The 144,179-nt window shown below is 30.3% G+C and overlaps 3 protein-coding genes and 1 long non-coding RNA gene across 6 annotated transcripts; 2 read left to right on the top strand and 2 right to left on the bottom strand.

The window, feature by feature from the left end:
- The first annotated feature begins 279 nt into the window (after window positions 1–279).
- On the top strand, window positions 280–4,203 carry LOC122508777. Its single transcript, XM_043622312.1, has 3 exons — window positions 280–428; window positions 1,689–1,772; window positions 3,913–4,203. Exons 1-3 carry the CDS (start codon window positions 377–379, stop codon window positions 4,068–4,070), a joined length of 294 nt encoding a protein of 97 aa, XP_043478247.1. The 5' UTR covers window positions 280–376; the 3' UTR covers window positions 4,071–4,203.
- On the bottom strand, window positions 4,095–31,125 carry LOC122508775 (splicing factor U2AF 50 kDa subunit). 2 transcript variants are annotated; one of them, XM_043622310.1, is made up of 8 exons: window positions 30,906–31,125; window positions 30,263–30,486; window positions 24,439–24,699; window positions 24,133–24,271; window positions 19,372–19,427; window positions 7,792–8,073; window positions 5,415–5,579; window positions 4,095–4,749 (listed from the first exon to the last, which is right to left on the bottom strand). In XM_043622310.1, exons 1-8 carry the CDS (start codon window positions 30,925–30,927, stop codon window positions 4,618–4,620), a joined length of 1,281 nt encoding a protein of 426 aa, XP_043478245.1. In that variant the 5' UTR covers window positions 30,928–31,125; the 3' UTR covers window positions 4,095–4,617. The 2 variants fall into 2 exon arrangements, with proteins under 2 accessions (XP_043478245.1, XP_043478243.1); XM_043622308.1 differs by having other exon boundaries at window positions 7,792–8,082.
- Window positions 31,126–32,461: 1,336 nt separating this feature from the next.
- Window positions 32,462–88,142, top strand: LOC122508774 (ena/VASP-like protein). 2 transcript variants are annotated; one of them, XM_043622306.1, is made up of 8 exons: window positions 32,463–32,695; window positions 55,702–56,023; window positions 56,403–56,536; window positions 76,533–76,594; window positions 79,342–80,237; window positions 81,451–81,639; window positions 81,881–82,142; window positions 86,142–88,142. In XM_043622306.1, the coding sequence occupies exons 1-8, from the start codon at window positions 32,691–32,693 to the stop codon at window positions 86,168–86,170; spliced, it is 1,899 nt and encodes a 632-aa protein (XP_043478241.1). In that variant the 5' UTR covers window positions 32,463–32,690; the 3' UTR covers window positions 86,171–88,142. The 2 variants fall into 2 exon arrangements, with proteins under 2 accessions (XP_043478242.1, XP_043478241.1); XM_043622307.1 differs by lacking the exon at window positions 86,142–88,142 and having other exon boundaries at window positions 32,462–32,695; window positions 81,871–81,958.
- Window positions 42,632–43,561, bottom strand: LOC122508778. Its single transcript, XR_006302266.1, has 3 exons — window positions 43,512–43,561; window positions 43,226–43,358; window positions 42,632–42,911 (listed from the first exon to the last, which is right to left on the bottom strand). It is a non-coding gene; the product is annotated as an uncharacterized LOC122508778 (long non-coding RNA).
- Window positions 88,143–144,179: the final 56,037 nt, after the last annotated feature.

Genomic DNA, 144,179 nt, shown 5'->3' on the forward strand with positions numbered 1-144,179 from the left:
AAAGAATGAAAAAACATTTAAATTATTATTATAGTTAATTGTTATTTCTAACAAACAAAGAAAAAAATGCGCGCAAGAATAAATTATACTAACTATATTAATATGGCATAATAATCAATATTGTTTAATGTTTATAATATGCTTAATGTAAATAAATAAGAATGTATATAGTTGATAATACTCTATATATATAATTTTCGTTTTATGAAAAGTGTTTCTTTATAATTTTATCTCGATGTGTCAGAGTAGATACTAGATAAGGATGTTACCTTATTACCTGTTATCAAAATATGTTATCAGTGTTGAATCACTTTTCAAGAGAGACGTCCAATTTGTAGCAGCGAAGAATTTTCAGTTTATAAAAATTAAATGTCAAATGAAAAAAATGAAGACTAAAAGTGTTTTGTATTATCTCGCAATTGGTTTATGTAAGTAATTTTATAAATTTTATTAAAAAGTGAATTTACTTTTTACTAAACGAAATCAATCATTGTCATGCATTTTTTATAGGCTTCAAGTAAAATTTAGTTTGATTTTTAAGAAAAAATATGATTATAGATAAAAGACATTATTTGTGAGAGCAGTTAGAAAAAAGTAACTCACAACAAATAGAAAACATGAATTTTTGAAGATTTAAAAAAATTTTAAATAATGATCATTTTTATATTTTACTCATTATTTGACTTTTTATATTGGCTTAAAAAAAATGAAAAAATTTTCGAAAATTACCGCTAACCGGAAAAAATATTTAGTTATCTTTCTTTATTATTAACTAGTCAAATATATTCCCAAGCAGCAGGTGACCCAAATATTTCAACGCGAATTTTAAAATGGACCAATCAGAATGCATTAAAAAATTTTCGATTGGTTAATTTTAAAGTTTGCGCTGAAATATTTCGACCACTTGTAATTTGTTTTAAATTAGCATTCAGTGTTTTATGAATTCTTACAAATGACCATTTATGAAAATAAAAATTTGATGAAATGGGAATTCCGACATATAAAAATTCAGCTTACAAAAATTCGTTTAAATAAGAATTCTTTTAAAATAAAAAGTCTGATGTTAAATGAAAAATATCCCCTATGTCACGCAATTTCACATGTGAAAAATACATTGTGTCACGTTTAGTAGAGATCCCCCCCCCCCTTACCCCAAAAAACGTGACATCATTTGTAAACGTTCCCAAATGAAAATTCGAGTAAATAAAAATTTTCTTAACTAATAGAAATTAGAGCCCCTTTTATAACAGACACAAAAGTTTGCAAGATTGCATATACGATCTTCACAGGGCGTGGCTTCTGAGAGACCTGCGCACTATCGCCAATTCTGAATGTTCGAATTCCATCAAGATCCGTTGATTTAGTAAACTTTTTGAATTTGTTAATGACAACAACAACAAATAATAAGTCAAGATAAAAAAAACGATCAATCGTTGGACAAGCTACAACCTCTTAGGAACATACGATCTGAAAACCCAAAGATGGTTTTGAAGCTGAGACATGTGATTAGGCATTTCCCCTAATCAATTAAATTATTTCTTTATAAAAAAAAAAAAAAAATCAACACCTTACTTTTACGGACCAAAGGCCACAAAATCTTAAAAAGTTTATATATAAAAATTAAGGTCCTAAAAATAGAAAAATATTTAAATAATATTGATAAAGTATTTTATTTATTTCTTTTTTAGTGATATTAGGATTCTTCATCGAAGAAACTGAAGGACGTAGGAAAATTTTGCGTGGACGTAAAACTATAACGAGACGATATTACAGTAAGAGAAAACCGCTTTCATCTAAATATTTCTATAATTGAAAATGTATTTTCCTGCATTTATAATTTAATTTTTCATTATTATTTTATTATGTATACCTAACAGTCACTAAAGTTAATTATGTACTTTTAATAAAAATAAAAAATAAATTAAACCGAAATTAATGAAATGAAATTAGTTAAAATAAATAATAATTGATTATTTTCCACCTGGGATTAAATTTAGTAAAATAAATCGATACCTCGGTGCAAAAACAAACTCTCTCACGTTACAACTTACAACAAAATTTGAGGAGCAACGCGAGAGTTTACAGGCCTCGGATTGACTTTAAGGAGCAAAAAAAGTCGCTTTAGTCGATTCTGAAATTTAATAATTTCTTAAAATTACATTTATAACCTTTCTAAAATTAAATTATTTTCTACAAGTTTTAACTAAACTTCATCTCCGAATCAATATTTTTAATAATTTTCCAAAAGTTCTTTCAATTATTTAAATAATACGAAAATTCAATTTTCCGTAATAATTGTAATAATTTTTGAAAGTTAATTGATTTTTAATTAATGCAATTATTGAAAAATTTCCAAATAATTGAAATTTGGTAAAATCTTTTAAAAATAATCGAATTTTTATAAAGAATTTTAACATGATTTCTTCAAAATTTTAATAATTTTAAATAAGTAAATTTTTAAAAACTTTAATTTAATTTATTCAAAGATAATGAAATCTTAAATTATAAAGAAACAATTATAAGACTCAGTTTTTAAAAAAAAATATTGCAATGTAATCTTTCGAAAATAATTGAATTTCTTTAAAGAATTTTTGTTCAATTTAAAAGAAACTTATTTTGTTGTTAAATTTAAAAAAAAACTTTTAACATGATTTTTTTCTCCAAAATGTGAAAAATAATTCTAATAAATTTGAATGTTATTTTTTGTACGTATTTGAATTTTCGGAAATATGTAATGGAAATTTTGAAAATAAGTGATTTTTAAAAATTTAGAAGTAAAAAATTCTAAGAATTAATTTTTTCAAAAATATTTTAATACAATCTTTAGAAGCTAATTTTCATATTTATAAATTAACACTTAAAGATTTTTCATTAAAATTTTAAGAATTTAATTATTTAAAAAATTTGCAGTTAAAATTCTTTAAAAGTATATTTTCAAAAATTGCAATCAAATACTTGAAAAAATCAATTACTTTCAGTTAAATTTTACAAAATTTCAATCACTGAAAAATTTTTTAATTGTATATTTCGAAAACTTAATTAGAAAAATAATTCAAAAATAATTCTTGAAAAATGTGTTTATAGGGTAAGTGTGTCAATTGTGGCGGGTGCTCCAATTATGGCGACTTTGTAAAAAATAGAATTATTTACTATTTTAGAATAATATAGTTATTTGAAAATGATAGAAAAAGTTATTTTCGACCTTACTCGATATAATTGTACGAAAAAAAACACATTTGAACTATTATTGGTTTAATTATTTAAGTACAAAAATTGTGCCCCGCCATAATTGGCACATTTTCATTGAATGTGCGTGCTCCAGTTATGGCGCGCAACACAACCTCTAAATATACGTTATTTTCCCCGCCGTAATTGGCGCGCCGAAATTGACTCAACCGCGCCATAATTGACGTTTTTAATCCTAATTCTTATTGCTTTAATTTTGTTTAAATAATTAATTTTTATAAAGTTTTTATAAAAGTTTTATTATCTATATGACACGGGCTTTTAGTTTAATAAGCCATAAATTTACTTCTTTCATTATAATTTTTGAATTTTCTATTTCAAAGACGGCTAAACCAGAACCGCGCCATAATTGGCACACTTACCCTAGTTATACTTTTCACACTTTAAAAATCAAAATGAGTTGCATTTTATACCAAAAATGTGGTTATTTTGATCAAAATTTAGAAGAAAAGTCGAAAAAGTCGCAAGTTTTGAAAAAAGTCTCATTGTTTGAAAATATTCGAAAAAAGTAGAAAAACTCATAATATCCGGATGGCCTTCGGTTGTGCAAAGATTTTAAAAATTAAATCTGTATTCTATGAAAAAAATGGAAAATAATGAAATTATGAATATATAATATAAATGTATCTATACCTGAAACTCACTCAACATTAACAACATTTACAGGAGGTGCAGCGATACCAGCATGGTCTATTGTTCTCATTTCCGGACTAGGAATGCTGGTTATTGGTGGAGGTTTATATTTAATTCTAAAGAAATTTATAATCGATGACAATCCCATGGAAGGAACAACTTATCAACCTGTGATACAAGGCGATGTTTAATTAAATTCAAATATAAAACTTCCATTATTCACACGAAATGTCATTATTATTACTATAATCATTATAAATTATGTAAAATAATCAAATTGTACAAAGCCAAGAATACAGACTCGGTTCTTTCTATTTCTATAAACAAATGACGTTTTCTTTCAAATTGACTCACTATATTCAAATTTCAGAAAAAAGAGAATGAAATTCTGTCTAATCGTACAGATTAAAAAGTAAAAATCAAAATGGATTATTAGCTTGAAATATGTTTTACATACGTTCTAAAACAGATATTTGCTGCTTTTTTAATATTCGAATTACAATTTGTTGTTTTTTTGATTTAACATTTTATCACTGAACATTGATGATATTCATGTTTACATACGACGTATAAAATTCATTGGTTTTTATTCTTTCTTCTTTTTTTTCACGTGATTAAATCAGATTATCACGTATATCGTGGATGCTTAATGAACAAAGCAATTTAAAAACATCCACTCGTATATTATATATATAGTTAATGAATTATAAAGTGATGAAAAAGGGAAAATTATATAATTTAAAATTCTCTGCGATGATACTTATCAGGATCAAAGTAAGACGTGACAACTACTCGGTTATTGAATTTTCTTCCTGTCAATGTCTGCTGTGCCTTCTGGCAATCAATCACACTGTTGAATTCAACAAAGACCTGCAAAAGAAATCAATAAAACAATTAGTAATTTAGAATAAAGTACTTTCTATATAAAAAGAAAACAATTTTATTGCAATAACAATATTATTATTATTTTACTTATAAACTAAATAGATCGAGAAAAATAACAAAAAACATTAATTGAGGCGGTTTGTGTATGCAAAAGCATTTATATTTTTTCCAAATTAATATACTATTATTTTTTTATATTTTATTTTTCTATTTACTATTTTTTACTATAATAACTCATTAAAATAAAAAAAAATTATTAATATTTTTATTCATTACTTTATTTTATTTTGGGGTTCGAGTTATAAATTATAAACATTCATAAAATAAAAAATGAGAAAAATAATGTAAACTTAAAATATTGTTAAGAAGTTGTCATTGAAAAAAAGAAATTATACAAAGTTTTTTCTTTGTTTCTGAAAAAATCAGCATTTTATAAAAAACTTTGCAATATTGACAAATGCAAATCATAAGTACAAAATTTTATCATTTTTTTACCTATAAAAAATCCAAGTTTTATATAGAAATAAACGAAAAAAATGGCCTGATTATAAATTATTTTTATAGCAGAGGATAAACTCTATTAGGAAATATAATAAACAAAACAGGTTTAATAAATTAATAAAAAAAAATTTTATTTTGTAACAACATACCTTTCCACACCCAGGAACATCAACACCTTCAATTGGCCTTGGAATTTCAACTGATCGCACAACTCCGTATTTGTTGCACTCTTCCTTAATATCTTCGAGAATGTCCTCGTATTCTTCTTCCTCCATTAATTCCTCAGGTGTAACCATATTAAGTAAACATAAAACCTAAGCGAATAAAAGTTTTTAGAAACAAGTTCATTAAACAGTTAAAACAAATAAATAAAACATTTTTCAATTAAGAATAACTTCAAAACTAATTCAAGAATCATTAAACAATAATTTTTTAATAACCTTTGACTTATTATTAGAGAAAATGTTCTAATAATTTTTTTAACCCGTCAGCGGTCGCGCCGTGAGAAAAAGTCTCACGCAACACTACTCGACCTATAAGGGCGCTCTTAGAGTGCAAGTAAGACACTTTAAGGCGCGACTGCTGACGGGTTAAGTTTGATGCAAGGCTCGAACCAGTGAAAGTATTTAAAATTACGGACTTTACGGACCAAAAATAAAAAAATACGGACCATTTGCGAACTAATTATTACTGCCAAAAATATAACCAGTCCGAGTCGAAAAAGAGAATATTTTACTTAAAACTATAAATTAAATTTTTCATATAACTATAAAACATGAAGATATCGAGTCATCGACTCGGAGTAATCGATTTCTTCATGTTTCTTAATAATTAAAGATAGCAAATTGATAAAATCACTATTTTATATTATAAGAATTTTGTTACTGCAACTTCTTCAAAATTATTTTCAACATTTTAATTCAATTATTATTTTCTAAAATTTTTAACTAAAATTCTTCTTTAAACAATTATTTTTCATAATTTTCGAAAAAGTTCTTTGACAATTTTCAAATTCTGCAATGAATTTTATTATTTATGAAAATAATTGAATTCCTAAAAAGAATTCTATTATTTCTGAAAATAATTTAATTATTGCAAATAAATTTAATAAAAATTTGTAAATAATTGAATTCCTTGCGAAATTTTTATTATTTTATGAATATAATTAAATGTTTGCGTAGAATTTCATTAAACATTTTTTTAATAAGTGAATTCTTTTGGAAAATTTTATTAAAATAGTAGATATTAAAAATCATTGAATTGAGGAAAATTTTTGAAAATAATTGAAATTCTTGACGAGAATTTTATAAAATTTGTTTTAAATAATTCAATTGATTCGAAGAATTTAAAAAAAAATTTTATATAATGGAGGTCTTGCAACGAATTTTATTAAAATTTTCAAAAATAATTGAATTCTTACGAAGAATTTTATTAATTTTTTTTTTTTAATAATAATTGAATTCTAACGAAGAATTTTATAAAAATCAATTTAAATAATTTGATTCTTTTCGAAAAATTTTATGAAAATTGTGTTTGAAAATAATTAAATTCCTGTGAAAATTTTATTATTTATGAAAATAATTGAATTATTGCGAAGAAATTTATAAAAAATTTGATAATAATTGAATTTCTTCAAAGAATTTTATTATTTATGAAAATAATTGAATTTTTGGGAAGTATTTTATTAAAATTTTCCATAATCTTAATTAAATTCTTTTGAAGAATTTCTTTGAGTTTCTTTAAAATAATGGAGTTTCTTTAAAAATTTTAATTGAAAGTTTTCAAAATAATGAATTTTATATGAACAATTTCTTTCAAGTTTTTACAATAATCGTGTTTCTTAATAATTGAAATTAAACATTTAATTCTTGAAATTTATTAAAATTTTTAGAATAAAATTGAATTCTTTCGAAAAATTTCTTTAATTTATTGAATACCATCGAATTTTTTAATAATTGTAATGAAAATAATTTTTGCAATTAATTGTAACTTCTCAAAAATTCTCCAAATTATATAATTAAATTTACGAACTTTTCTTGCTTTTGCAAGCAAATTACGGACTTTACGGACCTTTTTTTTAAAAAAAAAACTGACTTTTACAGACTTTAAACAAATTTACGGACTTTTACGGGATTTACGGACCTAGTTCGAGCCTTGTTTGATGTTAAATATCTTTTAAATTGTACGGTAAAAAAATTTCATTATTTTATAAAAGTTTATTTCAGTTCAATAAATAAATAAAACTTTAGTTTTCTTTCGAAATCTGACAATATGGTTTTCCTATTCCGTACATGTAAAATATAGAAACTTTGATTTAAATTTTTTTAGACTTAAAGACGGTCAAGTTTATTTAAATTATTTTGAAGAAATACCCTCGTGGGTTAACACCACTCCAGAGGCAGAAAAGAAGATCTATTTTTCATAATTTATTTTAGGAAAATGAATAAATAAATAAATCTTAAAAGTTAGATCTGTTTTTCCTGCCTCTAGAGTGGTGTTATTTTTAATAAAAAGAATGATAATCACCTCAGTGGGAGGACCACTAGTGCCAGCCATTGTGAGGCCAGGAACTTGAATTTGTACCGGAGCTTGGGCTCCAATCATTGGATTTTTGGCTCCAACACTGGCCCGTTGAACGATAAGTTTCTTGTCACCAAGCTGCATTCCATTTAGTCCAGCAATTGCCTGATCAGTCATTGAAACATCAACGTATTCGCAGAAAGCATAACCTTTGGAAAGCCCGGTCGCTGAATCCTTTACCAAATTGAACGCCCGCAATTGACCAAAACTCATCAACAGCTCTTTCACCTGTATATTCAGTTTTTAAAAAGAGAAATTATCTATTATACAATCAGCCAATAAATATACAAACTAAGAGCATTTCTGACTTTGTTGTTTCAACTGTCTTTTAATATTTTAATAAAATTAACAATAATAAATAAAAATTAATGAAAAGATTAGTTAATTAAACATTAATAAATTCAAAAACTTAACTTTATTTTAAATGCTAAAAATAAATAAAAAAATTCTATAAAATTAAAATATTTAAAGATAAAACAATTCTGAAGAATTTTAACAATTCAACTTCAATTGCAACTCGAGGCGATTTTTTAATGATTTGGAACAGAATCGTTGAATTACTTGAAACTTGGTAATATTATATTTATTCGTATAAAGTTTCAGAGAATCAATTTTTTTTAGCCGAAACAACTGTTTATACGATACAACAATTGCTCAAAATTGTCAAATTAAAAGATATAAGTAATTAAACAATTTTGAGCAATTGTACCTTATAAATAAATGTTTTGCATCAAAAAGTTGATTTTCCGAAACTTTATGCTAATAAATGTAATATTAATTACCTTAATTAAAAGTTTCTGTTCAATAATGTAAAATATTGATGAAAAATGACAAAGTCAGAAATGAAAACATTTCGCAGTGAAAGTACATTTAATACTTGCACTTGAGGTTTAAAAATTATAATTGTATATGATAATACGGTTGAAATAAATTGAAAGCATTTCACCTTTGCTTTAGATATGTGCTTTCTGAAAGAAAAGGCGGGCTATTGTCCACCTACTAATTTATTAAGCTATTGTTGCCGTACTTACGTACCACTTCTACCCAAGAATCTGAAAACTCGCAAGAGTGCAAATAATAGCACATTGCATCAATTCTTTGAAGACTATTTAAAAATCACGGTCAAGGAGCTAGAATTGAAGAAAAACAAAAATACTTATGCTGTCATTCTCATTTCCTTGTATATTACAATCGTTTTAGACAAAGGCTTCATCTCTTTTTTTCAAAACAAAAAGAAGTCAGTTATTTAATAATTTTGCAATCGATTCATTTCTCTCGAAGCTTGTAGTTCAGTTTAATTGTGGGTTCTACATTTTTAAACAGATATTGAAAATCATTGAATTGAGGAAAATTTGTTGAAAATAATAATTGAAATTTTTCAAAGAATTTTAATAAATTTTTTTTAAATAATTGAGATTTGGAGAAAAATTTTATTATTTTTAAAGATAATTAAATTTTGACGAGAATTTTTTTTACTTTTTGAACATAATTGAATTTTTGCGAAGAATTTTATTTAGGGGCCAATAATAGCAAGATAATCCAGAATAAATAAATAATGAAAAATATTTTATATAGTCTTTTATGTATAAGAAATTTAGAGTAAATAAAATATGTTTTACATTAAAAAAAATGTTTAATAAAAATCACTGAGATGTGGTACTAATCTTTCAACCCTCAGACAACACTAAAGGTTTCTTAAATCCCGTTTTTTTTATAAAAAGCAATTTACCAATATTTTAGGTAATATTTTAATAAGGATTTTAAAGTGTATAAAATTTTGTTCTTTCTTATTTTCTCTTCGATTAACGTGATTCTTATCGCTCGAAAATTAAAACATTCAGTCATATGGACTTAATTAAGCTATATGTAGTCTAAAATGATTTTCTTACAATTTTTAAAAGTAATCTAATAAACTCTCTATAATATGAAGAAATCTCACGATATGGGGACAAATTGGATATTTAGGATAAATGTTTTACAAAACAAATTCCGTTTTTGGCAATATTTGTTAATACTGTTTCTAAGTATGAACAATTATTACTGAATTGTTTCATCAAAATCAACGGTTTGAATAACAAAATTAGCTGAACATGAACATCCTAAAATCGAGAAATTTAAGATGTGACTCACAAAAAATGTATTCTTTTTTATAATAATACTTTTTGAGAGACGCTATTTCAAGCTTAAGATTTTCTGATTTTCTTTCGCAGGTTCTGAAGAGTAAAAAATATGTATTTATTATTGAAATGTGACAGTTTTCTAAAGCTCGATAATAAGCTACCAATAAATCCCTGGTTAAAATTTCCGACTAATTTCCTATATATTAAGAGAGATTAGTCTGGATGTCAGTAAATTGTTCTAAAAAGTAAGAAATTCATTCGCGTTGATCTGAAATCAGTATGAACAAAATGACAAATCCTAAATCAGATTGGAATAATGCGGAATGTCTATGAAATCAATCTGCAACAATCGAAATACTGTATGTAATCTAAAATGTGTATCTATAAACTCCACAAACAGGGGGCAAGAATCGAAATTTTTTTTTTAGTTTAAAATGACGAAAAAGTTTGGATAACAGAGGTTCGATTAATCGAAGTTCAACTGTAAATATTTTCAAAAATAACTGACATGAAAATATAAATTATATATATAGTTATTGTTACATAAATGTTAATATACGCGGAGAAAGATTCCAGTGTCCCTTGGTTGAGACTCTCAAGTAAATATATGATAGTAATGCTAAAGTCAGAGCTACGTTAGACCCAAATAGTTTGAACATGTGACATGTCCTTTTTTAAATAGGAGGATAATATTAAAATAATTGAAATTTTAATTTTTAAAATAGTTAAAAAAGTTTATAGTTCCTAATTCATAAACATACTCAGCGACACCGAGAACCTCTAAGTAACTTGTTTAAAGCAAATTAAATATGTTTGGAATTATTTTTCCGCCATATTGGATTTATTTTAAATTTTGAATGACTAACATCGAATTCGTAATCAGCGACCCTCAAAACGCCTAAATAACGAGTTTTATGTAAATTTCATGCAATTTTTGAAATTCGTTAGCCATATTAGATCCGCCATTTTGAATTTTTAAAATCTAACTTGGTATTCTTAAACAGCGACCTCGAAAACCTCTGGGTAAGGAAAGCAGGCATCACAGTACCTTTTTCCTCAAAAAAGGTGAAAAGGGGAATTTTTTTTCCTTAAAAAGGGGACAAAAATTTATTTGTTTATAAAACATGCATATATAATTCAAATTTTTTATCATATAGCTTCCATTAAATTTTTAAAAAATGATTCGATTTTGATCTGAGTTGACACAAAAATTTAAATTAGTTTTTCCCTGACTTTTCCCTGATTTTCAGACATTTTCTCTTTTTCCCTAAAGAATATTCTGCGATTCATATTAAAAATGATTACATACTCAAAAAAATGTTCTATTACATTTATTTACGAATTTCTTTAACTATAAAATTATTCGAAAACAGCAATAACTTCTTTTTAAAAAAAATATTTTTACTGTAACTTCTATAAAATTATTTTCATAATTTCAATTCCATTATTATTTTCTAGAATTTTTAACTAAAATTATTTTTTAAATCAATTATTTACAATAATTTTTTTTAAAATTCTGAGAATTTTCAAATGTATTTGTTTACAATTCAATTTTACGAAATTTCATCGATTATTCGGAAATTCTTCAATTAAATATATATTTGAAAATTAAAACTTCGAATAATTTCAATTAAACTTTTTGAAAGAAATTAATTCTACAGAATTGTTAGTTAAAATTAAAAATATGAAAAATTCAGATTTTCAAAAATTTCAATTTGAAACTTTTTCAAAATTGAATTATTTATAAAAATTCACGATACAATGCTTATAATATTCAATTGTCTTGTAAAATTTTAACTGAAATTCACTTAAATCAATTTCTAATAGAAAATACTGCGATAATTCAATTATTAAAAAACAAAAACAAATAATTTATTGAATCATTGAATATTTCTTAAAATTGAATTCTTACTAATATAGCTTTATCAAATTTTTTTAAAATAATTGAATTATTACGAAGAATTTCATTGAAAATTTTAAAAATCAAGTTCTTTAAAAAAATTGAATTCAAAATGTATTGAAAATAATTGAAATTCTGTGATGAATTTGATTATTTATGAAAAATAATGGAATTATTGCGAAAAAATTGATAAATAATAGAATTTTTGTGAAATTATTTTATTATTTATGAAAATAATTAAACGTTTGCGTAAAATTTAAATAAATTTTTTTTTTAAATAATTGAATTCTTTTGGAAAATTTGATTAAAATAGTGGATATTAAATACCATTGAATTTAGGAAAATTTTTGCAAATAATTGAAATTTTGCAAAGAATTTTTGAAAATAATTGAATTTTGAAGAAGAATTTTATTATTTACAAGGAGAATTGAAATTTTGAAGGGAATTTCTTTAAATTTTTTAATATAATTGAATTTCTCCGAAGAATTTTATTACTTTTTAAAATAATTGAATATTTGCAATTATTTGAAACTTCTCCAATACAGGCTTCGAAGTCTAGTAGCAGGTCAAAAAAAGTGTGAAAAAGTAGCATTTTGGAAGAAAAAAGTGTCCTCTAAATTGAAGAAAGTAGCAAAAATTAAAAATGAAGTAAAATTAGTTTTTTAAGTAAGAAAATTAAGTGAATATATGTTGTTGTCCAAAAAATTGAAAGAAAAAAATACTAAAAATAGGAATTCACAAAATTTTTTTTAAATTTTGATTTATAAACATAAAACATGAAAATATAATAGCTTTTTTGTCGATATTTTACATTAGAAAGTTTTATTTACATAATGAAATGTAATTGTTAATAATACTTAAATGAGATCTTTCATAAGAATTTGTTTTTTAATAACAGGCTCATAATTTTGAGAAGTTAAATTGACACCTTCTTTCTCCTTATTATTTTTTAAAAAACTATCAATAACTTTTTATCAGCCATCTAATTTTTAAAAATGAAACGTAAACATTTTTTAGTAATTTACTAATAACAACTATCAAAATGAAAAAAATGGATTGTTTTAAGTCATATAAATTTTTTAAATTTTAGAATCCACATAGCCATAATTTTGTACAATAATAAATTATGAGCAATTTAATTCCAATAAAAAAAATTATAATTTTTTTTCTAGATAGATCTTAAATCTTTATAAATGATTTTTTTACTATTGAACAACCGACTTAAAACACTGTATTATTGAAAATACAATTAATATTTTTAAATTTGACATAAAGTTTGTAAACATAATATAATAAATAATCACGTTAAATAAATATTATTTTGGATTTTTAATCAAACAATTTATATAACCAAAAGAATTAAGTTTTCATTCTTAATTGATTTTTTCTATACTTGATGAAACTTTTATAAAGTCAAAAAAGGTATTACTATTAAATTATAGGGTAGAGTGGGGTAAAAAAGCCACATTTTTACTTTTGATGCTGTAAAATCTGTATTTAAAATTTTTTTCTCAAATTTCCAATTGTTATTGAAAGTTTAGTTATTAAGCTTGAAAATTCTTGTCGGAAATATTTTTTATCTCATGAAAGGTCTAAGTTATAAGAGTTTTACGAAAGCACTGTAAGTGGCTTTTTTGCACCACCTGGTGGGGTGAAAAAGCCACCCTACGATTTTAGCAAAACATGTTATCAATTTAGGTATTTTTATATTTATTTTATTTATATGACAAATAGTCTTATTTGAAAAATATTTTAATAATTATGAAAGAGTTTTTAGCAAGCAAAATTGAAAATTATATTAAGTTTACCTGTTTTCGATTTGCACTGCCAATTTTTCATACCTTTTTTAGAAGATCTCTTTAAGTTTCACCACAGATAACATATTTCGTTGCAACCGTTTATTCATTGTTTATTTTTTTAATGCACTTTGAACTACTTTTTCGTCGTGTTTAATTAATTTTATTAAATAAACACGAGAAATTTTGTAAAATAAGAAGGTTAGTTTAAATAGAAAACAAGTGAATTTCACAAAATATTCAATGGATTTTTTGCCCTGGCTTTTTGACACCCAAGACCAGTTATTAAAAAAGCAAAAATAAATTGTTAATTCAGTTCAATTTCCAAAAATTAACATTGTATTCGTTTTCGGTATACTTTTCTCCTTATGTACAAACATTTACTTTTATTATTCGTTCACTTAATCAAATTGTAATATGTTTGAAAAGTTCACCAAAATGTTTTCAAAAAAGCAACAAAAAATTAAAATTACAATAAAAACAATATTAATCTAGGTACAACATTCAAACTGGATTCAAAAGTTGCGTATTACCTAATAGTATTTATATTCTAAACAGCTGATAAATCGGCTTAATAGTTTTTAAATAAAACTCAAATGGCTTTTTTACACCATGGCTTTTTCACCCGACTCTACCCTATAGTGAAAAATGAAAAATTTAGTTTTTAATTTTTTTAAGAAGCTTAAAGAATAATAAAATTAGATACGAAAAATTCGAAACGTTAAAAAGTTGTAATTTAATAAACATCCCCTATTAGTAATTATTATAATATATGTGACACGGTCAGTTAAAAGGGACCTACGATCCGAAAAAATCGATTTTCACATTTTTATCTGTTCTTATAGTAAATAAACCGCTCTTTCCAACGCAATAAACCGCAGCTTTCTAGCTGCATTAGTTTTCTCACAATTTCACTTCAAAGTTAGGCACTTTGACAAAAAACAGTGCAAAAAAACTAACTTGGTAAACTTCAAAGTCGTTTTTCTCGAAATCTTTTTTTCGGACCGTAGGTCCCTTTTAACTGTCCGTGTCACATATTATAATCACATATTATAATATATATGTTATAAATATATGTTATAATAATAAATTTAATTCACTTGGCGGGTTTTTTGAAATCTACGAAATTCACCAAAAAAGAAACTAAAATTCTTGAATTCTGTAAATTTTCTTTTACATTTTTTGGAAAAAGTAGCATTTAGTAGCTTTTTGACAAAATAAGTAGCAAAAAGTAGGCTTGACCAAAAAAAGTGTCAAAAAAGTGGAAAAGTGTGTCACTTCGAAGCCTACCAATACTTAAATTTTCTTTAGTGTTTTAAACTAAAATTCCTCGTTAATTTCTTTATTTTTAATAATTAATTAAATATATATATTAAAAAATTTAACTAATTTCACAATAATTTAAATTTTAGAAAATTTTTGCAAAAATTTAAGTTCTTTAGAATTTCTAATAAAATTCATTCAAAATTGAAATTTTATAGAATTTGAAATTAAAATCTTTTGAAGTTCATCTATTTATGAAAATTGTAAACGAAACTATTATAAAATTCAATTAATTTTGAAATGTATAAATAAAATTATTCATTAAATAATTTCTAAGTTATAATTTTATGATAGTTCTTCAAGAATTAAGTTATTTAAAAAGAAATTATTGTCAGAAATGGAAAAAATTGAAGGTTTTGTATTAGAATTTTTGGTTTTTCAGAAAAAACTATTAATAATAATATTTTAATTATTTGAATGTTAATTAATTATTTTTCTAGAGGTCTGCATTTTGTTGAATGAACCACCTTATAATTTATAAAATTCCTTACGATATCTATATTATTTAAATCATTAACGTAAAAAAAACACATTTATATTATGTTGTGGTGTTAATAATCTAAATAAAAATAAAATGCACTGAATTTCTATAACATTGAGTCTAAATTTAATGATTACACTTTGGAAAAGATTTCAAAAAAAGAAAAACTTGTTTATTTTTGATTAGAAAAAGGTGATAAAGAGGATAAATCAGCAAAAAAGGGGAAAAAGGTGACAAATCGTCAAAAAAAGGTGAAAAAGGTGATAAAATTGAAATAAGGGGACAAAAGAGGAAAAGAGGACCAACTGTGATGCCTCCGAAGGTTATTGAAATCCGCATACATTATTCTGTGAGTTAATGTTAACTTGAATTTAACATACATTTTAGAACCTAAACACACAAAAAAATATTGTGCCAAAATTTTCTCCCTTTTCTTCCTTCGTTTGTAGAACTACCCATATATTCTCAAAAAACAGATTTTCCGGTTTATTTCTCATTTCTTGCAAGAAATATTGAGAATGGTGAGTACAACGAATATAAAATAGTAATTTTAATTAAATATTACTTTTCAATTTTTAAGCAGTAATTATATGTACCAAAGTTTATACTAAAGTATGTCCTTAATGAGATCCTACATTACGCATTTTCGTATCCCAAATTAGGATGTACCTTAGAGCAAGTAGCGGTGACTGTTATTTGCATATATATTTACTTGAAACTTTCTAGTAAGGGGGCCTGGTTTTTTTCCTCCGTGTAATAGTCTACTATGGAAGCCTTTGAGAAACAGCTATTCTATATTGAAATCGAGTAGCTTTTAGAAACTAAGAGTTACGTGCGCTAGAATATACTTATATTATGTGAAGAAATGATAATCTGTTGTAGAAAACAATGTGTCCCCTACTTGAGAACTTAATGTTTCTTTAATAAAATGTCCCCATTTCGTGAGATTCCGACATATAATAAAAAATGTAATAACATAAATAAAATTAATATATGTGCAATTCAAGCAGATAATTTAATGTTTTCGGAGCACCCACACTAAATTACTTCAAACTTGGTAATATTACCAGACTTTAAAAGACTTTCATCTGTCAAAAGAGGAAAACCTTATAAAAAAAATATTAGAACAAGAAAAGGCCCTAAACTGAATTTGTTACTTTTATTTTCTAGAATATCATTTTAGCAAAATATGTAATTGTTAGAATGCTAGCTTGGCAGAATTTCCATTAAACCGATTATCAATGTTGTAGAATTTTTATTCGTGAGAATAGTAATGGAACGGAAATTAAATATGATTGAATTTTAATTGTTGCGAAAAGTTGTTTGGCAGAATTCAAATTAAACAGAAGCTAGGGAAAATTTGTCCCACTTTAGGGAACATGATGATCAAAATTTAGACTGAAGCAAAATGTAAATATTCTTATGACTTTTTTATATTATTGAGTGGAATGCATAAAACAAAACTTGCTTACATTTATTGGCTTAAAAGATGTGATCATCTAAAAAATGTTGGATAATTACATTTTATAAAGAAAACTAATTATTTTTACTTAAAAGTTACTTTTCTGAATCTTTACACATATAATGTAATATTCTCAAGTTTGAAGTAAATTTTTTAGGGTGTTTCGAAAATAAATATCTCCTGGACTCTCACATGTACATAAAATTGTATAATTTGTTAAAATAAATTTTTACTAATGGGGTACTGAATGCACGTAACATTTTTAAGTAACAAGTACCACCCTAACGCCAAACATAAATATAATTTCTAAACTAAAACTGATGTTTTGTCACAGAATGTAGAAACCTTAGAAAAAAACGAGGAAAAACTTTCAGAGTACAATTAGAAACCTAAAATATAAAGAAATGAATGATCGAGACCGCAAATCGTGCAACGTACTTTTATTGCACGAGTCGATACAAAAATAAAAAAATTTGAACGCACCTATAGGACAGAAGATCCGAATAAAGGGCTGCAAAAGTCAGATAGTTGCAATCTGAAGAAGTGAAAATGAGAAAAGTACTTGCCTCGAGGGAGATGGGAAGCCTCTCTCCAGGCTATGTGGTATTTTGTCATATTCAGTAGTAGTACTAGTAGTAGTGGTAGTAGTAGTAGTAGTGGTAGAAGTAGTGGTAAACGAATGCTTTTGATCGGCGCGACCCTAAGCTAAGAAAATGGGGAGAAAGGGCACTGATATCAGTCTAAAATTATACTTTTTCATACCATCTGTGCTTGCCAAAAAATAAAAAAATTTCTTTTTTTATTTAACAACGTTTCGATCACATACACACACACATGCACGTTAACTGTTCATGACCTGTAAACTTTATTAATGAAAAAGGTAAGAAGACTCGTAGAGCCTGGAAAAAAGCCTGAAAAAAAGTAGCTGCAAGGGGAAAAAAGAATATTCCTGAAAAAAACCGGCCCTGAGAACAGATGCACAGAAGATTCTCTCTTGACTCTGAAATCCCTCCCGAACAAACCCATTAAAAAAAAAAGAGAAAAATAAAATTAAAAATATTTCTTCGTGTCTCCATTGAGGACCTAAAAATGTATCATCATCCTTAAGAAGTATATTTAACGATCCACTTGATGAGAATTCTTTCTCTTTGCTTTGCTGAAACAGCTCCCCCCTTTTTTTCACCCTTGCATCTGAATTTTTCGTTTTCTTGATAAATTTGCCTATATTTTCAGGTAAAAGAGGCTTCGTTCGCCCATGGCCGGGTCCACGATGAGCCTAAAAATACTGTAAAAGAAAAATCGATTTTTGTTGTGACAATAGACCTCACGAACCCTGCAACGTCTTTGTTTCCTATTCTAACTAGAAAAGTTTCCCTCATTCACGATACTCGTTTAACTTTTTTTTTCTGCTAATTTTTGCTTCACAAAAAAGAACCTTTTCCAACAACTTTTCCTGAACATTGGAAAACTTGGAATATTTTATGAGAACTTTATTGTGCACAATAATTATGGTATGATAGAATTATAATATTGAAAGCGCTCTGAATTGAAAATTATTCAAAGTTTTTGGAGAGTTAAGAAAAAAGATGGGAAAAGGTTCTATTATATTGATGAATGAATGAGGATATTTATTGGATATGAATAGCGACCGATGATTTATGAATTCAATCTAAACTTTGAGCCTATTCAACGCTGAAATCCAATGGATACGCATACGTACCTCTGAAGACACTGAGTACATCTTGTTAGACAAAGTCTCCGCTAAAAAACTAAATTAAGTAAATTTTACCGTAACCAATTTTTAAGAATTTCTAGATTACTTGGCGTTTAGAAATTATTATTATATAATAATAATAATAATTCAACACTGATAAAAATCGAACTCCAACTTGAAAATTATGTACTTTTAATTTCAAAAAGTGTGAATACTTCAATTTGATTGGATTCAATAAAAATTTCAAATCAATGAAATGCCAGCATTCACACTTTGCGAGATTAAAATAAAATAATTTCAATATTTTTGGCGTAGAGTTAGAGTCATATTTATAACCGTGAAGAACCTAAGAAAGATGTAATTAATAATAAATTATCTTGAATATTCATTAGTGAAATTTGCTTATTACATATTACTTTTAAAAATGAAACATAAGAAAACAAAAAACGTTTTATCTCTTACTTCTTTTTGATTATGGTAAATTTTACTTTGGTACCTATTTTTCAAGATTTAATTTTCGCGGTCAACTGATAACGCCAGTGAGTCCGACGAATTTTCTACTGCATTGCCGTTTGAAACTTATAGAGCAACACTTTTCTCGTCATTGACGCCTTTTCTCTTAAGCTACTTGAGACGGAAACATTAAAATAAACAGAGTGCGTCAATGAACATGAGTTGCGTTCAAGAATGTGCCTTAAAAACAGGCTACGATGCGTTTTTGCCTACATACCTGTTCTTCGTTCAAGTAGTTTGGCAACCCACCAATGAAGATTTTATGGGGTGAATCTAAAAAGAAAAACAATAATTAAATAAATACCAGTTATTAAAAATTCTGAAAATTAGTTTTGGGAAAAATGATTAATCAATTCAGGGTTGCCACGTTTTTGCTCTTTTCAAATTCCCTGACATTTACATGTTTTTCAGGTTAGAAAACGAAAATTATTCGAAAACATCAATAACTTCATTATTAAATAAATATTTAATCAGTATTATTTTTTCATAGAAATTAAGATTTTCAAAAATTTGAAATTCAAAAATTATTTTCATCATTACGATTATTCATTTCTATAATTTTCAAACTCTTTTGTTTACAACTCAATTTTACGAAATTCCAATTATTCAGAAATTTTTCAATTAAATATATATTAGAAAGTAAAAACTTCAAATATTTTCAAAAAAAAAATTTAATTAAATTTTTTCAAAAAAATTATTTCTATATTCTTAAGAATTAGTTTTTCTTAAATATTTGAATTATTGCAAAGAAATTTTTAAAAACTTTGTCAATTTGTAAAGAATTGGATTTCTGTGAATTTTTTATTATTTATGACAGTTTACGAAAATATTTGTCAAAGACTGCATTGACTTCTTTGACTGTTGTCAAAGACTGCATTAATACCTTATGCGAATTATTGGAATATCGTGAATATATGACAGTTAAATGATTCTTTTTTGCATTGTAATTTTATTTAATTTTTGCAGTACGAATAACACAGCCACACAAAAAAATAAAAGCACCCTGGCCGAGGAATGAGACCACTCTTTTCTTATGTATTTTGATGCGCTGAACACGAATCTGAAGTCCGTTTTGCTCCATCACGTCAGGATTTTGACATAACCTCAAAAAACAGCGGATTTTAAATGACAGGAGAACTTTTTTAAATAATGACAGATTTGCTTGAATCTTATTACTCGGAGGTTTTTGGGGTCGCTGATTACGAATTTAACGTCAGATTTATAAAATTCAAAATGGGGGACGAATTTTTAAAAATAGTTGGATTTTTACAAAAATTCGTATCTATAAAATCTGACGTTAAATTCGTAATCAGCGACACCAAAAACACCCAGATACTAATTTTCGTAAAATTCCAAAACTATTTTTTTAAAATTCGTCCGCCATATTGGATCCGCCATTTTGAATTTCATAAATCTGACGTTAAATTCGTAATCAGCGACCCCAAAAACCCCTAAGTAATTAGATTCAAGCAAATCTGTCATGATTTAAAAAAGTTCTCCTGTCACTTAAAATACGCTGTTTTTTGAGGTTATGTCAAAATCTTGACGTGATGGAGCAAAACGGACTTCAGATTCGTGTTCAGGGCATCAAAATACATAAGGCAAGGTTGGTCTCGTTCCTCGGCCAGGGTATTTTTATTTTTTTGTGTGGCTGTGTAATGTATATGTTCTACTTTGGATCTCCTCTTGTATGGACCTCAGGGTCCCCTAAACAAGTGTATATGTTTATATGTTAAATAAACTTACTTACTTATTTAAACGATTGCGTAGAATTTTCTTACTTTTGAAAATAATTGAATTTTTGCAATTATTTGTAACTTCTCCAAAATTCAATTTTTTAAAAGTGTTTTCAACTAAAATTCTTCTATAAATCCATTATTTTTAATAACTAGAGTAGAAGGGGGTAATGTAGTGCACTTTTCTTTCGAAGACTCCTGTGGTCGCAATTTTCAACCAATTTTGATCAATAAGGACTCGTTGGAAAGACAATGTTTCTAGCTATATTTATGGTGTACATTATTTTTTTGTAGATGTAGATGGAGCTTTTCTATATCCAAAAAACTGAAGGCACTTTTTTTCGACATTCTAAAATTTGTGGGGCAATGTAGTGCACCACTTTATTAGTGAAATAAAAAGCAGATAATATATTATAAACGATTGTATTTTATTAGATATAATATTAGGAACATAAGAAACTTAAAAAACTATAAACTAGTAGTCATGCCCACGAGACGAGACTTTGCATGTAAAAACCGAGACGAGATCGAGACTTTGCATGATATCATCTCGTCTCGTGGACAGCACTATAAAGTAGAGATTTCTTTGGCCCTATGTTAAATAAAACTGAAAAAAAACTGCAAAAATTTGCAAAAAGCAAACATGGTTAAATAATACATATTTACGGTACTCTGTATAATTGCACTACATTGCCCCCAACCCCGTGCACTACAATGCCCCCAAGCACTTTCTTCACGTTGACTTCAATATCTCAATAAAAACAAAATTAAGCGTCAAAACAATACTAAATTTGTGTTCAGAAATAAATTTTACATGGAAAATCACTTTCCTGATACTTTTTTAACGAGCCTTACATTTTTTTCAAGTCACTAAAAAAACGGAAATATGGTTTCAAAATCTAGTGTTTTTGAAGTGACGCCACAACTTCTTTTAGAAGAAGAACAATAAAGCCAAAATGATATACACGGAGAGAAAAAAAAGTAAGCGGCTCTACCTGTCGGTAGAGCGGTTGCGTTAAATGCGAAACAGTCGTTTAACTTGAGGTTAAGCACGCTACTTACTCTCGAGGGGAGAACGGTTCTCCTTTTTGGGGAAAGCGGGTACACTTTTTGGAAAGTAAGCGGCTCTATTTGTGTGGAGAAGAGAACCGATACTCCTCAAAAAGTATAACCGTTCGACGTTTGCGGCGCTAGTGCTGCGCTTTATAAAGGGAAAACAGCGCTCTCTTGCCAAATCAAACGGCTCTCTTTTTTTTCTCTCCGTGTACATTACTATAATTTGATACCTTAACCCTACCATACCAACGGCAAGTAATTCAATTCATTCGTTTAGTCAGTAAAGCCAGTGCACTACATTACCCCCCTCTACTCTAGTTAAATATATTTTCAAAAATTTAACTAATTTAAACAGAATTGAAATTAAAATTCCACAAAAAATTAGTTCTATAAAATTAACAATTAAAATGATGAAAAATTCAAATATTCAAAGTTTTAATTTGAAAACTTTTTAAAATTCAATCATTTCTAAAAATTCACGCTATAATAATTTTAGTATTCAATTATTATCTAAATATTTAACTGAAACTCATTTTGAAATCAATTTCTATTCAAAAATTCTACGAGAATTAAATTATTTAAATATAAAAATAAATAATTTATTGAATAATTGAATGTTTCTCAAAATTGAATTCTAATAAAGAATTTTATTAAAAAAATTTTTAAACAGATAAATTCTTTTAAAGAATTTCAATAAAATTTTTAAGAATAATGATATTTTTCGACGAATTTCATTAAAATTGTATTAAAAATAATTGAATCCCTGTAAAAAAATTTGATTATTTATAATAGTTGAATTATTGCGAAGAAATTAATAAATAATTTGTAAATAATTGAATTCCTGTAAAATTTTTATTATTTATGAAAATAATTAAATTTTTGCGTAAAACTTTATTAAATTTTTTTTTAAATAATTAAATTATTTTCTAAAGCTTTATTTCAATAGTAGATATTAAAAATCATTGAAATGTTGAAAATTTTGGAAAATAATTGACATTTTGACAAGAAAATTAATTAAAATTTTTGAAAATAATTGAGTTTCCAAGAAGAATTTTATTACACGCTAAAAAAAGTTCTACTAAAGTAGAGATAACAATCACTATAATAGCTATAAGTTTCACTGATTTTGCTCCATCGATAATCCATTTTTGCTGATCTAGCGAAAATGATATTTCTTGCGTTACCTTTTGAAAACAACATAACCTCAAAATAACACTTGAATGAAAACATTTTCAAATTAATGTTCAAAGCGTATATTCAAATTCTATTAATTATATTTTTCATATTATAACTAATAAAATGTAAAATTAGTAAATTAATACGTATTTAGAGGTAAGAAATGTAAATTTGACATTTGTGATTTTAGAGAAATTTCTATGAGAATGGTAAACTGTCAAATATTTCCAATATGGCTTTTTGAAATTAGCTGTTCCCCACAGTAAAAATTTTTTTCCGTGTATTTATAAAGATAATTAAAATGCTGACGAGAATTTTAAAGAATTTTTGAACATAATTGAATTTTTACGAGAATTCAATTCTTTAACTACAAAAATGAATATTTTATTGGAAAATTGTGTTTCTTAAAATTGAATTTCATAAAGAATTTTATCAACAAATTTTTTAAATAATTGAATTCTCTTGACAAATTCTAATAAAATTTTTAAAAATAATTTCATTTTTCGAGAAATTTGATGAAAATTGTATTAAAAATAATCGAAAGTCTGCAATGAGTTTTATTATGTATTTATAAAAATAATTGAATCCCTATAAAAAAATGTTATTATTTATTCAAATAATTGAATAATAATTTATGAAAATAATTGAATTTCTGCAATCATTTGTAATTGCTTCAAAATCCAATTTGTTTTAGTGATTTTAACTAAAATTCTTCTATAAATCTATTAAATATATAATATTAAAAAATTAAACTAATTTGAGAAGAATTTTAGTTATTAATTTTTTTTTTAAAACTAGGTATTTTAAAATTTCTAATTAAATTCATTTAAAATTAAAATACAAAATTTCAAATCAAAATCTTTTGAAGTTGATCTACTTATGAAAATTGTAAACGCAACTCTTTTAAAAGTGAATTAATTTTGAAATATTTAATTAAAATTAGATTTCAAGAATTCCAGGTTGTGTGGCAACCCTGTAATTTGATTAAAATATAAATAAAGTATCAGTACCTGGGACATTCATGCTTGGATTGTCAGTCATTCCGGGCATTGGCTGGTAATCGTGGGGCCTTCTAATTTTTAAACTTTGACCCTTGAAGTTGATTCCATCGAACGCCATTGCTTGTGTCGTCTCGTCTATAGATCGGAACTGTAAATAAAATCTGCACTCTGAATTTGAAGACAATATTTTAAATTTTTTGTTTCTACTTCACAGCTTCTTAACAAATTGGGTAATTTCAAATCAGCCGAGTTAAGTCGTAAAACATAAAAAATTTAATCATAACATGGATCAGAATTTTGAAATAATATACGTACTTCTAAGAAAGCAAAATTCTTGTCAAGATTTATTTGACATGCAAGGACTGGGTTTCCAGCAGCTTGTGCCAAACCCGAAAGGTGCATTTGTTGATTGAAAAATTCCATCATTTCTTCTTCCGTCACACCAAATGGAATGTTTCCAACATAAAGTCGCCTTGCTTGACGTGTTATTGTACTTCCAACTACCGGCACTGCAGCTTGTGGAGTATCTGCTACAATATTAGCCGGAATTTGTCCTGCTGCCTGCATTGCTTTGTACTAGAATAAAAGTTGCATTCACAATTTATTGTAAAGATGGAAGGATGGAACATCGATGTTTCCCATTCAATGTTATTGCTTTTTTCATGTGCTTTAAACTAATGCAAAACTTGCGTTAGAAGAGGATTGAAAACTATAAATGGAGTGTTCCAGGTCAACTCAATATATAATCGAAATTGACAGTTTTGATTTGGCTCAAATTTTTTTTACCTTCTTGTACTCTTCAAAAAAAAGCAGGGACCGTCACGGAAATCAAATTTTGATTTCGTTACGATATTCCAAAACAAAATGAAATTATTAATGTATTTTGATTTTGATTCGATAACGAAACAAAATTTACTTCCTATTTTGATTCCGATACTGTAACGAAACAAAATTCACTTCCTATTTTGATTCCGATACTGTAACGAAACAAAATTTACTTCCTATTTTGATTCTGATACTGTAATTCGGTTTTCTTATAGAAACAGAAGTCGATTCGAATTCTACTTCAGATTTCGTATGTAAAAACGATATTATCTTCTGATATATTTGACATTTGCAACAAAATTTAGGTTCAATGAGACTTATACATGCGCAGTAGTATTTTATCAAAATTAAAACAAAAAAGAATTTTGATTTTGATATTGGAATCAAAACTAAATAGAATGGAATTTTGATTTTGATATTGGAACCAAAACGAAATAGACTGGAATTTTGATTTTGATATTGAAACCAAAACGAAATAGAGTGGAATTTTGATTTTGATATTGTAACCAAAACGAAATAGAGTGCAATTTTGATTCTGATACCCATATCCGAATCAAAACAAAAGTATTTTTTAATTTTGTTTTGATTCCGTGACGGTCCCTGAAAAAAAGGGTTTAAGATTTTTTTCAAATTTTTTTTATCAAGCCGTTCACGAGATATCTTGAAAATATACACTTATTTCGGCTTCGAGATATCAACGATATGAATTTTTCAAAATTTTACACTACCGGCGGTAATTGCGTGACCCCTGCTTTTTTTATGACTATTCAATATCTTTTAACTTTTAAAATATAATTACTAAAAAATTTCCTTTTCTATTTCATTGGCTTCAAGTTTTTAGTTAATCCAATCAAATGAAAGTATTCACACTTTTTGAGATTGAAAGTATATAATTTTCAATCTTCCGGTGTAAAGTTGGAGTCCGATTTTTAACAGTATAACTCTGAGACTTTTCATTCGATTTTGTTCATATTTATGCCACTAATGATTATTGTATCAACAATTTTAATGCAATAAAAAATAAAAAAAAAAATTTTCAAAATTTGACCAAAAAAAAATTTTTATTTCATTTTTTTGGGTAAAAGCACTCCTTTGATTTTTTTGTAACTATGATATTTAGATTCCTTATCTTCTTCAGAATTTTTTGCAAAAAAAAAATTCCTGGAGACTTTAAAACTAACCGAAATATCGAATTTTTTGTCCTGCAGCGCACATACCGAAAATGTTGAAATTTTTTTTTCCCTCTTTCTTATCTTACACAACACTACATTTACAACAAATTTCAAAAAAATTGACAAACCCAATGCCAACATTGATTTTTTTTGAGAAAATTTGACCCAAAAGTAGTTTTGAAATAATAATTTTAAAGCTTACTAAATTCTGCATCCAACGAGCCCTATATAATATAAAGTATTTTAAAATAATTTTTACCAATTTGTTTAATTAATTTTTAGTTATTTAATTATAAATTAAAGAAAACTAAATTCTGAAACGTGCCACCCAAAAGTTAAAAATTTTTTTTTCTTCTTAAATGCTAATTTTCATGTTATGTGTAGCATTTTACGTGAACAATCACTATGTACAACGATTTTACAAAAAAATGTTTACTTTTGTTATTAACAATTGAATATTTTTGCTACTTTTTTAAAAAAAATAAATTTCGTAAAGAATTGTTGACCGATTTTAATGATTCAAGGATTTGAAATTTTATTTTATAAAGATATTGAGTTTTAATAAAGAAAACAAAAAAATTGTTTATAAAAAATATGTAAAAAACCACTTTACCCATGAAATTTTAAGCTGAAAAAAGTTCTACTTATTCTTTAAACCTTTCTGAATAATATTCCGAAGAAAAAAACCCTCTAAGAGAAAATTATATAGCTTTAGAGGTTAGTGTTGCAAAAAAATTATTTTAGCTACTTCTCAATGGGTGTAATTTTTTTACTCTTCGAAATATTATTCAGAAGGGTTTAAAGAATAAGTAAAATTTTTTTCAACTTAAATATCATGGATGAAGTGGTTTTTTTTAAATATTCTTTATAAATAAACAATTTTCTTGTTTTGTTTATTAAAATTCAATGTTTTTAATCAAAAAAATTTTTATTTGAAATTCAATAGCATATAAGAATATTATTATAAAACATGAAGATACCGATCACTCCGAGTCTTCTACTCAGAGTGATCGCATTCTTCATGTTTCATAATAATTAAAACTTGCTACTTTGTTATCGTAACTTCTTCAAAAATTATTTTCATCATTACGATTATTCATTTCTAAAATTTTCAACTAAAATTCTTCTTTAAGTCAATTTTTTAAAAATAATTTTACAGAATTCTTAATTAAAAGTATGAAAAGTTCAAATTTTCAAAGATTTAAACTTGAAATTGATTTTTAAATCAATATTTATTAGACAATTCTACGAGAATTCAATTATTTAACTACAAAAATAAATATTATATCAAATAATTGAATGTTTCTTAAAATTGAATTTTCATAAACAATTTTATTAACAAACTTTTAAATAATTAAATTCTCTTGACAAATTTTAATAAAATTTTTAAAAATAATTTTATTTTTTAAGAAATTTGATGAAAATTGTATTAAAAATAATTGAAATTTTGTCAAGAATTTTATTAAAATTTTTGAAAATAATTGAATTTTGAAGAAAAATTTTTTTATTTATAAAGATAATTAAAATTTTGAGAATTTTTATAATTAAATTCTTTTGTGAGATTTTATTGAGATAGTAGATATTGAAAATAATTGAGGGTCCCAATCAAAGAACCGGTTATAAGTTTTTGAGACTCAAAATTCTCGACCTCTAAATAAAAAAAGGATTTAAAATTTCAATTTCTTGAAAACATTTCGCATTTGTATAAAGATTATCAAAATGTTTCTCAAAAAATTGGGATTGAAAACATTTTAATTATTGACTTACAGGGCAATGATTTTGAGCTTAAAAAAGTTATAACCAGTTCTTTGATAGGGACCCTCAATTGAATTTTGACAAATTTTTGAAATTAATTTTTCTATGAAGAATTTTATAAAAATTATTTTGAAAAAAATTGAATTGTTACAAAGAATGTCATTAAAATTTTTGAAAATAATTTAATTTTTTGAAGAAATTTAATTAAATCTGTATTGAAAATAATACTTAAATTCTAATAAATAAAATGTAGCACAGGTTTTTGAAATAATTGAATTTCTTTGATAAATTTTAATATAATTTTTAAGAATAATTACATTTTTCGAGGAATTCCATTAAAATTGTATTGAAAATAATTGAAAGTCTGCGAAGAGTTTTATTATTTATGAAAATAATGAAATGTTTGGGTAGAATTTTATTAAAATTTTTTTTAACTAATTTAATTCTTTTGTAGTTTTTTGTTATTAACCCTAGAAGGAGTAACTGGGGTGTCTGGACACCCTAAGCAAAATTCAAAGTATTCCCATGGCTTAACCAATAATTTTTTTACGCTCAAAACCCGTTGATAATTTAGTTTGAACCTCTATCTTTTGACATCTGTATGTGCTGCCAAAAGTTTTGCTCTAGGAAGAGCTCTATCTCCTGCTAAAATACGTCTGGGGTGTCTGGACACCCCAGTTACTCCCTAACGTTAGAAAAATTGTCAAGATAAGTAATTTCAATTTTTTTTTAAAAATCGTTTTTAATCAGTTAAAATCATCTGATAAAGTATAAATTGATAGGTTATGCATGAAAAAGTTGTATTTTATAAAAAAGGAACATTTTTATACAAAAATTCTATTTTTATGAAAAATAGACATTCTGTATTTGTAACAACTTATGAAGTTTGAGTTAAGATTTATTAAAAATTTCTGTGCTCTCTCTACAGTCAGAAATTAAATTCTAATACAGAAAAATGTAGTATATGACAGTCAAATTTAAATTATAAATTCTATATTGTTAATAATATTTTAACATATATTAGAGGTATTAAGAATTGTTAATTAAAACTTTGATTAAATATTAATTTACAGAATCATTTCATAAGTTATTAATTTTAATGTTAATATATTCAGATATATTAAGTTTGTAAAATTTTAAATTTATAACACCATTTTTAGTAAATATTAATTGTTTAAGTCCATTTTATAGTTCATTTTTATGATTTTCACTATTCGTCAATTGTCTTTAATTTCTTTCACTTCAGATGTTCAAATAATTATGTTTTTTGGAAGTAATACAAAAACTAATTTTTTCCCCTAAAAGTGTATCTATTTAACTTTAAAAACTTTAAATTAGTCAAATTTTTAAGAAACTACAACGTTTTTTGTGAAAATAGTCAATTTTGCAATTTTTTTGTGTTTTTTTTGGGTTTTTATGGTTTTTTTCAAATTTTTTTAATTTATCAAAATATGAATAATATTATTGTATTCCTTACTAAAAAACCAATCAATTCATTATAATAAATTTTTTTTACGTCAAATATAAACCTTATAAAACAAGTTTAAAGAGTGGGGTGTCGGGACACCCCAGTTACTCCTTAGAGGGTGAGTAAATTAACGTACTCCTTCTAGGGTTAAAGTAGTAGATATTAAAAATCATTGAATTGGGGAAATTTTTTTAAAATAATTAAAATTTTGCCAAGAATTTTATGAAATATGTAGAAAATAATTAAATTTTTGAGAAGAATTTTACTACTTTTGAAAATAATTGAACTTCTGCAATCATTTGAAATTGCTTTAAAATTCAATTTGTTTTAGTGTTTTTAACTAAAATTCTTTTATAAATCCATTGACCATTATTTTTAAAAATCAATTAAATTTATATTTAAAAATTTAACTAATTTCAGAAAATTTTTAGTTATTAAATTTTTTAATCAGAGAAAATGAAAAATTAGTCAGGAAAAGTCAGAGAATTCAGAAAATGAAACTTTGCAGTCACCATATTATTATTAATTTTATAATTTTTAATATTAAAAAAAACGAACTACTTAAAAATAATTATTTAAAAAATTGTATAAAAAATGATTTAAATAAAAAATCGGATTGTTTTGATTTTTTTTAAAATCATGATTTTTATCAGCCCTGATATTTATCGATTTAGAGAGTGCAATTTTCTTCTATAAATTTTCGGGAGGGGCTAAATTTTGCTTAAATTTATTTTCATTTTGAACAAGTTTTTGTTTTTAAGTTTAAGTTTTTTTTTTACAAATAGACACTTTGAATATATTTAAAGAATACTGAAACTTAAAAATATTAATAGATATTATTGTTTAACTTACCAATAAATACGAAATATATAGGAAAATATAAAACATCCAAGTAAGATTTATTATAAATTATTTTTACCTGTAAAGGAGTAATGTGTTCGAATCCTGGTGGAGGAACATCCCAGTAAAGAGACTGTTTTCTTCTCCTAGAGCTACGATTCTTTTTTGGCGAACTACTTCTTTTACGTTCTCGACGCTCTTTAGAACGTGATCGTGGTGAACGCTTTCTACGTTCTCTGCTCCGTGATCTGTGCCGTCTGTCTCGATCCCTATCGCGATCTCTGTCTTTATCCCTTTCCCGATCTGAAAAAATCCCCAATAATTGTTAAACTTTTAATAATAGTTTTACTTTACATTGAAACAAATCCTTTTCAAATATTATAATTGAAACGACAACAAAAAAAAACTGCAAATTACTTTCTTACACAAAAAAGCAAGACGAAAACAAATATTAGATATAGGTTAGAATAAATAAAACTTTTAATACATTCTAAAATTTTTACCGATTATTACCGTGTAAACGTTTCAACTTAAAAAAGCAGAGTAGAAAAAATAAGTAGCAAATATAACTATATTATCATATTATCGATTCAGCTATAAATGAAAAAACTTGTAATAAATGAAAATTAGTTGTGTGAAATACTGTAGGATTTTAGTTGCACAAATTTCCATATACTGTGTCAATGGACGCGCTTCAAAACAATTTTGCTTTACAGACTTACCTCCATTGTAATCTTCACCCATTTTCTGTTCTTTTGATATTTTCACGACGAAACAATGAACAAATACAATACAATATTATAAACTTTTACTGTAAAAAGAAACAGCTGAAAAAACGAATTTAATCATAAAACACACTGGAGCATTATTTTGCAAGTTAGTTAAAAAATGGCGTGTAGTATAACAGACACGAATGGATATGACGATTTGGCGGAAATAAGATTGTTCAACTTGTGATGTATAAGGCTAGTGCACAATAACTACATGTGAATTGAATAAAGGTGCGGTTACACCTCTGCAGGCTTCAGCCTGCCTGTCTGGTTGGCATGGTAACATACAAGAGTAAGAGAGTCAGTGAATTCAAATTTATGCACTTTCTTTCTTATGGCGCACTCTCACCTTTGGTTGCTGCCTGCCTGCAGGTTGTCATGGTAACCACATAAGAGTAAGAGAGTCAGACAATTCAAATTATGTTTTCTCTCCCTTACTCTAGTTGCTCCACCAAAGCCTTTACTCCTGTTCCTCCATACCAGGGTTGCGCAGTTAAGGCTGCGGTTACACCTCTGCAGGCTGCCTGCCTGCGCAGGAAGGAGCAACGAGAGTAAGGGAGAAGTTTGAAGTCACTGACTCTCTTACTCTTGTACGTTACCATGACAACCTGCAGGCAGGCAGGCTGCCTGCAGAGGTGTAACCGCAGCCTAAGGCCTAAGCACAATAGGTTCGCGAAAGTCATTCGCGAACGCAAAGCATGAGTTAGAAAAGGACAGAGATATATTTGTATCCTTGTCTATCTCATGCGTCTCTTTCGCGAACGACTTTCACGAACCTATTGTGCGTTGGACTTTACGCGTAACTCTAGAGTTTTTGACGTAAATTAAATGGTTTTTTACATTTGTAAATTATGTATTTTACCCCCCACCAAAAGAAAATGCATTGTGTTTGAAATTTTTGAGGTAATTTACATACGTAATATACGTAAAAAACACCATGTAACTAGGCCATGAGTGCGAGAGAGACGGAGATATATGTTGGATATTAAAATATAAATTTTAAAATTCCCGCTAGAAACTATTTTCCCAGCATGACATCGGAAAAGCTTTTGCTGCTTTTGACTTTTTCGGTAAATTTTTTTTCTACCGATAGTCGTATTTAAATGCACCTTAAGGGAGCATTTACACCTTCGGTGAAAATTTCCCGATCGGAAAATTTTTCATTGGAGTGAGAGAGACAGACTGTGTACCTGACTCTCTTACTCCAATGCAAATTTTCCTTTCTGGACAATTTTTACAGATGGTGTAAATGCTCCATAACTCGAATAAATAGACATTCGAATTTTTAAAATTCGATCAAATAAGCATTTGAACAGAAAGTCATTCTGACTTCTAAAATTCTAACAAATGGTTATTCTAACTTTTAAAATTTAGGCCGAAATTAGTAAGACGTCTCCTCTTTCTCACTCACATTCATGCTTCCCTCCCCTGTCCCGCACCCCGCAGGCAACCGAGCTGTGACCGTGTTGCGTGAAAATTGGTATTGGAGAATGGCCTTTAGGGTCCTGCAGCACACCATATACAATTCAAGGGAGGAATAATCTGTAATTTTCAATATGGCCGACCAGATGTGTAACAGTAGGGTGTCACGGTGGTGTTAGTGTCGTTTTATTTATGTCAAGTTTTCGTAAATCCTGTCCGAATCTCGCGTGTTTTCATGGGATCAGTGAGATATTGTGCGGAAGTAGAAACACGCTGTGTATGAGGGCCTAGCACTCGCTCTCCAGTGAAGTAACCATGAAGTGAGTAAAAGTTTTTTTTAAATAAAAATTCAACCTTCTCCTGAGATAGAATTCTTTTTTCTTCGTCTTCTCCCATTGTTGATACCTCTTGTCTCGGGCGATGAATCCTGCAAGGATGATTACCCTACATCTATTTGGTGTTTATCATTTAATCCTGCGTTGGGTCATTGTCTCTCTATAGTTTTTATAGAGCGATTTTTCACTTCCGGAGAAGGTGATTGCCTTCAAAGTTAATAAGCGAGGAGCGTAATCGGAAATCCCGAGAGTGTTTGACAAAATATTTTTACTGTGCAAGCGAGATTTGGTACTGTTGCCAGAAGCCAGATGTTTCTTTAATCTCCCTCTTTCTCCACCCTCGAATATTCATGCCCGCAATTTTCAGCCCCATTTCACAAAACTGAAACTCCCTTAAATTCTATCATTCTCGCAATTCTTGACTTTAGATTTATCATATAAGGGATGAAAGTAAAATGATAAACAAATTGTTTTGATTTTATTTTTTTGTTACATGTATTTATAAAAGGAGATAATTTCCAAGTTTATTATTCTTTATTAAACGGTTATCAAATAAACCCTTAATTAAAAATAATGATCGTCAGTAAAACTTATTTTATTTTTACCTAATAAATTAACGATTAAATCATTTACTACGAATAGTAAACTTTCTATTACCAATGAAAAATAACTTACTTTTCGATTTAGATGAGTAATAGTAAAATGTTTTTTAAATTCTAAGAATTAGCCTAACTGTCAAAGATGCAACTTTTTAGAAAAGTAAATTCAATTTTTGTGTCCCTTATTCAAATAAAAAATACAAATATACAAATAAATTAATAATTTGCTTAAAAAATGTAACTTAATTTGTAATTTAAATTAAATTTATTAAAAAGAACATCTAAACATCAATGACAATGTGAGAAAAATAATTTAAAATATTTCTTTGGTTAAGTTAAAACATAAATTTTTTTATTAGATCTTCTGAATAATAAAATATTAGATCGTTCTTCATTTTCATCATGCCGATGGCCCCGAGCTTTTTCATACTAACTCGCGGGCGAGTAAGTATGAAAAAGCTCGGGGCCATCGATGCAGTTAATATTTTCTTGCCGGTAACGAAATTATACCTTACTATTCGTAGAATCTATCGGAAAATAAACAAATCTTTAAGAAACCGTCATTGGTCGATTAAACAAAAAAAATAAAAGTGGTCTGTTTATTAAACCAGACCTACATGTCTTATAGTATTTTTGCCAGCTGAAAACGAATGTGAAGTCAGAATTGCACCATCACCCTCTGTTTTTTTTAAATCGAAAAAACTACCCTTAAAAAATGTACAAATTCAAAGTTTAAAGTAAAAAAATAAAATAACAGATTGTGATGCAAAGCAGAACAATAAATTTATGCACTTCTCCTACAACAAATCAGAAACAATGTTAGAATTGCTCCCAGGGCCATACCGGCGGTCTTGGGGGCCCCGGTGCAAAAAGACCCGGGGGGTCCTTTTAAGGTAAAGGTTATAACTAAAAAATTATCTTTACTTCGATTTTTAATATACTTTTTAAGGTAAATTTTTAATATAACGAGAGTGGTGACAAGTTTCAGTTTATCAATTTCCCTGACAATTTACTGATATTAAAATTATTTTCCCTGACAAAATTCTTTTTACAGGAAAATATGAAGGTTTTCATTTCTTCTCTACATCAATTATTTTAAATAATTTTCCTAAAGTTCTTTTAGAATTACATTATTTAAATACAAATTCTCAATTTTTTATCATAATTGTAACTGTCCATGTTTTTTCTAAAGTTATTAAGGTATAATATTTTCAAAAAATTATAATAAATTATAAAGAAACTCTTACAATTAATTAAAAAATTTTTTTTTAATTTTTTAAAGATAATAGTTTTTTAATTATATGCAGTTTAAAAATTCCTAAATAATTGAAATTTTATAAAATCCTTTAAAAATAATCAAATTTTTTAAAGAATTTTAATAATAAATTCCTCCAAAATTTTAATATTTCAGTCTAAAAAAGTAAATTTTAAAAAATTTTTATTTACTTTGTTTCAAGATACTTAATTCTTAAAAATTATGGTAAAAGACTTCTAAGTAAAAATATTTTAATGTAATTTTTTGAAAATAATTGAATTTCTTAAAAAAATTTTTGTATAGGGGAGAGTGGGGCAAAATGGGGTAGGCGGGTCAAATGGGGTACCTCTGTTTTTCCATGATAGGTACTTTTAATTTTTTTTTCCTCGACATATATCATTAATGTAGATAAGAAACTGTTATTAATTATGAAGACACTCCAAAGAAAATTTTTTTTTTGAAAGTTATACAACTTTTAAGTTTTAAGCAAAAAAAATATGAATTTTTTTCAAAATTAAAGTGCTCTCCAAACTTTTTGGGATAATGCATTTAATTTGGCAAGTGTGGCATCTTTTTCAGTACTTATTTTAGAGTAATTTTCAATAGAATAGATTGTTTAATTGTTTACAATAACTTGTAAACATTGCATTTTGTTTTAATATGCAGTGTGGGGCAGAATGGGGTACCTAAGTGTGGGGCATGCCGGAAGCTACGCCGTTTCACTAAAACTATTTAAAAACATTATATTATGCATATTTAAAGGTTTCCTGCAGAAGAATCGATATTTTTGCTTCGAGGCATTTATACTATCGATGTTTCATTATCGATATATCGATATTTTGCAATATCCATGTTTTTTTTGTTAAATTCCAATAAATATTACTTGTTTTGTCATAGTAATAAAGAATCCTACTTTTTGTTTGTATTTATAATCTCATACAACAAGAATTTAATGAATTTTGAAAAAATACTCAATGTTTTGTATAGTTATTTGATGCCACCCCATTTTGCCCCACGGGTGGGGCAAAATGGGATTTTAGCACTTTCTTAGAAAATACGATATAAGTTCTTTCAAAAATTTTTTTCTCCGCTATTATCATAATTTCCTCAAAGCTAAGTGTACAAAGAAGAATTCTGAAGTTTAGCTGAATCGATTTATTCGTTTGGTTCTCTGTAAACAGCCAATTTCAAAAAGGTACCCCATTTTGCCCCACTCTCCCCTAAATTAAAAAAACTAATTAATTTTTTGATGAATTTTAATTAAAAATTTTTAACAAGATTTTTTTCTTTAAAATGTTAAAAACAATTCTAAAATGTAATTATTTTTTGTATGTATAGTAGAATTTTCAGAAATATATATAATTAAAAATAATACTGAAAATATTGAATTTCAATCAATTAGAAGCTAATTTGTTTATTAATTTTCATTTTTAAATTTGCATTTAAATATTTTTCATTAAAATTCTTGATAATTCAATTATTTTTAAGAATTTTGAATTAAAACTCTTCAAAAGTTGATTTTTAAAAATTTAAACAAAATATTTGAAAAAATTTATTTTCAATTAAATTTGGGGCGGTTGTTGTTGCCTACAATTTAACTATGCCTACAGGGGAACTGCACACACTAAATTGCACAAAATAAAAGTGAATACGGGCTAATTTTTTAATAAAATTTTTTTAATTAAAATTATAAACTGCATACAATTAAACTGCACACGGAAAAATTGTTACGGCCCTGAATACTCCATCGCCCTTTCTTTCTATGAATGAAAAAAACCACCTTTAAATGTGCAAATCCAAACTTTAAAGTAAAAAAAATGAGATTATAGATTGTTTTTTAAAACAGAACAATTTCTAAGATTACAAATTGTTATAAATAAATTGTATAAACAATTACACTCCATGCAAAGATGTGATTAAAAATATTTGATTGTTTTATAAATTTACTTCAGCTTATTGCGATGAAACTTTCTTTTAATAAAATTGATATTTTGCAATAATTATTCCTCATTATTTAAACAATTGAATCATACGGACATTTTTAGGCAGAAATAAATCAAATTTATTACGATTAATGTTTCTCCTAAGCAGCCTAGAGATTATCTTTACGAAAAAGTTATTTTGCAAAAAACATAATCATTTTTATAAACAAATTATATAAACAATAACACTTTAGGCGCAGTTGTGTCTAGAATAAATTGGTTATTTTTATAAACTTACTGCAATTCTACGCCACTTCGACAGCGTTTTGGAGTAAGCAAATGGATTTTAATGAAACTCAGGGATTGTAATCTATATATAAAAAGAAATATTTTCACCAAAAATGAAGTCAAAATATTCGCTACTTTTTGAGATAGCAAAATTTTGAAAAAATTTTGAAATCGTTATATCTCCCATAAAACTTTATAAAAACTAAAAATTTTTTTTTTCAAAAATTCAGGATGAAAAAACGAAAAAAAAATGTTAATAATGTTTATATAAAATTTTGTTAATTAAAAAAGTTATTTAAATAATTTTACTTAACTTTTAAGCGGCTAGTTCAAATTCTATTGTTTAAAGAGAAAAATTAACTTGATTGTTTAATATTTAATATTCCGAAAGAAAACTTATATATCACCAAGAAATTTTCAAGTTATTAAACATTTTATTTTGCTCTCAAACAATATTACATACAACAAACAGACGACATAGGCTGCGCGCGCATATTTTTCTCTTTAAACAATAGAATTTGAACTGGCCGCTTAAAAGTTAAGTAAAATTATTTAAATAACTTTTTTAATTAACAAAATTTTATATAAACATTATTAACATTTTTTTTTCGTTTTTTCATCCTGAATTTTTGAAAAAAAAAATGTTTAGTTTTTATAAAGTTTTATGGGAGATATAACGATTTCAAAATTTTTTCAAAATTTTGCTATCTCAAAAAGTAGCGAATATTTTGACTTCATTTTTGGTGAAAATATTTCTTTTTATATATAGATTACAATCCCTGAGTTTCATTAAAATCCATTTGCTTACTCCAAAACGCTGTCGAAGTGGCGTAGAATTGCAGTAAGTTTATAAAAATAACCAATTTATTCTAGACACAACTGCGCCTAAAGTGTTATTGTTTATATAATTTGTTTATAAAAATGATTATGTTTTTTGCAAAATAACTTTTTCGTAAAGATAATCTCTAGGCTGCTTAGGAGAAACATTAGTCGTAATAAATTTGATTTATTTCTGCCTAAAAATGTCCGTATGATTCAATTGTTTAAATAATGAGGAATAATTATTGCAAAACATCAATTTTATTAAAAGAAAGTTTCATCGCAATAAGCTGAAGTAAATTTATAAAACAATCAAATATTTTTAATCACATCTTTGCATGGAGTGTAATTGTTTATACAATTTATTTATAACAATTTGTAATCTTAGAAATTGTTCTGTTTTAAAAAACAATCTATAATCTCATTTTTTTTACTTTAAAGTTTGGATTTGCACATTTAAAGGTGGTTTTTTTCATTCATAGAAAGAAAGGGCGATGGAGTATTCAGGGCCGTAACAATTTTTCCGTGTGCAGTTTAATTGTATGCAGTTTATAATTTTAATTAAAAAAATTTTATTAAAAAATTAGCCCGTATTCACTTTTATTTTGTGCAATTTAGTGTGTGCAGTTCCCCTGTAGGCATAGTGAAATTGTAGGCAACAACAACCGCCCCAAATTTAATTGAAAATAAATTTTTTCAAATATTTTGTTTAAATTTTTAAAAATCAACTTTTGAAGAGTTTTAATTAAAAAAAAAAAAAAAAAAAAAAAAAAAAAAAATTTTTAAATTTTTTTATAAATAATTGAATTATCAAGAATTTTAATGATGACTTCATTTTTGGTGAAAATATTTCTTTTTATGTATAGATTACAATCCCTGAGTTTAATTAAAATCCATTTGCTTACTCAAAAACGCTGTCGAAGTGGCGTGGAATTGCACAATTTTAATAAACAATAGCATTGTAGGGACATTTCACAAAGATAATATCTGAACGGCTTAGAAGAAAAATAAATTTTAAAAAATCGATTTATTTCTGTCCAAAAGTGTCCCTACAATATTATTGTTTATTAAAATTGTTTAAATAATTAAGAAAAATTATCGCAAAACATTAGTTTCATTAAAAAAATTAATATCAATAAGCTGCTGTAAATTTATAAAAAAAACTAATTTCTTTTAGTCATCTTTGCGTAGAGTGTAATTGTTTATCTAATTTGTTTATAACAATTTGTAATCTTACAAACAATTTTTTTAATACTTTCACACCCCCAGAAATAAAATATATGCAATATTGAGTACGTAAAAAATGATTTGTTTAAAATATATTGAAAAGTTTTAAAAATTTAAATTTAAATCTACTACTTAAAGGGAGTTCACAACATTCTGCAAGCATTACGTTAATTGGGGTGCTCTGTCTGTAGCCTATGGCTAGTCGCAGAGCTTGGTTACGAATCTTTTCTAATCTCGAAAAATTTTTATGAGACTTAAAGTTAGAGCCTTGTGAACCATTATCAATAGGGCTTCTAATTAGTGAGTCAAAAATGCGAAGTAAAAGTTAAGGATCTGCTCCCCACCAAGTACCTCGAAGCACTTTTATTACATTTAAAATTTTTCTACTTTTATCACACAAATAGTTAAAATGAGTATCAGAGGAGGAAGATTGATGAAAGTGTATCCCGAGATATTTAACTGAAGGACATGGATTAGTAATAAGATTATTTAAAGATAATGTAAGGGTTGGATCATTTAGATCAAGTTTTTCATTATTAAAGATAACAAATTTGGTTTTAACCCTTTCAGTCCCATAATTAGGGCAATTAAAAAATATCTACAATAGGAATGGTACCTATGGTTTTTGGGGTCGCTGATTACGAATCTGGAATCAGATTTTCAAAATTTTGAAAATTCAAAATGGCTAATCCAATACAGTACGAAAACCTACCACGTAAGTCATATCCCATGAGTGGGAGTGAGACAGACTTATGCGATTCCCATACTTTCCTATGACTGACGGATAGCTTTTCTTACTGTATGGCGGACAAAAATTAAACAAATTAACTTGAAAGTTGGCACTCAGGGGTTTTTGGGGTCGCTGATTACGAATCTGGAGTCAGTTTTTCAAAATTCAAAATGTTGGATCCAATATGGCAGACAAAATTTAAAAATTAAACAAATTTGCTTGAGAATTGTCTCTCGGGGGTTTTTTGGGTTGCTGATTACGAATCTGAAGTCAGTTTTTCAAAATTCAAAATGGCGGATCCAATATGGCGGACGATAAAGTAAAGAATTAATCAAATTTACTTGAAAGTATTCATTCGGGGGTTTTTAGGGTCGCTGATTACAAATCTGGAGTGAGTTTGTCAAAATTCAAAATGGCGGATTCAATATGACGGACAAAATTTAAAAATTAAACAAATTTGCTTAAAAGTTGGCATTTGGAGGTTTTTGAAGTCGCTAATTCTGAATCTAAAGTCAGTTTATTAAAATTCAAAATGAAGGATACAATATGTTGGACGAAGAAATAAAAATCCATCAAATTTGTTTGAAAATTACCGCTTAGGTTTTTTCTAGATCACTGATTACGAATCTGAAGTCAGTTTTTCTAACTTTAAAAAAGAGGAGGGTGTTTCCAAATTCGTATCTTTTTATGTCCGCCATATGGATTTATGAATCCACTATTTTGAATTTTTAAAAACTGACTTTAGATTCGTAATCAGCGACCCCAAAAACCCACGAGAGACCATTTGCAAGCAAATTTGTTTAATTTTTGTCTGCCATATTGGATTTACCATTTTGAATTTGCATATCTGATTTTAGATTAATATTCAGCAAACCCCGAGAATTTAGAAAACAACCATAATTTAAAGTATATGTTACTGATTTAATTTTATTACAGTTAAGTTTAACCTGAAATAATGCGTTGCCGTGTATAAGTTTGTTAATAACAAATAAAATGACAAAAAAAATAATTTATTTAGAAATTTTGTTTGTACTTAAGATTGAAAATTTTTTTTATTACCATAGTAATGGTTGCCATGGCAACGGTTGTTATGGCAACCATTAACACAGCAACGGTTGCCATGGCAACGGTTGTTTTGTTGTCTTAAGACTTAAGACATAAGACTTCAGACTTAAGACATAAGACTTAAGACACAAGACTTAAGACATAAGACTTAAGACTTAAGACATAAGACTTAAAAAAAAAACTTAAAACTTAAGACGTAAGAACTACGGACGGACACCGAAGTCTCGCTATAAGGGCCCTTGGCCCTTGGCCACGAAACCCTAAAAATAATATAGATTAATTTGTTAAAAAACTACTAAACCCTATTTGTAAAAACATAAAAATAAGAAATATGCAATTATTTAAAGTTTCCCTCTGGGGTACAGCCATACGATCTTATGTCTGCATGATGCATGCATGCAGAAACATTTGACTGTTCACACCTCAATTTTCCGCTTTCGAAAAATCATTTTTCTGGCGGGATATTTAAAATTGATTAAAATTTCAAAATAACGTATTACTAATTATTACAATAAAAAATGAAAAAAAATTGAACGTTTATTATAAGGAATTAATTGTAAATAAATTTCTCTTAATTTGTGGCATATTTTAAATAATAATAAAAATTCAGAATATTAAAATATGCCACAAATTAAGAGAAATTTATTTACAATTAATTCCTTATAATAAACGTTCAATTTTTTTTTCATTTTTTATTGTAATAATTAGTAATACGTTATTTTGAAATTTTAATCAATTTTAAATATCCCGCCAGAAAAAAGATTTTTCGAAAGCAGAAAATTGAGGTGTGAACAGTCAAATGTTTCTGCATGCATGCATCATGCAGACATAAGTTCGTGTTGGTGTACCCGTAAGTTATGTTAAAAAAATCGGTGGCTTAAAACGTGGTCGATATATCGACCACTGGGACTGAAAGGGTTAACTGGACAAACTTCCAGACGTCTCTCAGACAAGTGATCCGAAAGGGAGTTAAGGCTGTTTTGAAGGGAGTTAATTACTTGATTTAAATTTGGGGAACGACATGAAACTGATAAGTCTTCAGCAAACTCGTAAATTTCACAATCCGCGGGAATAATAGTATTCAGATTCCTAGTGTATATTGCAAAGTTAATTGGACTAAGAATGCTACCTTGTGGAAGGCCAACAGTGCTAGTTCTTGGACCAATAACCACGCCATTAATCTTGACTTATATGTTTTTACATTTTATTGAATTGTATATAAACATAAAGCGAGATATTGATTCCGGAATGACAATTGATTTAAGATTTTCTACTAAAATGTTTGGAACTACACTAGGGAAAGCGCCCTTTATGTCTAAAAAGAGTGCACCAACAAATTCACGTTGAGCTAAGCCTGACTCTCTAAATTTGAATTAGTGAAATTCCACTTATTGCCAGCGAATAGTCACTTTTTGAAATAGCGATAAGTATACCACTGAGAATTAGTGAATATTCGCTGATTCAACCAGTGAAAAATAATATCACTTATTGAATAAGTGAAAATTCCACTGATTTAAGTAGCGAAATTTTTAAAAAAATTTTTTTATTGAAATTTTGAATTTAAAAATTAAATTTTTGATAAAAATAATTAATCTATCGTATGATTTAAATATTACCTGAAGTATTGAATACTTTTTTAATAGAAACTTAATTTTTAATTTCTCTGCAGTAAAATTATCGATGTTTCGAATTTGAGAAAAATATTTTTTTAAAAATTAAAAATTGTTTGTAACTTATTAAAATGAACTTGTAAAAAAATTTTTCTTTAAATAAATTGAAGCGAAAAGCACGTAGTAGTGAAATAAAATTAAAGATATATTTAAAGAAAAATACAAATTTTATTTGTAAATTTACATTTATAGGAAATATAATTACTGAAATAGTGCAAAGAAATAAAAATTATATAATCGAACGAATGATGACAAGTGTTGCACTAATTATCTGAGAGATTCATGCCTTCAGTAGTTTCGTCTAATGTTAAATTAGTTAAATTTACGTGAAATGATGTAACAATGCCACGAGGTTGATTATTTACCTCGTAGACATAACTGTCCATAAAATTAAAAAAATTTTGTAAACCAATGGGATAGCATAAATTTAACGCGAAGTAAACTTTAAACAACAAATCGAAAGCATTCACTGGTTCATTGTTTGAAGGTTTGAGAAAGAAGCCATCTCCTTGGACAAAATAAGTGTTGCACCCATTTTGTCCTTTGGTGCACAAAATATATGGCTGAACAGCCGTGTTTGACTTCAAAGCCGATTCCTTGACTGAATAAGGCAAGTTAGTCCCCTCCTAAAATAAATATTTAAAAAATTATTTATTGATCCTTAATTTTTTTTCTCATTTACTAGAAATTTTTATTTTTTATGCAAAATTATTTTATGTTAATTAAAAAATGAATTTTTTAAATAAGTAAATATTTAATTTACATTTTTTGCATTACAATACTATACTAATTTTTGAAAATATTTATCCAGAAAGAAAATAATATTATTTCATTTAAACATTCAAAAAATCTGAAATAACATGTTGAATTGATTTTAAATAATATATATCATTTCAACAAAAAAACATGCACAGTAAAATATATTTATTAAGAAACGAACCTCTCAAAGTAGACAATGTTTCTTCCGAAACGCCAAACTTTCTTAACTTGTCTTCGTAATTATTTTCCTCAGTCATTGAATTTATATTTGCAGAAATTAATTATTATTTTAAACGTGTATCGAGCCCTTCCTTCTGTATAAACAATTTAAAAGTAAAGAATATTTAATCTTAGAGAGAAATAGAACAATCAAAACAAAAGATATTTGAGGTTAGGTATAGTTCTTTAGTAGTAATAAATATATAGTTAAACAAATATAGTTGCTAATAAGTTTAAAGTTAACTTACCTTATTTTATGATATTTTTCGGTGAATAATAAAATGTAATCTTTAATTGAGGGGACGGATTCTAAAAGGGGATACGCGTGGATTGTCACGTATAACTATTGACCAATAGTGCGATTTTCAAACATTTTCAATTTTTAAATTTAATGACACAAATTTATACACAATAAAAATGCGCATCTTTTTTCTTTAAGAAATAATTTTATATCTTTTTTAGTTTATGAAATAATGAGAAAAAACTAAATTTTTGAAAACCAAAAAATTTAAATGTTTTACGTCTTTAACTCGTGCTGGCGTTTTTGATTTTTCATATTTTGTAATCAAACAAAAACGAACTTACAGATTAAGACTTCCTGAAACCAACTATACTTTTAAAACTACAAAATCTTAATTAATAAAAAGTTTATTAATTTTTTCGAAAGATGTTGCAAAAAATGTGTTTTTCCAACTTTCAACGCTTCGTTTATCGAGGAAATTTCAAGGTACAAAAAACTTCCAGTGACAAAGTTTTTCATTACTATACGGACAAGTTTTCTGTAAAATTTTATTAACATGATATGAATGCTTACAAAGTTATTAATGTTTAAAGCGTATGATGCGTCAGATTTCTCGCGCCTCGAACACATTGAGTCCCAAGGTGTTCGTTTGCAACGCGTTGAAAATGTGTTTGTCAATATTAATATTCGCAGTAAATAAAATTTAATAAAATTTATTTTTAACATAAATGTATTATTTTGTTATGTATAAAAAACTCAACTACAATAATATTTCTTATATTTAACTTTCTTGTTTTATTTAGTTTAAGGCTTCCACTCTTTGTCAAAATGACCTCGTTTACTACATTTCATGTTTTTAAAATAATTATTAAAAAACTCCTGTCCGTTTGGAGAAAGATATCGTACAAAACTTTTTACATCATTCATTTTGATTCAATTTTGAAAGCGGAAGGATTTTGTAATCTATAGTTTTCAAAAGTATTTATACTTGATTCTGGTAAATACTGAATTGCGTAGCTTTCACTGATTTTAACATTTTTCGGGATTATTACTTCTTGGTCCGGTTCTTGACCAAGATGGCCATAATTTTTTCTCAATTGTGATAAAAAAATCTCGAAATCCTGGGAAAATTGTATTGGGTTTTTCCGAACCCTTTTTTTTCAGTCAACGGTCACGGCAGCCGCGACCCATCTGGATACCATATTTTCCCGTAGAGTGAAAACAAATCACAAGTTTGAGGAAAATAGCATTTAAAAAAGGGTTACTTCCTCGAAAAGTGCACATGATATCCAAAAAAATTCTATTTTATGAAAATGTCTGACAAAATACAGATATAAATAGAATAAAAATACTTCCTCTATGAGAGAGCAATATGTTTTAACGTCAATATAGAATATAGAAAATATAGAATTATTGTACAATTTATTTTGCGAATAATTCTGCAATTAAAAAAAAAAATATTTCTTATGTTTTTTACTTAGGAATACATGTTAAAATAAATAAACTGATGCTACTTTTATATAATGTTAGACGAATCGTCATAATCTCATAGTTAAATATTATTTAAAAATAATTACTTTGATAGCAAAAAACTAGTCAATAACTAAAATAATAATATTTTTACTATTCTTAATCAACAATTATTAGTTTAATTAACATTAAATTTATGACAAAATAACTATGCATTAATTATTTGTATGTCAGTCAATTTTAACTATCTTCAGACGATTTTGGCTAATTATTATTACATAGTTACTTTTTAATAATAAATAATCGTTTTTAACTAAACTGCGATTCCAAAAAGTTATCTGTGACTTCATTAAAAATTGTATTTTTTTAAGTAAACAAATGAATAAACTAAAATAGTCTTAATTTGTTACAAACGCGCACCTTGGGACTCAATGTGTTCGAGGCGCGAGAAATCTGACGCACCATACGCTTTAAACATTAATAACTTTGTAAGCATTCATATCATGTTAATAAAATTTTACAGAAAACTTGTCCGTATAGTAATGAAAAACTTTGTCACTGGAAGTTTTTTGTACCTTAAAATTTCCTCGATAAACGAAGCGTTGAAAGTTGGAAAAACACATTTTTTGCAACGTCTTTCGAAAAAATTAATAAACTTTTTATTAATTAAGATTTTGTTGTTTTAAAAGTATAGTTGGTTTCAGGAAGTCTTAATCTGTAAGTTCGTTTTTGTTTGATTACAAAATATGAAAAATCAAAAACGCCAGCACGAGTTAAAGACGTAAAACATTTAAATTTTTTGTTTTTCAAAAATTTAGTTTTTTCTCATTATTTTATAAACTAAAAAAGATATAAATTTATTTCTTAAAGAAAAAAGATGCGCATTTTCATTCTCTACAAACTTCAGTAATTCAAATTGAAATTTGTAATAGTTTCAAAAATGGACCTAGTGGACAAAACTTAAACGCGTGAATCCACGCGTATCCCCTTTTAGAATCCGTCCCCTCAATTATAAATCTCCTCACAAATTATCAATTTCCTCGGTTTAAACGATTCACTCACGAGTTTCACTGTCAACAAGACGCAACTAAACGACGAGAGACAGTGGATTTATGCGCAGACGCAATTTTCACTAATTCAAAAGTGGGATTCACTATTTTCCAGTGACAACTACATTCACTGATCAAATAGCGAAATTTTCACTAATTCAGAAGTGAAATTCGCTATTTTCCAGTGACAACTACATTAACTGAATCAAATAGTGAAATTTTCACTAATTCAAATTTAGAGAGGACAAAATTTCTGTCGAGATTAAGGCAAGGTTATCCGTACAAGATTTGCTTTTCCAAAAACCGAATTGATAAGGACTAAGGATTTTATCGCGTTCTATAAGCCAAGTGAGTCTATTATATATAAGTTTTTCTGTGACTTTAAAGAGACAAGAGGCTAAAGAAATAGGTCAAAATTTACCAGGCGAAGATGAGAATTTTGAAAGGAAAAAGATAAAAAAATTGTTCCACGAAGGAGGAAAAGTTCCACTGGAAATGATTCTATTAAAGATTAATAAGAAGGGTGATAGGAACTTTTCTGGAAAATGTTGAATAATATATAAAAATCAATTTTATCAAGGCCTGAGGAGGATTTAGTTTTATAAGATTTAATTACTATTGAGAGTTCTGATAAAGAAAAGGGTGATTTAAGAAATGGGTTATTATCGAAATTATTTGGAAAGTTGTTGTGGAATACCGTAGGAGGATAGAGATCATCCACAAGGGAGTGGAGTTTATCTATCGTTTATTCGTTTCTCTATCTGCTGAGCATGAAGCTGTTGCAGGTTGAGTAAATCGGTTTTTAAAAGACTTTATTATGGCCCATATTTTTGTTAAAGGAATATGTCTGTCCAGGGAATCACAGAAGTTTTTAAAAGATTGACGTCTAGCCTCACAAAGCGTGTGCTTAGCTATGGCTTCCGCTTTTTAATAATTAAGAAAATTTGAGTAATTAGCTAACTTCTTATAATTTTTAAAAGATATTTTTCTATTATTAATTGTTTCATCGCATTTATTGTCCTACCAAGGTGGAGGAACAAAAGGTTTTCTGTAAGAGGTAGCATTCTTATTTGTGGGAGCGTTTTTCCGTTGAGGACATGTTGTTTTAATTGACATGCCAACAAGTTCTACAAAATTATTATAATCAGAGATAGGATAATCAGTGTATAAATTCAGGGTGTCTACAACACCTGGAAAACCTGGAAAACCGGGAAATGTCAGGGAAATTAAAAATGTCCTGAAAAACCTGGAAATGTCAGGGAATTTTTTCGAAAGTCAGGGAATTTTTTTCATCAAGACTTGAAATACTCTTGAACAATATTTTTAAAGCCCACAATTAGTTTTACAAATTTTTAGTAAAAAATATTCAAAAATTTTTTTAAATTCTGGTAAAAATTTCTATTATCTTTATAAATAATAAAATTCTTCTCCGAAATTCTATTATTTTCAAAAATTTTGATAAAATTCTTGACAAAATTTCAATTATTTTCAAAAATGTTCCTCATTTCAATGTTTTTCAATGTCTACTATTTTAATAAAATTTTTCCAAAACAATCTAATTATTTAAAAAAAATTTAATTATTTTCATAAAATAATAAACATTTAACAGGAATTCAATTATTTACAAATTCAATACTATTTTAAATCAATTAATCGAAAAATTCAATTATTTTCAAAAATAAAGTTTTCCAGAAGAATCCAATTATTTAAAATAAAATTTTCATAATATTTCTTACATTTCGAAAAAATTAATTATTTAAAGCAATTTTTATAAAATTCTTATGAAGAATTCCATTATTTTCAAAAATAATAAAATTTTTCACAATAATTTAATTCTTTTTAAACATTTTAATAAAAATTTTTGCAATAACTCAATTATTTTAAATAAATAATATAAATTTTTCAGGAATTCAAATATTTTTGAAAATTTTAATAAAATTCTTTGCAACTATTCAATTATTTACATAAATAACAAAATCCATTAACGGATTTCAATTATTTTTAATAAAATTTTATAGAAATTGCTTTAAAAAATGTAATTATTGTCAAAAATTTAATTTCAATTCCTCGAGAAAATCAATTACTTAAAAAAAATGTTTTTTTAAATTCTTTGGAAGAATTCAATTATTTTCGTAAATAACAATATTCATTACAAGAATTCAATTATTTTTAAAAACTTTTCACTTTTCAATGATTTTCAATATCTACTATTTTTATAAAATTTCCAAACAAAATTCAATTATTTAAAAATTGTATGTAAAAATCTTCGTAACAGTTCCATTTTTTTAAGAATAATAAAAATTTCTCAGGAATTCAATTATTTTTGAAATTTTTTTGCAAAATTGTTAACAACTATTCAATTATTTTCATAAATAATAAAAATCATCAAAGAATTTCAATTATTTTTAATACAATTTTAATCGAATATGAATTGCAGTTAAAATTTTAGATAATAATTGAATATTAAAAGCCGTATAGCGTGTAGTTTTATAGTTAATTGCATTTTTTTAATTGAAGTTTTTATTTTCGAATATATATTTAATTGACGAATTTACGAATAATTGAGATTTCGTAACAGTGATTTAAAGATGAATTTTAGTTAAAAATTGTTGAAAACAATAATTGAATTGATAATGATTTTATCACTCGATCATCTTTAATTATTAGAAAACATGAAGAAATCTATCACTCCGAGTCGAAGACTTGTAGTTATTGATATCTTCATGTTTTATAGTTGTGAAAAATTTAATTTAATAATTTTAAGTAAAATGTTCTCTTATTTGACTCGGACTGCTGATATTTTTGTTCGTAAATGGTTCGTTTTCATTTTTGGTCCGTAAAGTACATATTTTTAAATACTGTGTCACTGGTTCGAGCCCTAATAATTTTTTTAAAAATGTTCATTTTATATTCATAATTTATAACGTTGGTGACGTTTCCAATAATTTAAAAGAAAAAATAATTTTCTATTTAAACTTTTGTCTTCATAAAACTTTTACAATGCTTCTTGAACAAAAAGTTAAAAAAGGATAATTTTGTAAACGTAACATATATTGTTTTCTGAGTGAAAAACAGTTTCTTTCTTAAAAAAAGTTGATGACAAACGTTGTAAATACTTCTCCCACGTAATTTATAAGTGTTATCAAATAAAATTTAAGCAATGTATTTTTTATTATGTCGATTCTTAAAACCTGAAAAAAAATTTTAGAAGGCCTGGAAAACCTGGAAATGTCAGGGAAATTTTTTTCAGATTAGTTGTAGACACCCTGATAAAATATCAGAATTTGACTCTACGGATAAACGAAGTGTAGTGGAGAAGAGGGTCCAATTTATTTTTCTTAAATTATATTTGTGAGAGGAAAAAGATGCAGTTTGTATTGAAATGCCCAATGACGACAGAATAGGAAGATGATCACTACCTAAAGGATCGTCAAGGACATTCCAAGATGAAGAAGTGAAAAGGTTTGAAGAGACGAAAGTAAGATCCAATGCAGATCCGGGATTGGGTGGTCGACCTACCATGATAGAGGTGAGACATCATTTAGGAGGATGAGGTCCATCTCATCCAGTTCTTCGCATAAGTTACGCGCGTTAGGGCAGACATAAGAGCCTCCCCAAAGGAGGCTTTTAATTGTCATTGCTATGACAATTAAAATCACCTCTGATAACAATGGTGTTGAAACCAGAATTTTTTATTAAATTGAAGAAACGTTTCCTATAATTAAGGGGGGTTTGTTTACCAGGGACTCTATAAACAGAAACTATTAGTAATTCACCCAAAGAAGAGTTAATTGAGACAGCAAGTGTCTCAAGTTCGTCTTCCTGAGTGAAAATTGTTGAAAATATTAAGTTTTTGCAAATGGCGATTATGAGACCGACACCCTTATTTATTATTCTATAGCTTCTAATAATATTAAATTGTTTTAAAGTTTTTAAGTTATGGTTCTTATCAGGTTTCAAGAAGGTTTCGGAAAGAAGGAGGACGTGGAATTTATTTGAGAGACTTTGAATTTCAGGTGCCTCTTTAGAGACACCTTGGCAATTCCATTGCAGGATATTTAATTTAGATAATTGATCCATTATTGTTGTTATTTACGGGATTAAACAATGAAAGAATGTTTTCAGTAATAGTATTAAGCAAACTTTGATTGTGTTTAACTTTTTCCGGTGAAGAACTGGATGAGAGTTGTTTGGCATGATCTTTGATCATGGAGATTAGGATTGAAGAGAAGGATTCAGGCTTGGATGTTTGATCAGTTGTGAAAGTTGTTGAAGGATTAGACAAGAAATGAGAAGGAGAGAGTGCAAAACCATTAGGAAGGTCGCTACTGTCTCTACCATTGTTCCATTGTGTTGCATAGAAGGAGTTGGTTCTTTTCCGTGATTGTGACGTGCCAATTTTTTGGTTGGCAGGTTTAATCGTGGGACTTCTCTGTTTTTGAGATGAGAGGTTTGTGATATCTGAGAAAAGTTGAGAAGAGTTTTGATTTGTCGAAGAAGGAGCTGGGGTTTCTCCAAGCAGTGGAAAATTTGAGAAATTGAAAGAGCTCGAGGTTGCACTTGTTTCTGGGTCGAAGGATAGCTTTTGCTTCAATTAAGGAGAGTCTGTGTATTGTAGCGTAAGTACGGATTTCCTTTTGAAAGGTAAATTCCGGACAATCCTTGGATGAAGCTAGATGAGGACCAGAGCAGTTTACACATTTTGGTGTGTTTGAAGTGTTTGGACAAGGGTTGTATGTGTCATGGGTGGTGTTTTCCCCGCAGGATTTGCAACGTGGTTTAGAGCGACAGTGTTTGGCGATGTGGCCCAATCGAAAGCATTTCATACATATACGAGGATTCGGAAAGTAAGGACGAATTGGGCTTGATCTTTTGTAGACCGCTACTCTTTGAGGGAGGACCGTACCCTGAAAGGTCAGTAGGACGGTTTTGGACGGAACGAACTTAAACTCTTTGGTTTTTTCGTCGTAAACTTTGCGATTAAAACGCTGCGCTTGAAGAATTTTGATTTTGTTTACGTGTGGGCCAATAAACTCACCATGCTTAATAATTTCATCAACTGTAATATCCGTGTCGACATCGTTCATAATTCCCTGACAAGAAACGAAACTTGTAGGGATAATGCCTATCAGATCGTGAGATGACAACTGGGGGTGACCGAGCAGTTGGTTCGCGACATGACCCGATTTTACGGTAACTCTAACTTTACCCCGTCTACTTTCATTAATTTAGACGATTTTATTTGGAAATATCGGATGAAGAATAGGACCGAAGGACATAGGACCAAGGTACTTTTTAAAATCAGCCGATTTGGGATCTCGTTGGATAAAAATTGCGCAGTTGCTTTTCAAAGAATTATCATAGCTGAGTGTCAGATTAATGTACTGCACTGCATAATAGGTGAGAGTAGTAAGAGTAAGTAAAACGGTAAGATAAGTGAACGACCATTAGTGTGAGAGAGAGAGAAAGAATAATTTGTAGTTTTCGAGTAGGTATTTACTTTATGTGCACTGCGTTCATTTTTCGAAAGAACTGGACTGAGTACTAGTTGTTTATTTATTTATTTTATTTATTTGAAGAAAACCAAGCCCAACGGTAAAAACCAATAACAGGGCTACAAAATGTAAACTTAAAAATTACAACTTAATAGCAAATCGTCAACAAATCACGACGCTTGTTTTAAATACTTATGTGTAGCCATTACAAACTCATTCAAGGATGTACAAAATAAATCTAAATTTTCATCCTCATTTTTAAGAAATAAATCATTCATATATGAACACATACGATAAAGAGGAGAGCGATGATTAAGAACCGATGGTAAGTAAAATGGAGCACAAAAACGCGTTGTATACTTTGGTATATTGAAAGGTATCATTTGCAAAATAAAAGGACAGTCAGTCAGACCACAAATTATCTTAAAAAGAACTGCCACGTTCTTTTAACAATTACATGAGTAGAGAAAGGTAGATTATGCGATTGCATAATTGCATAATTTTTTAAAATCAAGTAGAAACATTATAATATTATGTTAATTCATGTTTTAAACCTTTTACAACATGTTTCTAGAGCGCATAATATTGCATAATTTTTTACTCACTGCATAATTGTACTCTTTTTGCATAATGATCGCATAATAGGCTCAAAATTTTCAAAATAGTGCTTTTCTTAACTAAAAACCATGAACATTTTTTTGAGTTTCTTTATTTTTAAAATATTTTTGTAAATTAAATAATAAATAAGTTTTTAAATTGTTAACTAACTTGTTAAATGTTATTGAAAAATTAAATAAATCTTAAATTTTAAAAAGCAGTAAGTGCTATATATGATGAGTAAAATCGTTTCCGGTCATTTTCCCGAATGTCTAATATTTATCAAATGTCTAAAATCTCGAATACTTTTATACAAAATTTTGCATGAAGATGTTTCCGTTGTTAAAAATTTTTTCGGAATCTTAAAGAAACCACAGCAAAGATTTGTTTAGTGTTTGCCTCATTCAATTTTGTTTGGTCGTTCAAAAGTTATTTAATTATTATTTAATACCTGTTTTGTTTATAAAAATTTGTATAAACATAATATAAACAATTTTTTCGTTTTTTTTTGCTGAATTAAGTGTGGTGGAAACATTTCTTTTTATGTGTAGATTAAAATTCCTGAATTTTATTGCAATTGGTTTACTTACTCCGAAAAAACTAAATTCTTACTTGGAGTCGCACATATATCCATTTCATAATAAAAAACAAAAAAATTTTTGGGTACATAAATCTTCGGGAAATTAGATTCGGGAAAAAATAATTTGTAATTTTAGACATTCGGGATAGGGCCTTTCGGGAAGTTGGTTTCGAAAAATAACCAGTAACCGTTTCAAATGAAAAAAAAAAATTTTTAAATGCAACATAATTTTGTAAAATGAACATTTTTTAGTGCATAATTGAAGCAGAATTCTTTTTAATTGCATAATTCTGCATAATCATGCTGATGAATGGGATAACTTGAGTTGAGTTCCAAAGTGTTCAGCTATGAAACTTCTAATACTATAGTGTGTACCTGTCCCATATTATTCTATAAAGGAGTACTACACTGATTGCATAAATCATTTTCCCATTTTTCTCCGTGCAGATAGTGTAATTCTTGTTGCCAGAAAAATTAATTTTATTTTATAAACAATTTATTATTGACAGATTTAGATAGTGATGAAATAGAAAATGAAATTTTCCTTTAAATTCGTGGAAAGGAAACAATTTTGTTAAATACAGAGTTGACACAAGTCAGGAAAATTAATGAATTCAGGAAATATCATCAAGAGTACTGTAAAAAACTAACTTTTAAAAATAATAAAGAAAATCTGCTTTCTGGTGTCAACAATATATTTTTGATATAGACTAATATTTTGAATGATTTAATTTCAATACGATAGAGAGAATTTCGTTTTGATTATCTCGCCGATGCAGAAAAGATGTTTTGTCAAATCTTAGTAGACTCTAGAGATATTAGTTATCAAAGAATTCTTTGGTATTCTGAGGATGGAAAGTTGAAAGAATTTCAATTATTAACGGTTACTTACGGTACTGCATGTTCCATTTCTTGCTAATCGCGTTATAAAACAACTGGTTATTGATGATGGTGATAGAAATCGATTTTGGAGAAAAATGCTTATGTTGATGACGTTCTATTCGGGTCTGATGAATTAGAGGAAGCTAAAGAAACTCAACTACAAGTTATAGAATTACTGAAGTGTGGAGGTTTTTATTTGCGTAAGTGGGTATCGAATACTGATATTTTGTTAAATGATTGTCCGGAAGGATAACATGAACGTGCCGTTCTGGTTCAAATCACAGTGGATAAGGATGTTAAATTGAAGGTGCTTAAGCTCTTTTGGGATACAGGTTTAGATAACTTTCAGTTTAAGGTTTTTCACGAAATATTTCTTCTTTAACGAATCGAAAGGTATTATCTGTTATTTCAAAACTTTACGTTCCGTTTGATTAACCCCAGTAACCATTTTCGCTAAATTTATGATAGGAGTTATGGTTGCATAAGCTTAACTCTTAAAATTCCTCGTTGGACCGGGAAAACTGTCTGATATTACTTACGAATTACATGGTTTTGCGGATGCTTCCTCTAAAGCTTATGCAGCCAATTCCAAGATTGAAATTGTGTGTAGTAGTTCTGTTGGCGAAAACTATGAGTTCTGTGGCGTCTATTTTGAATTATAAGCATTGTAATTTGTATTGTCATACGGACTTTACTGTAGTCCTGGCTTGGTTAAACAAACACCCTGATACTTGGCGTACATTTGTAGCCAATCGAGTTACACAGGTACATGAGCTATTACCCACTGCAAAGTGGCGTCATATTCCTACATCCGATAATCCAGCCGATTGTGCAAGTAGAGGGCTGCCTGCATCAGAATTATTAAGTTTTTCTGTTTGGCGGCAGGGCCCAAACATATGGTAGACGTTTCATCTAGATTCTCCGTCAAAAAGTTAATTAGTGCCTTCTGTTGAATTGCCAGCCGCTGGAAGAAATTTTGCTTCTCAGGAAATCTTCCAAGCAAGATTAATGTGGGTTCAGAAGCTTCAAAGGGAATACTTTTTTAATGAAATAAAAAGCTTAAAAATGGGGATCATTCAGTGTCAGTCAAATCATATCTTAAAAAATTAAACCCTTTTTTGAATTCTCACGGAATTCTTCGTTTAGGAGGATGTTTGCATAATGCCCCCATAAGTTTTGATGAGAAACACCCTATTAACACCCTAAACATCCTACCTCGTTATCATATAAGTGGAATTATAGCTTATCATGCGCATTTAAGAACATTGCTTTTTTTGTTGTAGTACTCGTTCGATTTATCTTGAATTAGTCACTGACTATAAAACTTCTACGTTCTTGGCTGCCTTTTCTCCCTTTGTAAATCGCAGGGGTACTTCAGCTCATTTGTATAGTGATAATGGGACACATTTCGTGGGAGCTGGTAATGAGTTAAAAAAGATTGTAAATGCCTTGCATTCAGGTGTTGAATTAAAGAATTATTGTGCAACCGAACAAATAGATTGGCATTTCGTGCCTCCTAATACAGGCAACTCTTAATTCTCGTCCTATTGCTCCACTTCATGATAATGTTGAGGACTTTTCGTATTTAACACCCGGACATTTTTTGATCGGTGCGCCTATTGGGATTGCCTGAAATCTCCTAAGAATTAACTGCGATAAATAGTCTTACTCGCTGGCAACAAGTGCAGCGTACTTTAGAAAAATTTTGATGTAAATGGTACTCTAATTATTTGCACTCATTACAGAAAAGGTACAGATGGTTTTACATAAAACCTAATTTGAAAGTTGAAGATATGGTTCTTCTTAGAAATGAAAATCTTTCACCTTGTAAATGGTTATTGGGAAGAATTATTAAATGTTCTGTAGGTCGGGATAATCTTATTCGCTCCGTTAGAGTCCGAACTGCTAATTCGGAATTTGATCGTCCTATTTCAAAATTGTGCTTGTAAGAAACTCGAAACTGTTTTGTAAACTATTTAGTAATAAAAATAAGTAAAGAATAATTAAATATATCAGCTCGCATGAAAACTTTTCCGTGTATTTATAAATTAATTTGAAATTATTTTTAATTTAAATACATAATTAATTCATTACATAATATTTGATTTTTCTCTTATTTTACAGCGAAGTCAGCATATCATCTGCTCGAGCATCGGTAATGGTCTATGATGACGTAAATAAAAAATGGGTTCCAAGCGGTAGCTCGTCGGGTCTGTCAAAAGTGCAACTGTATCATCATCAAGTTAATAATACTTTTCGGGTTGTTGGTCGTAAACTCCAAGATCATGAAATCGTCATCAATTGTGCAATTCTTCGAGGTCTCAAATATAATCAAGCTACTGGAACGTTTCATCAGTGGCGAGACAACAAACAAGTCTACGGACTTAACTTCTCTAGTAAAGACGATGCCGACGCTTTTGCTAAAGCAATGCTCCAAGCTCTTGATGTTAGTATCTCCTAAGCCTTTTTCAACGTTTTTACGTTAATTTAATTCAAACTTTTTATTTATTATTAGATATATTTATTTATATTATTTATGTAGAAGGGTTTAATATACTTCTATGGAATTGATGTTAATTTAAAGGTGTAATTTTCGTTTTCAGTGACTTTTTATTGTCCAACTTTGATGATCTGCAACTTTTAGAAGATTTTTCTAAACACTTTTCTAAAAGTTGCAGATCATCAAAGTTGGAGAATGAAAAGTCACTGAAAACGTAAATTACACCTATCTTTATCACTTCATATCTCCTATTCTATTTATCCAAAAGTCCTGGACATAGGATTGTTTAACGACATTTACGTTTACAATCTTTACATTTACGTAGGTGCTAAGTAACGGAAGCAACATATCCAGGAGTCTAGGTCCGACTGTTGCCTCAACGACACAACAGCAACCTGCCTTTCCACAACAGCAACATCAACAACCCACCGCACAATTCGATGAAGATATGGGATATAGGTGGGTTCAAATTTTTTGATTCAATCATAAGATACACTAAAAAAATTATACGCAAAACTTTATTTTATCTGTGGTAATCATAACGTGCAACAAAAATTACCTTTTTGAGACATATTAAAAATAATAATATAGATCCTTTTGAATAAAATGAGACGTTAAAAAATTTATTTTTAATGATCAATAAGTATGATATTTAATGCACAAAAAAGTTTGTTAATTAACAATTAGATTATTGCAAACTATTAACCGGATAGGGTCTAAATTTTGTACTCTTATTAAGAGACAGCAGTAATTTCACCGAGAAATGACTAAATTATTAAACATTGAAAAATCGTTTAATTTTAATCGTTGTAATTCAATAATTTTCAACAACTCAAACAATTTATTGATAAAAGGCGTTCAATTTTTTAGCTCTTTTTGAGCCCTACAACTTTTAGTCTTTATAAAAGATTTGAAACCTCGAAATTTCCACGTAAACTTTATAAAATCACTCAAGTGGGCCATGATCACCACTGCATATGTCGTAGCCACTTTGTGAAAAACCGCATTTAATGACTTAATGCATTTCATGAAATGTCAAAGTCGTTAAATTTTGATAATGAATATCACAATTGTAAACAAAAAATGCATTAAATTAATTTTTTTAGTTATATATTTTTGTAGTACATTGACGATTAGACGCTAACAATTATACTTAAAAAGTCCCTGCCCTCCGAAATTTTTAACACACTCTCGGACTGTTAAATTTTGGTTAAAATCAACATCTTTTTTAATAAAATTTAATCCAGCTTTCATGATTTGTTCGCTCGAACCATTTCTTTATAATCCCAAATGTAGATCCAAGTTGTTAAACATAATTTTTTGTATCTAAGATCACGCATACAAAATTTGAAGGATCAGTTGGACCACGATCAACTTTGGGCACTGACAACAAAACGCAGTCTCCTATTTCAAATGTTGCAAGCTTTTCTTTTGCAGCTGAGAGCATTTTTTCTGCTGCAATTTGCATGCATTTACGAGAATTTTCTCTTGCTTACCAAAATCAGATTTTAATTAGAGATTAAACTTACTAAATCTAAGAATACTAAGAAAGTAACTGTTAATACAATTTCTTCATCATCGGCATTGAACGACTTGGAATCATTTAGATTCACAAAGTGCATAATTGGCTGTATCACTTCATGAAATGTCCAAAAGGGTTGGACATGATTGACTTTTCTTCTTAATTTTTTTGGGTGTACTTCCGAAAACAACCCCCAACCGATTTTAATGAAACTTGGTGAAACTTATGTATTTTGATACGCTGAGTACGAAAATAATAGTTAAAATTGGCGCAAATTTTAATTTTATAGTGAAAACTATAAAAACATCATAAGATTGAAGTTTTATGTGTTTTACTTTTAAAAAATGCAAAATTTCAAAAAATGTTGTTTACAAAAGTTGTAGATCTCAATAAAAATTCGCATAGGTGGTCTGCAAGGTTGCTCTTTTTAATGCCCCACGAGATAAAAAGCGCTGCATCCACCGCTAAGACGACTCGATGTTTTGAGTGTGGGCTCCGGTTTCCTGGTTTACAAATGCTTCAGAATGATTCACAGTGCCTTGTACATAGCCATGCTCTTTTAAATTGAGATAACTTTTCTAGCAATCGGTGTGAATTTCTGTCCCAACAACTACCTGTTTTTTTATAAGAGCAATCAACGTGTTTTGATTACGATTATTGTTGGGACAGATCTCTAACCGATAATTATGTGGGTGACCCCTGTGAATCATTCCTAGAATCCAGGAACCTTCAACCACATGTCCTCTTTAATATTTCCGGCGGCCGATTTTGCACTCATCTACCTCCACTTCTTCTCCGACACCTCCAATTGGACCTTCTTTCTCCAATTCCTCATTAAAAGCAACCATGCAGACCTCTCGACAGTTAGAGAATCTATCTGCCACCGTTTCTGAGGACACTTGTTGCCCTTCCACGATGCTGCATTCTCTTATTGATTGTTCAAAGTTGAACTGAACAGCAAAACAGTAGGTGAGCAGAATGCAACTCACTGCAGAAATATGACACCTCTCAAACCATGTGTTTTCTACAACGGTTACATTGTGCTCTGAACCTGATATTTGCAGACGAAAATCCCACACACGAGTGTTTTCGTTGCAAGTCATAGTTTTTTTGTGCTTGCGACAATATCTCTCTGCAGGTATAAGTTCGACAGAGCGTAGCCAGACTAAAGTTGATTGCCGGCTTTGCAAAATTGAACTTAACCTGAACAGATTTAATTTTCCGTCCATTTTGGAAATTGACACGAGATTATCTTGCTTTTACTCCTTTCCTCAGGAAACTGACCTAAGATCCTTAACTCTTATAAGTACAATAACTTTGTGATGTACAAATAGCAATGAACCAAATGAACAAAAAAGTTGTATTTTATTGAGATCTACAACTTTTGTAAAAAACATTTTTTCAAATTTTGCATTTCTTAAAAGTAAAACACATTAAACTTCAATTTTATGGTGTTTTTATGGTTTTCACCATAAAATTAAAAATTGGGCCAATTTTCACTATTATTTTCGTAATCAGCGCATCAAAATACATAAGTTTCACCAAGTTTCATTAAAATCGGTTGGGTGTTGTTTTCGGAAGTATACCCAGTGAGAAATTGCCAATAGACTTTAATCGGTCCAATATCGGTCCAATATTGGTTGCCGTGCTGGGTGCCGATTGACTCTTAATATTGGACCAATATGGGCTGATGCTTGGGATGTAACGGGTTCGCCAAGCATCGGTTGTTAATATTGGTCCAATATTGGCCGAATATTGGCAACCAAGAGAAAAAATTTTTTTAAATAAATTTTTTTAATTAAATAATAATAATAAAAAATTAATGTTTATAATTTTTGTTTAATATATTTATTTGTTTAATTATTTATTTTTAATAATCCATGTAAATAATAAATAATTTATTATTTATAAATTATAGTTATTTAAAAATGCAGCAACTATTAGGAAATAATCGAAATAGCATTCTGCAAAAAATTCTATCATTGAAAAATCAATGATAGGCGAGAGATATCCGCGTCATTAAATAGATTCGCAGATATACTCTGGTCTCGCGACGAATCTCTCGATACTTATATACACTGGAGTCGCCGTGTCAGTTGCGAGAACGGTTACAGCGTCCCTCTTGCGGCAGAGATAAGAATTGTCACGTAAACTGCTAAATCGCTTTACCGACGGCCTTATTATACCCGCAGTTTACGTGACAATTCTTATCTCTGCCGCAAGAGGGACGCTGTAACCGTTCTCGCAACTGACACGGCGACTCCAGTGTATATAAGTATCGAGAGATTCGTCGCGAGACCAGAGTATATCTGCGAATCTATTTAATGACGCGGATATCTCTCGCCTATCATTGATTTTTCAATGATAGAATTTTTTGCAGAATGCTATTTCGATTATTTCCTAATAGTTGCTGCATTTTTAAATAACTATAATTTATAAATAATAAATTATTTATTATTTACATGGATTATTAAAAATAAATAATTAAACAAATAAATACATTAAACAAAAATTATAAACATTAATTTTTTATTATTATTTAATTTAAAAAATTTATTTAAAAAAACTTTTTCTCTTGGTTGCCAATATTCGGCCAATATTGGACCAATATTAACAACCGATGCTCGGCGAACCCGTTACATCCCAAGCATCAGCCCATATTGGTCCAATATTGGGAGCCTTTATTGGACCGATGATTGGTCTCTTGGCTCCCAATATTGGACCGGTAAGAAATTTCTCACTGGGTATCTATCCATTTTCTAATACCTTTAAATACTTATCAGCATTGAACTCTTGTTTGTTTCTCAAAATTTTAACTACTTATTTCAAATTAGAAAATTTTTTAATAGCATTAGAATTTTTCTTGTTAGTATGCATTAAATTTTTAAAAAATTAGTTAAACTCTCGTCAGATACAAAATCATCTCGAGAAATGTGTTCTGATTTATAATCATCTATGAACAGTATAGACAATTTAATAAAGTATAGATTTTTTTTTTTATCATCTATGAACAGTATAGACAATTTAATAAAGTATAGATTTTGAACATTAGGAGATATTAATTTACAATGAAAGTCTTGTATAATTACCATTTTCATAAGTTTGTGTTATTAATCTGTTGAGCGATGTATTTTAACGAATCATTTATATTAATATTTAATAATGAAATTCTCTCAATAGGAGAGAAACCATAAACACTAAGAATGTTTTCATTTTTACCAAATAAGGAATAACATTCCGTTCATCATTGGCCGAATTTTCGTTTCCATTCTCCGAGTTATCCTGCTGTTTCATAATCAGTTTCTTCATAATTTTCATTTAAATCATTTTGTAAACTTGATTCACTCTTGCCGTGACAATTTTTCATTTGTACTGCATCTACTCGCATTTTTTTGTCATTTTGTGTTATTTTTATTTATTCTTAATAGTATATATCTGTCTCTTTTTATGTCACAAGCTCCATTTAGAGATGGACGATCTTGAAAAAAGAATCGATTTAAATAATCGATCTTAAAAATTAAGAATTAATTTTTTTGATTAATCGATAAAAAAAACCATTAAAATTGGCTTACCGTTAATTTTGTTCATCTTTTCAGAATTGGTAAAAATCAACATTTCAGTGATTTTGTTCAAATGAACCATTATTTTTGGTAAGTAATGTCCAATGAAATCAATATATACAAAGAGAGAAATCTTAATGTTAAACAAATAAAAATGTGAGATATCAACCCTTAAAAACTATTTTTTGTACAGTTAATACCATATCAAAAAATTATCTTAAATGCCGCAAATATTTTTATAATTGAATTAACTTTTCTTTTACTTATGAACTGGCATATTCATTCTTACAAACAACCTCACTTTCACTGAAAAAAATGTCTGGTTGGAACAACTAGAATTCTGGTTATTGCAACCAGAAAGAAATGTTAAATATACCCTTACCAGTTTTTCTAGTTGAAATTATTAGAATATCTGGTAAAACATTTATGGTTAAAGTTCTGGTCAATTTAACCAGAATTTCTATTTAAATATACTATAACTTTTCTAGTAAAAATTTCTGGTTAAATTTTTGATTAATTCAGCCAGAAATTCTAGTTAAATGTACCACAAATTTTTTAGTAAAAAATTTCTGGTTCCAAATTTCTGCTTGAATTTCTAATCAATTTGACCAGCAATTCTGGTTAAAAACGTACTAAAATTTTTTTAGCAAAAATCCTCTCATTAACGTCACCGAAAATTGTAGTTTTTTTAATTATTATTTTCAAACTATTGCTGTCTAATGGGTTAATTAGTAACACTGGGATAATAAGTAACAGGTCCATAAACTACATCAATTGTGACTTTAAAAATTTTTTATTAACATTTAGTAACACTAAATATAAATATAAATATGGTAACATTTTATTACAATATTTAAATAATTTGATTGCAAAGCGTGTTTTAATGTGATAAACAAATTGCCGTTCGGTACTGTGGCAGATATAACAGGAAATGGATCGGCCAACATTTCAATTGATATGCTTGATAATTTGTTTGTCACATTTACAGAATAAGCATGAAGATTTTCTTCAAAGAATAAAGTTTCAATGTTTTCGAATACAAAATAAATTTGGTTATTAAAATTAAGTAACACATGTGAAATTTTACCGAATGTAGGAAAATCCTCGTTAACATTGACTACAATGTAAGAACCTACTGTATATCTGATTCCTTGAAAATTAACCCATGAAGTTACTAAACAAGTGTGAAAATCGTGCGGAAGAGTATTTATAAAAGTGAGGTATTCTGCAACTTCTGCAATATTTCCATTAAAAATTTTAAATCCATGTTCCAATTGAATTACAAGACCTTCTTTTCTTATTAAACGATAACAAAGTTTTAGTTGCTCTTTCATCATTAAAGTTGTGAGAACATTACGTCTTGATTTGGTAGCTACTGCAGCTTTTTTAAAATCGCTGTGTTTTGATTCGTATTTATTACTACTGAAATAAAAGAAAGGTCCTGATTCTAGGAGAACTAATGGACTGTAATGACCCATAATGTGATGTTTGGGTTTTAATGTATCCCGAAAAAGTTCTATGTACATTGAATTATGTTCACGAACGAGAGAACTAATCAAACCCGCGGCAGACTTTTGAATGCTTCTAGCATATACGAGATCGTAAATTCTACGTAATACTAAATAGTATTGCCAAACATTATCTTCGAAAGGAATACGATCACCTACCAGCATTGCGAAAGTTAATAAAAAATTTCTCATTTCACTTCCTGAGTAAGGTAATTGTTTATTCTTTATATTGTCCGCTGTTAACGCAGGAGGTCGATTTGTTAATCCATTTTTCGGGTAATCAAAACCTAGCATTCTACTGTTCAGCAAATCTCTGGTAAACTTCTTTTTGACAATAATAAAATGATGCAGTATATTTCCCATTCCGTAATAAAAGATTCCCTCATCGCAGTCGTGTAGAGTATCAGTAAATAGATATTCATGAATGCCTGATTGTCTAAAACCTTCTGCTACATCAACTGGATAATTATGTTTCGACCTTAAGTTTTCAGAGATAATCTTATTGTGTTCACAGTCACTTCTTTTGTTTTTACAAAATCGGCAGTAATAGTGTGCATTAAAACCTTTACAGAATCCTAAGAAAGTATTCAAACCTAAATTGTCCCCCAAAATCCCTGCAAGAACAAAAAACACTCGTATTTCTTTACCATCTACGTTAATCAAAATGCCAGTTCGACTTAGATAATTAAATTCGTCCACTAAACATCTAAAGACTTTTGCATTACCAAATTCTTCACGATCGTTCGAATGGAAAAGCAAAGTTAAAAATACATTTTCAATACAAGATGCAAATTCTGGTGGCATGCTAGCAAAACTAACATAAGCAGCACATAATTTTTGAATACCTGCATGAGAGCCGAGGGGGTTATTTATTTCAAAATCATCAGCATGAAGAAATAAGGGAAAAACAACGTCACTGTCAGCGTAATGACTTCGTTTTCTTTTCCAAGATTTTCCCTGAACATAATTTTCTAAAATATCAGAATTTCGATGAGATTCTAATTCCTGCATATATGTATAGAGAGTGTCAAAGACGTTAGGAAGCTCTAAAAATGATTTTAAAATATCTCTAGTAGGTAAAAATTTAGTGCGAACTTCTACGGGTACATTTTGTAAAATTCCATTGACTCGTATATCTTCATCTCGCCTACCAATAACTTTATCTACAGCTTCCATCAAAAATCCTTGTTCCAAAAAAAATTTTAATCTTCGATATTCTGTTTTCTTAACAACAACCAAGTATTAAATTTTCTGTTACAGGATGGTTCTATGCACTTATAATAAAGAATCTCTTCATTATTGTGCTGCAATTGGAAATGAAATTGTAATGCGTTTATTGTTAATAGTTCAATACGACATAAAAAGCAAAGCGGCATGGTGATAGTATTCCTTTCTTAAAGAGACTAAAAGATGGAAAAGTGCGTTTTTCTCGAAGAAATCTAAATTTTTATTTTTAAACAAAATCGTATACGTATGCACTAAAACGAATAAGTCTCAAGAAAATCACAGAAGTATTTAAACTATTTGCAAAAAATAAAATTTTCATTTTAAACGAACCTTTAAACGTTATTGTGACTCGAATGAATATAAAATATAAATTACATTAATACTGTTTTAAACCTAGAGATCAAGACGAAACATCCTTGACTTAAAATAGAATTTACTTCTTAATTTTAGTACTTTGGCAATTTTCTATTATAAATAAATTTTTTAAACACATATAAACGAAAATCTAGGTGTTTCAATAGTTACCTTAGAAGGAGTTTACACCGTAAGCCTTAAATATAAGCCTCCGCGCGCATAAACGGATATACTTCCAGGAGCATATATTTACGCCTGCGCGAACACGTGGTCAAGGCAAACTCTTTCACAACACAGCTGCAGGCAAACACTTTGCGCAGACGCAAGTATATCCTCATGGAGGCATATCCGTTTATGCTCGCGGAGGCTTATATTTAAGGCTTACGGTGTAAACTCCTTCTTAATCAATAAGATCACAGTAAGAAATATATTCTTTAAGAATATAAACTTTAAATTAAAGTCCAGTCTTTTAAAGGCATTTTGACTTACCAATATATAAATATTTGAATCTGTCAACGATGTAAAATTGAAATAATACTAATCGCACATTAAAGCATTTTCCAAATGGCTTACTGATGTTAGCTTTTCGTCCCACGAAGTATTAATTTTAAAAGCACATTTCTGCAGAAGCCACCACATTCCTTTTCCATTAACTGGATAGTTAGCATGCAAAGCATGGAAAGCTTTGAAGGTGACGTCCACAGCTCTTAAAGGTGACTCAACCTTATAATCCACATTGTTAATGAAGACATATGATGATGTTATATCCTTCAGATTTAAGCCAACGATTATTGGAAGGGGCTGTAAAGTCGTTCCAATTTTTTTATAATCTTCTCTTAAACTTTCCACTGTACTGAAAAGATCATTGTCAACCTAAAATCATAAATAATTAATTAACAAAAAATTAAATACACAAACATTTTTTTACTTACACAGACTTCGAACTTAATAATTAATTTTTAAAAATTATCAAAAAATAGCTATCAAAAAATTAAACTTGACGAACAAAAAAATTCGTTTTAGACACTTCACAAAACTGACAAAAATTCCATTCTATATATTATTTTCCTGTCTCTTTCCTAATTTTCATCAAAAATATTTACTTCTTTCTTACCTGCTATAAATTGAATTCTTGTATCGAATTTTATTATTCATCAAAGAATTTAAATATTTATAAAAATTATTTAATTATTGCGAAGAATTTTATAAAAAATTTTAAATAATATATGTCTTTTGACAATTTTATGCCAATTGTAATTTAAAGAATTGAATTTCTGAGAAATTTTTAATATTTATAAAAATAATTGAATTCTTACGAAGATTTTACATTTTTTTTTAAATAATTGAATTCTGTTTATAAATTTTATGAAAATAGATATTGATATAATTTAATTAACAAAAGTTTTTAAAAATAATTAAATTTTACAAAGAATTCTATTAAAATATTTAAGAATAATTAAATGTCTGTGCGGCATTTTATTAAATTTTTTTAAATAATTGAACTCCTAAAAAGCATTTTATTTTTTATGAAAAAATATTATTAATATTATTAAAATGTCTCAATAAATTGAATTTTTGAGAACAATTTGGTATTTATCGACATCATTGAATTCTTGGGAAGAATTTTATTAAAAACGATTTTTATTAAAAAACGATTTTTGCACCTTAAAGTACATTATAAAAACAAAAAAAAGAAATTTTTTTTTCGATTTTAACCGTTATTTACGATTTGTAGAGGGCCCCAAACATTGCGATCTCAAATTTGTAAGAGTTTGCGGTGCCCCGCATAGAGCCTCTCCTGACTGTCTAAAATCAAAAAAACAAAATTTATTCTTTAGTATACATTAATACCTAGTGGACTAACCTGATGAAATTAAAAAAAGTAAAAAAAACGAAAATGCGGTACTTTTAAAGTCAATTTTTAAGAAATGATGATTTTGATCTTTTGAATTTTTGACTTTAAAAGTACCGCATTTTCGTTTTTTTTACTTTTTTTAATTTCATCAGGTTAGTCCACTAGGTATTAATGTATACTAAAGAATAAATTTTGTTTTTTTGATTTTAGACAGTCAGGAGAGGCTCTATGCGGGGCACCGCAAACTCTTACAAATTTGAGATCGACAATTTTTGGGGCACTCTACGAATCGTAAATAACGGTTAAAAAACGAAACAATTTTTTCTTTTTTTAGTTTTTATAATGTACTTTAAGGTGCAAAAATCGTTTTTAATATTTTAAATAAAATGACTGTGAAAAAAAATATTTATGTGGGGCCCATTTTGCCTTCGCAAACGCAAGTACGCCTGAAAGCCATTTTTAAATAAATTTTTATTACAAAATTCCACTAGAATTCAATTATTTAAATATACAAAAAAAATAACAATAAAGAATTTTATCAACAAATTTTTAAAAAATTGAATTCTTTCAACGAATTTTAGTAAAATTTTTAAGAATAATTACATTTTTTAAGGAATTCGATTAAAATTGCATTAAAAGTAATAGAAATTCCGCAATGTGTTTTCTTATTAGTATTATTTATCAAAATAATTGAATTCCTAAGAATAATTTTATTATTTAACAAAATAATTGAATCCCTGTAAAAATTTTATTATTTACGAAAATAATTAAATGATTTAAAGATTTAAAGATCATTAAATTGAGTAAATTTTTTGAAATTTATTATAATTTTGACAAGATTTTTATTACAATTTTTGAAAATAATTAAATCTCAGAGAAGAATTTAATTATTTCTAAAGATAATTGAAATTTTGACAAGAATTTTATTAAAATTTTTTAAAACAATTACATTTCTTAAAAGAATTTTATTATTTGAAAAGATAATTACACTCAAATCTCGCTATAACGACCTTCTCTATAACGAGCGCTCTCTATAACGAGAGCTCTGTCTCTCGGTATAGCGAGGAAAATTTCCTCCCGATTACCCCCACTATTTATAAACAAATGCACATTCATTTGGTTTAAAGTTGGTTAAAATCAATTTTATTTATATAAAATAAAATAAAAAAGTCATAAAAGGTCACTTCTTATTTGAAATTATATCAATCTTCAAAATTTTAGCTTATATAAATTTTCTGTACGTTAAAGTTCAAATTAAACTAGGTTACGTTTGTAATTTTGACATTATGTAAATTGTAAACACTAAAAAAAATGAATGAAGAATCTTAAAAGTGGGGATTTCTCATTTCTCCTCTTGCGCTCGTAATAGAGGGAGACTTGACTCCCGAACTTCTCGTTATAGCGAGATTCGAGTGTATTGAAATTTTGACGAGAACTTTAAAAAAAATTAATTCTACAGAATTGTTAGTTGAAAAGTACGAAACATTCAGATATTCAAAGATTTTAATTTGAAAACTTTTCAAAATTCAATTTTTCCTTAAAAATTCATGCTCCAATGCTTTTAATACTCAATTATTATGTAGAATTAAAAAAATTAATTTTGAAATCAGTTTTGATTAAAATATTCAAGAGAAGAGAATTATACATAAATAAATAATTTATTGAATAATTGATAACTTCTTAAAAATAAATTCTCATAAAGAATTTTATAAACAAATTTTTAAATAATAGAATTCTTTTGATGAATGTTATTAAATTTTTAAGAATAATTATATTTTTCGACGAATTCGATTAAAATTGTATTAAAAATAATCAATATTCTGCCATAAATTGTATTATTTATGAAAATAATTGAAGTCCTAAAAAGAATTTTATTATTTATGAAAGTAATTGAATTATGGCTAAGAAATTTACATAAAATTTGTAAAAAATTGAATTTCTGTAAAATTTTTATTATTTTGTAAAAATAATTGAAAGTTTGTGTAGAATTTTAATTAATTTTTTTTAAATAATTTAATTCTTTTGTATAATTTTATTAGAGTAGTAGATACCTATTAAAAATTACGGAATTGAGTAAATTGTTTGAAATTTATTAAAAGTTTACCAAGAATTTTATTAGAATTTTTGAAAATAATTGAATCTCAGAGAAAAATTTAATTATTTCTAAAGATAATTGAAATTTTGACAAGAATTTAAAAACATTTTTGAACATAATTGAATTTTGCGAAGAATTTTATAACTTTTGAAAATAATTTAATTTCTACAATCATTTGTAATTTCTCTAAGATTATCCAAATTTTGTCGTTCAATTTAAGAACTTTTCGTGTTTTCTAAATCAATTCACGGACTTTACTGATCTTTTTTTAAAAAACGGACTTTTACGAACTTCAAGCAAAGTGATAAAATGATAATATGTTCGATTCGTTAGTGCTGCAATTTATAATTCAAATTTTACTTAAAAAAAACTTACTAAAGTATATCCCAGAGGCTGTTTTAATACTGGGAATTCATCATAGTACTCGTGTAAAAGAGGACCATTTAGTTAACGCAATTTTTGGATGCAGTAGTCGTAGGTGTCCTTCCAGTAGTTTGTTACTAAATTCCAAGGTTCAAAGCAATTTCTCAGCCAGTTCAACTTTCCGTCTATCTCTGCTAATTGGATGTTATCTAGAGGTTGTGGACAATCTGATGTCTCTTTTTCTTCGTGATTTACATAACAGCCACACTTTTTAAACCTTTTAATAAGGTTATTTCTTTTATCAATTAGTCTTCCTTTCGCCGCAATTTTCTTCTTCTTGCCAGGAAGATTGATATACGGAGTATACCACGAATTCTAGAAACACAAGAAAATTTATAGTCAACAAAATTTTTTAAAAATTAACAAGTTTAAATAATATAATATTTACTTACCCCTGATTCTTTAGAAAATAATTCCGTTATTTCTTGACTTCTAGCAAGATATCTTTCATGAGAAATTTTTTCATGATTAACAACTTCCAATTCATGATTAATAATCAATTCCGCCAAAAGACGACTTTCCCAAGATTCCAGCAATGTTTCTCCACAACGATTAATTAATTGTTGCCCTTGCACTCCTGACTGATTTAAAAGTTCCTTTAAAGGCTACGAAAAGTAAGTTATAAATTAATAAATATTAACTATTAATAAAATATTAACTTGGACAATTTTATCTCACATTAAAATGGAAATTCGTTTATTATACATTTATTTTATTTTAAAAAGTAAACGTTATATAAATTAATCATTATATTATTTAATATAATAATAATATAAATAATAATGAATTATAAATTGATCTTATAGATCTGAATTTAGAATGTAATTAACGGGAGACGTATTAATAATTTTAGATATATATGTACTTACAAGAGGTTTTTGCAGTGTAGATATATTCCTTGTTGCTTCTATTAGTCGTTTCTTTGGATTTTTTTTGCAGAAATTATATGTGCACCAGAGTTTGATGAGGAATTTATTGCTAAATTAACAGCCACACCCAGAGCTTTTAAAGTAACATTTGAAGGAGAAGCAGTACAAATGTCGTTATTGTTATTAGAACCATCCGCAATTACCGAAATATCTGAGACAGGTATACTTTTTGGAAGTCCTGTGGATACTGGTAGATACAGGTCCACTGCCTTAGAATTTCTCTATATAGTAAAGAAAAACATACTTTAAAAACAGATTTTTAGTAAATGTGTCAGAATTTAAAAAACGGATCACAAAGTTTATTAACAATTTAATTTTTTTCTAGTACTTACTGCTAAAAAATTAGTAACAAAATGATTTAACATTAAAAATTATATTATATTAAAATTATTATTAAGATATTATCTTTAAAATTCACATAATACGTTTGAGAAATTCTGACAGGATTATAATTTAAATATAATAAATTTGTAATTACAATTGCATTTTCTTCAGCAATTTTACTCTTTAATAAGGGTTGGTGCCCTAATTTTAAATTTAGTTGGGAAATTAAATGCGGCGTTAATAATAGTAAACTCTGCAAGTTTATACACTCCTCTAAAAAAAATATTTAATATTAATTTAAAATTAAATTTAAAAATAATTTTGAATACAGGCATCACAGTACCTTTAATCCTTAAAGAAGGTGAAAATAGAAATTTTTTCCTCAAAAAGGGGACAAAATGTGAACAAAAATTTATTTGTTTAAACAACTTTCACTCTAAAAATTTTTAGATACTCAAAAAAATATTGCATTGCATTTATTTATGAATTTCTTTAATTGTAAAATTATTCGAAAACATCGATAATATCTTTTTTAAAAAATTATTTAATCATTATTCTTTTTTCGTGGGATTTAAGAGTTCAAAATCTTTTTAATTAAAACCTTTTTAAAATTCAACAATTTATTTTATATTAATTAAAGATGACCTAGTGATAAAATCATTTTTTTTGTAATATTAGATTATTCTTACTGTCATTTCTTCAAAATTATTTTGATTATTTCAAATAAATTATTATTTTCTAGAACTTTTAACTAAAATTCGTCTTTAAATCAATTAATACTAAAATTTAAAAAAAAATTCTTTGAGAATTTCCGAAAGCATTTGTTTTGTTTGCAATTTAATTTAAATAAAATTTCGATTATTCGGAAAATTTTCAATTAAATATATATTATTAGAAAATAAAAACTTTAAATAATTTTAAAAAAAAATCAAACATAAATAGTGTTTTAAATAATTGAATGTTTCTCAAAATTGAATTCTTTTGACAAATTTTAATAAATATTATTAAAAACCATTAAATTTTTTAAGTAATTCCATTAAAATTGTACTAAAAATATATGAAATTCTACGCGATGATTTTTACTATTTATGAAAATAATTGTATTACTGCGAAAAAATTTAGAAAAGATTTGTAAATAATAGAATTTCTGTGAAATTTTTATTATTTATGAAAATAATTAAACGTTTGTGTAAAATTTTAATAAAATTGTTTTTAAATAATTGAATTCCTTTGGAAAATTTTATTAAAATAGTAGATATTGAAAACCATTGAACTGAGAAAATTTTTTGAAAATAATTGAAATTTTGCCAAGAATTTTATTAAAATTTTTGTAAATAATTGAATTACGGAGAAGAATTTTATTATTTACAAAGAGAATTGAAATTGGAACTATAATTTCTTTAAATTTTTGAACAGAAATGAATTTCTGCGAAGAATTTTATTTCTTTTGCAAATAATTCAACATTAGCAATTATTTTAAACTTCTCAATAATTTAATTTTTTAAGTGTTTTTAGCAAAAAAAAGGCGAAATAAGTGACAAAATTGAAAAAGGGGATAAGGAGACAAACTGTGATGCCTGTTTATTAAAAATTCAATTAAATTTACGACCATGGATTGTGGAAACGATGCATGGTAACGCTTAACCTAAAAATTATAAACCACGCGTCGTCCACGTTTTCAAAAGATATATTTATTTATAAGAAAAACTTATATGACTTACCTTTGAAAATATTCTTCAATTCTCCTAGTCCCCACTTATCTAATAAATCCTGGACTTCTCTATCCATATTTTTATGGAAAACCGAGACACGAGACAAAAAGACGCCACGACGTTCACAAGACAACCACTTTTTGCGCGGTATTCTTTTTCAGCCATTTTAATCAGAATTTCTACCAGAATTCTTTCAACCAGAATATTTTAACCAGAATATATTAACCAGAACTGTCTAGTCCTATTAACTACTTTTTCTGGTTAAAATAACTAGAAAATTTTTAACTCTGGTAATTTCAACCAGATCTTTTTTTTCAGTATACAAATGCAACCCGTGTTATATTTTACATTTTAAATAAATCCTATTAACCAAAGTAATGAACACTTTAAACAGTGAAAGATTGTTGAAAATTGACTGAAAGTTATTCCTTATAAAGAAAACAACCCCTTAACATTTAAAGTGAAAAAAGTAAAGAATCTATATATATATATATAAGGTGTTGTCCAGAGCATTTAAATGAACACTTTTATCCCTGCAGATCTCTTGCAGCATCTTCGTTATAGAGTTTATTATATTAAAGGTCCTCGTTGTTAAAGTTCTTAAATGGTCTCATCGATTCTGTAAAAAGAAATTCGGAAAAAAATTCGAAGATTAAAACGATTTTTCCGACGATCAGTTTAAATCATTTTCTCCAATAACTGAGGAACAATTTCGAGATTTGTAGAATCTATTTGATCCAGCGCAACAGGTACAATTTTTAAGCTTTACGGCGATCGTTCAGTCTTCACAAGAGTTGCCATGTTGTTAAGCCTATTCTTCTGGTGTCGACGAATGGATCCATTTTTGACATTCACGGACTATACTTTTCGGATGCACGAAATAACGACGACAACATTTTAATACAAAAATGTGAAAAACATGATGTCAGAGAATGGCTAGACGAAGACGGTATAATTATTGTTGGCAGAGGGTATCGCGATGCGATTCCTTTTCTTGAACAGATATGTTTGGTACCAAAAATGCCACCGCTTTTAGGACGTAATGAACGACAATTCTCTACTGAGGAAGCTAACGAATCTCGATTAATCACAAAAATAAGATGGTTAGTAGAATTGCGAAACGGGAACTTGCAATCTATTTTTCAAGTGTTTGGTAAACCCATATCAATGACACATGTTCCTCATTTTGGCCATTTTTTTCGCATTGCTGGCGCGATACTAAATAGATATCGTGGTTTAATAGAAATGGAAGCAGCTAAAGAAATGTTATTAAGAGCTCAAACAGCAAATGAATTAAAAAGAAAGGTTAAAGGAGAAGAGGAACTTTTCCAAAGATTTGCAAAATGGATGCATTTAAACGAAAATGATCTTCCATATTTTCCTCATCTTTCTATGAAGTATTTGTGTCACTTAACATTCGGAGTATACCAAGTTAACTTGGCACCGTCTCATATCCAGGATAAAGTCCATAGAGATGGTAATGAAGAGTCACAACTGGATGCTTTGATGAATGAACCTGGTTTAATAAGAATGCGCATTTATTATAGATTTCGAAATGCTACTCGACATCAGCTATGGATACTTTTTGCGCTTGAAGAAAATGAAGGGGAGCAACAACAACCTGTCCGTGATTACAATTGCACTAGTAAGACGGGTGCAAGAACTTTAGGTACTTATGCTCACGTTGCAAGTATTTTATGGTACTTCGGATATGCTCGTCATGAAGAAAACGTGAAATACCCTTGAACGGATCTTTTGAACAGAGCTGTTTGATATTTTTAATGCACTGAAAAAATGATATTGTTAATTCTAACATACGAGTACGGTTAGGATTTTTGTGTAAGATATACAGACTGTATTGTAAGTGGGGTTGTTTGTAAGGGTGAATCTGCCAGTTCATGAGTAAAAGAAAAGTTAATTCATTTATAAAAATATTTGCGGTGTTTAAGATAGTATTCTCTTTTTTATATAGTGTTAATTTAGTAACGAAGATTTAAAAAAAAATTGCTTAATTTGAATGAAAATTGTGACCTCTAGACTGAATTTGACACAAAAAGTACATTTGGCCCCACTGTGCGCCGGATCGTAGAAGGGCATATAGCCAATGTAATTCAAATGGGCTATATGCCCTTCTACGATCCGGCGGTTCAATTGTACAAGGGGTAGTTTTTAAGGGTTGATATTTTACATTTTTATTTGTTTAACATTAAGAGTTCTCTCTTTGTATATATTGATGTCTTTGGACATTAAACTTACCAAAAATAATGGTTCATTTGAACAAAATCACTGAAATGTTGATGTTGCTAAAAACAGCGGGTAAAAATACCCCACTTTCGCGCCGTGTTGTTAGCCAAATAAGTTAATCAATTATTAAAGGCAGTTTAACCCTCTGCCTACTCAAGTGACCGTTATCGACAAAAAACGACAATTCGGTCGTTAACGGCTTATGATTGGTTGATTGAGGATTTAATCATTGATTAACTTTTAATCGGTATTGGTGAAACTGTCCCTAACTGAATTATATCTTTAATTAGGACACTTAGAACTACTAATTCTGAAAAGATGAACAAAATTAACGGTAAGACAATTTCAATACATTTTTTGCGGAGTCTTTTATGACCAATAAAAAATAATTTTTCTTTTTTAATCATTGGGAATATTGTTTACAAATAATAAAAGTTATACAAATTGAGTCTTTTAAATGCACTGAAAGTGCTATGCTTCTTTTTTTACATTTATTTAAATAAGATTTGCATTTCCTAAAGTTCAAATTTATATTTGATAAGTCAACAGCCTGGAAAGAAACTAAATTTTGCACTACTCTTTTTTTAATATCACAGAAAATCCACACTGCTCTTCACCTAAAGAATCCATAAATGTCAACTTTGCTAAACTATCAAGATGAATCCTACTCCTGTATTTCGTTTCTATGTTTGAAGCTAGCGAAAATAAACTTTCGTACAGTACCGATGTAGATAGGATTTTCGGTTCTATGAATGACTGCTTGGCTTTTGTATTGTCTCAGTTCCACTGGTAGCCACCTGCTTTCTCCACATTTGAAAAAGTTTTATCTACAATTTTGTCGTGATGCATCCAAATATCTTCAGAATTTTGTTTTTGTATAGATAAAAAGTTGAAATATGTTGAGTAAGTATCTCCACGTCATGACTACTTGATCTTATTTCATTGTCAATGTTTCTTATAGCGGTTGACACAGCAAGGGCTCTTTTAAGATGTATCGTTTCGAAACGCGGATCCAGTATTGTGGCTTTGGCGTAAATCGCTATATTCTCAACGTTGCGAAATCTTTCTTCTATTTCAGCCAACAAAATTTGCTTTAAGTGGCGCGTCATAGGTACGGCGTCACCGCTGCTATATTATTTAAAGAAACAGTTAATCAATTAATTAAGTTCACAAAAAATGGATCCCCACACACACATATATACCAACAGAATGTTTTTGATGATTGGATAATATTTAACTCGGGGTTAACCCTGGGTGAGTGCCGAAAACAGTCATACACTGAAAAACTGTTGATAGAACAGTTCCGCTATTGACTGTTGTGCAGCGCTACTTGACGTTTAAAGTTTAAACTCACAGCTCAATCAAAATTGGGCGAGTTGCTTTTTTAAACTGGACTACCAATGGCGTTAAGTGAGCGGCTGCTTGACAAATAGTTTGACAGCTCTACCAAAAAGGAGAGTTAAGGCCTAAGCACAATAGGTTCGCGAACGCAAAGCATGAGTTAGAAAAGGACAGAGATATATTTGTGTCCTTGTCTATCTCATGTGTCTCGTTCGCGAACGACTTTCGCAAACCTATTGTGCGTTGGACTTTACTCTCCCAAAACTAAAGTGAGCTGTGCGTTTTTTTTTAACGCAGCACTTCAGCGCATTGGGTGAACAGTTCTGCCAACAGTTTTTCAGTGTATGCGCTGAGTGTGAACCTCGAAAACACCCAAAGCTTTCACCACGAAGAAGCAGAATTTATGGATTTTGAATCCTTGTAATTGTAGTAAATACGATACGTTGCATTGGCTAAAATTAAATTTGTTTTTGAAGACCTAACTTGTTTAAAGATGCTTCTACAACAACTTTTTTTCTTGGTTTGTTTGTTTTTTTTTTCTTAAATGACTTGAAGCTAGGCCAACTGTCAGAACACACACTCTTATATACCAACTAGTTTTGCGTTTTTACAGAACGACTTTTTGAGATTAGGAGTACTCGCATTTGCCTGGACCACCCGTCAATGGGTTTTCTCGCCAGAGAAGAGGGAAACTGTAGAAAACCTCTCCTGAGTACAACCGGTTTATCGACAGTCGAGTTCTAATGGTGTGTACCGGACAATAATCGACGGTGCACATCATTATACCTCGACGTCAAACCTCCCGCTCAGATTATCTCACGTGCTGGAAAAATCCCAGGCTAATGGGCGCGAACCAAGTACCCTTGGTCCGCCCACCGAGCCAGGCATTTATCCGACCGAGCTAATCTGTCGGTCTTCTTGGTTTGTATTGATACGAACAGAATGCACTGTTAAAACTATGCGCGAGCAACAATTTTCAGACGAGGTGTATTCTAGTTTTACTAATTAATTAAAGAAGTAATTAATTAAATCTAAGAAATAATTACTTAAAAATTAGGTTACTGTTCTTACTTAATTAGTTAATTAATTAGTAAAACTGAAAAAGGTTTCATCTGAATACATTTCATTTAAATACAATTTTTTAAAGAAGTTATGTAAATAATTAAAAATGTGAATAACATTATATTAAAGACCAATTTTAAAATTTGATTTTGCATAAGGGAAACCAAAATATTTATGACTTTTGACATGAAGTGGAATTTTTAAAAGATTTTTTTATAATAATTAACCAGAAGAAAAAAATATTTTTTATGAAGAAAGCAATAAAACATTGTAAAATTATAAAAATACTCTCTTTTTAGGACAATGACAAGAGAGGACGTAGCTATAATACAAGAGCGTCGAATGTCACAACAAAATCAAGGTAATTTGAATTTATTATTTATTACTTTCTGAAAATGTTGAAGTTCTATTATTATTATTTACTTTCAATGGAAAATTTAATAACAGGTAACTTGATTTCGGTTACCCGAATGTACTAAACTAAATAACTAAACTTTCATTGGATCGATATCGCTTTTACACAAAACTCATCTTGATGTCTGTTATATTGTCCAACTGGATTTAATGTTATTTTTCACTTGTACTAAAATTTAAAGTGTTATTTTTTACAAATAAAATTGACCTTAAATATAATGAAAAACTTTTTTTCATTATTAAATACTTCAAAATAAGGCTTTATCTGAAAGCTAGTAAATATTTAGGATAGCTCTACCCCAATAATACTGTTATAGTATAATTATATAACTGTTCTAAAACAAAAAAAGAACACGTTTTAAAACAGGTTAGTAACTGGTTATTAACAAAACATTATATATGTCATCCTAAAGTTGTAACAGTGTTCTGTGTGTTCTAACATTGTTATAGAACAGTTATGATACTCTATTCTAAATATTCTAGCATCAATCATTAATAATATTTATTAACATTCTGTTGGATCCATCCAATCAGGATTAACTCGGTGTTAACACTGGGTGGACGCCAAAAACAGCCTTAGGCTTTACAGCAAGTTTACAGGAAGCTTACTAAGAAAATTTCCAAAGTTCACTTTGAAAACTTCCTGAAAAATACTGTGTTATGTGGGCATGTCAACTATTTACTTACTATAAAAAATTAACTCTCTTTTTTATATATTGAAATGAATTTTAGTGTTTATCAAATATATAAAACCTTTTCACGAACAGGTTGTATTTCATTTAAAACTAATTTTTAACCTATAAATACATACAAAACATGCTACACAAACCGTTTTTCTCCGTATCTTTGTAAGACCTATTTTTCCTTCTAGCACACCGTGTTCGGGTAGAAAGGCCATAGGTGACAGCTGGGGTTTTCAACCGGATACACTATTGTGGATCTAGGAAGCGATTCTGCTCCCTAGGCTGATCTATACTTATGTGGTTTGGTGGGGTAGAGTCAAATTGAAAACACCAAAAACACTATTGGAAAGGGTAAGGGGATGGTACTGAGAGGCATTACGGGTGTGGTGTGCACAACGCACACTGCTGCCCTTGGTGCTCTTTTGGAGCTAAAACCCTTGCATCTTATAATTAAACCAGTGGCGGCAAAGGCTGTCCTAAGACTTGACATTAATCTTCTCTGGGTTCCTGGACACAGTGGATTCATTGGAAATGATAAAGCTGATTAACAAGTCAAACTAGATGCTAGGTAACAATTTATTGGGCCTGAGCCTTCAATTGGTGTCTCTGATAAATGTTTGGTCCTCGAATTTAAGTAATAGCTAACAGGGCTGTTGAATGGTCATGGTGATTTACGCTATCATAGGCATAACATGGGGATTGCGGGAGATCCTGAATGCTGCAAGTGTAGAGAGGAAAATGAAACCTCGATACATGTTCTTTGTCACTTCTCCGCTCTTGTTAGGAAGTGGTAATAAATTACGGACCACTTCATTCTTGGATCCAATATAGTGGACGAAAACTTAAAAATTGACTAGATTTCCTTGAAAATGGGTAGTCATGGGTTTTCGGGGTCGCTAATTACGAATATAACACAGAGAACATACTATTTACCACAAGGCGAAAAGCAATGTGCAAACTTGGTTTTTAGAATCATCTTTAGCTAGCTCCTGCTCCTGTTAATAGAATTGACGCAAGTTTCGAATTTTTAACAGTGATAAAATTTAATCCACTGTTTTTGTCTTACTTGGTAGTCGAAATAAACTTGACGTTTGAACAGCTTTTTGGAGAAAGGTTGAACAAGAGTTGCTACAGCATTTTTGAAGTACAACACGTCTACCTAAAGCACAATTCGACAAAACTTCACTCTTATTATTTATTATGAAAAAAATATATATATATATATATATTTTTTTTTCATATAAGAATCTTGAAGTGTTGCAAAAACCCCATATTTTAATGCCGAATCTGATGGGTTTTGTTTTGATGAACTGTTTTATAATACTTCTTCCATAATATTTTACCATCAACTCATCGATTGATGATGTAAAAATTATTATACCTATGAAATAATCAGATTCTTCTGAAGTTACGTCTAGTCCATTCAATATAGTAAATTCAATTATATGGTTTTTAAATTCTGTAGAAAAAAATATTCAAAACTTTTTACAGGTGTGATATCTAGTATCTCTTTTCTATCTTTATCAGAAACAAAAGTGTAATTGGATAAAATGCTCGTACTTTTGAAAATAAGACTCAGTAGGAAAGGGTATACCATTTTCACAAACATCAGGATCATCCATTTCATTCTCACTAATTGCATTCCAACTACATTCATTCTCAGATTTACTAGAATCCTCAGCGTAAAGAATAAAGGCCCCATCGATATGATCAATATCTTTAAAAAATTCTAGAGATTAAATTTCTTGTCTTACGTCGTGTTTTTGTCATAAGCGGAGAATTTTCGGAAGTTTCAACCCTCTTTTTTTTCGATGGCATGATTTTAAATAGAAATACACCGCAAAATAATGTTATAGATTTTAAACGCATAAAATATTCAACAGAATTTTTATTTTGGAACTTTCCGATTGGAACATTTGGTTCGGAACTTTTGACCTACAATCGAGAAAAGTATTAGTTTATATTTATCGTCGTTGTCGTAAATATTATTGCAATATTATTTTTGTTACAGTATCAACAAATGGACCTAACGCAATATCACCAAGTTGCCCTCCGACAGGTCAACAGCAACAGCCAGGACATCACAGAACGTCATCAGCTCCACCAGCTCCAGCGCCTCCACCACAGCCTCAACAATTGCAGCCAGCAGTAGGTCCTGCGATACAGCAAATGCCACCCGCACCTCCACCACAGCCTCCAGCAGCTCCTCCAGCTCCACCCTGCCCACCAGCTGGAACGATGATCGCTTATAGCAACAATAATAACAGCGTTCCGATATCGACGGGCACAACCCCAACAATGAACCAGTACGCACAATCGCCATCCCAAATGAGCCACCCCAATCAATCGCAGTCCCAAATAGTCTATGTTACCAATCAGGGGAACCAGTACGGCGTGACAGCCGCGCAGACCAATCAATATGTCGTTGGCGGCAATCAAAATCAAATGGGCCAGTATTCGTGTAGTCAAAGTAGCTTATACGGTAGTAATACTGCTCAAGTTTACGGTAATCAACCTAGTCAAGGCAGCCAGTACGCGAGCAGTCAATGCTCTCAGTACGGCGGCAGCCAATACGGCAGTAATAATTCGATTAATCAATACGCAACAGTGCCCAATCAGTATGCGACAGTTCAGTCTGGAAGCAGCTCGAACCCGTACGGCACCCCGTCGAACATTATCAACCAGTTTTCTGGTAGTCTTGTTAACAACAGTTATGCTCCCGTTGGCAGTAGTGCTGGACCACCGCCGCCACCGATGGGACCAGTTGCTGCTGCAGTCACTGCACCGCCACCGCCTCCACCGCCGCCCGTTCCCGAACAGTCCAACAACTCAATCGAGGCCAACTCGGTGGCTGAAGTCAATTCACTCGCAGCAGCACTTCAAGCGGCACGGCTTAAAAAGAAACAGGTGAGTTTTCTTGTTTATCATTTCTCTGGATTTATACTTAGAGATACAAATTTTTACAAAAAATGATAAATTACAAAACTTGGGAATTTTGAAATAATCACACACTGCAAAAAATTCGCGTTTGTCCCTAAGATATTTTTCGAGATAATGAATTGGTTAAAAGTGATTAACCAAGGAGATCTAACTTCGTCCTTCAAAAATTATATTTATTAACATGATGAAAATATGTTAAACTTCATTATCTTAAAAAGTAGGGACCAACACGAATTTTTCGCAGTGCTTGCATTTCCATTACTATTTGTATGTAATATGCGCAGAAGGCTACTGCGACTCGTAACTTATCACCTTATTTCAGAAAACCAAATCATCACATACCCCACTGCCTGAGTTGTACCTCCTGTGTTTAGTATTATTTATTTACATATTCCCCAAGTAATGTAATTTTTTATTTTCTGCAAGAAAATAAGAGATAAATTTAAAAAATATTTTTAAAAAATTTATTAAAAGAAATAAGCAATTAAAATTGGCACTTTGGTAAGTAATAAAATTATTTATTATAAATATTATTGAGTTACATTTTTTATCTTTTCCCCTGCCTACTTTTGTTTTTCATTTGGGTCATATTTTCTCAAAAAAATCAATGTTGGCAATGGGTCTGTCAATTTTTCTGAAACTTGGTGTAATTGTAGTGTTGTGTAAGAGAAGAATGAGGGAAAAAAACGTTTTAAAGTTTTGGCTTTCACAGGGCATTAAAGTTTAAAGTAATTTTTTTCAAAAATTCATAACCCTGAGACTTTTTAATCGATTTTGTTCATATATTTATGTGACTAATAATTGTTATACCTACCGACAATTTTAATGCAATAAAAAACAAAAAAATTAAATTAAATTAAAAATTAAACAATTAAATAAGAACGGTTCAATTACAACAAAAATTTTGTTATGTCCTTCTGTTTTATTTTTTAAATTTAATTTATGTTTTTTATCTACAAATAAGCCACAAATGTAACAGAATTTATTGCGATTTATACAATTCATATTTTACAACTCTTTTTTATGCAACTATGAGGAAAATGAGTTTAACGTAACTGGTTTTTTCAAAACATTGAATACAGGTTCAGAATTGTAATTCTTAATAAAATACATAGATTTTAATATACTTCGCTAATGGTTGGGGTTGTGAATTTAATTCCTATTTATATCTTCTGAACAGCAATCTCAACCAGTGGAAAACAGCGGATCGAGTACAAGTAGTAGCGGAAGTGGAAACTATGGTACCTTGGGCAGAGGAAGCAGTGGAAGTAGCGGCGGTGTTGGAATGGCTTCTATGATGGACGAAATGGCTAAAACTTTAGCACGAAGGCGAGCTGCTGTCGAAAAAAAACAACCAGAAGCAGCTCCGGTAATGATTTAATTGCAGTTTTAATATTTGATAATTCTATTTTTAAAGCATAAATAAGCTTTCAATGTATGCCAATTTGAAGTTTGATACTTTCAATTTTTAGACATTTTGTTTATATTTGTGTTATTTAAAATTTTTGCTTTTTAAAATTAAAATATATCAAATTTTTCTTTTATTTAACTCTTTGCTTATAAAATTAGTATTTAAATAAATTGTTGTTTAATAATAAAGTCTTTTATAGGAGCCTGAAAGTTCTCCTGACAAAAAATCGTGGGACAAAAGCAATTCAAATAACAAATTTTCTAACGGTGCAGAATCACCAAAAGCAACTCGCAAGAGGTTTGGTTCAGCTTCAGAAGATACGCTTCTTAAAATAAATGGAGTTAATGACGGCACTTCATTCATGTCCCAGGAAATGGAAGCTTTCAAAGTTGAACTCATAAAGGAAGTCCGAAAGGAGTTTCAAAAGATAAAACAGGAGATTAAACAAGAAATTGTTGAGGGTAAAATCAATTTTCTTTCTAAGTCGTTTTCTTTATTGATGGCAAACTTTTTCAATTTTTTAAATTATTATTTAAAGCACAATCTTTTTGCAACACTAGCATCTAATGCGAAATTTTACTATTTTCTAGGTTCTCTCTTAGTTTTAAATTAAATTTAGTGTAAAGGATCATTCATACCTCTGCAGGCTGCCTGCCTGCGCTGGCAGGAGCAACAAAAGTAAGAGAGAAAGTGCATTAAATTTGAATTCACTGACTCTTGTACGTTACTATGGCAACCTGCAGGGAGGCAGGCTGCAGAGGTCTGAACGCTCCATTAGGATATTTGATTAAAGTCGACAGGTGGCACTGATTATTCTCTAATTCGTAGTTTCAAAAATTGCCTAAATTGAACATTAAAATCAGTTGATTCTTTAATCATTTAGAATTTTTATATTGTAAAAACTCGTATTCAAAGTTAGTTTTTGACAACTTACGTCTAATCGGCTACTCCAGGTCCATACAGGGTCCCCTCTTCATCTTCTTCTCTGTTTAAAATTTTGATTTTCGAAAAAATTGAAATTTAAAAACTTTGAAAATTCTGTAGTTTTTGTAGTTTTTAACGAAAATGGCTTGCTAACGAATTTAACCTTCATTTTTACACCAACTTTACCTTTGCCAAATTTGAAAACGATTCATTAAGTTTCTCAAGAGTTATCGTGAAAACAACATTTTGTGTCTGCAGACAGGCGGACAGACAGACACTATCGTAAAAATCCAAAGAAACAAAATATATAAAATATTTAACTTCTGTCAAAGTTAGAGAATAATCGTCGCCATCACAGTCGTTTACACCCCATTATAGACACTTCCCATAGCACGATATCATCCTAGAAGCTTCCTTGGATGATCAATAATACTCTATAGAATATTTAAGAAAGTTTTTTTGATAATTGTTTACAAAAGCGGCGAATATTCATTACTGTCAACCGGACAAAATTGTTTCTAACCTATTTTAGGCTCGAAACTAGAAATAAGATAAGAAATACTGAATATACTATTTATGGAATGCTACGCGAAACTAATGAAACTATGTAATCCTTTAAATACTCAATGTTGTTCAATGTTCAGTCAACTTTCACGTCAAACATTGAGAAACATTTGGTATTTGAAGAATTCAAGTCAAAGTCCGTTAAGTTAAAATTCCTCCAACCAGCTATCAAACGTAAATTACGTAACTAGAATAACTTACGTAAATGATCAAACTTACGTAAGTTACGTAAGTAGAATAACTTACGCAATTACTCGCATTTACGTAGGTTACGTAACTAGAATAACTTGCGCAATTAAATAAACTTACGTAAGTTACGTACGTACAATAACTTACATAAACACTAAAATTTACTTCAATTGCGCAAGATCAAACTTACGTAAGTTACGTAAGTAGAATAACTAGCACAATTAATAACATTTACGTAAGTTACGTAATTAGAATAACTTACGCAATTAAATAAACTTACGTAACTTACGCAATTATTATAACTTACTTAAGTTACGTACGTACAATAAGGGGCCGTCCATAAATTACGTAACACGTTTTTAGTGAAATTTTGAACCCCCCCCCCCTGTGTAACAGGTTATAACAAAATCGTTTTACCCCACCCCCCTTTATCATTGTTACGTAATTTTTAAAAATATTTTTTTTACTAACGTTTTTCGAAACAAATTTGTTTATTACTGTTATTTTTAGTACACTCGACTGTCGGATCTTTTGCATTCAGTTCTTTTACACGCTCGCTTCTTTTGCAATTTTTCTTTCGCACCTTTTATCTTTTATATTATATAAATAAATGACTATCAAATTGTCAAAACATTTATTTCGCGATAACTTTGGTTATCTAAAGTAAATTAGAACAGCTCCTTCATTATTTGATTAGAATCATATTAAATAAAATCTTAATTATTAGAAATGTAAATATTAAAACTAAAACATAAATACTGTCATTAATTTACATACTTGGTTATACATATTGTTTTGTTTTGCGTTACCATGACATTTGTTTTGGTATGAGAGGATTTGGTCCCGTAAGTGCAAAAGATCCGAGAGTCGAGTGTATTTATATCGTACAATAGCAATACAAAATTAAGTTAAATATAAAAAACATTTAGAGGAATAATTTTATTAATCATACTTAACAACAAAAATATAACATTGATTTTTTAATAGTAATTTTATATTATTTCCAAGAATCGATTCGCGAAATGATTCGATTTTTACTTATATTGAAGTAGCGGCAAGGGACAGCTTTTCAAAAATTTATCGATTATAAAGAGATTAAGTTCCTTATAAATATTACGTAACAATGATGATTGCCCCCCTCCCATGTAACATATGATAACATTTTCTCGAACCCCCCCCCTCCCCCTAAATGTGTTACGTAATTTATGAACGGCCCCTAACTTACATAAATAATCAAATTTACTTAAATTACGTAAATAATCACATTTACGTAAATAACCACATTTACGTAAATAATCACATGTACGTAAGTTACGTAAGTTTATTTAATTGCGTAATTTATTCTAGTTACGTAACTTACGTATGTTTGATTAATTGCGTAAGTTATTCTAGTTACGTAAGTTTGATCATTTACGTAAGTTACTGTAGTTACTTAATTTACTCTGGTTCCGTAAGATCCTGTAGTTACGTTATTTACTCTGGTTACTTAATTTACTCTGGTTAGGTAAATTACGTAACTTACGTAATTTTGATCATTTACGTAAGTTTATTTAATTGCGTGAGTTTGATTAATTGCGTAAGCTACGTAATTTACATAAGTTCATTTAATTGTGTAAGTTTTTCTAGTTACGTAACTTACGTAAATGTGATAAATTGTGAAAGTTATTCTACTTACGTAACTTACGTATATTTGATCATTTACGTAAGTTATTCTAGTTACGTAATTTACTCTGGTTACGTAAGTTAATGTAGTTACGTTATTTACTCTGGTTACGTAACTTACATTAATTACTTACATTGCTCTAGTTACGTAAGTCAGGGGAAACAATTTTTTTTCTGTGATTGACACTAAATAATTATGTTTTTCAATCTTTTGTTTTGAGTCGACACGAAACTAAATCTAATTTGTTAATTTAGTTTCGGTTCGACAAGAAACTAAACTCAGTTTGTTAATTTAGTTTTGTGTCGACTTGAAACTAAAGTCACTTTGTTAATTTAGTTTCGTGTCAACTCAAACACTGAAACGAAATTAAACTTTCGAGACGGTCCCTGTTTCAAACTTAATTCAGTGTGAAAAAACTCCACAATATACCGTACTGTTTCGGACAAATTTCGGACTAGTCCGAAATCTGTCCGGTTTTGTATCCAGGGTTTTAACTCATGGTTTGCGTTCGCGAAGCAGTTGTTCTTAGGCCTTTTAAGTGGAGCCCCATCTCAGCAGAAAATGTAAAACTGAAATTAGAAAATCATGAGAGTGATAGAAGCACCGATCGCCTATCTCTCTTGCACTCATGATTTTCTTCTTTTGGTTTTACTCTTTCTGCTCAAATGGACTGTACCCTAAAGCAGCATAGAAACATAACCGAAATCACTATCCTAAACGTAATCAGAAGAATGAGTTAGAAAAGGATAAATAATATGCCTGTCATTCTCTAACGCATTCTTTCGTTTGCATTTCTTTTCGTTTTTCATATTAAAAATGAAAAAAAAATTCTCAATGAAAGTAATAAATAATACAATAACCGTTTATGTAAACAATTACCATTTTTTGTATATTTATACTTTAGTCACTTCTTGTTCTAGTGTAATAAAATTTTAAAATGAAAAAGAAATTACTTAAATTTGTTCAATAGTATTAAGAGTATGTTTATAATTGAGGCTCCGGATCTTAAAAGGGCACTTTTACCATTTAAAATAAATGCTGAAAGTGCCCTTTTAAGATCCGGAGCCTCAATTATGCTTAATTTAAAAATTTGTTCTAATATAAATTTATTCCATGGTAGCCGTAAGGACTGAGTTGAGTAGAAGGTAAAAAGAAGCAGACCATCAAGAAGCGAAAAATTTAGAAGAAAAGGAAAGAAGAAAACTACATAAGTTATATTAGGAAGCTCAATCGAAGCAATTTGATCGTCAAGCACATGTAGGTTTTTACAGAGTACAGTGTTATACAGTTATACCCATGTATATCAACCTCTTGTGCGTAAGTACGCTAATTTAGCTTAATATTTAAAGTGGACTCGTTTCTTTATTACCTATTATACAATCGGTAAAAGAAACTCGATGTTGGATCAACTGAGCTTTTTTAAATTAATATATTATTACTCTGTAATCGCGCACCAAGTTCTTCGTCTGTAACCTTAAAAATCATGTAAAACGCACAATTTATATTGACAATCTTGTTAAGTTTTCAGGAAAAACAATGAAGAAACTTAGTTTTTTTAAAAGAAAAAGTAAAGAAGGTACAGATTAACTTGAACAATTAACTTTTGGTACCTGTGAATGATTAATGATTCTTGACATACCTTTTATAGGAAAAAAAATCTTTTAACAATAATTATGCGATAATTACTGTCAACGAGTACCTTTGTACTTCACTGCCGATTTGTATAACATTAAGACGTCGTTACATACTACGCTTGAAAATTATCATTTTCCTTTTATATAACACTCAATTGGTTCAACATATAGAGCCATACATAATGTACATTTATCATTGCGATACGTTAGCACTGATTTTAAACGCCAATTTTTTACTCTAGTGTCACTGTAGAAAAGGAGTTCGACCCGAGAATACATTGTACAAAATATTTTGCCAATGTCGTGGTACTTTGCGAACTTTTACAATTGTTTTTTCATATTTTTTAACGTGAAATGATTAGGGAGCGTTCTTAAATTATGTAACATTACTAGGATTTTTGTATTTGTATTTTGTACTTTTAAAACTCATTTTTATTAATATTTTCTTTTTTAAATTCTTTACACCGTTTATATTAATAGATTTTGTATGTTTCTCAGCGATTTGAGAAAATTTTACGAGGGGAAGGGAAAGGGGTTTAAAAAGTATCTAAAAAAAGTTTACTTAATTTGAGAACGCTCCCTTATTGGACAAAGCTACTAAGTCCAGTAGATTCATCCAAAATGTGATATTTTGCAATTTTGCATTTAAAGACAAGCATATCACAAACATTCCAATAAGATGATTTTTAAGAATAAGTTTAAAATACTTTTCAGACCCAGTGAGAGAGAAAGTATTCAACAGAGGCATTTTTTATTGGAACTAAGCAAATTTTCAATGCGATTTCGACAACAAACCGCATTAGAAGATTTTTCGCCATTAATTTGTACTCATGACATCTCTATTAAATCACAATAAGAGAAAAGTATTCGGGACGAGCAAAAAGTATTAGGAAATATTTTCCAATATGGTTTGGTGTCGAAGTCGCATTGGAAGTTTGCTTATTTCCAAAAAACGGCTCTGCTGAGTACTTTTTTAAACTGAAGAGCAGACAGAAAAATTATGTGATTTTAAACTAACAATGAAATCCACATTTTAAATATATAATTGCCACGACATGGGAAATGCAGACCATATTCACTTGACATGTTTTCTTGCAGTTTAAAAATTTAAAGAAATTATGAATTTGCTTAAAATACTGTAGAAAACAATGGATCAATTCATTATATTTCGATTAAAGTCGTCAACGTCTAATTTTAAAAAGTCATATACTTTTATCAGTCTTAAGGTCACGAAATGAAATTAATTTTATAAAAATTTTTGATATTTATTGTGAAATATAATTTTAAAGATTATAAGAAGGTGGTAACTGCTAAAAAAAAGATATTAAATATCGCATAAAATATGATTTTAAATAATAATTTACTGCCTTATAATGGAATATAGAAATTCGTAGATCACTTGCATGAAATGTTAAACATAAAGTCAATTGCGAAGTTGTAATAGAAAAAAAACTTAAATTTTTAACGCAATACATAAAAAAACTGAACTCATAGGGTATTACTACGTGTTTTCATTTCAGTCACATTTAAGAAAATATTAACAAATTTTAGTGTTAATGTTACACGAATATGACAAAAAAAATATTTTTTCGAGGTTTTTTAAATAGTTTTTGAGAGTTTAAATTTAGCTAATTTTAAAGATGCAGAATAAACCCTTTTTTAAGAGAACATAAAACACTCATTACATGAACAAACTTATTTATATTTATGTTTAAATAACAAAAATAAATAAAAAATTTTAAAATCACATGTTCAAATAGCTATTTTAGATTATGTTACTATCAACTGCATTTAGCAGTAAAAGTCGCATTGTTTACTATAGCCAATATCACTTTGTATGGTTTTGTCGAAACTAGCCGTTTTTAAAGTTGCCTAAAATATTTGAAAAAAAGTTTATTAGATATTTAAATGCACTAAAAAAAGAATTTATTTAATTCACTTAACCCATTACTATTATCAAATATAATAATAATATAACAGTCTCTTTTATCAAATGAACATTTTTTTAAATGTGTGATTGTGAGATTCTGAGAACAGAGTCAATTTCTTTCTATTTTTTAATTTGAATTTCTTTTAACTTAAAAAAGTAGGATATAAATTTTAATATTTTACAAAATCTTATTTTAAGAATTGTATCAGAAAACGATTAAATTATAAATTTTAAAAATTTTAACATTTTTAAGTAAAAACAATAATATATTCCTGAAATCGTAATGAAAAAAACTGAAAAATGTTACTATTTAAAAAATTTATATTTTTTGTAAAAAAGTCATTAAGGTAGACTGCTAAATGAAGGATTGAGGGTGCGGCGCCCTCTCTCTACGAGGGTCGCTCTAGCGACCGATCATCGATTGCATCCCGTGAGGGGAAGTAACCTTTCCCAGCATGGTGGGACTAACCATAAAAATGATAAATTAATAAAATTACAAAATATAAGAAAAAATAATCATTTTTAATTGTTTTAATTGTTTATAACCTAGTATATTGTGAAAAGTAAAAATCTGCAAGAAAATCAGGTTCCAAGAATTAAATGTGGAAAAAGTGAACTAATAATTACCTAGAGATAGTTTCCATTATATGGAGAATTTTAAACGCGTTTTTCTTGAAAACATTTCAGAAGCGCATTGACCTTTGTCACAATTAAAGGTCCTACATTTTAGCGAAGTATTAATTTTTTTAAAAAAGCACCACGTCCGGTGGTGCGTTTTTGAAGCGTCTGTACTGTGAGTAGAAAATATTTAAACTTAAATGTGAATTTAATACCAAAAAGTAACTTTTTTCAAAATTTCAATTTTTTAAATTGTTTACAACTTTTGCTAACGTGGCCGAAAAATGTTCAATAAAATAAGACTGCTCTAATCTCTTTGATAATTAAGAAATTATTAATTAATTTCGAAAATATTTTTTAAAAAGCAGGTTTCTGTAGAAGGACAGTTGAACTGTCGATACATGAAATCATGCAAAAATAAACCTAATGAAACTTTATGAATCTGGTTCAAAGTTTACTGATTTTGTGACTCCCAATGAGATCTACAATTTAAAAAAATTCATCCCTCTATAGCTTTTATGGAACTCGAGTTATTTATGAAAATGTAATGTTTACATATACTCACACACCCATGGAATGACATTTTTAAAAAATGTAATTTTTGAGTTCCTGAGGTCAGAAAGCGTAAAGAAAAATGAATTCGAAAATTGTGAAAAAAAATTGAAAAATTGAGTTCGAAAATTTTTGATAATACAATGCTTCTATGAGAAGGGAATATGACAAATAATCCATAAATGCTTAAGTGCTATTAAATAAAACTGTCCAAATATACTTTATTTGACTGAAAAAATTTTCAAAGTACTAAAGTAAGTTTTCATGTTCAGGATTCTTTATTGCCAATATCGTGGCAATATGAATGAAAAACACAACTTCCAAATTTAAATGGTTACTTAAAGTAAAAAAACAGACAAATAGCTTGTAAGTGGGTACTACTAACAACTTCATGTCTCTAAATGAAGAAAAAACATGTAATGTCAAAATAAAACAAAAATTCAAAATGGCAGATCCAATATGGCGGACGAATTTTTAAAAATTCTTCGGATTTACTTGAAAATTGTTACTCGGAGGTATTTGGGGTTGATGAATACTAATCCGTTGTCTGTTTTTAAAAATTCAAAATGGCGGACGAATTTTTGAAAATTCTTCAAATTCACTTGAGTATCGTTACTTGAGGGTTTTTGGGGTCGCTGATTATGAATCCGGTGTCAGTTTTTAAAATTACAAAATGGCGCTTCCAGTATGGCAGACGAATTTTTAAAAATCAGTCGTCCATAAAACTCGGGGGTTTTATGGGTCGCTGATTACGGGATACAATGTCAGTTTTTAAAAATTTAAAATTGTGGATCTAATATGGCGGACGAATTTTTCAAAAATTTTCAAAATAACTTGAAAATTGTTTCTCGGGGTTTTTGGGGTCACTGATTACGAATTTGAAGTCAGTTTTTAAAATTCTAAAATGTCGGATTGTTTTAGTCGTTCCCTTTATCTTTTGACGATTGATTAATATTATTATAATTGACATTATTACACGGAAAAAAATTTCTTATAGAAAACACAAACTTTTTCGTAAAATATACAAATAGGTTAAGTTGTGCTTTATGCAGGCGAGTTTTGTGTTTCCAACAAGCTGGTTTGTCCCAGTAAAAAAAAACTAATTCAAATGAATTGAAACGAATTAACATTTTTGGTAGGCTCCAATTCGTATTTGTCACAAAGCGGGATTCACTCAAGCTCTTTGTATATTCAATTGAATTTAATTCAATATGTACCAATTTGTCCAAACGAATTCGCATTCGAAAGAAATGGCCAAGGAATGCATTGAATTCGTGCTAACGAATTGAAAAAAATTAAAGGCTCAAAACTTGTCCAGTGAATTGGTACGGATAGAAGGTTCGGAAGTTCAATACAGTTTCACGAATTCAGGAAAATTGCATCATGGCTCCAATTCGTATTTGTCACAAAGCGGGATTCACGAAAGCTCTTTGTGAATTCTTTTTAATTCATTTCAATTAGTTTTCGTTTACTGGGGTGTGTACCACAAACCAATCTGTTATAACACCAAGAAATCCACGCATGCGCAAGAAAATTCAAGTGAACGTCTGCTTGTCGTCTGCTGCGTGACCCCAGGCGGAAATTTCCAACCGGCGCGGATCCTAGCCCGTACTGACGCCGGTGTAACTGTACTGGCTCGGAACCGCCTGCCAACCGAATGTGAACGGGCATTCTACCGAATAGTGACTAGGCCAGGAGCGCGCTGGCAACCGGCTCGGAACTGGCATTCTACCGCCCGCTGACCGGCCGGGAGAAGCCGTTCCGTGTATAATTCAACCGGCTGGGATCTGGCACTCTACCGACCGCGGATTTTTCATTTAATAGCCAGCCGAGCGCTGGCATTCTACCGACTGACAACCGGATCGGATCCAAATGATAATTTCAACAAATATCAATAAAAAAATAATAATTAATTGCAAAAGATAAATACTAATGACAATTCATTGACAGTTCACTTTACACATTTTTTTTATTTTTTTATACACTTAAACGCAATTTTTTATTACATAGACATTTGAAAAATCCTAACGCTTGGGGGTACGGAACCTACGCCTAACCGAATATTTACGCACCGAAATCTCGCACGCTAACCACTATGCTACGCTCGCATGGGACTCTCAAATCTTAAATACTCTCAAGTGTCACTAGCTCAAATAAAACTTGCAGAATTACTACGCGTCAATGATACCGCTATATTTTCAATACTTTATTGAATGTATATTTAGGACTATTTCAATATTTCGTTAAAAAAGAAACTTGTTATATTTTTATTATTATATAATACATATTATATTGAATAATTGTTTTTCAATATAATAATATTGAACGTAATAATATTAATAATTTTAATTAACATCTCAATAATAATAAATTTATTATTATTAAGATATTATTAATTAACATTAATATTATTGAGAATTAATAATAAATTATTAATATTAATTAATAATATATCAATAACAATAAATTTATTATTATTAAGATATTAATTAAAATTATTAATATCATTACCTTCAATATTATTATATTGAGAAACAATTATTCAATTATTATGGAGATATTATTAATAAATATTATTATTAATATTAATAATTTATTATTAATTCTCAATAATATTAATGTTAATTAATAATATATAATATTAATTAATAACGAATTTTTTTAATTATTTAATTTTTAAAAAAGTCTCAATAAATAATTACTTAATATATTGATTAGATTCATTTATTATTAATAATTGAAGGGCTACATAAAATAAGGGGACGAACGCGAGGCTTGGAAGGGATACTACCAGTCGGGTAGCAGTGACAAGCCTTGAGCCGCTCGCTGCTACCTGACTGATATTATCCCTTTCAACCACGCGTTCGTCCCCTTATTTTCTGTAGCCCTTCAATTATTTTCTAAAATAATGCAATTACTTGTAATAATTATTTAATTTATAATGTGACAATAAATGACGAGATCCGCAGTCGGATCCTCCCCAGTACCGAGCCAGTACAGACTCAACATATCCGTCATTCTTCCGACGCCGCAGAAGAATAAGATCCGCCGGCGGAAGAAATCCAGTACCGAGCCAGTACTGACAATAGTGGGAAGACGGTTCCGACAGTCGGAGCATAATCTGTACCGCGCCGGTTGCTTTTTCAGATCCGAATCGGTACAGACCGTCGGTACTTGCGGTCTGTACGGGCGCGGATCCCAGCCGGTTGTAAACTCCGACGTTCGTCCGACTTTTCCGCCTGGGACTGTTTAAGCTGTTGAATCATAAACTGAAGTTTGTGACAAGACTCATTCTGGTTTATTTCCCAAACTCAGCCGTTTGTGGATACTACAAACGCCGTTCATAGATGGCACAGGAAATCTTGTAATTTTCACAGGAAATTTTTTTCCGTGTAATATTACATAATATTACATTAATATTATTGATTTGATTAATATTGCTTGTATTTGTGTTGCTTAATAATAAAGAAATTCATGTCAACTGTCAGAAAAAATGTGATGACTCGAAAAAATTAGTGAAACAGATGAATTTTCAAAAATTTTGTCCTCCATATTGAATCCACCATTTAAAATTTTTAAAAACTGTCATCAAATTTGTAACCAGCGAACCCAAAAACCCCCGAGTAACGATTTTCAAGTGAATCTGAAGAATTTTCAAAAATTTGTCCACTATACTGGATCCGCCATTTTGAATTTTTAAAAACTGACAACGAATTCGTAATCAGCGACCCGAAATACATCAGAGTAACGATTTTCAAGTAAATCCGGAGAATTTTTAAAAATTCGTCCACCATATTGGATCTGCCATTTTGAATTTTTGTTTTATTTTAAAATTGTGTTTTACCTTCATTTAAAGACATGCAGTTGTTAGTAGTACCTATTTACAAGCGGCGGCAAAATGTTTTTATATAATAAATTCATTTTCTTCAATAAATACCAAAAATTTGCATAAAACTATTATTATATCATGATATTGAGACCTTCAAAATAATTTCTGCAAAGTATTATAAATTTGTAACATTACTCAGCGACGATTTTAGTAGAAATATAATACAAAGCCATACTGTTTTTTAAATTTGATTTAGTTAATTATTAATTATTATTAATTAATTTAATTTAATTCATGCAAACAAACAATAATTGACCTAGAGATTAGAAAAATCTGATCAGTCATTTTTCTGACTTTATATTTCGTTATTAGAATACATGTTAATAAAGAAAATTTTATTCTGGTCTGCGTAATATAAGGTTGTGTTTTTTTGATTGTATATTATTATTCTATTTTGTTTGATTAGTGTCAAAAAGAAAGAATTCTTCTAAACACAATGGTGGGTTTATATATTAATTCTACTCGCTCGCAGTGATTGTTTCGAATTAATTATTTTTATTTGTCTTCAACAGTATAAGTCTATTTATCGTACTTAAAAAGCACGTCAAATAAATTATATTTTTAATTCGCTAAGTACGACGACGTACTTATACAATAGTTCGTATGTTCGAAATTTTTTTTAAATTATTATTTATTATACAAGTTACTCAATTAACTTAATTATTTATTAATTTAAACTGAAATTCATGAAATATTGTGACATCTAGAGAATTTGTACTAAAATTTTTAAATATTTTTACAATATATTTCAATAAAATACTATCGTTTTCCTTAGATCCAAGTGATTAAAGGCTAATTTTATTGTTTTATTACCACTACTCTTCTTGTTCTATTTATTAAACATAAGATAATTAGGGTCATTTAGGGTAAATAAAAATGTAAGCTGTATATTTATTTTTTACCAAAAACGTAAGTTTTCTTCGTTAAACGGTAAAACTGACGAAATTCTTTTGCATGAACTTGCTACTTTACTTCCTTACAGAAATGGGGTTCAACAGGAAAGGTTTTTTGAACAGTTTAAGTCCTGCAACAAAAAACAAAGAAATTTTATAAACTATATACTATAAACTTTAGACGTACATATGGATTTTTTAACCCTCTGCCTACGCAAGTTTTTTACTCAAACACTGTTTTTACAGAAATTAATATAAAAAATCCCATATGTACTTCCAAAGGTTATATTATATAGATCATGAAATTTCTTTGTTTTCTGCTCCAGGACTTAAACTCTTCAAAAAACTTTTCCGGACGTTTTGGTAAAAAATAGTCGATTTTGACTATAAAATTTATCACCGCCATTTTGTTATAAAATTTTAAATAAAAATTTTTTTCTACACTTCAATATGTATTTAACAAACCTTCAAAAAATAAATCCTATTCCTTTTTTTATTTTCCCAAAACAAATCATCAAAAATTGGTTTCTATTTCTAAATATAGAGTGGTGTTACCCCTTAAAACAATGTTTATTGCATCTGATAGTAAATGATTTTATGAACATTTAGCAACTTTGAAACTTAAAAGATATTAATATTTGTGCAAATTGTAGCTGTTGTCCCAAAAAACTTTTTTTTAAAGCTCTCAATTTTTCCTTTCAAAACAAGTATCCCACTTGTATGTAGAATATTTTTATTTTTTGGTGGTTAATAATAAAAAACAATTTTTGGAGATTAAAATGTCAGAAACATGAAATTCAAATGATTGAATTGAATTTAATTCAAACATTGAATTCACGTAACTTTCACTTTCAACTTTTACCCAAAAAAATTGTCACTTACAATTTCACCAAAAAAATTTTCACTTTTACTTTCACTTTAACCCAAAAAAGTTTGCACTTTTAATTTTACCCAAAAAATTTTCACTTTTACTTTCTAATTTTAATTGCACCCACAAAATTTTCACTTTTCAACTTCAAAATTTCCACTTTCAATTTCACCCAAAAAATTTTCACTTTTACTTTCAATTTCACTAAAAAAAATTTCATTTTCTATTTCATCTGAAAAGTTTGACATTCTCTCAAAACATTATTACTTTTTGTGAAGAAATTTTTCCTTTAAATTTCACCTAAGAATTTTGATTTTTACTAAAATTACAAATGATCTTGTACAACTTCAAAATGATGAGAAGCCAGCCAGCGCGCTTGACAAGTCAAACCTACTGTTTTACTTTTTTATATAATTTAAATAATATGATATTAATTTACCTTTTTAAACAGCTGCTGCATGTAAAGGTGAGTGTATTCTAATATATACATGAAAAAAAACAAATTATTTCACAAATTAGCTCGTTAATCTTTATTCATAAAAACACAATAATTTATTATATTTTGCCAATAAAACATTATTGAAAGTCATGTTTGCTTTAAAACTCAATAGATTTTCTTATTCTAACAAAAACATTTTTATAAAACAACATAAAAGATAATTAATTTATTTTATGAACTTTCATATATAATATAGAATCTCTTAAAATAAAAAAATTAAAATAATGCATTTGTTTAAAATGTTTCTTAACTCTCTGCTGATGCTAACGACCGTTATCGTCAAAACTCGTCACTTTGGACGCCTGGTGGGGACTATGGGAGTTACGTTCTTTGGTCATAGAGTGGGGATAAGTTAGCATCAGCACAGGGTTAAGGTAAGCTTGGGAGGATTTTTATTATTTTTATTTTTCAATTTTACAAAGCATTTGAAACCCAAAAAGGCATGTTTTTGCAAAAAAAATAGGAGAAATTTTTTTGAGAATTTGCGTAATAAAGGTGGAGCCCCATGGCACCGTTTTGCGTTGCGTTTTGTAACTAGGCCATGAGTGCAAATATAGCGAACGTATATCTCCATCTATCTCACACTCATGGCCTAGTTTCAAAACGCAACGCAAAACGCTGCCATGGGACTTCAGCCTAAGGGTGGAGTCCCATGACAGCGTTTTGCGTTGCGTCGTAATGGGAGAGAAAAAGACGCAAATATACGTTTGCTGCATTCTCTCTTATTACAACGCAACGCAAAACGCTGCCATGGGACTGCGGCCTAAGATAAGAGTTCATTGCAGAAAGGCCTAACGAGTCAGAAAAACGTAGGCTTCCCTACTAAAAATAAAATCAGGAATGGTCAGACAAATGGTCAGGCCGCCTGACCACTTTAATCCAGTTTTCTTACGATTCTGGATGGATCTCGTCAGAAATCTATCACAACTGATCAGGAGGAAGTTTAAAGTGGTCACAAGTTTGCTACTATCCCCTCCTCTTTGTTGACCCCGCCAATAATTGGTGACTATTTGAGACCATTTGTATCTCATTTTTGACCATATTTTTAAGCCACTTCTGTTTTATTTATTTAAACAATATGCAAAAAGTTGCAACAAATTAATTTTAAAAAATATATTTTATTAATTAATATCAGTTTGTTTACATACGGAACAACTTGAAACTAATTCCCGGAATTAAATTAAAATTTGGACCCTACGGGGATCGAACCCCGACGCATGACCTAACCTAGTGCCTAAACTAACTGCCCTAACGACTGCGACTACCGAACCGACTTACATATTTCTGGATTCAACTGTCTTATTGGTCAAGTGCCACGTCATCAGCGCTCTGATTGGTTAAACAAAGAGGGGAGGGTAAACCTCCCCCTTTTAGTTGGGTATATAAAGAGAGCGCCTGAGACCCAAAGACTCAGACAATTTTCGAGACTTGAGAACAGACCACTAATTAGTAGTGCATATCTTTAAAAGTATTATTGTTAAATCAGCGAATCTTACAATTTGTGAATAACTAAATCAAACAATTTAAATTGTTAAATTAATATTTAACAATAAAAACAATTATTTGTAAAACAGAATTGTGAAGTGTATATTCAAAAGAAACAATATTTGAACTTAAATAAAATTGGTTTTTTACCCGAAAGGGGTTTTTCCAATCAATTATAAGTGTATATTTATTATCCCACCTTCAATCTAAATAACAAATTCAAATTTAAATTCAGTGCCCGCTTTCAAGCGGTTATAACAGTAAAAAGAATCCAGCCATTGGTTATTAGTGAATCCAACGGAAATATACTTAAAATATAACCTGTGACGCGACATATCCAAATTTTTGGTGACAGCGGTGGGATACTGCACTGAACATTAATAAATAAAAATAAATAAACTGTGATAAGAAAAGTACATCATCATAAAAAAATACTGACATCGCTGGACCTTGAGAAGTGGAGCCTTGCGCATGCGCGCTTGAAAGACTTTACCAGAGGAGGAAGCAGCGACATCTCTATCATCATAGTGAAACCCGAGGACCACCCCACTTCCCACATTTCTGCTGCAAGGTGCTACGAAACGAAGAAGAAGAATTTGAATTTCAACTGGAATCTGCACATCAATCAAACCATAGAAATTGTGAGGTATTTTAGTAATAGATCATATTTAAACCTTTGCTGTAAGAAAATTTTTCTTTTCTTAAAATGGGTCGTTCACGAAAAACAGATAAAACAAAAAGACCAAGTGCTGATAAAAACCCAAATATTGAAAACAATACGAATGATGGAACACAAAATGTTAATGATACCTCTAACACAGGCCAGAATAATTCAAATGAAAATCATAGAGAAATTGCTCGTTCCGATGATGACTCAATTCAGTTAGATAGTTCAGAAACCACATCAGAACAAACCAATTCAGTTTCCTCAAATTTAAATATGTACCAGTTCCGTTTAAAACTTTTAACCCTGGAATGTCACGCAATTTATCTGGAAATATGATTAAAATTGTTGGTAATTGTATACCAACCTTTGATGGTAAAAATCCACCAGTAAAAATATTTACGAATCATTGTAGATCAGCAATTACAATGCTTAACCCTCAAGAATTGTCAATATTTCCTATGTTTCTTTATACAAAAATAATCGGTGAAGCTAGGGATCACATTCTGGATGGTATGGGGGTAAATGAAATTTTAACAACTTTAGAACAAATTTATTCTGTTAAAGAAGATAGAAGCCAATTAATGCAATTATTATTGTCACTTAAACAAGATTCTAATGAAACGATTTCTCAATTTGGATCTAGAGCAAAAGGAATTTTAAGTAAATTAATATCCCATTGCAAAGAAAATAATCCTCTAGAATTGATCCCTACAATCAGTAAAATTTACCAACAAAATGCTATAACTGGTTTTCTAAGAGATTTGCGTAAAGAAATATTTTCAAAATTATATGATAAAAAATCGAGTCTTTAGATGAAGCAATAACTCTAGCTACTAAAGAAGAGATAACATTAAAAATTTGGGAAACTTTGCACGAAAACGAGAGACCATCTACTTCATCTTTTGAGAAAAGATCTTTCAACTCTTTTCCCCCGCGAAAACGTATCTCTCATTTTCGTGCCGAGGAAAATAGAGAATACAAAAGAAATAAAAATAACAACTCAGACATGTCAAAAATACAATGTTACAATTGTCTTCGGTTTGGTCATAAGAAATTTAATTGTAAATCAAAATTAAGTGAAAAAAATAGAGAGAGAAAGTGCCAATATTGCTCAAAGTCTAATCATACAATTGAAAAGTGTTTTTTAAAGAAAAAGCATGAAAAAGAAATAGATTTAAGAAAAAATTTGAAAAAAGAAAAAGAAGATGAACTCGATTCAAAAAACTTGACTTGGGATCATCAAGTGGGAGAATTGCTGACCCCAAGGACGAAGGACCTCCACAAAGACGAATCAATCTCCAATTTAGAGAAACAGAAAGAAAGGGAGAAGTTCCCTCAATAGATTTAGAAAATACCTCATTTCTTAATAAAAAAGCACACTTTTTAATAGACACCGGTTCCTCAGTCAATTTAATTAAAATTAATACTTTGAAAACTGAAACGTTCATTGACAAAACAAAAATTTTTAATTTAGTTGGAATTAATCCAACTATGACAAAAACTTTAGGAGAAACAAAAATTTATATTTTTGGAATTGAGACCTTATTTCAAGTTGTCACACCAGATTTTCCTATTAAATATCAGGGTGTTTTGGGAATAACTTTTCTAAAGGAACACAGAACTACTTTAAATTTTATTGATAATTATATAAGAATGAATAATGTAGACATGCCTTTTAAAGAAAATAAAAGAATTCAATTATCTCCACGATCAAAAACATTGGTTGAATTACCCATAAAGTCTACTTGTTTAACTGAAGGATATATTCCGAGGATTTCTTGTGGTCCTGGAATATTTTCGGGAGAGGTATTGGTTAATAATAATAATGGTTTAGTTAAATTATTTATGGTTAATTCGACTAGTGAAAATGTGGAACTGACAGTACCAGCATTGGAACTGCAGGAATTTTCAACCCCTTTAAATTCTTCAATACTAAAACCCTCTGATGAGATTAAGAAACATGCCGAAAGATTAGCTTTATTATTACAAAATTTAAATTTGGATGGTTTAAATGATGAAGAAAAGGAAAGTTTAATAAAGATTTTTAATGATTTTCCGAATCAATTTTATTTACCAGGAGATACATTGGGTTCTACAAATGTCCTGAAACATGAAATTATCACAAATACTGAGAATCCAATTTTTGTTAAACAATATAGACATCCACGTATTCATAACGATGAAATCAATAAACAATTAAATAATCTTTTGTCAGCAAATATTATTAAGCCGTCTACATCCCCTTATAATTCGCCCCTCTGGATTGTACCCAAAAGTCCAGATTCTAAGGGTAATAAGCGTTGGAGAATGGTAATTGATTATCGAAAATTAAATGAAATCACAGTGGGAGTCGTTTATCCAATACCTAGTATCATCGATATAATCGATCAATGTGGTGGTGCTAAGTATTTTTCTGTTTTGGATCTAGCTTTAGGATTTCATCAAATTCCTCTTGATCCAGAAAGTGAACGGAAACCCGCCTTTAGTGCTCCTTTTGGTCATTATCAATATACCCGCATGCCTTTTGGATTAAAAACAGCCCCAAGTACTTTTCAGAGATTGATGGATCATGTTTTGTCAGGTTTACAAGGAATTGAAATGTTCGTCTATATGGATGATATTGTTATATATGCATCCAGTTTGAAGGAACATTCTCAAAAATTAAGGAAATTGTTAGGAAGACTTAGTTCTGCTGGTCTTACTCTGCAGCCGGATAAATGCAATTTTCTTCGTAAAGAAATCACTTATTTAGGGCATTTAGTTACTGAAAAGGGAGTGAAACCATATCCTTGAAAATTAGAGGCAGTCCAAAAATTTCCTATACCAAAAACAAAGAAAAACATTAAACAATTTCTGGGTCTTACGGGTTATTATAGAAGGTTTATTAATGAATATTCCAAAATATCTAAACCACTTACCTTATTGTTAAAGAAGGATATTTCATTTGTTTGGACTTCTTTGCATCAAAAATCATTTGAATTATTGAGGGATCAGATTTGCAGTCCTCCTATTCTGCAATACCCAGATTTTTCGAAACCATTCGTTTTAACCACAGATGCTTCTGAATATGCTATTGGAGGAATTCTTAGTCAAGGACCTATTGGACGGGATCTTCCTATAGCATATGCTTCCAGAGTCCTGCAAATGGCTGAAATTAATTATTCGACCATTGAGAAAGAATTATTGGCTATTGTGTTTTGTGTAAAACATTTCCGTCCGTATTTATATGGCAGGGAATTTACACTTGTTACAGAACATAGACCTCTAGTTTGGTTAAATAGATTAAAGGATCCAATTTCTAAATTAGCAAGATGGCGTATAAAATTGAGTGAATACGATTACAAAATTATTTACAAGCCTGGTAGAATTAATGCTAATGCTGATGCTTTGTCGAGAAATCCTGTGAACAATGATGAGGTTAGAATGGAAACAGTAAAAATTATTAATGTACTATAACGGGTGTCTTACTATTATTCTAATTATTTGAGAAATTACTATTAATTTTATTACTCTGATTAAGGTTATTTTATTTCAAGAATTTACTTTTGTTTATCTCAGGATTAAATAATTAAATAAAACACACGTTACTTTGTTGTTTGAATTAATGCCCGAACGCCAGAGATATTTTATGGAAAAATATTCAAACCTAAAATTTATTTAATTTTACGCTAGCTCAATCTTTTCAAGGAGAGCGCGGGGTAAGAGAAATCACCAGTTAGTTTGTTTTAGTTTTTGATTTAATCACAAGAAATTACAGGTCCAGACGGGACCTGTTCAAAAGTTACAAAAATGACATGTCGTGAAACAAAGAAAATTGACACACTTTAAATTTAAATCGATTGTTCGTCAGGAGACAACACATTTAATTATTCAGAGACTCACCGGAGATACGCCGACGTCCCCTCATTGTCCCACGGCTCATCCTCTCATCAAAAGGCACAAACAATGCAATTTTTATTTAATTTTTATTATAGAAAAGGTCTACTGCGACCTGTCACAAAGACGCCAAAATGAGAATGAATTAAATGGCCGACGGGGACGCCGAAGTCGACGCGCATCTCCACTTCGTGGTGAGTCCCACGCGCACTTGTTACATAGATTTTCCGATGGTAATCGATGCGCGCCAGTCAGTAATTAGGTAAATTACCGACTGTTGAGAAGAGTTCATAAAAGTTCGTTTAGTCTCCGCGAGGGGCACTGCGCGACGACGTCCGGTTAGCAAGATGGCTGCAGCCAGTGTTATGACAGCTGATGTCCTCGCCGATGGACTTCCTCTTTCTGTCACTTCGTATGACCGGTATTTATTTCCAGTAATAAATACGAAGTAATCTCTCGGCAGTAATCCAGATGTTTGGTAATTCCGAAACTCGCAATGACATGAAATGATAAATCGAGTATCAACTTCTATTGTTTAAATATCATTGTGTTGACCAGTGATCTGACTGTTCGCTATTTTACAGGTTTGATACAATAATTTAACAAAGTGGATTAATAAGAGAATATTTCTCGGAAGGAGAAAATAATGGTGGATTCTCAATTTGACGTGAATAAGAAAAAGGTTAAAAGTCAATTAATGACAAGAATTATTAATTTGTACGCGGCAAATAAAATGCCGCGTTACAACCCCCTCCTGCCAAGGGTGAACCTGGGGGGGGGCTTGAAGGCGAACCGATGAGCTCTCTTTAACGAGTTATCTCCGTCAGATTACCGATCGATCACAATAGTCATCAGATTTAATGTTAGAATTATATATTTTTCATTTCCGTGATTAGATTTTCAATTTAATTCGATTAAAACCCAAATATCAATTCACCAAAAAAAAATAATTGAGAACGTTTCAAGTTATTAATTAAAGTGACATTCAAAATGATGGAATATAGTTTGTCGATTTCATATCAAAAGGAGTGAATTATTTTTATGGAAGGATTTAGGTTTTGAAAACAACAATAAGAACATGTTAAATCAATTGTTTATCATTTTAATTCTAAAGTAGGGGTATTTCCCCTCCCTACAAGAGCTAATACGACATTCTAAGTTTTTAATTTTTCGAATTTTCCACTTATCACGTTTACTGGAGAGAACATGGAGTGAATTCTTGACCAGATCTTCAATTACAAAACGCTGGTCCTGATAATGGCGATTATAATATTTGGCTTGGTGAAGCAAAGCCTTATCTTGTTTCAAATTTATTTTCTCTCTTAGGTCATTCAATCTGGTCATTCGAGTTGTCCACTCATTGACATCAGGAGGAGGCAACTCGACCTCCCCCTCCACAAGGCGACGGAAGGATCGTAGAGGGACTCGATTGGTGCTGTGAAGCGCCTTGTTATACTCGAAACGAAGATCGACTATATAAAAGTCCCAATTTCCATGGTTATTTTGACGGATCGACGAATGATCCTCGGTGTTAATGACGTGTTCAACCAACTTAACGGCTGGTAGTTTATCTGATAGAGGACGTGCTAAACGTTTAGTTATCGAGTTTAATTCCTCTTGTTCAATAGGAGAAAGTGTCATGAGGCCTGCACATTCCTCAAGGTTAATTGGTTTATTAGGTTTACAAAACACGATACTAACAATCGGTTCTTCCGCTAACCAAAGCCGTTGAACACTTGTGTCAATTACTACGCCAAATTTTGTTAAGAAATCTATCCCTAACACGCATTGATCTGTTAAATCTGGGATAACTTTAATTGTTAAATCGCGAGTCACTCCCGCGATAGTGACAGGCAATATTGCCTCACCAATGATTGTTTCAATCGTACCATTGGCCAACATTACGTGACCCGATTCAAGTTCATTTATTTTATTACCTTTAGATTCAACAATTGATCTACCAATAGAATTCAAGTAAGTTCTAGTCGAGCCAGTGTCAACTAGTGCTTGTACTTCAGTACCACCAATTAACAATTTAATGTATGGTCTCGATTGAGATCCGATTCCACACAGTTTATCAAGGTTAATATAAGATTCGGGGCCCATTATAGGGTCCGAATCTAGAGTTAAGTTATTTTTAATTTTCTCCTGAACACTTACTGTGTCAGTTGAGATTTTACAAGTTACTTCTGAATCGGTTAAACTTGATTCAGATTTATTTACTGGTGGCTCAACCAGAAGCTTACCAAAATTACTATTTTCATCGTTTATTTTCATTTCAGATTTATTTGTTACAGAATTTATTTTATTTTCAATTACTACCTTACTTGAATGGGGCGATGGAAATGCTGGTTCTACGTTAAGAGTTAAATTCATGTCCGATTTCTTGTTAGTCAGGGTCCTAGGTAACGAACAAGGAGAAGCATCGACCCTAGCGCTGCTCTCCTCAACTAGTTTCCCTGACAGTAATCTGAATTACAGTCATATTTGGTGAATTCCGGTTTACCGCAAATGTGGCAGAATTTTTTCCAAGCTAATTTACAATTATCCCACGAATGGTCATTAGCTTGACAATTAAAACACGGTGGTTGTTGAACCGCTTCCCGAAATTCTGTACGCTTAATTTTTCCTTTACCGTTACTTGCCTGGTGAGACTTAGACTTGTTATTTAATTGATTCGGTTTACTCGAGTTATTTTGTTTCTTAAAATTTGACTCTGAAGGGGAATTTTTGTTTCCTCTCGAGATTTTATTAATTTGTTCAGTCATCGCGCTGAACATGTTTACTAATTTATCGATTGACGAGTCTGAGTCTTTAGTATTATTCGAAGCTACTGAATTTTCTTTACCCGAAAAGGCAAATTCTGGGAAGAACGAATCTTCCGGTTTTTGAGGCTTTCTCTCAACCGCGAGTGAGCTGTACATACGTTCAACGTCAGACGCAATGAGAGACAACTCTTCTAAATTATTAAATTCGCGACGTTTAATACATTGTTTTAATCTCGGCAACATGTTCATGTAAATTCTATCCAACATTTCCGAACTCGTGACGGCACGGTTAAATTTACAATACAATCCTTGCATGCAGGTGAGATAATTCGCGGTGGATTCACCCGGGCCTTGGATTCTATTTGTCACCTGATCTTCGAGTCGCCATTGATAATTCACGTCACCGAACCGAGCGCGACAGGCAGCTTTAAATTGGTCCCAAGAGGACCACTTGAATTTATTTTGCCTATACCATTGAAGCGCGATTCCGTCAAGCAAAAGTACCGCGGCGCGAAGGACTTCTTCACTGGTGACAGAGAAAATTTCCATGACGTCATCGACACGCTCAAGAAATTCCTCAACGCTAACCTTACTATCTCCCGAAAATTTTATACCCCATTTCCGAACGATAGAATCTAGGGGCTTCCTAGATGGGGCCACGATACGTTCACGAGCGAGATTCGAAGCTAAAGAATCTAGCTGGTGATTCTGTAATGGATTTTCATTTGACCGCGCATGATTAAAATTCAATGTCGCGTTAGTTGCGCGCTGGTTGCTGATTGGTCTAAAAAAGTTAGAATTATCTTCGTCATTTACATTGATTTCAATATTGTTTACGGGCGAGTCAACATCAACGGTAGCTGAGATAACGCTGGGCTTTGGTTTATTTGAAATTTTCGATTCTAGTTCAATTAAACTGGAACTAGATTCAGCCCGCTCTACTAGCTGGCCAAAACCGGGCCCTTGCCTGGGGCTATCTAGCGCCATTTTTGGGCCAGGCTTCGAACTGGCTGGATACTGACAAAAGGTTTCGCCAGGATTGGACCAGTTAACAGTCGAGACTTTAGGAATAGTCCCAACCGATCGATTTGTAGTCAATGGGGTTCGAAAGGCTGACTTGTCATGTGAAAAATTGTTAATCGGTTGTTTAATTACGTCAGTGTGTAAAGGTGTCAAAAACTCTAAACCCGATTGTGTTACGGAGACGTCGCTAGAAGCGCCATCTATTTTCGCGGTCAAATTTTCATAATATTTTGGCAACGAAAAATCAAATTTTGGTTTTTCAATAGTCGATGTCATTACTCCCGGTTTATAAAATTGAAGAAATTCTAAAGGTGGAGCCACTTGAGTGGTTAATCCTAATGGGCCTGGAGTTTCAGAGACTCGTGAATAAGAAACCGAATTTGCTACGGTTGACCCTACTGTTACAAAAGAATGAATCGAACTAGTCGTGGTTATTGTGTGAAAAGGCGAATTCTGGGTACTCAAAACCGTAGTTGAAAAACCTATTGCATTTCCTTCATAAATAGGATTTTTAATTATTTTGTGTACTTGTTCTGATGAATCAGAACCAGTGTTTACAGGGCTTAATTCAAATTGAATTTCATCTGAAGGAAGCCACTCCACCGATCTATCACCGGAGGAAAAACGCAAAAACCGCGAAGCACGATCTCTCAGCGTTTGAGGGGTTCCGTGTGAATTAACCTTAAACGATTCCAAATAATTTTTTATTTGGTCAACTGACCAATTGTCAAATAAATTTGACCCGATATTATTTGGGGAATTCATGTTTAAATTTACTTCTTAGTTAATTCGCGAAATTAATAAAATTTTTCTTTTTATTGGGATTTATGGATAGGAATTGGTTCGCGACGTTCTGCCAAAGAGCTTAGACCAATTTTATTACAAGTCAATTTAAGAAAATATTGTTTTCAATTAATTCACTGATGTGATGTCACAAGATTTATTTATTTATTTATTTATTTATCTTTTTTTTTTTAGTTTATTACAGTGATATTAATTTACGATAAACAAAATAATAAGAAAAAAAATAATTTTTATCATTTTGAGTTCAAGAAAAATTACAAAAATAAAATTTTTAATCGATACTAAACTCGTTACAAAACTGCAGAGCAGTCGGACCAATTAAGGAAAATTTTCAAGGAATTTTCATTACACAAGAAAATAATCATACGAACAAATATTTCATCATAATAGAAAAACATAATAAACAAATAAATGTCATCTTATCAAATTGTCACCAATAATAATATTAAAAAAAATAATTTTTATTTTTATTTATTTATCCATATTTAAGTTCAATTTTATTTAAATTATCAATTTATTTATTTCAGAAATTTTATTTATTGAAAGAATAAATTTTCTTTCAACTGTGATTCTCAATTTTGTAATCATTCAGTGAATTTACCAAGAATTGATATTATACACGGGGCCATGTTGTTGGCCTAGTGACGCACTAATTTTTGTTTACTCGATTTGTCCTTGACGGACAATTTTTAATTTTCGAATTTTGACCAAGAAATATTTTTCACAATTATTCATTTTTCTGTTTTTTAGATTTATTTTATTTTGTTTAATTTCAAAATATCAATTCTTAGCTTTAACATTTGAATTTATTTTTCACGATTCGAAATTTTACTTTGTTTCACGAATATCATGGTGATTTCCTCGCGCGCGCTACGTTGGTCGCCATTTATAACGGGTGTCTTACTATTATTCTAATTATTTGAGAAATTACTATTAATTTTATTACTCTGATTAAGGTTATTTTATTTCAAGAATTTACTTTTGTTTATCTCAGGATTAAATAATTAAATAAAACACACGTTACTTTGTTGTTTGAATTAATGCCCGAACGCCAGAGATATTTTATGGAAAAATATTCAAACCTAAAATTTATTTAATTTTACGCTAGCTCAATCTTTTCAAGGAGAGCGCGGGGTAAGAGAAATCACCAGTTTGTTTGTTTTAGTTCTTGATTTAATCACAAGAAATTACAGGTCCAGACGGGACCTGTTCAAAAGTTACAAAAATGACATGTCGTGAAACAAAGAAAATTGACACACTTTAAATTTAAATCGATTGTTCGTCAGGAGACAACACATTTAATTATTCAGAGACTCACCGGAGATACGCCGACGTCCCCTCATTGTCCCACGGCTCATCCTCTCATCAAAAGGCACAAACAATGCAATTTTTATTTAATTTTTATTATAGAAAAGGTCTACTGCGACCTGTCACAAAGACGCCAAAATGAGAATGAATTAAATGGCCGACGGGGACGCCGAAGTCGACGCGCATCTCCACTTCGTGGTGAGTCCCACGCGCACTTGTTACATAGATTTTCCGATGGTAATCGATGCGCGCCAGTCAGTAATTAGGTAAATTACCGACTGTCGAGAAGAGTTCATAAAAGTTCGTTTAGTCTCCGCGAGGGGCACTGCGCGACGACGTCTGGTTAGCAAGATGGCTGCAGCCAGTGTTATGACAGCTGATGTCCTCGCCGATGGACTTCCTCTTTTTGTCACTTCGTATGACCGGTATTTATTTCCAGTAATAAATACGAAGTAATCTCTCGGCAGTAATCCAGATGTTTGGTAATTCCGAAACTCGCAATGACATGAAATGATAAATCGAGTATCAACTTCTATTGTTTAAATATCATTGTGTTGACCAGTGATCTGACTGTTCGCTATTTTACAGGTTTGATACAATAATTTAACAAAGTGGATTAATAAGAGAATATTTCTCGGAAGGAGAAAATAATGGTGGATTCTCAATTTGACGTGAATAAGAAAAAGGTTAAAAGTCAATTAATGACAAGAATTATTAATTTGTACGCGGCAAATAAAATGCCGCGTTACAGTACATTGTCTGGTTGATGGTGCTTTTGGATTGTGTGGTTGTGATTTTCTCTTAAAGAGTTACCAGGAGAATTGTTTGGGGACTAAAGGAGCTGTATCCAATATTATATCTGCGGAGGGTAATGGTTCTCTTGGAACGCAGACATTCGGCCTGGGATCGGAGAATTATTTGGATTGTCCATTATGTTATGGAATCCCTGTTGTGTCTTTGCACCGCTTAATGGGTGACAGTGAAAATGTCCTTGGCCAAGGTGAATGTTGTATTCCGGACCCGTGCCGGACGATCAACCTTAAAGACAATTGATGAAATGATTGGACATGTGTTCCAGATTGATAATGCTTGTAATATTTATAGTAAAGATATGTTGGCCATGGGAACTGGTCATATTGTTCACTTTGTCTCGGAAGATTGCATTTTTGATTCTGATATGAGTAAAGAACTATTAGAAAGAAATTTGTTAAATGTTAATGCAATAAAAAATGATGATTTTAAGGTTGGAAATGTAATTGTTATTCCTCAAGGAAATCGCTACATTTTTCATGTTGTAGTAAAAGAGAAATTTGATGGCAAAGCATATCTGAATAAAGTGTCCAGTGCTATTCTTGGCTTGAGATATGCTATGGAGCCACTTGATGTACATTTTGCTAGAGTTTCAAAAGTTAGAAATAATCTAGACGAATTTTCCTGGTTTTCTATTGAGAAAATGTTTTGTCAGCATTTCTCTGATTCACAAATAAAAATTATGGTCTGCTCAGGTGAAATAATAATCCCAAAATTAGAAGAAAGACATCCAATTATCAAAGAATTTCATGAGTCAACTGTAGGAGGTCACAAAGGTGTTTCAAAAACCTATTCTAGAATTCGATCAAAATATTTTTGGCCTAACATGAAAATTGAAATACAAAAATTCATTAAAGCCTGTAAAAATTGTCAAAGAAATAAAATTATAAATTTACGAACAAAACAACCTATGAGATTTACGGATACTCCAAAAGAACCTTTTGATAAAATACAAATAGATATAGTTGGCCCTTTGTCAATTACTCCACGTGAAAACAGGTATATTTTGACTATACAATGTGTATTTTCAAAGTATGCTGACGCAATTCCATTAAAAAATATAGATTCGGTTACAATAGCCCAAGCTCTTGCTGAAAAATTTATATCTCGCTACGGTTGTCCTAAAATAATTCATACTGATCAAGGGAGAAATTTCGTGAGTAAAGTTATGAAACTTTTATGTAAAATTTTTAATATTGAAAAAATAGAATCAACCGCCTATCATCCTCAATCTTTAGGATCATTGGAACGAAGTCACCAAGATCTAATTCAATACCTCCGTCAATTTAGTAACGCTCAATCTTGGGACGAAAAGTTGCGATTTGCTTTATTTTCTTATAATACTTCTATTCACGAATCAACGGGATTCGCACCTTATACATTAGTCTTTGGAAAAGAAGCTGTAATTCCGTCAAGTTTTCCCCAAGAATTACCCGATAAAACTTACCAACAATACTTACAAGAGCTTTTTCATAAATTGGATAACGTCCAGTCCTTGGCTCGTGAAAATTTGGAAAAATCTAAAAGAAAAAATAAACATTATTATGACAAAAATGTTCATCCTGTTAATTATAAAGTTAACGATATAGTTAATGTAAAAATAAACATTCGAAATGATAAAAAATTTGACCCCTTTTTTGAAGGACCTTACAAAATAATCAAATTAATCGGCGAATTTAATGTTAAAATAAAGAAAATTAGTAATAATAAGACTAGAGTAGTACATCGAGACCAATTATAGAGCCTGTTTACACCGCGTCGCATAAATGTATTCCTCCGCGCGCATAAACGTATATTCCTCCAGGAGAATAAACTCGCGTCTGCGCAAAGTGCTTCCCAGCGGTTCCTAACTCTTCACAACACAGCTGGGAAGCACTTTGCGCAGACGCGAGTTTATTCTCCTGGAGGAATATACGTTTATGCGCGCGGAGGAATACATTTATGCGACGCGGTGTAAACAGGCTCACAGTTGACCGACCTTTAATTTAAAGGACATTAATTACCCTTTTAACGTAAAGATACACAATTTCAAGTTATTGAGCTTCCCAGCCCTGATCTTTTTCATGGTAATTCAGCCCTTTGTTTACTAAAAGTCATGTAGACATTGTTGACACTCTCCTCCTCTCGTTCGCTACACTGGTAAGATAAAAGTGAAAAATGGCAAATAATCTACCTGATTATTATCACCGGTGCGAACTACATTATTTTATTACAAAGGAAGAATGGGAAAACAGGCCATTCACTAAAATTAATCTTCCGGTTGTAAGCATTAATGATAATAGAAACTGGAGAAAATGAAGTGTAATGGATTCCTTCTTCTCTTTAACCGGATTATCAGTGAAGATTTCTTACTAATAAAACGATTAAAATTCTGTTTTCCTTTTCCCTTTCTTAATTTTCCTAACCCTTTAACAACTTCTCTTTTATGCGAGTTGTATGGGTGGCTCTATGAATATATATACATACATATGTGAATGTATAAATACATAAGTCCCTTTTTTTATGTAGAGCACATTAAATAGCCTATCAGAGGCCAATTCAGACCATCAACACTTGAGCGGGTTGATGTGGGTCCCACATAACCCGGAAGTTCGTACGTGGCGGTGTTCGGTTTGCTACTTCCAGGACAGGTTGCCAACTGATCAACCTGGAAGTGTCGTCGAGCGCCACTTTTTGACGACAACTGCTGCAATAGCAATCGAGCGAGGATGTCCGGGGTGCGATAGAGACAACATTTTTAATTGTCGACCAGCAGGACAGTGCTGGCAGTGTCTGTGGGCATTCCAGTCGCTAAATTTAGTGATTGGTCACCCTAGGCATTTGCTAGTACAAATTATCGAAAGCATTTTTCCCCTATCTCCGCTGCTTGTTTCCGGACGACAGCACGTACCGTCCTGCAAGCCAAATCTTTTTAATAAAAATAAATATTATAAATAATGAAATTTTCTACGAACCGGATGAGCAGGAAGAAAATATTGTCGCCAACAATGAAAACATTGCCCCGGTACTGTTGATTGGTGAGGGGGATGATGAGGAGGACCACCCTCCTCACTTGATCGCAAATAACAATGAAGTACCAATGGAAGAAAGAAATGGAAATGTGAATAATGATGAAGTACCAATGGAAGAGAGAAATGGAGATATTGTTGACCGGTAAAAATAGCCAACCTTTTTTTTTCTTTTTCTCTCACAACAAGAAAGAAATCCTTTTCTTCCATTGACGTGACTATTTTTATATTCTTCGTCTCTTTACCTAAAAAAAAAAAAGAAAAGTTTTGTTTAAATTTCTTTATTTTATTATTATTTATTTGCGTTTAAGAATAAAAAGAAAAAAGTTTTGTTTAAATTTCCTTATTTTATTACTCTATTTACTTACGTTTAAAACTAAAAATAATTTTTTTTTTGGTTTAATTTCTTTATTTTATTTATTATTTAGGGTAAATGCACTAGTAGTCGGACACTTAAGGATACAATCTTAAATTATGCTTTTTTTCTTGAAATAGCAAATATCTACTGTGTTTATAAGCACATTATTAATTAAAGAAGTTCTTCAGGATTAAAAATCATATAAATTTGTTACAAATAGTTGAGTATTTAATAAAATATAAACATTTTAATAAAAAATTACGAATGCTTTAGTAGTCGGACACTTTTTCCCCTTGTTTCTATAGTCGGACATCTGTCAGATATTTTGAATTTATAAAGTGAAAAAGATAATTTTTTAATTGCTATCTACTGGAAAATGGAATTAAAGCATATTAGAAGTTATTAATATAATATTTAAACCCTATAAGTTTTAATATTTATGATTAATTATCAACAAAACTTTGTGCCACTCATCGCGCTACTCGAAAATGGTTGTATCTATAGTCGGACACCATGATTTTTAAAACATTAAATAAAATATTTCTTGTTTAATTATTTTCGAAAATAACACTATTTTAATAAAATATAAACTTCACACATTCGTTTTGTATACTTTTTAAAGTAATTATCACAATGCATTATTATTTATTTGCCAAAAAACACGAAAGTGTCCGACTACTAGTACTGTCCGACTATACCCGCACTTACCCTACTTGCGTTTAAAAAAAATATTAAAAAAAAAAAAAATAAATAAAAAAAATAATAATAATATATATGTTACCGGCAAAACCCGAAGTCCAGGAAAAACCCGAATTGCCTAGGCAATTCGGGTTTTGCCTATGATTTAAGGAAATACCCGAATTTCCTAGAGATTTATAGGCCAAACCCGAATTGCCTAGGCAAAACCCGATTTCCCTAGGCAATTCGGGTTTGGCCAAGGCCGTTTTAGGCAAATTGAAAATCAAACTATAAATTGAATTAAATTAAATTAAATTTATTGGAAAAATATTACTATGACGCAATTGATCATAAGAAAATAGTCTTAGTTAAAAGAATTTCTTTTTCAATTTACCAAATGGCTTGTATTGAGTCATGCATTGATGTAAACAAATAGTAAACGAACTGTTCTTCACAGCTCACTATTAATTAGTGTCTTTTCTGACTTTAAATTGTACTTACCATTCGAAATGAGTAACGAAAATTTTATTAAAAAATAGAAAAGCGATTTTTATGCGGCGGTTAATTTTTTTTAAATCAATTTTGTAACTCCCGCAACTTCTAAAATGTCATATCTTTTCAACCTTCTGTACTTAAGGCTACTTTTTACTCCATTTAATTTTCCACTTTTCACATCCTTTAAAATCTCATCATATTTCTCTTGCACAATTATTTTATAATTTGCAGATTTATTAACCGCCGCATAAAAATCGCTTTTCCATTTTTGAATAAAATTTTCGTTACTCATTTCGAATGGTATGTACAATTTAAAGCCAGAAGAGACACTAATTAATAGTGAGCTATGAAGAACAGTTCGTTTACTATTTGTTTACATCAATGCATGACTTAATACAAGCCATTTGGTAAATTGAAAAAGAAATTCTTTTAACTAAGACTATTTTCTTATGATCAATTGCGTTATAGTAATATTTTTTGCAATAAATTTAATTTAATTTAATTCAATTTAGTTTGATTTTCAATTTGCCTAAAACGGCCTTGGCAAAACCCGAATTGACTAGGGAAATCGGGTTTTACCTAGGCAATTCGGGTTTGGCCTATGAATCTCTAGGAAATTCGGGTATTTCCTAAAATCATAGGCAAATCCCGAATTGCCTAGGCAATTCGGGTTTTGCCGGTAACATATATATATAAAAAAAAGATGGTTTTGTTTAGTTTTTTTATGTACAAAAAAATGTATATATGTATTTATAATAAAGCAAACATTTATAATTTTCTTAAATAAGAATACCTTTTACTCACCATTTTGTTTTGTTGCTCCAAAAAGGAAAATTCTCATCCATATTTTAAGAATTTATTTGAAAAGAAGAACACAATTAATCCATTAATCCATAAATTTCGTGGGGAATAAATATTTAAAATACCACAAAATACTTTAAAAATAAACAAACACTTAATTATAAATTTTTATAATAAAATAAATTTTAAAGTGGACACACGCGTAGGTGTGCATTATTAAATATATATTGGCGATTCAAACAGTTCAAGCAGCGCCACTGTTGGAACTAATATATGCAGGACAGCTGGTCTATGTTTCTGATGTTTACTTAAACTTTGTAATGATTTTAATAAAATAATTTATTTAATTGTATAATATACAGTTTATTTATTAAAATAATTATAAAGTTTAAACAAACAGAAACATAGACCAGCTGTCCTGCATATATTAGTTCCAACAGTGGCGCTGCTTGAACTGTTTGAATCGCCAATTATGTATATAATATATATATATTAATATAATATTAATAATATATTATATTATATATATTATATATATTATATATATTATATATTTATTATAATATTATATTAATATATTATATATATATAATATATATTATATAATTATATATATATAATAATATATTATTATGTGTCACTATTTTGGTCATTTGGAAAATGCGCAATAACTTGACCTTGAATGTTCAACGCTTATTGGTCAAGTGCCACGTCATCAGCGCTCTGATTGGTTTTAGTTGGGTATATAAAGAGAGCGCCTGAGACCCAAAGACTCAGACAATTTTCGAGACTTGAGAAGAGACCACTAATTAGTAGTGCATATCTTTAAAAGTATTATTGTTAAATCAGCGAATCTTACAATTTGTGAATAACTAAATCAAACAATTTAAATTGTTAAATTAATATTTAACAATAAAAACAATTATTTGTAAAACAGAATTGTGAAGTGTATATTTAAAAGAAACAATATTTGAACTTAAATAAAATTGGTTTTTTCCCGAAAGGGGTTTTTCCAATCAATTATAAGTGTATATTTATTATCCCACCTTCGATATAAATAACAAATTCAAATTTAAATTCAGTGCCCGCTTTCAAGCGGTTATAACAGTAAAAAGAATCCAGCCATTGGTTATTAGTGAATCCAACGGAAATATACTTAAAATATAACCTGTGACGCGACAGTTTTAAAAAGTGTGCGAATGACTGCGTCTGCGTCGGTTGCTATAGCAACACATGCTAAAATCAACGCAACGCAGTCATTCGCACACTTTTTAAAACCTATTGGAGAAAGGCCTTAAACCAACTCTGCGTGATCTTGTCCGTCGTACTGCGCCAAAGTCATTCTCTGAGCTCATGGAGCATCCATTTTGGCAGAGCAGGATGAGGGAGACTGCAGGCCACGTAAGCCCGCTCCCGTAAGAAAGGACGCTCCAAAGTAGGTAAACCACGAACTCTCTGCGCCCAAAGGATCCCAGCTTCCGCAATGTCATTTTTGTCCTGAACGACATTTTCATAGAGATTGCTCTGTTTTAGCTACAAAACGCTCTGAGCAACAGTCGGGAAACTGGCGAACTATTTCGGCCAACGTGTCCACAACGATCGCCGCAAGCAACTCCAACCAGCAGTAAATTCAATTTACTCCACTGCCCAGGATCTGCCTCGTACCCGCGTGTGTATCGGAGTCCGGGAGATCGTTGCAGAAATTGATTCCTGTGCATCCTACAATTTCGTTAAGCCTTCCGTCCTTATCTATGAGTCCCTTTTTCACAAAGATCGAAAACTCAAAAAGTCCCTCGCGATTCAACACGAAATTATAATATTAGATCTGAAACCTTTCCGTGAACCGCCCCGACGTCTTTCAGACGTGAAAAAGTAATTCCTTAACAACAAGACCATTGAAATGCTGGCCGACGAGATTATCGAACCTGCCACGGAAAAGTTCAGTTCCGCTTTGGTAGTTATCGAAAAACCCAATGGTGAATTCCGCCTCTGTGTTGATTACCGTAGAATCAATGTACAAACTGTGGACGCGCCACAATGTATGCCAAGAATTCACGAGATTTTAAAAGATCTTGGGAAAAATACGATCTACAGTACCTTGGATCTCAAAAATGGATATTGGTAAATCCTCTTAACTCCTGAATCAAGAAAGCACACTGCTTTCGTACTGCTGACGGTGGCCAGTACCGTTTCCGCGTCATGCCTTTCGGACTAAAAAACGCGCCAGGCACCTTCCAGAATCTAATGAGAAAAGTTCTCTGCTAACAAATTTTTATAAAATATAAAGCTACTGAAAAGCTCAAGTTCGTATCTTACTTTGAAAAAAAGTTACAAGCAAAGAGAATTACCGGCATAGCACTTTAAAGGTTAACATATTAGTTGATTGAGTATATATTTAGCATAGATAATTTACCACAAAAAATTTAAAATGTAAATTACAAGTCTGAAGCCACGTATCAAAGAAGGAAAATTTTTAAATAATAAATATCAAGTATCGAGTCCACGTGCAAGTGCATTTATTTCCAAAATATACCAAAAAGGCAAAAATTTGTAGGTTATGTTTATAACTTTTGGATTAAAAATACAAAAAGAGAATAAATTACTACCTATTACAAATTATTGACGTTTAAATTTTTATTAAATTCAAAAGATTCAATAATTAAAAATTACCCAGTAAAAAAGGCAGAATTGGCAGTGAGCGAATAGAATTGGCGGTGAGTTTCTGCCAGTACGTTTTCGAGAGAAAACGGTTATTGACTCGATTTGGCATTTTAATCAAAAAGACTGATTGTTTTAAGTGTAAAAATGTTGATAACGAACTGGAAATATGGAATTCAGTTAAAATGTAAATAAATGAAATTTGACAAACTGTTGGTCTATTACCATATGATTTAGGATTTTTTTTAGGTTAGCGCTGTGACTTATACTCACAGCGCCCTCAGCGCCAACGTCGAAAGCTCCCTAAGGCTGTTTTCGACGTTCACCCGGTGTTAACACCAAGTTTACTAAAGCCCAATCATTAATAATATTTATTAACATTCTGTTGGAACCACCCAACCAGGATTAACTCGGTGTTAACACTGGGTGAACGTTGAAAACAACCTAAATCATATGGTAATAGACCAACAGTACATAAGTCGAGTCGATCAATAAACGTGAAATCGAAAGGTTCCAGAGGACAGGATCAAAAACGTATTGCTAGAAACTCAGCGTCAGTTCTATTCGTTCATTGCCAATTCTGATTTTTCGACTGGGTAGTTTTAAATTTACTTAATTAAGAAGAAATTTTTAACTAATTTAAAAATATCGTAAACATAACCTTAAAGTAATTTCCTTCTTAGTTACCTTTCTTGGAAGCGCATCACATGTATTGTTGACAGAAACTACAATTAGAAAAATTGTGTAATTGTTCTGAAAACGGTTTTCATTTTTTTAAATTTATTATTTCATTGAAAAATGTTTTAATGAAATTTTTGAAGTTTTCGTATGGAAAATATTAAAGGAAATTGATGTACGAATGTTAAAAAAAAGAATTTAAATCATTATGGAATTTTTTAAGTGGTTTGTGTTAAAAGTTAATTAAAACATCATTTATTTGTTTAAGCAATTATTGAATTGTTAAATTTGTAAAATATCGTCATGTTATACTACCCAGCTTAATTAGTTACAAAATTAAAAAAAAATCTTTAATTTTGTAGGTGCTTTACGTCAAAAGAGTCAATAACCACAATTATTTGTTTAAACAATAATTAAATTGTCAATTTTATATTTACTGTTTATTTGTTACTATAATGAGATCGCCAAATTTAAAAAAGATTTTCTAATATGGATCCAGCGTACATTCTGGTCCCAAATTCCAGTGGTAGTTCCAGCGTAGATTCCAGTGTTAAATCCAGCGCTGGAACTATCGTTGGAATCGACGCGGGTTTCATCGTTCTATTCAGCGTTTGAATAGACGTTGGATACAGCGATGGAACCAGAGCTGACGATTTGAGAATTCGATGTTTTTAGCATTCGACGTTTTTAGCATTCGACGTTTTTAGCATTCGACGTTTTGAACATTCGACGAATTAAGAATTCGATGTTTTTAGCATTCGATTAAATGGCGATTCGATGTTTTTAGCATTCGATGTTTTGGCCATTCGATGTTTTAGCATTCGACGTTTTTATCATTCGACGTTTTGAACATTCGACGTATTAACAATTCGATGTTTTTAACATTCGACGAATTGATAATTCGACGTTTTGAACATTCGTCGTATTGACGAGTCGATGTTCTTAACATTCGACGAATTGATAATTCGACGTTTTGAACATTCGACGTATTGACAATTCGATGTTTTTACCATTCGACTAAATGCCGATTCGATGCTTTTAGCATTCGACGTTTTGTCCATTCGATTACTTGGCATTCGACTATTTGATCATTCGACGACTTGGCGATTAGGGGATATGCATGCGTCTCGTCATTTTTTATCAATACAATTTATCAATATATATAATTTTGATCCATGGACATAAAATTATTTTGCTCAATTTGTTCATTCTCACTAAAGTCACTATTGTTCCATGAAAGCAATGAACCTGTTCTACGAATACCTGATTTTGTCAAATCACTATCAGGAACACTAAAATTATTACGGGTTGGTCAAAGTTTCATTTGCTAACGGTTTACAAACCATTACCCTAATCAAGGGTGGGATAAAATTGTTTACAATATTCGGTTCTGTACTCAGACGCGAGTTCTTAGCGCCTTCTATCTCGTAAGTAATAGATTAGGAAATTCTATTTAACAAACGAGGAACATTGTCGAAACATACACGTCTTGAATCATTCCCAATTTGCGCGACTTGTTGAACCGAATCGCGATTTTGAATTGATTGTTTAATTTGGGTATGATTGATCGAAGCTCGAGGGTGAAGTGACGGTTGTCTATTTTGACGCGAATCAATATCGATTACCCCGAGAGCTTACAACATTTCGAACTTGATCGTATTTACTCGTCAATGCAAGCAAGGCCTCTTCCAATGAATCTATTCGACGATGCATTGCAGGTGTAACGTAAAGGGGAAGGTACTATTTCTACGGTTTCATCTTCCGATAACTGATGCTCAGGAGTTTTTTAGGTCCCTAATTAAAAATTAGAATTCAGAATTTCAGAATACCAAATTTTGAATTTAATATATAGGAAATGAGTTCTTAAAAATCACTCGAAGGCACAAGTGATCTTAAACATATAGTAACCGTGGATAGGGGAAGGCAAAGAAAGGAGAGACCAATGTTTTAAGATCACAATTGATCTAAAACATTTGGTGATCGCAGACAAGGAAATGCAAAGAGAGTAAAGACCTATGTGTTGAAAGGTCCCTATTAAAGATAATGTATATTATGGAAGTTAAAATAAAGCAGGCAGATAATTAAACACAATATAGTATTTATTGTTATATATTCAGTGAAATGAGAAAATCATGAGTACATTCATAGAGAATATTTGTAACCGTACATTAGACCCTTTATTAATTACTTCTCATACCTAAGTTTTGTACTCAAAAGTATGTTATAAATTCTTTCCAAATTTCTACTAATACTGCTGTTTCTGAAAACATCGTTGCACTTACAACATCTTTCCTGACCATTTCTGAAATTCTTGACTATTTCTGAAATGTGTGAACACATAACCTATAAAAATTCTGGTACATCTTTCTAATTTTGGTAAAGTCTCATGAAAATTTATATATACAAATCTTTCAAATTTATTTTTTACATTTCAGAATACATTATTCTATTATAAAAATTGTTCTTTTAACTTAACAAAAGTTCTCATTTTTCAAATTGGTATAATTATTGAATTAATTATACAGCAAAAGTAGGTAAATAAATCAAAACATTCGGATCATTCTTTTAATATTATTTAATATATTTATTTAATGTATATTTATAATATATTAATTTAATATATGTATATTTACTTGTAATTATTTAATATAGTTAATTAATAATAAATTTTGTTTCATAATATTAGTAATTTACTATACCAGTCAGTACTTATTATGAGAAGTATTTGCATTATAATTGAAATACAGTTATATTTAAATTATTATTAATCATTAATAGAATAATTTCTTACTATAATGATTATTAATAATTTAAAATTTAAAATTTATAAAAATTTCAATATCCCACATAGCACAATAGTATGAGGTAAGGTTATGTTGAATACTAATCGTAAGGCACATAAGGTTACACGATATTGCTGTGGTAGACCTAAGGTGAACTAAAAACTTCCGCCATGGAGGTGAGGTTACATGTTAGGGTGTGGTGACTATATATGATAAGGCCATGGTAACCTTACACGTTAAGGTTGAGGTAACGTTACATGTTAAGGTTGAGGTAAGGTTACATGTTAAGGTTGAGGTAACGTTACATGTTAAGGTTGAGGTAACGTTACATGTTAAGGTTGAGGTAAGGTTACATGTCAAGGCTGAGGTAAGGTAATTATTAAGTTGTAAGGTTGAGGTAAGGTTGTGATAAGTTTACCAGTTATAGAAAATATTGAAAAAATAATTAATAAATAAATATTCAATTAAAATGTTAAGTTTTTTGCTCTTCTCTATTTTGAAAACCTGACATGAAGCAGAAAATTTTGAAAACAAATTTGGGGGGACTGGGATTCGAACCCGAGATCGACGCGCATAAACCTATCATTCTAACTAACTGAGCTAAGTAGAGAACTGGCAGAAGAAAAATTAATGTTGCCTTTAAGGTGAACCAAGAAGATGATTAACTCCTTAAAGGCAACATTAATTTTCCTTCTGCCAGTTCTCTACTTAGCTCAGTTAGTTAGAATGATAGGTTTATGCGCGCCGATCCCGGGTTCGAATCCCAGTCCCCCCAAATTTGTTTTCAAAATTTTCTGCTTCATGTCAGGTTTCCAAAATAGAGAAGAGCAACAAACTTAACATTTTAATTGAATATTTATTTATTAATTATTTTTTCAATATTTTCTATAACTGGTAAACTTATCACAACCTTACCTCAACCTTACAACTTAATAATTACCTTACCTCAGCCTTGACATGTAACCTTACCTCAACCTTAACATGTAACGTTACCTCAACCTTAACATGTAACCTTACCTCAACCCTAACATGTAACGTTACCTCAACCTTAACGTGTAAGGTTACCATGGCCTTATCATATATAGTCACCACACCCTAACATGTAACCTTACCTCCATGGCGGAAGTTTTTAGTTCACCTCAGGTCTACCACCGCAATATCGTGTAACCTTATGAGCCTTACGATTAGTACTCAACATAACCTTACCTCATACTATTGTGCTATGTGGGATTGCATTAATAATTCATTATTATTATAAATTATAATGTTAAATTAAATTAATATTAAATACTAAATTCATTTTAAATGCAGATATAATAATTATTATTAATCTGTATTCGTATTCTAGTTTATGAAACATTCCAAATTGTAAAGTTAAGACTTAATTTATTATTGATTCAATTAATAATGTTAATTTTTATTAATTCACATAACCTATTATGACTAAATTGAAATATAATTAATTAATAAAAATTATTTAACAGTTTATTCTGATTTATTGATAATATTGGTAATTGAATTTTACTATTTTACAGTTGCTCTTTATATAGACAGTTGAATCCAGAAATATGTAAGTCGGTTCGGTAGTCGCAGTCGTTAGGGCAGTTAGTTTAGGCACTAGGTTAGGTCATGCGTCAGGGTTCGATCCCCGTAGGGTCCAAATTTTAATTTAATTCCGGGAATTAGTTTCAAGTTGTTCCGTATGTAAACAAACTGATATATTAATTAATAAAATATATTTTTTAAAATTAATTTCCCTGTAAAAAAAAGTATTGGAAGGTACGGGATTCCGCATTGCGAGTGCCAACCTGCCAATGCGGTATTCGCGAATTACCGCATTGGGTGTCGTGGTGAATACGGAAATCAAGGGGTCCCAATGCGGTGCCAGTTTTAAGCTTTAAAAAAACGAAAATACGTGACAGGAGGAAATAATTAGTGTCAGTGCAGAAATATGCGAGTTAAAGGAATGAGAAAATAACAATAGTGAGTGTAAAAATGAAACTTTAAGAAAAAAAGGTAAGTTGAACTGTCAAATATGGGCCCAATGCGGCATAGGCTGATTTCAATGCGCCACAGCAAAAGCAACTTTGACTGGTTTGAATGGCGTGAAATAGGTAAACAAACATTTTCTAATACATTTGTCTCCGTACACAGACACTTTTCACTAAATCTGCCAACGTACAATTGGTAAGCATCTTCTAAATTACAATAATCGAAAATATTGTTTAGATTCATGCAGAAACGTGGTTATAAAATAAAAAATTGGAAAGTAATGTAATGCAAATCATATGTCAGCTGGGCCACTGTGTTCGCTCGATTCGCTCTGCTTGCTTCTGCCCTCTACTGGCGACTTGCACTATGTACCGATTGTGTACCGCATTGAAAGCAGCCTACGCCGCATTGGACTCATATTTGACAGTTCAACTTACCTTTTTTTCTTAGGGGTCGTCCATATACCACGTGGACACTTTTGGGGGGAGGTGGGGTTAAAAAAAGTTTGAAAATGTCCACGATCCCATGTATTTTTGTGTCCACAAGGGGGGAGGGGGGGTCAAAAATCTTTGAAAAACTGTCCACGTGGTATATGGACGGCCCCTTAAAGCTTCATTTTTACACTCACTATTATTATTTTCTCATTCCTTTAACTCGCATATTTCTGCACTGACACTAATTATTTCCTCCTGTCACGTATTTTCGTTTTTTTTAAAGCTTAAAACTTGCACCGCATTGGGACCCCTTGATTTCCGTATTCACCAGAATACCCAATGCGGTAATTCGCGAATACCGCATTGGCAGGTTGGCACTTGCAATACGGAATCCCGTACCTCCCAATACTTTTTTACAGGGTTGTTGCAACTTTTTGCATATTGTTTAAATAAATAAAACAGAAGTGGCTTAAAAATATGGTCAAAAATGAGATACAAATGGTCTCAAATAGTCACTAATTATGGGCGGGGTCAACAAAGAGGAGGGGATAGTAGCAAACTTGTGACCACTTTAAACTTCCTCCTGATCAGTTGTGATAGATTTCTGACAAGATCCATCCAGAATCGTAAGAAAACTGGATTAAAGTGGTCAGGCGGCCTGACCATTTGTCTGACCATTCCTGATTTTATTTTTAGTAGGGTATGTTTTGTCCGATTACTGTAACGTTTGTTATCCAACAATTTTAAACAAGTTTGATTGTCTTCGAATAGATTAAATGTAACTTGTTGTTGTACACCAAAATCTTTAACAAGCTGTTTGATACATACACCTTCTAGAACGGCTTCTGCAAGGGAGATATATTCCGCTTCTGTTGACGATAAAGATACGCAGTCTTGTTTTTACCTGGCTACTCGCTTAGCCTCGTTCTAGTCTATCTCAGTTTCTTTTGAATTGTGTTGACTTAGTATTGCAACAATTGCTATGATATATGGTCTGGTATTGGTGGCTATGTATAGCAGCTGTCCAATGAGTTTTCTGTAATTGTTGGTATCTTCCATTGGTGTTTCTTCTTTCCTCATCTTCATGTAGCCTGTATCCATTGTAATTTTCGAAGGTTTTGCATCTCTTAATCCTGTTGATTGTATTACCTTTTCTATACACTACCGGCAAAAATTGTACGAACACTAACATCTTGAGCTATTAAAAAACACACCCGCACAGAAAGAGTGATAACTCCGTTAAAAATGAAGCTAGATGCTTTTTTAAATTACATTGGAAAGCTTATTAAATTTCCAATGAAATGCCACTATTTTAAGTTGTATTTCATAAATAGGAAGCGAGATATCATGTTATGAAGACAAAAAAATAATTGTATTTTTTTCGGAATTTCTTACCCCGACTTTGACTCCTGGCAAAATTTAGAAAAGTTGATGAAAAAATTGTTACAACAAAAAATATTTACGGGGTCCATAGATATTACAAAAAGAGTCGGACCGTGTGAAGCAATATTTTCAATCATCGATTTCTCTAATTCGCCGTTGAGTCAATTGCGTGGCTGTGAAAAAAGTGTCGAAAATGAGTTTTACCAAGTACATTCTTACTGAGATCCACTTTTCAATTTAATTTATTATATAATGATATTTAAAAAGTGGATTCCAGTAAGAATGTAGCGTTAAAGTAAAAGAGATGCAAAAAATCAATTAAAGGATATGTTAGGAATAAGGATCACTTTATTTTACTCACAGCCACAAAAATACATATGGGCAATTCCACGTGAGATTTAAGTCGATCTTTTAAAATCGGCCAAAAATATTTTTATTCTATTCTGTATCGAAAAAAACAGATACGTATTTTTTTATTTTTGTTTAATTGTCCAAATTTTCGAGTTATGAATTTTCGAAATTTGTTACTTTTAATTGTAGACCTAAGGCATTTCACGTCAGAAATATTACGATTTGCAAAGGGTATCCCGATTTTCGCAAAACTTTGCGGGATTATAGTTCTATATAAGAGACTTCTTTTCCCCAATTTTTAAAAAAAAAATTCAAAATTGTTGAAGATACGCCATTTTGAATTTTAATATTAATTTTATAAAATTTTGAATATCTCGGAATATTGTTTATAGATTTTTATGAAATTTACACATTCTTTAGGTAAAAGTATGTACTTTAAAATGCAAATAAAGTTAATAAAAAAAATTAATTTTTAAATAAAAAATTTAAAAAAAAATTTTTTAAACAATTTTTTGTTTATTTACTCGTTTTTGAGAAAAATGTTATTAACATATTTGGATCCCTTATGAATTCACCTTTAATTTCATAAAAAAATTGATGGAGACTCAACTGGTTCCGGAGATATTAAAGTTTTTATAAAAAATAGTCATTGTTGCAGCAGCAATGCACGACTACGGTAACGTACTAATGCGATTTGTGCAGTACCCAGTGGGCACAGGGACGTCTAAAAGACGTCTCTTTTTGTCCGCGGACATTTCGGGGACAATGATGGTAATGTCTCTGAGTCATCAAAAATACAACTAAAAGACGTCTAAAAGACGTTCTATGTCTGGTCCAAAAGACGTCTAAAAGACAAAAGAAAGGACGTCTAAAGTACGTCTCAATGACGTCTTTTGGACGTCTAAAAGACATAAAAGGGACGTCTAAAAGACTTCTTTAAGACGTCTTTTGGACGTCCTTTTTACATTCCTTCAGATTTGAAATAGATATTTCTTTTATAACATTTTCTAAGTTGAATCTCAGTAATATTGTTTTAAATTTATTATAAGTTTAATTTTATGTTTTCTAAAATGTGGAGAAATAATGAAAAAATTCCTACGAAGCTGGGATACCACGTCGGACATAGTGATCAAATTTTCCTACGTCGGACGTAGTAAATTTACACAAAACTATTAAATTACATAATCGTATAATGTAAAATTATGAAAAATAGTAAAACTACTTTTGAAACGAAATAAATTTACTACGTACAACCTATAATTTTGATGTGTGCAATTACAAGTTTCGTGTTATTTTACACCAGATTTTTTTACAGTGCGGAACCGCAATCGTAACCGTAAGCGTAAGAATGAGTTAGAGAAGGATAAACAATATACCTATCCTTCTCTAACTCATTCTTACGCTTACGGTTACGATTGCGGTTCCGGTTACAAATCTATTCTGCGTTGGCCTTAAGTTACGTGTTAAGGCCAACGCAGAATAGATCTGTAACCGGAACCGCAATCGTAAGCGTAACCGTAAGAATGAGTTAAAGAAGGATAGGTATATTGTTTATCCTTCTTTAACTCATACTTACGCTTAGGGTGCGATCCCATGAGAGCAGAATACGTCGACCGAAAGCAGAAAATCATGAGTGCAAAAGAGATAGGTAGATATTGTTGTTCTTTTCACTCTCATAATTTTCTGCTTTCGGTCGACGTATTCTGCTCACATGGGATCGAACCCTTACGGTTACGATTGCGGTTCCGGTTACAGATCTATTCTGCGTTGGCCTTTACTTGAAATATTAATAATAAAGATAATATATTTATAATAATAATATATTTATCAATTAGATGTATTTAACAAGCTTAAACACTTTTTTCAACACAAAATAATTGATTAAATTTTGTTTGTCGTTATATTAATTATTATTTCAAGTAACACGTAACTTCCGTTCTCTGTATACCTAACCTCCTTGACAACAGTGTTTACTTGTTGTGTTGTGATTCGCGTCGCGTTGGTTGATCAACATTGTTTTTTAACTTCGTTGCTTAACAAAAACTACGATTGTTTCCTAAATCATGAATTTTTTGACTGCTATTAAGCTGTCAAAATCTATAGTACATTGTGAAAATAAATGTAAAACTTGTAAAAATTCTCATTTTTTTTACAAAAAATGTATTATATTTATTTTTGTGGCTGTGAATAAAATAAAGTGATATATATATATATATATATATATATATATATATATATATATATATATATATATATATATATATGAGGCATTCTTTCTCAAGTGGGCCACCCCTTCTCTCCATTTCAAATTTAATCCAAAAATCTTTTATAATAGCTCAAATTAAAGGTAAAAATGTCAGCTTTTCAATGCCGTTGGGCCCTTTTTGAAATATTAATCTCCAAATAAACTATATATAATTTAATGACAAAAAACACTATGAACAATTCTTTTTCATATTAAAAAAAGAAGAAAAACCCAATTTTAAAAATGCTACAGGGCCTACAACATTAAATTATATGATAAATTAACAAAATTTCATATTATTTCCTAAAATTAAAGATGGCGAATCCAATATGGCGCCCAAAATTTAAAAAATGTATAATTTTTGTTCAAACTCACCATAAAAAGGTTATTGGGATCGCTGATGACGAATTTGGTGTTAGTTTTTCAAAATTCAAAATGGCGAATCAAAAATGGCGGACTTAGAAATTAAAAATTAATCGGATTTGTCTCAAATTTGTTATTTGGGGGTTTTTGGGATCGCTGATGACGAATTTGGTGTTAGTTTTTCAAAATTCAAGATGGCGAATCCAAAATGGCGGACTTAAAAATTAAAAATTAATCAGATTTGCCTAAAATTTGTTATTTGGGGGTTTTTGAGATCGCTGATTACGAATTTGATGTCAGATTCTCAAAATTCAAAATGGTAGATCCAAAATGGCGGACTTAAAAATTTAAAAAGCAATCGGTTTTGCCTAAAATTTGTTTTTCGGGAGTTTTTGAGATCGCTGATTACGAATTTGATGTCTATGGTTAGGAATTTGATGGCAGCTTTTCAGAATTCAATATAATGGATCTAATATAGTTAACGTAATATGAAACATTAATCAGATTTGCTAAAAATTCATTACTGTGATATTTTTGGGATTGCCGATTCTATATTGAGTATTAGAAATTCGATATTTTGAATGCAATAACGCTGAAATATTAATTGCCAGCTATGTGATTGCTGCTGATTTTTATGTTTTGTATAGAAATTATTATGAATAAAGCGATACTCAAATAACCCTAAAGAACTTAGATTTTTAAATAAATAAATAACGATAATTTGTCCAATTTGTATTTAATTCTCAAAAGCTGACATCAAATTCCTAATCATAGACATCAAATTCGTTATCAGCGATCTCAAAAACACCCGAAAAACAGGTTTTAGGCAAAGCGGATTGATTTTTAATTTTTTAGGTCCGCCATTTTGAATTTTGAAACACAAACACCAAATTCGTCAACAGCGATCCCAAAAACCCCCAAATAACAAATTTTAGGCAAATCCGATTAATTTTAAAGTCCGCCATTTTGAATTCGCCATTTTGAATTTTGAAATATAAACACCAAATTCGTCATCAGCGATCCCAAAAACCCTCAAATAACAAATTTTAGTCAAATTCGATTGATTTTTAATTTCTAAGTCCGACATTTTGGATTCGCCATTTTGAATTTTAAGAAACTAACACCAAATTCGTCATCAGCGATCCCAAAAACCCCTTTATGGTGAGTTTGAACAAAAATTATAAATTTTTCTAATTTTGGGCGCCATATTAGATTTGCCATCTTTAATTTTAGGAAATAATATGAAATTTTGTTAATTTATCATATAATTTAATGTTGTAGGCCCTGTAGCATTTTTAAAATTGGGTTTTTCTTCTTTTTTTAATATGAAAAAGAATTGGTCATAGTGTTTTTTGTCATTAAATTATATATAGTTCATTAGGAAATTAATATTTCAAAAAGGGCCCAACGGCATTAAAAAGCTGACATATTTACCTTTAATTTGAGCTATTATAAAAGATTTTTGGATTAAATTTGAAATGGAGAGAAGGGGTGGCCCACTTGAGAAAGAATGCCTCATATATTTGTTTGTGTTATATTTTTTATATGCTAAATAATATTATCTTTATTCCTAACATATCCTTAAATTGTTTTTTTGCATTTTGCATTTCTTTTACTTGAACGCTTAAAAATTTCAAATTATTTAAGAATAAATTATATTTTAATACATATCTAAAGAAATGTAGTATTTTAGAGCAATATTATATTTAATGTATATATGGAAAGAATAGTATTCATATACCACCGTAAATACGACCCTAAATACGGGCATAAATACGGCTATATTTACTGCTTTAATTACACCACCCTACTGAGGCTCGTATTTATGCCCGTATTTAGGGTCGTTTTACGGTCATATTTACGCCCGTATTTATGTTCGTTTCTTTTCAGTAGGGTTTTTTCACAGCCACGCAATTGACTTAACGGCGAATTAGAGAAATCGATGTTTGAAAATATTACTTCGCACGGGCAGTTTTGGTAAAATCTCGGGAACTTGTACATATTTTTTGCTGTTTTTGGTCTCTATTTAAAGTTTAGGTTACAAGGAATAGTCTGTGAAAGTAACAATTTTTTCATCAACTTTTCTTAATTTTGCCAGGAGTCAAAATCGGGGTAAGAAATTTAAACAATTTGTATTTTTTAATTTTTTAATGGATTGCACTTTGAAAAAACTAGAAACTCTGGCCTTAAGTGCAATTTGTGAAATAAATAACAATTAATTGCTTAAACAATTTAATAAATAAATAATTTGTTTTACTCTCGAAAAAGTGCACAATTGAAGAAAATGAGATATTTCTAGCTCTAAGTACAGTTTATGAAAGAAATAACAACAATTAATTGTTTAAACAATTTAATAAATTTTTATACTTTTTTTAAACATTCTTTGAATAGGTTTTTAGATTAATTTTCTTAATCAATGAATCTGAAAAAATATATTTTTCGATTTTTTAAAAACTTATTGTTAATAAAAAAAAGTTTAAAAACAAAATTTCATAAATTAAGCTCGAGAGACCGATAGAAAATTTAATTACGAAGATTTAGAAAAAAGAAAAATCGTTTTGGTAAAAAATTGTAACCTGTCGAGTGATTTTGAACGAACCTTGCGCTGTCATAAGCGAATACATGCACGAGTCCCGGCATGCCGCGCTGGACGTTTTATTAATATTTATCAGTATATTTCGTAACGAGAGCGAGCAGTTGTCCATTTTTAATGACCGCTTTTCTTTGTAAGTGATCGTTCAAAAATTGGCAACTGTTCATACAAGTTACGAACGATATTTTTCATATCAAGGTGCAAAAAAGTGCCCGTTTCAGCTCCGCGTTATGAAAATATATATTAATATTTAATTTATTTTTATTCTTCACAACATTTTACTTTCTGTGAAGATAACCTTAAAAAGTGAATTTTGAGGTTATCTCCATAGAACTTGAAATTTTATCCGAAATATAAACGAAATTAATATTGCTGCTATTTTAATAACTTCCACAAATTACATTTTATAATATTAACATTTTTTAAATATACATTAATAATGTTATGTTTTATATTTATTGCGATTTTTAAATGGGAGTGTCGTTCACTGAGTGGGTGTCGGTCACTGTACCCGTTACCCTATACAATAAAAAACTAAATATCTAAACAATTTTGATACCGTCACTGGTGGGAGTAACAAGGGCGCATAAGAATAGAGAAACACAGAATTTTCGTAAAGAAAATCGGGTGCTTCTTATTCTAACATGCAGCCCTGTCTTTGGCCGAGCCATTGGCCACGCGCTTTCCTTGCATTTTCCTCCATTTTTTCCTCACGCGCCTCCCTTTCACTTTCGTCCCTTTCACTACGTTCGTCGCTTTCCCTCATTCGCTGGCGGGCTGCCAAGCGTACGGCCCAATTTCTTCCTTCCCCGCGCCGCCTACGCTTTCCCGTCTACCACTCACTTGCTTTCCACTACCACCGGCGCGTCAGGCCCTTTGCTTCGCCTGCCACTTTCTCTCAGTTCCTAATACCCTGGTGTTTTTCCGCGCCTATTTTCAATTTATTTTTTATAAATTATGGATGTTCGCGAGTCACACTATACGTTATATTTTTATATATTAAATCAGGAACATATATAGACATATGAGGAATCTAATATTTTAATAGTTTAAGTTATTCAACATACGTGGTATTATATATTCTTACGAGGGTATAATAATTACTACGTAAGTATAAGAATAATTTTAACCTACTTTATAAATATTAAATTATCACTTTAGTATTAAGAACTTCGTTTTGTTATTATTTTTAATTGTTAATTAAGTTTTAGAATTAATTAGAATAGGGATGTGTGAGAATCTTTGAAGATAGAGGGAAACTCGCGAGGAGACGCGCGACTTTACCTCTGGCTCAAGCGAAACGCGTGAACCGTACGCGCATTTCGCGGAGTCAAAGATAAGAAGCGCAAGCGCAAACTGACCCTCTCTCTTGAGAAATTTCTCCCACTTTACGTTTTGGAAAAGTCGCGGATGATAAAAGCTGATGCACTGGACCAAAACGTCAGTTCTATCCTGAGCTCACCTAGAGGTTGGTCTTCCTCCTCCGCTCAACTTAACCACTACATTCTGAAATTGTACCTAGAATAAATTGCGAGTTTCGGAATTAGAATAAATCGACGAGTTTATACTTATAAAATTTTCAAGGAAAATTGAACTTAGGAAAATTTCGAAGAAATTTGGACTTAGAAAATTTTCGAAGAAAATTGGACTTAGAAAATTTTCAAAGAAATTTGGACTTAGAAAATTTTCGAGGAAAATTGGACTTAGAAAATTTTCAAAGAAATTTGGACTTAGAAAATTTTCGAAGAAATTTGGACTTAGAAAATTTTCCAGGAAAATTGAACTTAGAAAATTTTTCGAAGAGATTGAACTTAGAAAATTTTCAAAGAAATTTTAAACTTAGAGAATTTTTGCGGATCTCCACCCTTAGGGAGTTACCGTAGTGAACCGACCATTGTATCACCAGTCGTTTAATAAATCGAAACGAACACAAGCTGTTGTCATCTTTATTCATAATACCTGCCAATGGTGAGTACATACTTCTCTCAATAAGTTCATTACTTCTACCGCCTCCCGAGTTGGTTTCCTCTCGGACACGTTACACTTACACGGAGTCAAGCTGGTTTCCTCTTGACGTCCCTCACACTCTTGAATTGAGCTGGTTTCCTCTCAAGAAGAGTAACATTAAAATCGAGTTGGTTACCTCTCGATTATAACACACCGAGTTGGTTTCCTCTCGGTCACGTCACACTTACGCGGTGTCAAGCTGGTTTCCTCTTGACATCCACATTCTAAATTTGAGTTGGTTTCCTCTCAAATTGATTACATTAAAATCGAGTTGGTTTCCTCTCGATTATAACACACCGAGTTGGTTTCCTCTCGGTCGCGTCACACTTACGCGGTGTCAAGCTGGTTTCCTCTTGACATCCACATTCTAAATTTGAGTTGGTTTCCTCTCAAATTGAGTAACAGCTATAATCGAGCTGGTTTCCTCTCGATTATTACCTACACTGTCCGAGTTGGTTTCCTCTCGGACCCATCTCACACATTTTTTGGATCAAGTTGGTTCCCTCTTGACGTTAGACTGAAACCCATATTCGAGTTGGTTTCCTCTCGATATGAGTAACCGCTAACATCGAGTTGGTTTCCTCTCGATGTCACCTCCACTCACTGAGTCTGGTTCTTAAGCAACCACACTCATCCGTTTTTTTGTCCCAGGGTAAGAAGCGGTCCTTACGACGAGTGGCCCAAGACTGGGCTGAACGAGGTTTGCAGTTCGACGAGTGCCCTTCCGCGCCAATCGAGGAAGTGCAGCTACAAGTAGGAGACGAGTGGCTTTACCGACAATATTGTCTCAGACGAAATAGGCCTGCCCCTTGGGACGCACCACCTCTCCCGTTGCCACTGCCACGTTTCGGTATCGCAACCGTCAACGTCACCGTCCGTCGAGGTGAGCCTGAAGCTGTCTACGCTCCTATCGCCGCTGCCGCCGCCCCAGCTCCAGTAGTTGAAGTTCCGGAAGTTAGAGAACCAGCACGACTTCCTCGTCCCGAAGTTTCGAACTTCGCTTCACGGGAGAACTGGTACTATTTCGACTACGTGTCCTCAAACCGACCCAAGCCACGGGCCGTAGTCAGGCCTACCATCAGCCAACCGCCACAGCCGTCGCTGGTCCCGACGAAGGAGTCAGCTGTCGCACCGGAAGACGTTAAAGTCCACGAGGGCGAAGGATCGTTCAGTCCCATTGTAGACAGTCCACCTCGATCACCTCCAACCCCAGAGGTACGTCTGCAAGAGAAGAGCCCATCTGAAGCGGAATTGGTAATTGAGGAGGACGTCTTGAATCTCGAAACGTCACCCCTCAGCGGCGGTCCTTACTCCCCTGAAGGAACGCCTGAGGCCACGCGACTGCGACCTACATTTTCTAAGTTGCCGTTAGCGAAACGACGAAAAATTGTCTGCGATTTATTAACTTTATTTTAACATTCACACACTCACACTTATCACCCAAAGATCACACAACAGTATTTGACAGACCACTTGTATTATTAGTACGTAAGAAAGTATGAATAAATTATACATTGTCTTCCTCTAATTTACTGTGTTGTCAATGTCTTAACGTGGAACGTGGTTGGTTTCCTCCTCGTTCTAATATCCCAACCCACAGTACAATTTTACTTCACTTTTCCGAGGTTGCGAGTCTCTCTCTCTCGCGCTCCTCGTTTTCTCGTATAGATAGTTAGTTGTCTGTTGGTCCAGTCACTTCCACCACAAGTGACCGGTATCAATTTCTTTGGAAAATATTGCAAAACAATTCTCTATGTTCCAAAAATGTTCTTTAAGTAGACGTATAGAGAATTTAAGCAATTCAGCTTTTTCTTTTACCGCCTGTGTGCTTGCAGGTATTTTAAATACATCAGCAGAGTGTTAATTTTTTTCTTTTCCATTTTCCACCATAATTTCCGAGTTCCTACAAATGGGTGCCTAACGATTTTTTACTTCTGGTGATTCCAAATAGTTTCCATGGAGCTCTGTTTCAAGCAGCACCGTCCACTACAATGGCAGTAATAAATAAGCCTGCATTTTCTGATAACGCAATATCTTCCAGAAGTATTTTGTGCAAGACAGTGCTACTTGCACTTCCTTTACTTAGAAATCTAACTAAATTAAAACATATGACATTTTTCCTAAGAATTCAATTTAAAAAAATTACAATAAAATAAGTTATAGTTCTAGTTTTCTGTCTTTTTTACCTCGTCGATTTTCCACTGACATATGTGCAGCTTTTTTTTTAATCCTTTAAATATGTAAGATTGAAAACCATACGTGCTTTTAATATGGAGCAAATATCTGTCAAATATTCTGTTTTTTTCTTATTGTATCCAACTATAAGACATACAACAAATCACAAGACACTTTTAAAAACGATGAAATAACTGTTCAATCGGCTACAGTTGTTTGAAAATACATAACGAAAAATACCGTTGTCCGTGAAGTGCAATTCGCAAATTCCTTTATTTTTGGAGAAACTGACACGGGTAAATTGTTCACCCAAATCTTTCATTTTTTCGGACCAAATTTCCAACATTTCTCCCTTAAAAAAATTTTATTTATGAAATGTGTGAGCATTGTAAACGTTCTTGATCAACTTATGTACTTGCAACAAATTTTTAATCCTTAAATACCATTTTTTGAATCTTTCTGTAATTGTTACCGGTTACGTACCTGTGGTGTGTAACACTAAGAACCACGAAAGAACAATAATTTAAGAGCTATTTCTATAGATAAATAATAAAGAAAACTACAAACTATAAAAAGTCGATACTTCAGTGTAATACAGTCCTATCTTCTGGTAGTATTTAGAGAACAGTCCTATCTTAAAGTAATTCTTTGTATCATGATGTCAAAAAGTAGGGTCAATGTATTAGCTGTTTTCTAAATGCATTTAAGTGGTTAAATTTTATTAATTCACACTAAATTTTTATATATTGTGATAAAAAGTTTCTCTTAAAATATGAAAAAATAATTGTTTTGAATGTAATCAATATTTTTTTATGCACACCACAATCTGTCAAATTAGAGATAGCACGGTACAAAACATCACCTTGAGATGGGACAGTTTTAAGTATTACCAGAAGATAGGACGCTCAACAGCGAGTTACCAGGAATGGTGAGTTTTGATTTAATTTAATAAGTCCAGCTTGAAGTAATTGATTAATAAAAATCGCAAAATTATGTTATTTAACAGTACTAATTAATTTTAACTATTTTTTCGTTTTATGATTTTCTTAAATAGAATCGTGGGGTGTGGATTCTAATCCACCAGCGACATTTTCATCGGAGAAAATAATTTCTAACGACTTGGGACGCAAAATTCCCATTACGACCAACTTTCTGGACACAGCGGATAATTTTGAAATGTTCGTGAGATTGTCAACAAAAGAATACAATGAATTTAGCTTAGTGGTTTAAATAGAAGATTAAAATTGTCAAATAAAATTTTAAATCAAGAAGTTAAATGGAAGGATAAATTGCGTAAAATTTTAAAATTGTAAAGTTTGTATAATAACTCAAAAACAGAAAACATTTTAAAATATAATTTCCTTATTATGCAAATGAGAAAAAGAAATTTAAGGCAAAAAAATCAAGCCCTAAAGAAGGCTACAAGATTACAAACAGATAAATTTTTGGACAATTTTGTAAAAAAAACATTCATCGGTGATAAAAAGGATATTCTCTTCATCCTATGAAAAATGATTGCTAATGTTGGAAAGGGATACAAAAATCTTATTTATTAATTGGTTTATACACCTGTCTTCAGCCTTACATACTTGGCTATACAAGTGTTTTTACATTTTTCGTAAATTTCTCTTACAAATTTTTCCTGACAAATTTAAATACTAAATTTTGCGCCTACAGAGCGACTTGAAAATTAGGAGTACTCGCATTTGCCTGGACCACCCGTCTAATGGGTTTTCTCGCCAGTGGAGAGGGAAACTGTAGAAAACCTCTCCTGAGTACAACCGGTTTATCGATAGTCGAGTTCTAATGGTGTGTACCAGACAATAATCGACGGTGCACATCATTATACCTCGACGTCAAACCTCCCGCTCTGATTATCCCACGTGCCGGAAAAATACCAAGCCAAATGGGCGCGAACCAAGGGTACTTACCCTTGGTCCTTAAACGACCGCCAAGCGAGGCATCTATCTGACTGAGCTAATCTGTCGGTACAAAAATCTAATTTAAATATGTTGATTCATATTTTAAAACACAAGTTTAAGGAATTAAATTTGAAGATCAGGGTGTAGACTTTTGATGAATATAATACCACACGCGATTGCAGTGAATGAGGCGATAAAAATTACAGCTTAGGACCATCACCGCGCTATCACATCTGCTTGACGTGCGACTAAAAATCCGGCAGAGACAAGAATGCATGTGTCAATGTTTGACAAATTGGACTCGTCAATGCTGGATATATCGATGAAAAACTAGTTAAAGGAAACAAATTTTTTCATTTTGGAAAGCAAAAATTGCAGAGAAATCCAGGACGTCAGCCAAGCCCTCCACAACCTAATAATGAGGATTGAAAAGGAAGTGAGCCGCTCTGCAAACACTGCAATCAATCTTGTCATAGAACAAATATAAGTGCAAAGTGTTCAATGCATAAAAAAACGTCCAGAAAAATTCTTTTCGAATCGCGATAAAGTTTAATTTTATCAAAAGAAATTGTTACATGTAATTGAAAATTTAAAGAATGTTTCTGAGATCCAGAAATTCTTACAGGAATTCAAAACGATCAGGATTTCCAGGTTGAATTGGGGAACGGTTTCTCCAATTTTATGCAATTTGTCTTAAATAATAAAAAAGTTAGTGCGTACACTACCGGCGGAAATTGTACGACCGCTAACACCTCAAGCTATTAAAAAACACACCCTCACAAAAACAGTGATAACTTGGTCAAAAATGAAGTTGGATGCTTTTTTTGAATTGCATTAAAAAACTTATTAAATTTGCAATGAAAAGATACTATTTTAACTTATATTCCATAAAAAAGAAGCGAGATATGTATCCCAGTAAAAAAAAGTATTGAATGAAGCGTTTAGGAATTGAGTGAAGCTCTAAGCTAATACGGATTCGAGTAAAACCCGTATTGGGACGTTTGACTCAATCTTTTTTTCATCCGCCGAATACGGTCTTATTTTAGCATTAAAATTAAAATCACATGAGCAGAGTACACATTATAAATTGAAAGCACAATTGTCCTGGAATGTAAAAATGCCGATTTCGATAAGAAACAGTGAATATTTGTTAAAAATTGGTAAAAGCAAAGTTTGACAAGCGCGACTAAATTTACCATGTAAATGTGCATTTTAATTTTAATGCTAAAATAAGACCGTATTCGGCGGATGAAAAAAAGATTAAGTCAAACGTCCCAATACGGTTTTTACTCGAATCTCTATTAGCTTAGAGCTTCACTCAATTCCTAAACGCTCCACTTAATACTTTTTTTTACTGGGATAATAAACACAAAAAAATAATTCTATTTTATTAGGAATTTCTTACCCTGACTTTGACTCCTGGCAAAATTTAGAAAAGTTGATGGAAAACATTGTTACTTTTACAGAATATTTCTTGTAATCTGAGCTTTAAATACACACCAAGAACACCAAAAATTATTAACGAGTTCCCGAGATTTACAAAAACAGTCGTACCGTGCGGAGCAAAATTTTCAACCATAAACTCCTCGAATTCGCCGTTGAGTCAGTTGCGTGGCTGTGAAATCGGGAACCCGTTAATATTTTTTGCTGTTCTTGGTCTGTATTTAAAGCTTCGATTACAAAGAATAGTCTGTAAAAGTAACAATTTTTTCCATCAATTTTTCTAAATTTTGCCAGGAGTCAGAGTCAAGGTAAGAAATTCCTAATAGAATAGAATTATTTTTTTGTGTTTATAACATAATATCTCGCTTCCTGTTTATGCAATATAAATGAAAATAGTCTCTCTTCATTGCAATGCGGTGTGCAGGTGTGTTTTTTGATAGCTCGAGGTGTTAGCGGTTGCACAATTTCCGCCGGTAGTATACATTATTTGAATAAAAACTGAAGTAAGATTAAAATATTTTGCTTAAATTTGTACGGAGGAGTTAGACGTTTGCCAAACTTCCCGCGAGACACAGTAGACAACTTATTTATGAAATTCCAAATCTAGTCTGGATTTGAAGTCTTAGATGGCAAATATAGATTTTCGGCGGTGGACGAGAGAATGAAGTACTTAGAAATTAACTAGAAAAATTTAATTTCATTAAATTTAAGAAAAAGAATGAATACATTTTTTAAATGTTAAAAATCCGTCGGCTCCCACGCAAAGATTACAAAGGCAACATTTAATTAAACAATTATTTGAAATGAACGTTTAGCCGAAAGACTTAAGGAAAGACTTAAGGCTTTCTAAGAAACTTAAAAGGAATTCCACAGTATTTAAATTTCACCAAAATTTATCACAGTTATTTGAAATTTTCATTATTTAAAAAAAATTCGAAGTTATATTATTCGTCTGAAGAAACCGGCATTTTATTTGTTTCAAAAATTAAAAATTCGTCCGCCGTGCGTGACATACACAATAAGTGGTATTTCACAAATTTTCAAGCGGTGCCTTCTTGCAAATGAAGCAATATTGCTGACGATAATGATAACCTGAACGAAGAAGCAGCAGTCAAACGAGAATTGAGTAACTTCATTCAGTTAGAAGATAAATGGTAAAAGCGATTCACTGGTCATCTGACGACAGATTGCCATGAAGTTCATATAACGTAAAAAAATACCAAAGGTCTCGGGGGCCGAGGTAAATTGACGGGTAAGCTCATTGATGAACTTACTATTTTTTATGGACTTGCTATTAGACGCAATACTGAATCTGTTGAGAACATGAGAAATGATATATGGGCAACCCTCTATCACAAAATATCTACAGACGAACAACCGCAGCACGAAAAGTGTCCAGTCGGAGTCGATTCTTGGTGCTCTTGGCAAAAGAGCAAAGCGCTAGGTACTTTTTTCTCTTATCAGCATAAGCCTATTATGCATAAGGATGTCTTTGAAGCTATCAAGCCCATATACAAAGACTTGAGCTCCGACGATCTTCTCTCTCGTTGCTTGGGCGGATACACTCAAAATCAAAATGAATCTTTTAACTCAGTCGTATGGGCCATCGCTCCAAAATCGATGTCAAACGGAAAGAAAATACTCGATATAGCGACTGATATCTCCACCATCACTTTCAACGAGGGATTATCCGGTTTATTTTCCATCTACGATGCACTGGGCATAACATTTGGGCGTTTTTTACTCGACTTTTGTATAAAATCGGACGCAAATAGCATTAAGGCCGCTGAACACTCGATTTCAGAAGTCGAGAAAATGACGAGACGCAGCATTACTTCGTCAAGAAAGGAACAAGAGGACTAAAATTCTAATTTGGAAGGGCAATTGTATGGTGCTGGGATAGCAGAGTGGAGGTAAAAAATTATTATAGATCTCATTATCATGATTTCAAAAAGTTGTATTGTTCTTAAACTTTAACTGCGATTTTCTAGAAACCACATTTTTGAAATCTGCACGCAGTAGAACTCAAAGAGTTTTTATCCAAATTTTAACTGTAACTTCTTAATTAGATTATCTATAGAAGTACACACAATTTTTACAGTGGATAAAAATTTTCTTTGTAGAGATATTTAAATAGCGATTTTTTGGTCAAAAAATCGATTTTTTTTCGAAGTCTCGCCATTTTTCGAAAAATTCTTATAAAATTATAATCGTGTGTACTTCTCTAGATAAACTCGTCTAGTTTATGAAAACAAATTTTTTATGTTTGCAGATGATGGTCCAGGAGACTACTACTGCGTGCAGCGGAGCCATATATTTAAATATCACGTAATATTTATCGACCGAATGCCGCCATTTTGTTTAGTTATGTCAATAAACAATTTTTTTCATATACCTGAAGGGTTGCTTAGTTGATCTATATAGTATTTGCTTATGTTCATTCGAAAACCTGATCAGAAAAAAAATTTAAAAAAAGACTATTTTTTAGGCCTCCAACCAGATGTAACCCCTTAATATCCGGGCGTTAGCGTATCAGTCGACCGGTGCATTTGTTGTTGGAGATTTTATTACTTCCTTTTAACATCAATGCACCAAACCGCCTTGAAGCAAAGCACCTTCAGCAATTTGTTTTCCTTGAAACGTGTTTGGCTATCTTAAGCGGCTTATCTAACTTTGGAAAATAGATTTTTCCAAGGCCGTTCAGGACTAAGAAAATTGACTATGCTAATAAACCCTGACAAATAATTAACTGATTGTAAACGAGGTGCGTGTTTCGCTGGAAATGGTAAGGGCAACACCTTCAATAATAATATCAAAACAATGATAGATATAAGTGATGCCTCGGAGATCGGAAATGCAGGTCCCGCTGAACCGATTATAGGTAGGGGACCTATATACGATGGAAATAAACAGATTCTTAGAATCTTTATTCTGACTCCGGCGGTATTCGATTGTCCTATTTGTAATGAAAATCATAACAACACCTCTTTCATGGAAGTTAAAACCTTGAGCAGCCACATTGCTCGTAGCCACGATGCGATCGGTGTGGTGTGGGCATGCCTCACCTATTTGAGGGATTTCAAATCATGTCATGCGGTGAGAGTGCATAGGTCAAAATGCAAGTGTCCTTTGCAGACGGCTATCTTGGAATATGTGTGCAAAGCCTGTGATGCATCTTTTTCATCCCAGCGGGTCCTTAGTGCTCATGAACTGGGCAAACATCCTGATGTTCGTAATAGAAAGCGAATAGAAGTGAATGAAAGACCGCGTGGTAGAGGAGGTGCTCCTCTTACTAGGTGGTCTGATTTCAAAGTCTCTGAATAACTCCGCCTGGTACCAGGGTGTAAGGCAAGTGACATAAATAAAAAATTGTCTGCCCATCTGCCAAACAAAACTGACTCACAAATTAGTACTGAGCGAAGTTCTAAGGCATTTATAGCTTTAATCAAAGCAGTAGTGGATAATGTCGTCAATATCATCGACGGCAGGTCCGGAGAACAACATTACTTGTAGTATTAAGCGAGCTCCGATATCGGACTTCATGCCACCCATCACAGTGAATGATGTCCGTAAAAGGTTGCGTAGTAGCAATAAGAAGTCCGCTCCTGGCATCGATGGCATATTGTTAGTTGATCTGACAAAAAATGTTGTGGCTGAGATCTTGGCGAGACTTTTCACTCTGCTTCTTTACATTGGGTATTTTCCTAAAAATTGGAATGTGAATAGAACAACGTTAATCCCAAAGACCGGGGATTTGAATGATGTCATGAACTGGCGACCAAACACCATCTCTACGATGGTGGCGAGGATCTTCATGGGTCTATTAGATCAACAAATCAATAAAATAACGACGCAGTCTTGTAGGCAGAAGGGCTTTACGAGTGAAAACGGCTGTGCAGATAATATTAATATAATTAATGAAGCGATAAAATCAGCTACGTAAAAAGACGGGGGTATTTTCCTCGTCTTAGACAGTAAGAAAGCATCTGACACAGTCAGTCACTGCGCCATTAAGAAAAGCCTTATGAGAGCAGGTGTGCCTGGTTATCTTGCGAGGTATATCGAGGAAGTTTATCGTGGTTGTTGTTCTCAAATAACAGCGAGAGAACATGCAGTGACAATTAAGTTTAACAGGGTGATCCAATTTCACCAACTATATTTAATTGCGTAATGGACCCGATAATTTCAGCTGTGAAGGATGTAGGTGGTGGCATATTGGTTGGAACGAATAGAGTACTAATACTAGCCTTCGCGGACGATCTTGCTATCCAGGATGCTGATAAAGAACAAGCCATTACATTTCTCCAAATAATTAAACAAGAACTAAGTAAGGTTAGGATAAGTATCTCAATGGGAAAATTCTATTGTTTTCAGATTCGGACCTACCGTGTATCACACAGTATTTTGGAATTCACAAAAATTACAAAATATTAAAACGGAATAGACAGGAATTGAACTTACCGTGTATCACACAGTATTTTGGAATTCACAGAAATTAAAGAAATATTAAAACGGAATTGATTGGAATTCACTTTCAAGAAATATTTGCCTCAAAAAGAAATACATAGGAATTGGACAGAAACGGAATTCAAAAAAATTGATAATTTAACATTTTCTGTAAAAAGTTAAAAATGTCCAATTCTTCTCAATTCCTTACTTCTTACTGGGACCGCACATATTCTGAGGTATTGCTTGTCAAACCAGGGGTACCTCATCAAAAGACACGACGATGTACTAAACTTTATAATACAAAAACTTAAAGATCGACGTCTGACATGAAAACAATATAATTGATAGCGTTAAGAACGTCTATTGAGATGTTTTACAATTTTATAGATGGTTAAGAATGGCAAACGATACCGTCTGGACTTCTTTTAAAACTATGATTTGTCGGATATAAATATTTAATTTATTTACATTATTTTTTTTTATTATTTTTATTTACTTTATTTTATTTTTTTTATTTTGTTAACTTATTCATAATGTCCTTTATTCTTTTTTAAAAAATTTTTGATTTTATTTTATGTTCCTAACGTAGGTGGGATAAGAACGTTTAAAAGCGACGGAATGTAGTCCCTAAATTTTGAGGTGCATACACCATGTGTAGCACTTTAAATTTTTTTAACTACACAGTAAAGTAGCTAAATATCGAACTTGCCATTTGACCAAATCACACAAATTTTTTACAGTAAGAAGATTAAGTTCAAAAATATTCATTGTCAGTCTGAAAACAGTTTTGCTGTGAAAAATTTGTGTGATTTAGTCAAATGGCAAGTTCGACATTTAATTACCTATAACGTTTACACCGCATATATGAGGCATTTTACGTGAAATGTCCTAAGTTGAAATTCCAACATCTTCTAAAAAATTAAAACTCAGGGAATTTGTTGTTCTATCAAGTAGAAATGTGTAGCAAAAATATTTTTGATTTTTTCGAAAATTTGGAGGGGGTAGAGTGGGGGTCAATTTGAACAATTTTGCTAACACCGGCGACGCAGCGCGCCGCAATTTATTCTTTGAAATTTAATAACTCAAAAAGAAAAAAGGGCATTCTGCAAATTTACATGCCGATAGGAAAAAACCTCAGCTTTCGTTTACAATAATTTATTTTCAAATAAAACAGACTGATTTTTTGGAAAATTGAAAATTAAATATTAATTATCAAAAATTAGGGTAAATTTTTAAAATATTAAAAAATAAAATTCACCATTAGAAAGAGGACGAAAAAACTTTTCAGAAACATTCTAAAAAAAATTCCCATAACAAGTATGTTAAAAAAAAATTCACAAAGTAGCTGGTGTTAGCAAAATTGTTCAAATTGACCCCCTCTCCCCCCTCTAAATTTTCGAAAAAATCAAAAATATTTTTTGGGGCACATTTCTACTTGATAGAACAACAAATTCCCTGAGTTTCAATTTTTTTCAAGAAATCGAAATTTCAACTTAGGACATTTCACGTAAAATGCCTCATATGTAAAAGTTAAAAATTTCAAAATAAATAGATCCCATCGTTTTCCCACAATCAGACAAGGCTTAAAAATAGTTAATTGAGTATCAGTTTTTTACAAAAATTTTTGAAAAAAATTTATCGATTCATACATTGTTAAAAATAAAATTAAAAAAAATTTTTTTGCTCTTATCGTAAATTGAAACTTTTTTTATAATTTTATTAAAAACTACGTGTGGAAACAAAAATCCTCGTTTCAAGAACGCCCACTTTGATCAATTTTAGGCTGAGTTATAAGCATTTCAAAAAAAATTACGTAAAAAATGTACAAATTTTACAAAAATCTGTATGTCTTAAATCTTTGAGATGAAAAAAAACTATTTCCGACTTGGTGTGGAATGCCCCATATATAGTTTTGTTTGATTTCTATTACAGTCAACTCTATGAATAGTGCCGCAAAGTTGCACAGCGTTTACGACCTTTCTTGGAACTGTAGTACCCCCACTGTTTGTATATTTCTCTCTTAGGGGAAACTCGAAATTCAGAAGCCGTGCTAGAGTCGCTAAAGTGGGGATAGAGCTCGAGCGAGAAAGAGGAGAAGTAGCACTATTGATAGCGGCACTATTCGTAGAGTTGACTGTAGTTTTAATTAAATTTATTCTGAACTGTAAGGAATACATTCTGGGTAAAGTCGGTCACTTAGTTGTAAATTAAAAATTTAGAACAAAATAATTTATAATAATAATAATAATAATAATTAACATTTTATCTTTAAAGGAATAAATTTTATTTTAAATTTTGTGTACCTATTCCCTTTTTGAAAAATATGTTCTGGTTATATAACATTATCATCTCCATCATTTAATTCACCATTGACAACTTTAAGTAAAAAATCTACAAATTCCGCTTCTTGTGGTAAAGCTCTCATATTATCTGTTAATGTGTATTTTTTGAAATATTTCTATAGTTAACTATATTTTATTGATAAATTTACTATTTCTGATTTAGTACCCCGTTCTTTAATTGGTAAAGTTTGTCGAAAATCTCCGCCTAGTATTACAATTTTACCACCAAAAGGTTCGTTGGAATAGATAATCCATAATTTCTAAAACATATTTTTGAGGCATTGGTGCTTCATCCCAAATAAAAACATCTATATTTTTTAAAAAAGGCCTTTTAAAGATTGAACTTTAATGTTTGAAGATGAATCACTGTATAATA

Source organism: Leptopilina heterotoma, unplaced genomic scaffold (genome assembly GCF_015476425.1).
Source record: "Leptopilina heterotoma isolate Lh14 unplaced genomic scaffold, ASM1547642v1 Lhet_57, whole genome shotgun sequence".
Lineage (NCBI taxonomy): Eukaryota > Metazoa > Arthropoda > Insecta > Hymenoptera > Figitidae > Leptopilina > Leptopilina heterotoma.

Coding starts and splice junctions, on each gene's coding strand:
- LOC122508775 (XM_043622308.1), bottom strand. CDS start 30,927: ATGGGTGAAGATTACAATGGAG. Junction 30,487..30,905: donor GGGTGAAGATTACAATGGAG/GTAAGTCTGTAA, acceptor GGATTTTTTCAG/ATCGGGAAAGGGATAAAGAC. Junction 5,580..7,791: donor CTAGTGGTCCTCCCACTGAG/GTGATTATCATT, acceptor TTATTCGCTTAG/GTTTTATGTTTACTTAATAT.
- LOC122508774 (XM_043622306.1), top strand. Junction 76,595..79,341: donor AATGTCACAACAAAATCAAG/GTAATTTGAATT, acceptor TTTTTGTTACAG/TATCAACAAATGGACCTAAC. Junction 81,640..81,880: donor AACAACCAGAAGCAGCTCCG/GTAATGATTTAA, acceptor AGTCTTTTATAG/GAGCCTGAAAGTTCTCCTGA.
- LOC122508777 (XM_043622312.1), top strand. CDS start 377: ATGAAAAAAATGAAGACTAAAAGTGTTTTGTATTATCTCGCAATTGGT. Junction 429..1,688: donor TTATCTCGCAATTGGTTTAT/GTAAGTAATTTT, acceptor TTTCTTTTTTAG/TGATATTAGGATTCTTCATC. Junction 1,773..3,912: donor TATAACGAGACGATATTACA/GTAAGAGAAAAC, acceptor CAACATTTACAG/GAGGTGCAGCGATACCAGCA.